The following is a 121,821-nucleotide window of genomic DNA, read 5'->3' as shown; positions in this document are numbered from 1 at the left end:
GATTTGATGGTTTCCCACTGAGCTGAGGGAGAAAGAAAAATCCTACCGGTACCTTTTCGTTCCCCTAATCCAAACCATTTCAAATCTGCTATTAACTTGATTCCAGCTTTCTTTCCTTGCCAGAGAACCACAAGTCTTTCTTGGTTTGGATTTGCTGACTGGAGAGGGACAAGCTAATTGCAGATAAACTGGGTGCCCTTAAAATGTCCCACCTGATACAGTGGTGCCTCGCAAGACGAAATTAATTCGTTCCGCGAGTTTTTTCGTCTTGCAATTTTTTCGTCTTGCGAAGCACGGACTTTGGAAAAGCTTCAAAAATCACCCAAGTCTTCAAAAACCTCAAAAAAGGCTACCACACCACGTGCTATGAGTTGCTCCTCGAAGTGAATGCACGGTTTTAAGAAAAAGGAAACAAACTTGCAAGACAAAGGAAACAAACTTGCAAAACGTTTTCGTCTTGCAAAGCAAGCCCATAGGGAAATCCGTCTTGCGAAGCAGCTCAAAAAACGAAAAACTCTTTCATTTTGCGAGTTTTTCGTCTTTCGAGGCATTCGTCTTGCAAGGTACCACTGTATGCTGGTCTGAACCAGCAAGGATCTTCTTAGGTTCTTAACTCCCACCATGGCTAACAGTGGGTGTGATGGGAGTTGTAGTCCAGCAACTTCTCTGGAGGCATTATGTTGCCAAGCGTTGCCTCAGAGCACCTCAGAGATACTTGTATGCTGCTTTCTCTATGTCCTGTCATCATTTGGAATACCCGCTAAGGAAGGGGTGGGAAACATTATTTTTTTCAATTGAAGGGCTGCGTCCCCTCATGGGAAATCTTCCAGGAGCTGCACATTAGTGATGGGTGGAGCCAGAGGCAGGACAAATCTTTCCCAGCAGCAGATGTTGCCCACTTTGACATAGGGCAGAAGGAAGGGAGCCCCACAGTAGGCAGGCCACAGTTTAGGAACCACTATTCTATGGAATACCTGTTCCTAGTGGCATAGCGTGGGTTGCCAGTGCCCTGGGCCATGCGGGGGGGGGGGGAGGGAAACGAACGGAATATGCATGCGCATTCAACTGCCTAACAGCGTCTGCATCACCCAGATCACAGTCACAGAGATAAGAAAAGAAGAGGCATTCCATTGTCTGCAGAGGTCACTTCCTGGTTCGCTTAGAGAAGCCGTTTTCATTTTTTTTTTCTTCTGATATTTATTAAAGTTTTCAAAAATAGTACAAAAAGAAAAGAAAGAACAAAAATAAAAAAAAATACAAAAGTTTAAAAGTACAGAAATAAAAAACAATTTAAAAACACGTACAATTTCCGTTCACTTATTTTCTTTTACCTTACTTTCCCGACCTCCTCACACCTCCCCTTCTTATATTCCAATTCAAATTATTTGTTCAGCAAATCCCCATCATTAATTCTGTTACTTATTTCAAAACCTTATTTTCCCTATCTCTTAGCCTTTCAACTGGAAACCATTTAATTTCTTTCCAACATCATCCTAACATTAGTTAATTTTACAATATTTCCGCAAATAGTCTTTAAACTTCTTCCAATCTTCTTCCGCCGACTCTTTTCCCTGGTCACGAATTCTGCCAGTCATTTCTGCCAGTCCCATATAGTCGATCATCTTCATCTGCCATTCTTCCAGAGTGGGTAAATCTTGTGTCTTCCAATATTTTGCAATAAGTATCCTTGCTGCTGTTGTTGCATACATAAAAAATGTTCTGTCCTTCTTTGGCACCAACTGGCCGATCATGCCCAGGAGAAAGGCCTCTGGTTTCTTCAGAAAGGTATGTTTAAGTACCTTTTTCATTTCATTATAGATCATTTCCCAGAGAAGCCGTTTTCAACAGAGCCCAGAGATGGAAGCACAGAGCTGTGTTGGAGAGGCACCGGGTCCCAAAATTTTGCACCCCTAGCAATTTTGCAGCTCAGGTCAGGCTTTCTTAAAATGTTAGAAGTAAATTTTGAAGTGCAAGAGCTCATCATGACTGCGCCTATAACCTAGGTGCCGGGAACTTTTGGCCCTCCAGAAGATGCTGAACTACAACTCAAGCAAGCAAGGCCAATGCCCAGAGCTTTTGGGAGTTGTAGTTCAGTAACCTATGGAGGCCCAAAGGTGCCCCACACCTGCCATAACCCCATAATAGTTTTGTTGGAAGGGGTGTGGTCAGATCTGTTCTTACTTTCGTCTTTTATGGGGATGTACAACAGTACAGAGGGACCTGGGAACACAAATGCCGATTACTGCCAGGAATTTATCCACATTAGACCAGAGATAATGTTCAAAGTTATGTCCCTTCAGCATTTTGAACCTGTTGGCCATGGCTCTCTGCATAATGACCTTCTTAAGCAATCATATATAGTGAAATGGTGTGCCTGTGTATGTGTGTGTGTGTGTGTGTGTGCGTGTGTGTGTGTGTATAGCACGTAATTGGAAGTCTCCAAAGCAACCATCTGCATAGCAAAGGATTAATAAACCTTGGGCGATTATGATCATGTGCAAACTTATTCAACAAGTGCAGCAAGCGAGGAATTCTTGTTTTAAAAATGATTATTACGATACTATCGTTTCCGTTTATTATGTTGGGAGTCTTTCATATGCCACTTGAGTCCAGATGCCTATGGAGGTTTCTGGTATGAAATATGCATGGCTTGATAAAAATGCTGTGGGTGCCACGGCCATCAGAAAAAGGGGTGCAACTCTACACCAGGGAGTACTGTCACAAAAAAGGACTTAGTGGGGAACCTTTGGCTCTCCATATGGTTTTGCACTGCTTCTCCCGTCTTCCCTCACCATTAGATACACTAGTTGGAGTTGACCAGGGTGTTGGAAGCCGGATGGCTATAGTAGGGTTACCAGACATCCCCATTTTCTGGGGACAGTCCCTGGATTTGCGAATAAGTCCCCGGACAAATTTCATCCCCTAAATGTGTTGGGGCTCTTTAAAGACTTCACAAATTTGTGTAACCAAAACTCAATGTAATCCTTAAAAAAAAAATCTGCTAAGTGCATTGTAGTTCATAAAAGCTCAGCCTTTAAAGGTTCAGCCTTTAAAGACAGGTGTGCGGAACCTATCTTCCCCTCCCTCACAGGTGAACTCTTGACAGGTGAGCAGAACTACCCACTTCTTGAACACCTGCCCTCAGTTGATCGCAGTGACGGAGCTTTAAGCTCTGGCGGTGAGGCGGAAAGCAGGCGGGGGCATGGCTGATGCGTGTCCCGGGGGCGTGGCACGCTGCCCGCAGGGGCGTGGCACCCAGTGCACGGGGGCGGGGAGCCACAATGGCACCCCACCAGGATAGTGCCACTGGGGGTGGTGCACTCTCCCCACACCCCTGTTCCTCCGCCAGTGGCTGATCAGCTGTGCCTGCAAATCTGTTTTTGGCCCTACAGTCTTTACCTGTGCCACACCCTACATCATAAAGGGCACCAGGTGTAAAGCGGGGTGTGCCTTGGCCAAAATGGCCTGGTCAGCCAAATGGGGGAGATGCCTGAAAAGCCTAATCAGATGTCAGAGGTTCCCCACTCCTGCTTTAAGGACATTTGCCGTAGTGCGAGATCAACATGGCTATTCCTCAGGGAGAAGTTTAGAGAGGTTATCTGATGAATTTTCCCTTTACTTCATACCACAGAGGAAAACCTGTATCTGAAATCCTTTGCCCTTCATCCATTTGGAACACAGTGGATGTTACCAGCTTAGAAGAAATCAGCTTGACACATGCCCAAGAGTTTTTACTCTGACCTCCTCACGATAGCACTTTATTCTCCTTTTCGCTATTGCATATTCATGACGCTTGCGATAATAGCAGATGCCACATTCCTCCCTCACGAAGGGAGTTGTGACAGCCTCCTGAGATGCTGGGAAACTAAAATTAGAACCGTTAAGTATCATCTAGAGAGAAGCACGCGTAGATCACTTTTCCCTCTCCTTAAGAGACATGGGAGCAGGGCAGCACAAATGTTCTTACCCTAAAAAAAAAAATTAAAAATACACCCTTCACAGAGCTATGAGTAAGAACTCTCAGATGATCACATGTAATAATTGCAGAGACCTTGGGGATATATCCAATTATTGGCGACAATTTATTAAGTTTGCATTAAACAAGATTCCTGATGAGCTAATCTTCCACCCCACGAGCACACAAAGGAGGCAAGGAACTCTTTTGTTCTTCAATCATTGGTTTAGACATATTGTTGAGGAGGAGTGGAAAGGGAAGTGTTTGATCAAAGAAAAAATGACAACCCCCCGCTTTTGTTTTGGCAGGTTGTGTCCTAACATAACTATTTTTTTTTATAAGATACAATCTCACACACAAAAATTTAGAACTAGATTGGAGGACTTGTGGCCCTCCAGATGTTGTTGGACTGCCATGAGCCCCAGCCAGCATGGTCAAAGGTTTGGGATGATGGGAGTTGTAGTGCAACAACAGCTGGAGGGCTGCAGGTTCCTCATCCCCAGTCTAGAACAACGTTCCACAAGGTTTTGATGACTGAAGCATATCTTCTCTCCCCCATGCCCAGGAATTAGAAAGATACTCTCTAGAACAATGGTTCCAAAAATCTGCCCCTTCCCATGAACTACGTGAAAAATGTTGAGGGCTTTTATTCTTCTCTTTGTCTGTTGTAGCAGCTATAATTCACGGAACTAGGTGTCGTATAATTTTTATTTGCATTGCTTCTTTTATTTCTGATGCAGTATTTTACTGTATTGCACAATGTGAACTCCATAGAATTCATAGAATGCCCCACGTTTTTTCATAGTACACCAAAACAACAGCGTTATGTTGACTGCAAGGGAAGTGTTGCTGTCTTACCCAACTAGAATAACAGAATCATAGAGTTGGAAGGACGCTTAGGGTCATCTAGTGGTTGTTGTTTTACTAACAATATTGCAACATTAATACCTGTGACACCAGTAATTACTGGTGTGAAAATACTGTGTTGTATTCCTCTAGCTTCTAACAAGGAACACTCCTTAACTGCACTAACAAGGTAGCCAAAGCGTTTACATTTTCCATCTTTTATCTGGGAGTATGTTCTGACACAAAAATATCAAAATAGCTTGATTACAGATTTTTAGATATAGAAAAGGAACTAAGAGAGAACAAGCTTATACACTGCATACAGGAATCAACAGCAGCTGGCTAGTCTCAAAAGAAGTACAAGGCAAAAATAAAAGCATTTTTAATAAACAGGGCAAGCATGCAATGAAAACTTAGGGTGCATGGTAGTCCACAGGTTTTTCCTCCCAGGGCAAATAGCATCTCCAGGGAGGAGGGTTAATCCCATGCCACAGTCCCTAATGCATAACCCCTCTCCCCAACAACTGCTATTTAAAATATGTATCAGTAAGATGGAAATGCAACCATGTGTTTCTCGTCTTGTCTTCCTTGGCAATCACTCTCTGATGGAAATGGAGCATTTCTGTCTGCATTAAGATAGTAACAGCTTTTTGTTTGTTCTTCAGCAGTGTGGCTTTTACTAGAACCTTACCAAGGGTATAGTGTGCTCTCTCAATATATACATTCTTTTAGTTAGTTAAGAAATTTGTATCTCACCTTTCAGAAATATTTCCTCACATATGTACTGGCCTTGTGAATCAGGCTGAAGCTACAATCTTAAACACACATTTACTCAGTGCTTTTTTTCTTTAAAAAATATTTAGGGGTACTCTAATTTTGACTCAAGAAAATCACCATTTTATAGTTCAAATCGGGGAAAATAAATACAGTAAATGGACAAAAGTACAAAGATTCACAAAATGTTTAGGTGTTCAGAGAAGGGCAGTCGAGATAATAAAAGGGTCTGGAAACCAGGCCTTATAAGAAACAAGGCCTTATGAAGGAGTTGGATATGTTTAGCCTGGAAAAGATGAGACTGAGAGGAGAAACAATAGCCATTTTCAAATATCTAAAAGGCTGTCACATGTAGGATGGAGAAAGCTTGTTTTCTCCTGCTTCAGAGACCAGGACCCAAACCAATGGATTCAAGTTATAAGAAAAGAGATTCTGATTAAATATCAGGAAGAACTTTCTGACAATAAGAGCTGTTCAACAATTGAACAGACTCCCATGAGAGATGGTGCACTCTCAATTCTTGGAGGTTTTTAAGTAGAAGTTGGACGGCTGTTGAGATTCCTGCATGGCAGAGGGTTGGACTATAACCCTCCGGGGGGGGGGGGCTCCAACTTTTATGATCTATGATTCTAAGACTGGTGAACTAAAAGTCAAGAGCCCAGGATATTAACTGAGAAACAGAAATAAGATATATGTATTTCTCTTTAAGCTTAAAGAGTGGATGACCCTCTCTTTCCTTCGACTGCTGTGGCTAATACGTATGTATACTTAAAACTTTAACCACCCCCTGGTTCTAGGGATGAAAGGACCCATGTTAAAATTGAAAATCAGTATTGGTGTTAAAACTGAAAATCGATACCATTGGATGTAAAGTTAAAGTAGGTACTTACCAAAATCCATGATATTTTTTGGTCTGTGTTGTTCATGATTCAGATTCAAAGAAAAATTAGACATGGGTCAAAACTGGCAAACATGTTTAAATACATTTCACTTGTGTGCATTCAGCTTTAGGAGCATGGAAAAAAATAAAAAATTAAAAGGAGGTGCAAAGGGGGCAGAATTATGGGGGAAATGACTTTGGCAATCCTGCTTGCCATTGAACCCCAAGGGTTTTGACTATACACAATTTTGGCTTTAGGCACAATCCCTGGAATGTAACCCCCATACAAGTTGTGGGCTTACTATATATATATAAAAATCTCCAACCCAAAGTAAAGATTCCCCGCCCAGCCACCTGAGGCACCAAGACTGGCACAACCACAAAAGGTTATGTAAGGTCTGATTGTACAGGTTACAACGTTCATGAAAGTGCTTTGCACTTTACATCCATAGAACCACAACAACTTAGCAAATGAAATACTAAAAGAGCCATAAAGAGTCATATACCTCCTTTTGCTCCTCAATGTAGCCAAAAGGATGATGAAGTAGTAGGAGACTCGCTATTTGTGCCTTAAAACAGATTCAGGCTGCTGTTCTGCTAATGAGCACCAAGAATGACAAGGTGCATTTTTGAAGGTTATTGTTTATTTCATAAACGTGACACATGCTCCTAAAGCAGACCCAGGGGCTTTGCCTTACGCCACTTCTAAACTTGACTGCTGGCAGGTTGCTGTGTAGCATTACTGGGGCTCTTTCTTTTCAGGTTCACTTGGCTTCTCCTCCTCCCTCACTTCTTCCAATTCTTCTTTTGTGGATTTTGTGTTCCTCCTTGATCTGTATCCCCTGTATGTGGCTTGAATTTTTGTAGCAGCCTCTTCTTCAGTTAGGCTCATAAGACTCATAGCTGCTGGTGGTTTCTCCACTCCTCCCTCCTTTACAATGGAAAAGAAAAACAAATGTACATGTCTAAGCTTTGCCTTTAACCAGCTGAGGGGTTTGAAGAGATATATAGCTCTCTCTTTGAAAAAGAGAGCAAGAGCTTTAAAAGTAACTCAAACCTCCATTATTCCAAAGGCTTTTTGGAAGGTGGTTTATGAGTCCTAGGGTGGGTGGGAAAACAAAATGCAACTTGTTTTGTCATTTTTTAAATATGTACTTTCCACAATATATTCACAGGACTATTTTTAGTGCTAGATGTTCTGTATGTCACTTGGGCAACTTTCCATCGTTTTTCAAAGGAAGTTTTGTCTGCTAAAAATGTGAGAATTTAGCACTCAGAATTTAGATATTACCAACTGTTCATCCTTGGGATGCAAGAAGAAAAAATCCCCTACCAGAAGAGAGGGGGAGCAATGCCATAGGCTGCAGTTGCCTAATCTGTTTGCCTGCAATGGACAAAGGCTTCAATGTCATTCAAACGTTACAAAATACAGAGGGTACACTTCATCCATAGTTAAGAAGTTTCAAATCCCAGTGATTTCAATGGGTGAATAGAACAGAAGCTTAAGCCTGCAAATATCTGCACACCTACCTGGAAATAATCCCCACAAACACAGCAGGGCTTCCTTCTGACTAAATATGGATATCATCATCATCAGGGCTGGGCAATATACCAATATATTGTCCCAAACTGGCTTTAAGTCCACATCATGATACCGGTTTCATAATTTCTGACCTACCAATATATTGCGAATCATGTTGTGTGTGTGTTATGCAAAAAAGTAAGATGCGAAGAAAACCATTAAGCCAGTCAGTGCCTCTACATAGCTCCAACCTTATTTCAGATATTGTGATACAGTGGTATAGCAGGCGATATGTTTATCGGGCAGTATATCACGATGTTGAAAACTAGATATCACCCAGCCCTAATCATCATCCTATTTGTTGCTGCATTTCCACAAAAAGAAGCATGCTTAATGTGGTTTACAACAAAGAAAAGAGTACTACACCTCAAAATCAACACTGCAAGAACAATTTCATAGTAACATCATAAAGCAACACAATAGCAATTATAACTGCATGCAAAAAGCAGTATTTCAATAATAAGAGTATAAATATAACAAGATTAAATTAACATCACACCTTCTAGCAACAGCAGAAATAACAAGGGAGCATGACAGTTTCACCTTAGTCCTATGGTGTTGCTCACACTGCAAGCCTTTTTCATAGAAAGCAATGGGACTTTAAACACTTGGTTGGGCTGTGCCTACATTTTCCCTGATGGAACTTGTTGAACAAAGGTGTAACATAAGCTCTCAGTGATGAGCTGCTCCGTTTGATTGCAGGTTCAGAGATCCAACTCAAACATCCAGGTGTCTTGGGGAAATGTTAGAAATAGGGCAGGCATAGGCAAACTCTGGCCCTCCAGATGTTTGGGACTACAATTCCCATCATCCCCGACCACTAGTCCTGTTAGCTAGGGATGATGGGAATTGTAGTCCCAAACATCTGGAGGGCCAGAGTTTGCCTATGCCCGAAATAGGGCTAGCTGCCCATGATGTTAATTTCCAGAAGATTTCTATACAGATCAGGGCAATTTGCTTAGGAAAATATCCTGATGCCTTGGAGAGGGCATGGGCGTAGCCAGGATTTATTTGGGGGGGGCAGGCTTTATGTTAGGGGGGCAGAACCGAGTTATCTGCAATTGGTCAGTTAGTTAAGTATTTTTATTTCTTTACTTGATTTGAGTGAGACAACTGCCCACCCCTACCTCCTCTGCCCTACCCCACTACTTACATGGGAGAGAGAGCTAATTCGCAATGTTTATTCTACCTGTATTTAAAACTAAGGACCTGACACCATCAAGCTTACCTAATATTGCATTTGCAACTGGCATCCATTCATAGTTACTAATTAATTTATGAAATGGGGAAACTTTCTATTGGAAAATTTTCTGTTTAATTTTTCCCACACCACATTGCCACTGTCTGCCACTTTATCCAAAGCAGATTTAGAGATGTGTTAACTGCTCTCACTTATGTGACTAGGCTAATTTCTCTCCCCCACCCCCACCCCACCCGCCATGCATTTAACTTCAAGTGAAGGATTTTTTTCAGTGCACCAGCAACTAGGGATTTGAAACTGGAATCCATGCAGGGAAGAAGAGACTCCATAGATTGCTACCGATGAGAGTCTCTGGGTTGTATCCAAAGTAGAGCTAAGTTGGTAAGTCACAGTCCTGTGTTCAGAAGGATTTCCGTTTGTGCAACAGATTCTCCCCCCTCCCCAATCTGTTCTTGGGGTTCCCCTAACCCTCTGGAAGGCACAGAGTGCACATGGTGGGAAGATGATGGGCTGTTTTAGTTGAATGCCTCCCTCTATAAAAAGCAATGGAAATTATTTAGAAAAGTGAAAAGATCTTGACAAACTGACTATTGCTGCATTCTATGCAAAGATTAGTCTGGCCTCACTGATTCTATACTGCCTCACGGCAGCTTTTGGGCATGGCAAGGTCAGTAGTGATTTAGCTATGTAGCAAAGGGCTGAGAATGGTCTTCAGGTTCAAGAAAAGTACAGTGAACTCATTGAAGATTGCTTACTGGCTGTGCCTCAGATCCTTCCTTCTTCTCCTCTGCTTTATCACCACCTCCTGGTGGTGCAAGTTCCTGCAAAAACAAAGGCTATTTTCAATGCACTTGCTTGCAAGAAGAGCACCAGGGTCCGGTGGTACAGGTGATGATACTCAGTTCAAACCCAATCAAGGTGTAGGATGAGAAGGGTCAGGGAGTTGCTCACAATCATTTGGGTGTGTGGTTTTCTCTAGATCAGGGAACTTGTAGCTTTCCAGATGCTGTCGGACTCCATTTCCACAACCAATGTGAGTCAGGATTGATGGGAACTGAAGTGTGTCACCATTTGTAAGGTCACAAGTTCCTCACCCACAGTCTAGGAAGGGGTGGACTATGTGCCTTGATAGCCTCTGTGACCAAATCAACAAACACATTTGTTTTTTCTACCACCTTCCATAGTACTGTTACACAATTGACACATTCAAGTGTTAAATGAGCACCTAGAATTATTTCTGAGCTTTTGATTCAGTTCAGGCATAGCAATTTGGGGGCGGAGGCAGATGTTTAACCTGCCCTTCCAAAGCACCACAGTGCTTCCTATGCTACTAAGCTGTCTCTGCCCACACCTTCTGGCCTGTTAGTCCCATCCCATCCCGTCCCCCCAATATGCCCACCATAAAATAAGACTTACATTGAAGGCATGGTTATTGTAGTATCGGTCGTCTATTTTTGCTCCCCATTCACATGGATCATAACCACTTTCTAAACAGAGTTTTGTAAAAGAAAATAAACACTGAATTATTTTATATAAAATAAGGGTCATATCCAATGCTGGTCACTAAAATTAAATAGGCATAGCTAACTTGGATCTATTGTTCTTGTGTGTCTAATCTAAGTACAGTTTGCTTGGGGACAAACCCAAAATAAGCTACCCATTCAAGTATTTAGAGTAGCAGCTGCAATGAAATGCAGGTATCAAGTAACATGTCTTGGTCTAGTTATGCACTTTCAGCTTTAGGGATTGTAGGATTATTTTTCTTTTAAAAATCTCTTAACTATTTATACTTACACCTGTGTACTTATATACAGCCAAGTGCAAGACAAAGGGGGAAGCAACTGCAAGATTCTCTATGGAGTTGAGTCAGGATTGTAAGTCAGAACACATGTATTTCCTTCCCAAAAAAGAGCAGAAACAACCAAGTATGATGGGTTATAGTAAATGAGTGAATGGGCAAAACAATGCTTTAAAACATCTTGTTTTCGACAGGGAAAAAGGGTCTGATAATGAAAGAAATGTAGAGTAAGAGCTGGAATGATACACGTCATGAAACATTTGCCCAATCTTACTGAGTTAAGGTATCCAATTTTGCATGAGTAGGTGGGAAGTAGAATGGTAATCAAGGACAGTTGGGTGGCAAAATGAGAAGTGACTATACTGGCTACTCATACCGTTTTAAGTAACAGATGGTACAAAAAGGAGTTAGTACATTGCAATCCTATGCACGTCTCCTGAGAAATAAACATTTACTCCCAAGAAAGTATCAATAGTATTGCTGCCTATATCTGTTTTCAGCAACTACTTCAGGTCCCACAAACTGAGAGCTGCTACTTCATTTGTACTGCTTTGGAGGACCAGCCCCATCTTGCGTACAACTGCTTATTCCACTCTGTTCATCATCACCCATCCTAAGCAGACAACATCCACAGGTACATTAGTCACAGGTGGGAAACAATCTCAGTGTCCTGTGACCCAAACTCTTCCTTTTTAGATGCATAGCCTGCTTTTGGGCTGGAATACACAAACAGGCTTAAGGCGTTCATACAGTTCAACAGTTTCCCTTGAGACAGCAAAATATTTTTAAAAACATAAACAACAAAACAAATGCTCACAAGGTTATATTTCATGGCCTCAGACCAAGGAGATATCAGTTCAAATATCCACCCAGCTACAAAGCTCACTGGGTCATCTTAGGAGAGCTACTCTCAGCCTAGCCTGCATTACAGGTTGCAAGGATAAAGTGGGTGCACCACCTTGAACTCTTTGGAGGAAAGGTAGGATAGAAATGAAAGCCCCTTTAAAAAAATACTGAACTCAAGAAGGGGGATGGTCAACACAACCAAGGTGGGGCGGCGGGAGAGTCCGGGTGATTCACAATAACAGATATATAATGGCATCTTCAACTCATGTGGCAACTAGACTGGTGACTGGGAGTGGCTGCCGAGACCACACAATACCGGTTCTGAAAGACCTACATTGGTTCCCAGTATGTGAGTCATGCAGGCTGGAACTGATGGTAACTGTAGTTCAACAACTGGAGGGTGACATGCTCTCTCTCCATCTCTGTCCTAAACATGACTTTTTAGACTCTTAAAAAGCAAACATAAGAAGCTTAGCCTGGCTCCCCATGTTTGGAAATATTTTTCCTGTCCTGCTTATGCAGACAGATCTGCATGGTGTCCTTAAGTTGCATAATAAAATCTGGCTTCACAATTTGTGTTTCGGGGCCAGGTGGATAAGGTGTAGAACTCACAGAACCCCATTATGAAACTGCTGATGCTGCATGCCCTATAAAATTAAAATAACCCTCCTGAGTGTCAGTCTGCCTAGCAACATCTACACGTATAGAGCCAATTACATTCTGAAGGTCTGCTAAAGAACAGTGTATTTTGAAAGGAGGGTATCATTCCAAGCAAAAAAGTGTAGGCTTCTACCTGCAGCTCTGAGGCACAACTGAGTATTGCCTCTGGGAAGAGGAAAACTAATTATATGAGGTGGTAAGGGGTTCTTTCTCTTGCACCCAGAACATTTACTGCTCACTAACTTCCCTTGCATAACGCTATAAACCTTCTCCAAAAGTGTCATTTACTAGACATTTTAAAAACAAAAAAGAGGCCAAATAGCTCTGAGCTTCACTGTGAGTCATCCTGCAATTAAAAACACCACCACATGTTTGTAGCTTGGTCAATCAGCAAGCCTGCTTCCTCCGGCCGGCTATTTTTAAAAAAATGCTTCATAAAAATTCTCCCAAAGAACTAGGAGTACCACATTATCAAGAGAAGGCCACAACAACATGAAATTAATCATACTTGGATTGCTGTCAAGTAGCTTCAAATGAAGAAAGGGGCTTCAAATCCATCAGGGGCTTTTTCCTTGCCTCAAGATGCAATCCTATAACTATCAACACACTTTCCTGGATAGTACCTATATATAAAGTAGACAGGAAAGTCCTACACCTGCTTTTAGTAGAGGGTCAAAATGCAACAGTGTGTGAAAAACCTTCTATCTTGGGAAAGAGAAGTGTAAAGATGTGGAATCTTTGCTCCTTGTTCACAGAGCAAGCCATGTACTCTGTACTTGCACACCAAATGGCCAAGAAGGGAAAGAGGAACATGTCTTCTCTGCACCCTCAGACTTCCAGCGCATTTTCTTCTTCCCATCCCACCAATCTAGGTTTCCCATGACCTAAAGAAAATGCCTCTGTTTGTGTAAAGCTAGCACTGGGTAGTGTTTTATGGCTGCAACCACAAACAGTAGAACTTTCACATCTGCCCTCCAGATGCTATGGACAGCTTCAATCATCCCTGACTATTGAGAGACTGTGAGTGATAGAAGCTGTAGTTTAAAACATCTGGAGGGTACCAGTTGAGAAAGGTTGCTGTACACACTTACCTGGAAGTCCCACTGAACACAGTGGGACTTCTGAGTAACCGTGCATAGGATTAGGTTGGTTTGGATCTTTCCTCAGGAAGAAGAATGTGTGCACGTATACGTTAAACATATGTGAAATTATCTCAGTTTATGCTCACTTTCTCTTTCAATGAGAAGAGTTTCAAAATACTTGGCTGCAAAGCTTGGTATATCCGCAGGCTGGCTCCTCAAGACTTCCCTGGCAAGCCCTTCGAGCAGATTTGCAAATCCTGGAGGAATGCGTTGAGTGGTGTTGGAGAATGGAATGGACATTGTCTCTCAATAGGTTTCTATCCCACCTGCAGCTTCATTAACAAGAGAAATGCATTACTTTTGTATCTGAAAAACGGAATTTTTGTTGGTCTAATATATACAGATGTTACAGGTATTACAACTGAAGTTATGAAACTCATACATTCCCCACCCACTGCATCATTTACTGAATGAAGCATGAACACAAATGCCTACATTATACTTAAGACACAAAGAGCACAAAATAACAATAATCATCACTGCAATTTGCTATCTGTTATTCAGAAATCTGCAACGGCAGCTTTACTCTGGGGCTGCAATGCCTTATTTATGAGATCCGTTGATGAAAAACATTTTGATCAACCCAAAACAAGAACTCATTTAACCAGGGACAAGGTATTTAATTTAAAATAATTTTCTTTCAGGCCCACAGACTGCACTTCCTTCTCTTTCTTACTATGAGACCAGAGAAGCCATGCCGGGGGGGGGGGGGGAGAGTAATTTAAAATTATTTTTAATACAGGTTCTTATATGGCAAGTGCCATATCAAGGCAAAATGCCCACAAATGAAAGACAAGAGATGTTCCTCTTCTAACATGTTTTTTGCATGAATAACTCCCCTTTTTTTCAAGAAAGGGGGTGCAGCTAGCATGAAGGAAGGCTAGAGTTAAGTTGTGGGTTGACATAGCAGACGACACAGCGATTTCTCCAAGTAGCTCTTTATTTTGTAAGCTGGAATAGAACTGACTGCAAACAGCTCAGCCGGCCTGCTTTTATAGGCAGCCGGCTGTCAACATTGTAGCAACAACAGCCCAGAGTTCCCGCCTAAAATAACTGACGTGGACCTGAGTGAAAACTATCTACAGACCTGAGTGAAAACTATATACAGTATCCCCCTGCTGGCCCAGGGTGAAACTTCACTACATAACAGCTAGGAAGACAGCCTCAGATCTTCCTGCAGGAGGAGGGACCTCCTGCCTCAATCCCAGATGACTTCCTGACTTCATGGTGAATGGTCAGACACTGAGAGGGCTGCTGTTGTAGGCAGACCCTAGTGCAGGGCTGGGCCAGATGTGGTTATTCAGGAATTTCTAGCTGACCATCAGAATGTCCCCAGCCTACACACCCTCCCTAGCTGCGCCATCTGTAAATATTTCTCCCCTGGCTGGAATGTGTCCTTGAATACTGATGTGTGTCTTGAATACTCTTGTGTGTCTAGATAGAGCATAGAGAGTGGGGTCTGTGAGTGTCTGTGTTGAAGCTAGCCTAAAAAGAGAGATGCAACCTTCCTCAAGCAGAGTTCATTTATTAATTATATATCTTGTTGCAATTTATGAAAGAATGTATACTTTTCATGTTGCAAGCCACCTTGAGCATGGTTTGAACAGTGGAAAGGCGATTATACAAATAAAATTACTGATGTATGCACACAGTGCTTTTTTTCTTAAAAAATGTTTAGGGGTACCCTCATTTTCCTACTCATATTGAAATACTGCCCCTCAATGATGCCAAACTTAGATTCACAACGTGTTTAGGGGTATGCATACCCCTGCATCCCCCCCAGAAAAGCACTGTTGTACATATGCTATGCTTGAATGCATCATCTAAACACAAAAAGTATGCTATCTTCTGCAGGAATCCCCCCATATGCAAATTTATCTGTTTATGTGATTAAAGTTCATACACTTAACTCACCAAGGTTTGGTTAAGTGGGCCCTACTTTTTAAAGCTTGGGAGTACATATTTCCACTAGCTAATTGCAGTTCAAACAGATGTTTTAAAGCACAGCAAAGCAGTCAATACAAAAGTCAAATCTTCAACAGAGCACCTCTGTTTCCTCAGTTCTGCCAATAGAAATAAACTCTAGGATATTAAATGACAACAGTTTGTTGTAAAGTTCTACTTATGAATTTAGTAACAAGCAAAGTCAGGGAATGCAGGAGTTACAGCAGAGATAGAAGCCTTAATTCATTCTATTCAGTACATATTAAACCTCTGCTAAAATTTCAGTTGCCTTTTATACAGTCACAGTTTACCTTCACAGCTTGAGCAAGGTTACAAATAGGAGTTTGTGCACCTCTCATTACCCTAATGGATGTAATTAGAAGCGCAAGTACTCAGATATGGAAACAGGAAACAAACTCATACATTCGCAAACACTTTCAACAGTGCAATCTTATACGTACATGTCTAAGTACTCCACAACAAGCAGAATTGGACTTTCTCTTAATTAAGTGTGTATAGGATTGCAATCCTATGCTAACCACCTGGAAATAAGCACCACTGAAAACAGTGAAACTTCCTTCTCAGTAAACATACAGTAATGTACTGCTAATACGGTAACTGTGATTGCAATCAAACTATACTTAAGGCTCCTTGACCTCAATGGGTTCTGCATTCTGAGCTGCCTGCAAAGGATCAGAATGCAAAACCTACATGAATTTGTAATTTTTATTTGGGAAAATATTTTAAATTGTAGCATAACTACTGCCTGTAGCTGCTTGCAGTCCTGAGAACACTTACTTGAGAATAAGTTCCACTGAACTCAGTGGGATTTATACTCAAGTGAGTATACAGCTTCGGTCCTGTATACCTGAAGGAGCATCTTCCCCCTCATTGTTTAGCCTGGACACTGAGGTCCAGTTCTGAGGGCCTCCTGGCAGCTTCCTCATTGTGAGAAGTGAAGCTACGGGAACCAGGCAGAAGGCCTTTTCGGGTAGTGGTACCCACCCTGCAGAATGCCCTCCCCTAGACAAATGAAGGCAGCCCTTTATCAGGAAACCTTTAATGTCTGATGTTTTGTTGTGCTTTTCTTATATTGTTTTGGAAGCTGCCCATCATGGCTGGGGCAACAAGTTATAAATAATAATTACTATTATTTCTATGTAAATATGCATGAGATTGAGCAGCAAACTGTGGATTTAGTACCCTTACTGACACAACAGACAGAAAAGTCTACATTCAAGGTTCAATTCAAAATGACCATTATTTTTAATTTTAAAACATATATAGCACCCTTATATAGCACCCTTCATTTTGTTTAGGATTCTAGGGCAATGTACAATTTACTGGTCACCGTGCTTTATTGTTCTATCTTTGAGATCAGCATAGAAATGTCGCAGACATCTTTGGCCCCAGCAATTCCCCCAACTCGGTTTATTCTTGTCTATCTTTAACATGTTACCATTCAATATGGTTGATATTATTAATTTATGATTAATTTCTTAACCTCCCTTCACCATGAGGTCCCAGAGCAGGTTACAACAATCTAAAAATATATTAAAAGATGACTTGTAATGAGCTATACCTATTATTAGGGATTAGTGACCTGTTTTCCAATTCCATTATTTTATAATGATCTTTTTTTAAAAGCACTTCTGGAAGGAGTTGGGCCACTTCTAGACTGTCACTAATTTCAGGTGGAATTCAATCACATGCCAACAAATGTGAATAAATGCACAATAAATAGGTTTGGAAGTGCCCTAAGTCTCCCATTTACTGGGAATCTGCACACACAAACATAAGACAGATGCTCTGCTTTCAAATGCAAGAGTAACAATCCCTGGTTACATCCACAAAACTCATTCACTGAATGTTCATTTTGATCTTGATTTGTTTGCAAGGAGGTAACATGATGTCGCATGAAGCAAATTTAATCCCATACTGGCTGAGACCCTACCTGCCTGCACACTGTCTCGCCAGAGTAGCGCATGCTCTAGTTATCTCCCACTTGGACTACTGCAATGCAGTCTGTGTGGGGCTATCTTTGAAGGTGACCCGGAAACTACAATTAATCCAGAATGCAGCAGCTGGTGACTGGGAGTGGCCACCAAGACCAGTCCTGAAAGACCTACCTTGGCTCCTGGTATGTTTTTGAGCACAATTCAAAGTGTTAGTGCTGACCTTTAAAGCCCTAAATGGCCTTGGCCCTGTATACCTGAAGGGGCATCTCCACCTCCATCGTTCAGCCCGGACACTGAGGTCCAGCTCCAAGGGTCTTCTGCTGGTTTCCTCCTTGCAAGAAACAGTTACAGGAAACCAGGCAACCAGATGTCAAGGAAATAAACAACTATCTTTTAAAAGACATCTGAAGGCAGCCCTGTTTAGGGAAGTTTTTTATGTTGGAAGTTTTATTCTGATTTTAATGTTATGTTGAAAGCTGCCCAGAGTGGCTGGGGAAACCCAGCCAGATGGGCGGGGTAAAGGTAAAGGTACCCCTGCCCGTACAGGCCAGTCATGTCTGACTCTACGGTTGCGCACTCATCTCGCTTAAGAGGCCGGGAGCCGGCACCGTCCGAAGACACTTCCGGGTCATGTGGCCAGCGTGACGAAGCTGCAGCTGGTGAGCCAGCACCAGCGCCACACACGGAAATGCCATTTACCTTCCCGCTAGAAAGCGGTACCTATTTATCTACTTGCACTTAGGAGTGCTTTCGAACTGCTACGTGGGCAGGAGCTGGGACCGAACGACAGGAGCTCACCCCGCCGCGGGGATTCGAACCGCCGACCTTACGATCAGCAAGTCCTAGGCACTGAGGTTTTACCCACAGCACCACCCGCGTCCCTTGATGGGCGGGGTAGAAATAAATTATTATTATTATTGTCAGTCCCCCAACTCAGCTGCCATCATCATCATCATCATTATTATTATTATTATTATTATTATTATCATCATCATCATCCAGTGCGTTTCCCCCTCACTTTCTTCAGCGCAAAGGAGTCTCGCAGAGTTTATGAAATCTACTTTAAAGGCTCACCCTGAACTGGACTAGCAGTCCCAAACCAGACGGGGCAACAGCTAGGAATACCCGTAGACCCACTTATTCCCCACTGCCTGGGTTAGCTGCCCCTTCGTGTGGACGAGGCACTCTGCCCATGCTCAGAAACACTCGCCCTCTCCCGACCCGCCCCACCTGAAGGTGACGTCACAAAGTGGCTCCTCGCGCTCCTGTCAGTCTTATCCCACCTCGGCCTATTTGACTGTGGGGAGCGGGAGAGGAAGCGGCGGGAGCGATAACGAAACCCCACCTCTCAGCCCTTTTTCTCAATTCGCCTGAGAGAACCTAGAGAAAAGCTCTGCGTTTGTTGTTAGTTGCCTTGGCAACCCCAAGCGGGACGGCAAGCGGGGAGGGACATAAGAGCGAACCGTTAGTGGATCTGTCGGCCGGTCGCTCTCGCGCAGCCCCGGATTCGTTCTCCAAGCCAAGGCCCGCCTCTCGGATGCCCGGAGCCGCCCACCTATTGGACGACGGACCCGCCTTTCAAGCAAAAGTTTCGCCCCCACTCCAGCCCGCCCACTCGAGGCCTCCGCTTCTTGAAACTGCCTCAGCGCCGCTCTCGGGTTTCACCTGGTTGCCCGTTTACGCAAGGGGAAGCTCGCCGCGTGGCCAGAGAAGGAGGCGGTGGCGAGGCCAAGCCTTTTGGCCGAAGCAGGGGAGCCAGAGCTCCTGTCGCGTCTAGTCAGGGCCCATTGACTTGGGACTCTGCGGGGCGGAGTGGGGGCCGGCAGCCGCCTCAGGGGTTCGCGAAGGCCTTACGCAACAAACGGCGGCGGCGTCACGCGACGCCCCCCCCCCCCAGCCGCCTCAGCCCGGCAACATCCGGGGATTCAGGGCCGCGGCCTAAGCTGCGCCCTGTTAGGGTGCCGCGGCTGCCCAAGGGAGGCTCCGACGCCAGCGCCTGGTAGGCCGCGGGCTAACTCTGGGCCAGCCGCGCACCTGAGCAGGGTTGTTGTGAGCAATCCCATAGGTTGCTTCGGTCTTGGGGAGGAAAGGCCGGGTAAAAATAAAATGCAAAGAGATTGTTCTGGCCGAAGGAGTTAAGAGGCTGTGGGAGTCATAAAAGACTCTTGAGCCAAAATCATCCTGCGCCATAGCCTGAAGGTTCTGGAATAAAGTTGTTGAAGCCTTGGACTCTCCAGAAGAAAGGCGGGATAGAAATGCATGGTTAAATCAAGAGTAATGCTGACATATTTGACCCATTTGACATTATGGGATTTGTAGAGACAGTCGGAATTGCTATGTACCTTCATCCTTTGCTCAACAGACCATTCTTTGCTAATGTGTCCAGGTAATTTCTCAGGAGCAATTTCAGCAAGTGCTTTTTAAAAAAAAACACATAAAATAATGGAATTGGAAAACAGGTCACTAATCCCCAGTGTACTGCTCATTACAAGTAATCTTGCAAGTAAGTATAGACACGTGCACAATAAGAGATTATTCCTGAAGCCCAAATTTGGGGAGTCGTGTATATATTTCTGGTAGGGAAGGTGGGAGCCCCTCCACCCGGCAACATCTGAGGTTTTTAGGGCCTAAGCTGCCCCCTTATGGTGCTCAGTAGGGAGCGGGCAGGTACAAAGCCCCCAGCTGGTGTGCTCTGTTGGGGTGCCAGGGTTGCCCAAGGGAGACTGGTGTGAGTCCTTGTTAGGCCGTGGGCTTCCTCTGGGTCAGCTGTGCACCTGAGCCTCTCACAGAGGAGTTGTGAGCAATTGCATACATTGCTTTGATCTTGGGGAGGAAAGGCGAGATAAAAATAAAATGCAAAGAGATTGTTCTGGCCGAAGGGGTTAAGATGCTGGGGTTTTTATTATTATCTATTATTATTACTTTGTTAAAATAAATTTAAAAATGAGGAGGGGAGAGACTGGGGGGAGCCGTAGTCCCCATCTGTCATAAAGGACTCTTGAGCCAAAATCATCATTCACTTATTATAGAAATTATAGAAACCATCAATTCTAGCACGCGGAAGGCTGCCTAAATTATATAATTTGGTATTTGAATGATTTGTATTAGAAATTGTATTATAATTTGGCATTGTTATCATGAAGCTCTTATTGGATTGTTGTAATTGAAAACTAATAAAAAATATTATCAAAATCATTATTCACCATAGCCTAGTTTAGGCTCTGAAGGTTCTGGAATAAAGTTGTTGGAAGTTGTGAAAACCACCTTGAGCTCTACGGAGTAAGGGTGGGATATAAGTGTGTTGTTAAATCAAGAGTAATATTAACATATTTTACCGATTTGACATGGGATTTGTAGATAGTCGATGGTTGCAATGCTGTGTACTCCTGCAATCCTTTGCTCAACAGACAATTCTTCGCTAATGTGTCCAGGTAATTTCTCAGGAGGAACAGAAGTCTAGACATGTGCTCAAAGGCTCTGCAATAAGAGGCTACTCCTGAAGCCCAAATTTGGGGAGTCGGGTATATATTTCTGGTAGGGATGGTAAGAGGCTGGGGTAAGAAATGTTAGGCTACGATACTGCAAAGGCTACCTATTCCTATCTTTGGCAGGCCTGAAGCCATATGGCTGAATAAAGCAGAAATCGTGTTATATAGCATTCTAGCTGGTGGAGGGTATTTATTAAAATGTGCATTGCCTTTTCTGTACTAAGCTTTCAAATGGAAATCATGCCCCACCCACCCCCTTTTTTTTGCCCCAGGTCAGTTGTGAGATCACAAGGAACCTCGCCTCTTTAAGATAAACTGGCTGCTGGAATTCTGCATGCCCTAGAATCACGTGGTGTTACTTCCTGCTTTTGTTTGGTCAGAGGGGCCATGGCTGCTTCTGTGCTGCTTGTGTTGCTGTTGGTTTGGAGGGCAGGTGAGTACAGAGGGCGGGAGCTGCCCCTAACAGGAAAATGTCCTTTGCTAGGAGACATGTACACAAAAGGGCTAGAGGGGAAATTTGAAACGGTAGCAACTATATTCACATTAGTCACAGAACTTTCGTGTTTATTCACCTTCCTATTTGAATCTCCTGATGTGAAGGGATTGCAGTTCTTTCAAAAAACAAAACTAATAGCAAGCACAGAGAGAGGTTTTTTGTGGGAAGCGTTGGAGCACAACAACCAGAACCGTGATTCCTAGCACAATAAAAAAAATGTGTAACTGTCACTTTTTTTTCAGTGTAACTGTCACTACCCTGTGCTTTCAGCATTTCACTTTCCTCTCATCACACTTTTCATATTAAGTCAGGGGCTTAATATTAATAAAGCAGTTCAGATATTGCTAGCCGGTGACTGGAAACAGGTTTTTTGTTTTAAACTTACTGGATTTTCCCTGGAAAGAATGTATCTGGATTAAATGGGGATAATTTATGGGGTGGCCTTTTGATGTCAGTGTGGATGCTGGGAAAAGTTGCATGCAAGGTTTCAGTAATAGGTTTATGTGTCTGTGTATCATATTGCAGATATCCAGCTAACCAGCTTCATCGGGTTTTTTAATGTGAATGTAACATCCCATACCATGCTTGCTTTCGTTGTGTTTAGTTTTTATGTGTTTGCCTTCTTAAGTTGTATTTTGTTATTTGGGTTATATGGCTAATAATTCAGTAAAAAATACTTTCAACAAAAATATATATATGAAAAAGCATCCTGGGGAGGGGTTCTCCAAAAAGCCAAAAGAAGCATGCATATGAAATATTTTCTTGAACTCTAAGAACAATTCAGGGTGAAGAAAAGTAAAATGTCTGAGGATCTGTTCCTCTTTTCACTAACAGACTTGGCTTCCTTGACAACCTGATACAGACTGGCAGCTGTTTCTGCAATCAGAAAAAATCTAACTGTTGCAAAGCAGCCCATTTCCCACAGGAACATTCCAGAGAAACCTTAACTACTAACAAGAATGTCATGACATTTTGTGTTCTCCCAGGTGCTACGCTTCGTCTTGCCTCCTATTATGGCGATCACATGGTACTGCAGAAGCAACCAAGTCAGGCCGTCATATGGGGCTATGGGGATCCTGGCGCCAACATAATAGTGACTGTTTCTAAGGATCGCAACGTTATGGAAAAAATGACAGACATTAAAGGTAAAAAAGGCAGATTAAAGTGGTGGATTCAGAGCCAACACAAAGCAGAATTGTAGTTTTTACACATTGCTTCCTTAAATTCTCAGATATGTTGCCAACAGATGTAATGACCACCAGCTTGGGTGGCTGTAAAAGAGATTAAGCAGATTCATGGAGGATAAAGCTACTAGCCGTGGGGTTGCATCCAACTATGTATTATTGCTCCATGTTTTTGTTTTACAAACCACCTTGAGAATATTTTTAGATGTTAAAGGTGGCACAAACATATTTCATCTAAACAAGTATTAGCTTCAGTTTCGGAGGCAATATGTCTCTGAGCACCAATTGCTGTGGATCACAAGTGGGAGAATGCTGTTATGCTTATGTCCTGCCTGTGGGCTTTCCAGAGGCATCTATAGGCCACTATGGTCATGGCTCTTGGTCTGATTCATTTGGGTTCTTACATTCTTAAAGTATATAAAGCTTGCCCCACTGCCCAATCCTAACACACAGTCTCCTGAACGGCACAACTTTATTTGACTTCTTTGTGCCTCTATTGCATACTTCTGTGAGTACCAGTATGGTACAGGGATCCCATAAAGAGGGAATGTTTCTTGTGACAAAAGTTAAGCATTGATAAAATGGAGGAATCGTTGGTCCGAGATTCTGGCAATCTGTTGGCTTGGTTTAGGCATGTATACTTTCCTTGGAACAGATTCCATATGATAATAAGCCTGAGATCTTAGGTGTCCTTTTTATGTTGAGATTCGTAGAGACACCATTGATCCTTTGCTGAGGAGGCTCGCCGATCTTTCAGACAAGTCTAAACTTAATTCTCTCCTCTTAGGCAAAGATCCTAAGACGACCTGGCTGGTAGCCAGACTCTGCGCCTAGATTTGTAGGCACAGATCATCCTCTAGAATAAAATAGCTTACTAGGGAAATGCTGAAATTGCCCTTTGGGGTGCCTCAGGGTCAACTTTTTATGGTAGCCCAAATCTCAGTTGTATAGGTGTATGTATATTTCTCAATTTTAATTCATGAGCTATTGCTGCAATCTGCTCCAATTGTATATTTTATCTTTATGAACGCTGTTTTTATTGTGTTATGTTATGTGAGCTAGTCTTTGACCATAATAAATTATCTAAGCCTGAGATCTTTGTAAATTCTCTCTCCCCCCCCCCCAAAAAAAAAGGCTCTGGGATCTGGAAAGTACTCCTGAGTCCTATGGCCCAAGGTGGCCCTTTCAATATACATATACGGCAATACTGGATGGGACAGGAATCAAATGTGACGTTGAACGATGTCTACTTTGGAGATGTCTGGTTTTGTAGTGGACAAAGTAACATGGAAATGACAGTTTCTCAGGTAAGCCACATCACTATAGAGTGCAGCATATGCTCCATTGGGAGGAAAAGTACTGATAAAGGCCAAGTTCGGACAATATGCAAAACCATGATTTCTGTTGCTTATGCAGGGGTGGGAAACTAATGACCCTATAGATGTTGCTCAACAACAACTCCCATCATCTCTGACCACTGGCCATACTGGCTGGGGCTGATGAGAACTGGAGTCTAACAACATTTGGAGAGCTAGAGGTTTCTACCCTTGAGCCAAACCTGAGCCTGCCTCCCAAACTTTGATTTTATTGTTGCTGACAAATCCAGATCTGAAACCATGGGTTCAGGCTTTCTTTCAGGTTTGCTATTATGTCTGAATTCACAGGTTGCAATTAGGGCCATTGCTTTGCTTCAGGAGGTTGCAGCACATGCAAATGGGAATGAATTTGATAAGCTTACAGGCTGACAGCTAAATGTGGATTAGAAGACAACACAAATATTGTGCTCTTGTGTTGTTCAGCCACTCCTCCGACTCAGTCAAGGCAGGGGATCCTGCCTTCTCTCCGGGCTGAGGGGATTGGGTGGGCTCGTTTGTCCTAGTTTCTGAGTCTCCCAATAGTGACTCCTGCTCCAGTCGGGCCTCAGGGACCTCGTTTTCTAAAGTTGCTTGTAGCTCAGTTGCCAGATCGACTTCCTCCCCTCCTCCGTTTGCTTCCATATGCTTCCCATGCCAGGTACAGTCGACAGACCATTCGTGAGTGTGCAGGCTCTCCATGTTTCTTGTATCTTCTACTTTTGGTTTGAAATAGTATAAGATTTTGGCCTTCTTTTTCCTTGGGGGGGGGGGGGTTCTGCAGCTTGTGTAAGAGAAATTCCCAGTTCTTTATAACTCTTTCTTATGAGTACCATCCCCGGACTAGATTTGGGTTACTTTGTCCTGTCCGTATATTTGAGGGCTTTGTTTCGAATTTTGCTTACCTGTATTTCAGTAGAATCTGCCCTGTTTCCTAGATATTCAATGCCAGCAAGGAGCTTGCAGAGGCTTCCCATTACTCACTCGTCCGTGTGTTTTCAGCCGGTCTTGTCCAGTCCGAAGTGGAACTGCAGGACCTTGCCAGCGTCAGCTTGCCGTGGTCTATTCCGACAGCCAGTAAGAGCCTTTTTTTTTAAAAAAAAGCAATACCTCCGGCAAACCATCTGAAGCAGAGGTTTTGAGTGTGTTCTGTCAAAAGCAGGCATCTTCTGTTTGTGGTTTGGCCAGTGGAGTAAGAGTTGAACAATTTTCCTTCCTGAACTGTACCATGGACTTCAAGGTAAAAAAAGACCTTGAAGATTTAGTTAATGGAAGCAAGCATCTCAAATATCTCCGCCGATCAACGGGCACTTTCATTCTGGCTCAGATACATGATGATCCACACAGCCTGCTACACAGTTTCTGAGAGTGGCCAACATTAGCTGCTTCAGCAGAGCATGTAGTAGTTCTTCAGTATTCCATTCCCTGATCTATCACAGCTGTACAATGGCTAATATATGAAAATACAGCAGCAGAAATTATTTTTGTAATACAGCATTTAGTTGTGTATTACACTTAGTTGCACTATTAGTTTGCAAGTTTGTATATGCTCTAAAGTTTCTTTTAACATTGCATTGAACAGAGAACCTTGGCCATGGAGACTTCAGTTACTTCTCTGCTGTGTGCTGGCTCTTTGGCCGGTATTTATTTGAGAAGCTCAAGTATCCCATAGGACTGATAGACTCCTCCTGGGGAGGGACACCAATAGAGGCCTGGTCTTCCAAGAGGGCACTGCGGGAATGTGCAATCTCAGGATACTCTAAAAAGTAAGGAGAGTTAATGACAGTATGCTCTGTTCCTTCCAGCCGTGTTAGACTGGTTCCTCAGTACACTGAATGCTTTCCACTATTACAGAATATTGTGTGCTCACTGGCTTTGCAGCACCTCCTTCCTGTGCGGAAACAGCACACAAGCATCCACACAACCTGTGGTCCTGCAGATGGTGTTGGACTCAAACTCCCATCTTCCTTAACCATTGGCTAAGCTGATAGGAGTTGGAGTCAAACAACATCTGGAGGGTTGCAAATTTCCGTACCCCTGGCGTAATCCCATTTAGCACTAGAAAGGCAGTGCAGTTGCCTGACTTGTGCCTAGTTTCTTACAGGTCGGATGAATAACCTTAGACCCTGCAATCATTATGATAGGAATGTAAGAAGAGTATACTTTCCCCGCCCAGAAGCCAACCAGTTACGTTTAGGAGGTCCCCAAGCAGGACACAGGGGCAATAACCACTTACTTCTTTCCTCCATCACCTAGTATCCAGAAGCATGTTACCTCTGATCCTGAAGGCAGCAGTGTAGCTCTCATGACTAGAAACCATTGATAACCTTATCCTCCATGAATTTGTCTTAACCATTGACACATATTGTGGAAATATGGGGCGCGGGTGGCACTGTGGTCTAAACCACTGAGCCTCTTGGGCTTTCTGATCATAAGGTCAGTGGTTCAAATCCCTGCAACAGAGTGAGCTCCTGTTGCTCTGTCCCAGCTCCTGCCAACATAGCAGTTTGAAAGCACACCAGTGCAAATACATAAATAGGTACCGCTGTGGCGAGAAGGTAAACAGCGTTTCTGTGTGCTCTGGTTTCTGTCATGGTGTTCCGTTGCACCAGAAGTGGTTTAGTCATGCTGGCCACATGACCTGGAAAAGCTGTCTGTGGACAAACACCAGCTGCCTTGGCCTGAAGCAAGATGAGCTCCGCACCCCATAGTCACCTTTAACTGGACTTAACTGTCCAGGGGTCCTTTACCTTTACCTTTTTTTATTGAGGAAGCATATTCCATGAGCTGGGAAAGCTGGTGTTTTCTCTTGGTTTAGTTCTAACATGGTTTAAAGGGTTCAGTCCTTGAACATGTTATCGGCATGAAAGCTTTTCTACAGTTTTGCTGTTTTATTCTGACAGTAATGAGAGAGGTGTATGTAACAAGATATTTGCACAAATAGGATGAGTTCAGTGAGGGGCATATTTTCTCTGAGGTGTACAGATACCATGACAAAATAAATGATGTTGCTAATGTATTCTACTTTATGAAAAACCATTGAAACATTTTTTTTAAAGAGTTACGTTTAAAAGCCTCTGGTAAGACATATATGACCAGGACAGCTTCAGAACAATGCAATAACATAGCCTGAGCTGTGTAAATGTGTGCTTAATCCTTCAGCACTCTCTGATCACAAATATTCAGAAAAGTGCTTCACCAGCTGGAAATCAAGCATTGGCTGCTTGCTGTAAATTCTTTTCTAATTGGTCGATCTCGTATGTTGCAGGGCTGCTTCCTTATCCATTGATTCTGGCCCCAAAGTGTTATCGGTGCTCTGGAATGCCATGATTCACCCTTTTCTCAACATGACCCTCCAAGGTGTTATTTGGTATCAAGGTAGGTATTAATAATAATAATAAAATTATTATTTATACCCCTCCCATCTGGCTGGGTTTCCCCAGCCACTCTGGGCAGCTTCCAAAATAATAATAATAAGAAGAATAAGAATAAGTAATAAAACATATAACATTTAAAACTTCCCTTCAGATGTCTTCTAAAAGTCAGATAGTTGTTTATTTCCTTGACATCTGATGGGAGGGCGTTCCACAGGGTGGGCGCCACTACCGAGAAAGCCCTCTGCCTGGTTCCCTGTAACCTCACTTCTCGCAGGGAGGGAATTGCCAGAAGGCCCTTGGCGCTGGACCTCAGTGTCCGGGCAGAATGATGGGGGTGGAGACGCTCCTTCAGGTATACTGGTAGGCCCCACAACAGAGTTGAGCAGGCATTGTGTCACTATAGTTACCCCATCTGGGCTATTTCCTGCTTTGTGTGCCCTACCACAGGTGAAGCGAACACCCTTATAGACACCAGTCTGTACAACTGCACATTTCCCGCACTCATAGAAGACTGGCGGAAAGGCTTCCACGAAGGGTCTGATTGGCAAACTCAGCGGTACTTTCCCTTTGGCTTCGTCCAGGTAAATGGCCGTAGGGTGGTGGCTTGAGCCCTGAGCTATCAGCTTTGAGACAACTGCAGGAAGGCAGCACTTTGTGCAAGCAGCGGGAGGCGGTATCAATTTGTCTCCCATCCTAGCTATTTCCTACGTCTTGCACTACAGCCGAGTATTTTCTCACATTTGTCTTCAGACCTCAGCCCCCTCCCCAATACATATTGTGTAGAACCACTCACTCCATGTCCTGACATGATCACATTGTGGGTTTCTCAACACCCTTCAATACTGCTGGTGGTTAAGTGATTCTACAAATGATGGAAGACAGGGTGGTAGGCTTTGGAATGTGGGTGCCATTCTTAGGAGCAGGCTTGAGTCTTGGATAACAGAGTAATTCAGGTGAATTCTTTGTGTGGCCTTACATCTCCGATGTCTTTCCTTAGCAATATGACAGTTGATGCCTTTGTCTATGTCTGTAACGCAGAAGCAGCCTGTGGGTCTGTTGTAGCCAGCCGAGTCGCCTGCCCGTTCATGATCTGGTGTGTATGTGATGTGTGTACGGTTCACAGTGTGAGCATCTATGGAGTAGCCATCACCACCACTGGCATGCCGTTCCCACAGGGTATGCAAGGTGGTGATGTGGTCCTCAAGTCTGGAATAGCTAACCCCCCATGCTGTAGAAAACTCTCCCTTCTCTGTATCCTGGATCAGAAGGCAGGTTCTGGGTCTGCTGCAGGGGATATTTCCAACAGTGGTTCCTTTTCTGCTGGCCTGTATTGCTCCTCCCACCATTGCCATAACTGTGATCCCAAAATGTGTAGGTGTCCTATTTTCCACAGTCCGTATGTTCCTGATGGGCAACATGCACACTGTTTGCTTAGAGTTGTCACTCTGATTCAACAGGCATGGCTTCCCTTAAAGAATCTTGGGAACTGTGGTTTGCTAAGGGTGCTTACCTCACAGACCCACATTTCCCAGCAGCCTTAACCATCAACAACTCCTGAAATTCTTTGTGGCTGCTAAAGTGGTATAAGAATGCTTTAGATATATGCTGCAGATGCTGTCATTAAGCCATGTCTGTCTGCAGGAAGCACAGACAAAAATAATTCTATGACATCCACAGCTGGAGATAGGTTTCGTCTCAGAATATCAAATGTTGTTCTGTGTTGCAGTTATCTACAGTTCGCTCTGTTGAACATAATGACAACTTTGCACGTATTCGATGGCACCAAACAGCAGACTATGGCTTTGTCCCTAATAAGAAAATGCTCAATACTTTCATGGCTGTGACTATAGATCTTGGTGATGAAAATTCCCCCTATGGAAGGTAAAGATAGCCCACTTTCTTTCTTCGTCCAAACCCGCCCAAACCATCCATAAAGATTTTCAGGTAGCCAAATCTCTTCTATAACAGAAGGCATCTGGAGATGGAAACCTTTGCCTCTTATTCGCCAGGTGTCTAAGATGACCTAGAATCTACACCAATGCTCTTCAGACAGGTGGAGGGAGGAGATGGATAGCCTGGGAGGCAGAGGCATGATGCAGGGGAGAGAGAGAGAGGAACAGTGGAAGGAGAAACGGGTACAGCTGCTGCCATACATGAGAACAGCTGCTGTCCCAGCTGGGTCTGGTCCAGCTGCTGGCAGAATGCAGCAGCTAGACTGGTGACTGGAAGTGGCCGCCGGGACCGTATAACACCGGTCCTAAAGGATTTTCACTGGCTCCCAGTGTGTTTCTGAGCACAATTCAAAGTGCTGGTGCTGACCTTTAAAGCCCCAAACGGCCTCAGCCAAGTATACCCGAAGAAGCATCTCCATCCCCATCTTTCAGCCTGGACACTGAGGTCCAGTTCCAAGGGTCTTCTGCTGGTTTCCTCCCTGTGAGAAGCAAGGTTACAGGGAACCAGGCGGAGGGCCTTCTTGGTAGTGGCACCTTCCCTGTGGAACACCCTCCCTTCAGGTGTCAAGGAAACAAACAACTACCTGACTTTTAGAAGATATCTGAAGACAGTCCTGTATCAGGAAGTTTTTAATGTTTGATGTTTTAGTATGTTCTGATATGTCCTGTGAGCCGCCCAGAGTGACTGGGGAAACCCAGCCAGATGGGCAGGGTATAAATATTACCATTATTATTTATTACACATAAGACAGGGAAGTGGTCAGTGTCCAAGAGAAGCACGGCAGAAAAGGTAGGAGTAGATAGCATAGGGATCTGCCTTAAACTGAGTCAGACCATTGGTTCATCTCAGAGAGAGTCTCTCAAGTGACTGGCAGCAGCTCTCCTGAACTTCAGAACTTCTGTTCTAACCCTGCCTGGGAATACTAAAAATAGAACCCATGATCTATTGTCTGGTATCCAAAGGACTTGTTCTGTTAGCACCCTAGACCCTCAAATCTGTTCTGGAGGGTATGGAGAACACTCAGAACAAATTAAGGAGGCATGTGTGAGGAGGGGGAAGCTTCATTGTGCGAGCAGAAATCCTTGCCCATGGAACTATTTACTTAGCACTGCAGTGGCTACAACACTGAGTTATGCTCCTTCTATTTAACAGTAGATAGAAAAAGACAATCAGCTGAGAGACTGCATCAAGGACTTGATGAAAGAGCTTTTCATAGCGTTTGCTGATTGGTTGCTCATGGCAGCCTCTAGGAAACTGGATTAAGCACTTTTGCTGTATTCTTCCATGTACTGCATAACTTGCTATCTCTTCGAGATTTTTAGGGGGAGAATGGAATGACAAAAAGCATGGAGAGAGGGGCAGAGCCAAGGATGGAGACTGTATAGAGATGGGGGTGAGGAAAAAAGAAGACTAGGGACAGTGGCAGTAGGTGGACAGCTAAGAGCTATTGTGGGGGGAGGGCGTTCCTCAATCTGTTGCCCTCCTTCCTCAGACAACTGTTATGAACCTCAACTAAGACAATTGTTCTCAGCTAGCATAACGTTTCTCTACATTCATGAGAGCTAAATGGAATTTTTATGAGAACTGGAAAAAATGGTTGGTTTCGTGTTTTGAACCCAGTACCTACCTTAGCTCAGTAAATCTGCAGGGCTGAGGACTGAACATAACCCCAGTAGTAATCCCCTCCTTTCTTCCCTCCCCCTGCTACTTTCCCTTGCTTTGCAGCATCCATCCTCGAGATAAGCAGACAGTGGCCTCTCGATTGCTCCGTGGTGCCTTGGCATTAGCGTACGGTGATAAAAGCATCGCTTTCCAAGGCCCATACCCTGAGAGAGTGCAGGTGGATGTAGCCCGCAAAAGTATCAATGTCTCCTATAAAGGAGATATCCTGCTTCGCCGCTTGACCAATGACACGTTTGAGGTAAGAACCGCAGGGGAAAGGGGTACTCTTTCTGCCGTGTACCATGTGGGAAAAACACAGGGTTGTGCTGTCCATTAGACAAGCCGTTCATTCGTCCAGTTTACTCATTCCTGAATCCAGCAGCGCCAGCCTGGTTTGTGTCCCATAAGAAAGAACAGACCGAACGCATGTGGACCTGCTATATTTCTATCCTTTTATGTTTTTAACAATTCAGATATCAATATTAGATGCCAGTATTATATTATTCCCCTTAAATGGGCTTTGTAGCAACTTCAGGAGTGGAGAAATAGGATTAGACAGGGTGGGTAAAAATCAATGGTTTTTTAAAAAATAATAATAATAAAATTGATTTTTATTTAAATTGGGGTTTTTAAGAATAAAATGCTTCTGGAGGAAAAATCTTTCTAAAGATAGGTTTTATTTAAGTTACATTATTGTCCAAAGCCTATTCATCAGGAAATAAGGATTTGTTTTAAGTTTTTCCTGTGTGCTAAAACTCAGCCTAAGTTTTATTTTAAAAAATGGTTTAACCACATCAATTAACAAACATGAGTACATATGCTATAATGTTATTGTTTTAGCTAAATAAATTGTTTAAATTGTTATTAAGGAAATGACTATTTTTCTCCTTCCAATAAAGCACAGTAGAAAAGTTGTCCAATTATAAACAGTTAACTTATTAAACCTCACAATAATTTCATAATTATCTGTCTGTGTATTTCTAATAGTATAACCAAATCTGTAATTTTTGATACAACTGTAAAAACTAGTCTGAAAACTGATTATTCCAAAAATGAAACCTTCATCTGGTTGTAAATATTAAGATTATACCCGCAAGAATCTTTCTGTAAAAAAAATAAAAAATTAAATCAAGTCTTACTGTCTAGTGATTTAAATCGTGATTTAAATCAGATCCACCCTGGGATTAGATGAGGAAGACAACATGGTGGGGAAAGGGTTACATGCCCTCTTGCCTAGCACTGCTGCTTCTATCTAATTTCCATTCCCCATTGACTGCTTTGTGGTGGGGGGCAGATCAAAACATCAGCATGCCTGATCATGGCTGCACTGAATAATGTGTACTTTGGCCCAGAGTCTGGTGCCAAGTGCATCTTCCACAAGCTGAAAAGGAGCTACATGTGTGGAATGACTCTACCATTCTAGGGCTTTAGTTCCTAGGGCTTCATCTGAAGCAAGTTTGGGTAAGTCCTCTATCTCTCTCTTCGGCAGGTGTGCTGCTCTGCAGAGTCATTGTGCCATTGGAGCCCAGTATCCATTGCTACCAGCGCTTCCCACACAGTGATTCTGCACAACCCAGAATGCCCAAATAGCACCGTTGGCCTCCGCTATGCGTGGAATGATTGGCCATGCGACTACAAGCTATGTCCTATTTACAACACAGAAGGATTGCCTGCCCCTCCGTTCATCACATTTTCGCAGAAGAACTCTGGTTGGAATATATCGTGAGCAGAAAGATGGGTGGACAATCTTAGATTTTGGCCTCACAGGCTGCCGTATGAAGTTCTGAAAAATTGTAGTGGCAGAATATGTAGTAAACCTCTCTGACAGAGAGAGAGAAAAACCTTAAAATTGGGGGTTGTGGTTGCTTACTCCTCAGAAAAGATTATATAGAAGTTGCTGCTGGGGAACTTTCATTGCACTTAGCACCTGCATGAACCTTTAATGGTCCCTTCTTCACTGCCTGCTCTGAATTTTTGCAGCAACAGCATCATCTTGGTGAAACAAGGCAAACCTGCTCAAAATTCTCTCTGTGCAGCTGTCCAAAGGAAAAGACCTAATTTGGACCACGGCTTCAGACTAAAACAGGTGTAGTGCTGCAACATAATACGTTTGTTTGCTGCTTCTAGAACATAGCTGAGTTGGCTCTCGAGGGGACTCTCTCTTGGGTTTCCCCTGCAGCTTTTGTTCCAGAACTACAATAAATTGTTCCACCTGGAGTAACACATACAACTCTATTCCACATAGATTAAATTCTATATTGAAATGCCCTAATTTTGTTACCAGGCTTCTACTTTGAAAAAGGGAGTATGGTAACGTTAAAAGGTAAAGGACCCCTGGGCAGTTACCGTAAGTCCAGTCAAAGGCGACTATGGGATTGCGGCGCTCATCTTGCTTTCAGGCCGAGGGAGCCAGCATTTGTCCACAGAAAGCTTTCTGTTTATCTACTTGCACTGGCATGCTTTCAAACTGCTAGGTTGGCAGGAGCTGGGACTGAGCAACGGGAGTTCACCCCGTTGCACAGATTCAAACCACCGCCCTTCTGATTGGCAAGCCCAAGAGGCTCAGTGGTTTAGACCATAGCGCCACCCACATCCCTTGCCCCCCCAAAAAGGGAGTATTAGTATTTTTCTACTTATCACTATGAAAATATTTGGCCACAGCCAGAAGCTATGGAAGTTTTTCCAGTAGAGGATTGTGATAAACTTGATTGACTTCACCACTTAAGTGGAACTTATTGCATGTCTGCTTTAGAGAAACAGAGAGCCAGCCTTTTGACTGCTGTGATCCTCGAATGCATTGTGTAAACACAAAGTCTTCTGTAGAACTTCCCCCCTCTCATATGCAGATTTTCATATACGCTTATTTTATTAAAACTCATACCTTTAACTCACTAAGATTTTGTTAATTGGGCCCAACTTTTTACAGCATGTGAGGGTAAATACTTTCTCTGGCAAATTGCAGCAGTTCAAACAGCTCTTTTCAAGCACAGCTTAAAGGAGTCAGTTCAAAAGTTGGGAATATAGCACTTTGGTTTCCTCAGTTGTGCCTTTACAAATAAAATTTAGGAAATTAAATACCAACAGTGTGTTGTTGTAATGTTGTACTTTTGAATTTAATAGCAAACAAAGTCAGAGAGTGCAGGAGTTAGAGATGGCCGCATTCATTCTATTCTGAGCGTATTACACCTATGTTAAAATTAACGCTTGCCGTTTTATACAGTCACAGTTTACATTTGCAGCTTGAGTGAGGTTGCAAACATGAGTTTGTGCATTTCTCATTACCCTAATGGATGTGTTTAGAGGCGTAAGTACTCTGATCTGGAAACAGAAGACTTAACACATGTTATACATTTGCACACACAGTTGCTAACCTATACATACCTCCATAGAAAGTAGAATGGGGCTTACTCTCAACTAAGTGTATATAGGATAGCAAACTTTTGTTCCCTCCATAGAAGTTAGCACCACTGAACATAGTAGGACTTCACAGTAAAAACTATGATATAAATATAATTGTGATTGCAATCAGAACTTTCTGGTGACCTGCAAAGAATCACACTACAAAATATACACGATTTTAAATTTTTATTTTGGAAAATATTAAAAAAATTGGTAAAACTGCTGTATGCAATCCTGGGAGTAAGCTCCACTAAACCTAGTGGGACTTATTTCTAAGTGAATATGCACAAGATTGAGCTGCAAATTGTGAACGTGGCAGCCTTATTGACAAAACAGACAGAAGATTTAACCTCAGCAAATCCTGACTCTGATGTGTGACAAATAACAAAATAAAGAATGAAATAGTTAGCAGTGGAGCCAAAATGTCCCAAAATGCAAAAGGCACAGCCAGCTCAGAACTTATGTAAGATAAGCTGAATGACCGTTACTTTTATTTTTAAAACATGTATAGGATTCCAGAGCAGTGTACAATTTAGTGGGCACTTTAATTAACTTGTTTAACGGGGTTCTGCATAGAAATGCCACTGTATTTTCACACTTTGATCCTAGCATTTCCCCACACACTCGTTATGTTCCTCTAATGTTTACAAGTCGGTGTACAAAGTGGCACACTATTCTTTGTTATTATTTATTCTTCATTTCTTAACCACCCACCTCGGTGAGGTCCCAGAGCAGATTTCAGCAATTTAAAACTACAGTGTTAAAAACAGGTTGCTGTATTTATAAGGACTCTTATAACGTATTAGTGACTTTGTTTCTCAACTCCATTATCTAATACTTAAGTGTTTATACAGTGCTTGAAAGGAGAGGAGCTGGGAGAGTTTCCAGACTGTTACTAATTTCAGGTGGGATGCAATCACATGCCAACAAATGTGAATAAATTCATAATACAGTGGTACCTCGGTTTAAGAACTGTCCTGTTTACAAACAATTCAGTTTATGAACTCCGCAAAACCGGAAGTAGTGTCCTGGTTTGAGAACTTTACCTCGGTCTAAGAACAGAATCCAAATGGTGGAAGGGCACCGGCGGTGGGAGGCCTCATTAGGGAAAGCACGCCTCAGTTTGAGAACCATTTTGGTTTAAGAACGGACTTCTGGAACAGATTAAGTTCGTAAACTGAGGTACCACTGTAAATAGGTCATCTGGAAGTGCCCTGGACTTCCCATTTGCTGGGAATCCGCACACAAAAGCATAAAAGACAGGTGCTTTGCTTTCAGACGCAGGAGCAACAATCCCTGGTCACTTCCACACAACCAGTTTGCTGAATGTTCATCTTGATTTGTTTGCAAGGAGGTAACAGGATGTCGCATGAAGCAATTTTAATCCTGCACTTTTCAATCCTGTGTGTTTCCCCCTCACTTTCTTCAGCACAAAGAAGCCCCATAGAGTTTTTAAATCCACTTTAAAGGTGCACCCTTGAGGCGGAATCCCATCGGCCAAGTTGCAACAGTGGAAGCACCAGGGGGGGCAGGGATTCTATGGCCCTCAAGACGTTGCTGGACTCTGGGCCCCAGCAGCCCCAAACCAGAAGGGCCAACAGGCAGGAATAGCCATAAACCCACTTATTCCCCACTGCCCGGGTTAGCCCCCCCTTTGTGTGGATGAGGCACTCCACCCATGCTCAGGAACACTTGCCCTCTCCTGCCGAACCTGAAGATGACGCCCTGCACTCCTGTCCGTCTTATCTCCGCCCGGTGACATCTGGGGTTTCAGAGTGGGCAGGTACAAAGCATTGGGCCGGTCACCTTAGCCCGCCTCGCAGGGTGGCGACACTCTTTAACACGTGTGTGTGTTTGCATGTTTGAAACTAGCTGCACTTGTTTCTCAAGATACCTATCAAAAAGGACTTGGACACTCTTGCGCTGAATTTCCTGACGATGACTCTCTTTCGGTCGCAGCTATTGGAGAGATGCGCTTGGCGTGGCAGCAATTCCCCAGCCACTACAGACCTTGCCCGGAAGCATTTGAATCGTTCCATTTCACAGAAAGTGGTTGCATTGAATGGCCGGGTGATCACACACCCCTCCATTGTATTCAGTAAAATGGCCTTATTTCGCGACGGCAAATGATATATGGCTAGCCAATATTGCAGAGGGCTTGAGGCATTGGTTACAGATGTGAGGGTATTTGGCGGCGAGCCTTTGGGCTCTTGTGGCGGTTAGGCATTGTTTGACCTTGGGGGGGGGAGGGGAGGTGTGGCCATCACCTGCCCCTCCATGCTTAAGGTTATTCTGTTAAAGGAATCCGGGGGTGTTGATTTATCCGAAGCCTGGCTGGGGGCTAGGGCCTTGACACGACCCCGACAGGAATACCAGGGGGAGCTTGAGTTGGTTCGCATCGACAGGGCTCCCCCTACCGGTGGCTTACCCTTTCTGGACTTCCTGCACAGCGGGCAGGAGTCGGATACAGTGGTGCCCCGCAAGACGAATGCCTCGCAAGACGGAAAACCCGCTAGACGAAAGGGTTTTCCGTTTTGGAGGCGCTTCGCAAAACGAATTTCCCTATGGGCTTGCTTCGCAAGACGAAAATGTCATGCGAGTTCCTGCGGGTTTTTTCTCCTCCCCCCCCTTTTTCTAAGCCGCTAAGCCGCTTATCAGCTGATCCGCTAAGCCGCTAAAAGCCGCTAAGCCGCTAATAGCGCTAATCCGCTAAGCTGTCAATGGGCTTGCTTCGCAAGACGAAAAAACCGCTAGACGAAGAGAATCGCGGAACGGATCCCTTTCGTCTTGCGAGGCACCACTGTATAGTCAGGTCCAATCAATGCCTAAGCCAATACTGCTCAAAATTTGTCCAATAACATAAACCTAATATCTGTGTCCTGGTGTGAGTTATTTCCCAACGAGGAGTGGCTGTGGGGTCTCGACACGCAACCCCCCCCTCTCTGTGGGGTTGCCATTGAAAAGCCCTTGGAAACTTCAGTGAGACTATGTTGCTGCGGCCACATTGGTGATGAGCTGGTTATACAGAGGACAGAAAATACTTGTTAGAATGGCTGCACTGGCTACCAACATTTTCTGGCACCATTCAATGTTCTGGTTATGACCCACAAGTCCCCTGTATGGCTCGGGGCCCAGGCTACCTGAATAACCTTTATTATTTACTGAATTTATATACCGCCCTATACCCGGGGGTCTCCTTGTGGTTCACAGAATAAAATCAAGATATAAAACCACAAAATACATAATAAAAATAAAAACAACAACCTAACAGCCCACAAAAAAATTTTTTTTAAGGGCATAGGATGTAAATCTTTACTTACCTACTAATTAATTAATTATACTGCCCTTCATCCCTAGATCTTGGTGTGTTTCACAGCATAAAAGCACAAGGTAAAAAAACAAAATACATATTTAAGAGAAGAACAGGAAGAAAGCAAAACAAGGCAGCTACTTTGAAGCTCTCCAGCACTAATATATGCTTTTGAAATGTTTATTTGTTTTCAGACAGGCTTTCTTCAGATTGTTAACATTCACTGAATGTTGGGCATTCATTATGAAATATGTATAGAATCTTCCCCCCCCCACCCCCTCTTTCTTTGATCATGATTGTTTAAGTCCATTTGTCTCTTGAGTAAATCTAAAGTATAGGTCCGGGACAACTGCAATCAGAGAATCGGGGGAAAACATCCTGGATGTGGGTCGTTGTTTTCCAAAAAGACAAGAGAAGCATGCATATGTCCTGAAAGAGATTTCAAGACTCTTAAAAACAGTTCAGGGAGAAGAAAATGTCTGAGGATGTATTCTTCTCAGCAACAGACTTGGCTTCCTTGGCAACCCGATACAAACTGGCAGCTATTTATTCAGTGGGGGGGGGGGGGGAATCTAACCATTGATTGGCTGTAGAGCAGCCCATTTCCCACAGGAACATTCCAGAGAAACTAGTAACAAGAATGTCATGACATTTTGTGTTCTCCCAGGTGCAAAACTTCACTTTGCCTCTTATTATGGCGATCACATGGTGCTGCAAAAGTCAGGCCATCATATGCAGTGCCGGATTTACATATAAGCTAAACAAGCTATAGCTCCACTCTCGGGGGGGGGGGGGCAATTTTTTTAAAAAAACTGGATGTACATTTCCAAAATATACATCCAAAACAAGTAAAATGGCTTTAGATACCTATTAGGTCCATAAATTACCATATAGCATATATTCAGCACAAAAAATAGTGACAATTTGTTGTTGACAAAGGACAGCTGGACATATAAACGGCCCCATTACCTTCACAGTACCTATTTATCTATTTGGACTTGACGTGCTTTCGAACTGCTAGGTGGGCAGGAGCTGGGACCGAACAACGGGCGCTCACCCTGTTGTGGGGATTCGAACTGCTGACCTTCTGATCGGCAAGCCCTAGGCTCTGTGGTTTAGACCCGTGTCCCTAAAACAGGTGTAGTGCAACATAATACATTTGTTCATTGCTTCCAGAACAGAGCTGAGTTGGCACTTCAAAGGACTCATACAGCCTTTGTTCCAGAGCTACAATAAATCGTACCTCGTAGAGTAACACATATGCCCAGGGATTTTTCTCAGCCAGAACTCACAGGAACTCAATTCTGGTTCCACTCAGATGGGTGCCTTTGCCATTATAACACAAGGTAGGTGTTCATGGTGAGTTCCAGCACCGTTTTCCCTAGAAAAATAGCACTGCATACTCCTCTCATTGAAAAAGCATTAAATGTACATACGCTGAAATGGTGAAAATGACTGGGAGGATCAGAACCAGGAAGATAAGAACTTTAATAAGGAATGGGGAAAATTTCATAAGTTACCTTGGAGAACACTGCAAACAACTAAAAACATTGGCAGGATTGTTATAAGAGTTTTTAAGAAAAATGGAAGAAATTATAAGATGCAGATGAAAAATATTAACAATGGAACCCATTTGGGGGGGGAGGGAAGTCTAAGGATTCAGTGAATCCTATTTTGATTATGGATTATGACTGATATTTCAATGTAAATATTCTTTGTAAAACTGAATAAATTAAAAAAAAGCATTAAATGCGTAGAGTGACTCTGTTCCTTTTGGGTTGTATTGCGTATTGCAATACCCTAATTTGTCACTGGGCTTCAACTTCAAAAAGGGAACATTAGGATGCACATTCCTTTCTGTCACCTGGCTGCAGCCAAAAGCTGTAGAAGTTTCTCCAGCAGCAGATCCTGAGTAACTTGACTTCACCACTGAAGTAGAACTGATTGCATGTCTGCTTTGCAGGAGCAGAGAGCCAGCCTTTTGCACGCCAAAGAACTGTGACTGTTCCTGTTGTGCTAACCAGAGCAGAAAAGAAGGAACAGCTTGTTCTTGTTGCTGGGTTCATTGGATTTGAGCAAATACATGGACTGCTGCTGAGTAAGGTGTTTGGAGGAGCAGATGCACAGCTTAAGGATAGCATGCAAGCAAATATGCTTTGGTTTATTTCCCTTCCGCTGTCTGCTCTTGAGATCAGCGTGAGTCTTGTGATCGTGCGTGTGAAACAATCTCTCAGATTTTATACTTGAAATCCCCCCCCCCAAAAGTCCTCTTGGTTATTTACCAGGGATAGGCTATTAGTTATGTTTTTAAAAAATAATGTTTAAAAACATTATGTTTTTTTTCGCACCCTAAAACAACTGTCTTATAAATTATTAAACTTTCCTAGATATATTTCTGGTTCTGTTTATAGCAATTCATGAGATAATGGATTCTCAGCTACAGTGGTACCTCAGGTTAAGTACTTATTTCGTTCCGGAGGTCCATTCTTAATCTGAAACTGTCCTTAACCTGAAGCACCACTTTAGCTAATGGGGCCTCCTGCTGCTGCGCCGCCAGAGCACGATTTCTGTTCTCATCCTGAAGCAAAGTTCTTAACCTGAAGCACTATTTCTGGGTTAGCGGAGTCTGTAACCTGAAGCGTATGTAATCTGAAGCGTACGTAACCACTGTATAGACTGGACTAGTGTTTAAGATGGAATATATGGATTACTTTGTGTCCGGGTTGATGTGATCCAGCTGGTAACATGGTTTCTACATCAGAACCAGGTCAGACAGGAGCACAGTCCCCCACTGATCGGTGTGACATTAAATTTAATGATTAGCTTGCAGAACAAATACAGCAAGGGAGACAATGGGCTGTAGGTAAGGTGAACATTAGCATACAACATAAGAAAGCCACTATTTTTTTTTCATGGAAAGGCCGTTGCACCTTCAGCAGGTTTGTAACAGATATTAAACAGGTGAATCACACTTGCCAGGGTGGAAAAGTTCGATCTGTCTGCAGTGCAACTTAAAAGACCCAGGATTCTGCCAGAACAACTGGTAGCCTAACCTTAGGAGTACATTAAGCCTCAAACAATACAAAGACATTTGCCAGCTTGCAAGAATCGTATTCCAAATATTAAATTCTATGGACTTTGAACCCAATAAGCAAGCAAGCACTTAGGATGGTGCAGTCCTGTACCAGGAAAACATGATACAACTTAGAATCGCGATGAAAGCACACAGCACATTGCTGTACGTAGAATGGGGGCACCGGCTGTCTTTGTGTTCTAGCACTGTTCATCAGTCCCATTTCCTCTGCTGCCCTGTCTACAGTCTGCTGCCGGTTGGGCGTCTCAGTCTTCTTTAGATTCCAAGGCAGGCTTCATTTCTAGATGCAGGAAAGAAAAGATTGTGTCAAAATGATGCTGTATCTCACGGACAATGGACAATCGGTGGGTGCCATCCCTGGAGAGGAAGAGGAAGAAGGCAAGAGGGCTCGGTCAGAGCACAAAGTTAGAGCCATGCTCTCGCCTGCCTCTTCTTTGCACCTGATCAGCTCAGGAGACCACAGATGAAACCAAAGCCAAGCAGGGTCTTCTAAATATGGTAGTGCGCAGTACAGGAGCACCCTGTTTTTACAGTATATGTACTGTGCATGCAAGTAAATACACAAATATCAAGGAACCAGGTAGCACAGGGGTAATAATAAATAATAATAAATTTTTATTTATACCCCGCCCTTCCCGGTTCAAAAACCAGGCTCAGGGCGGCTAACAACAAATTTAAAACACTTAATTGATTCAACAAAAAACAGCATAAAATACAATATAAAACGTGAATAACAATAAATTCAGAATTCAAATATCATTTTAGGGGGGAAATCCATCCAATAAACATTAGATGATCACCAGGGCTAGCTGGCTAAATTAGTCCTATTTGGGCCAGCGTGGAGACCAGGGGAGAATAAGTTGTGGGATCCCAGAGAGGGTAATCTTCATAAAAAGGGGAGAGGGAGGGAAGGAAGGGGAATAAAAGATGAGGCTAAGTTCAAGCTGAAAGCCAGGTGGAATAGCTCTCTCTTACAGGCTCTGCAGTAGAGAAACTTGGACTTCCAGATGTTTGATGGCATCTCCCATCGCCCTCAGGCAGTATTTCAAGTATGGTGAGCATGGTAGTCTGGAAGTTCACAGGTTCTCCACTCAAGATGTAGCACATAGCCTGCCATTTCCCATGTTACAGCAGTTGAAGTAACATCTTGCTTTACATTTGCCCCCACTTATGTGCTCAGGTGCACATGGTTCCCTTGGCTGCCTCCTTCATCCGTTGTACAGTGGTACCTTTGTACTCAAAAGACTTGGTTCTCAAACACCTAAAACCCGGAAGTACCGTAAGTGTTCCGGTTTTTGAACGTTTTTCAGAAGCCGAACGTCCAATGCACCTGTCGGCTATTGTTTCCGTGGCGCCTGCACCAGTCAGAAGCTGCACCTTGGTTTTCAAACATTTCAGAAGTCAAACGGACTTCTGGAATAGATTAAGTTTGGTGCTTTTGTTTTTGCTATTTATTTTGCGTATTATTATTTTTTGAGGCTTTGGAGGTTAATTTGTTTTTGTGACTGTGTAGAACCCAGTTCAGCTACCGATTGACTGATTGTGTAACTGTGGAAATGGATAAAAGCCCCCCATCCAAACAATGACTATCATCAGTGCAGGTAAGGAAAAAATAATAATTTTAATTTTAATCATCTACGATACTGTCTTATTTATTTTATAGTACAGTACATTGATTCTTGCTTTCACTTTATGGATCAGTGGTCTTGTCAGATAGTAAAATTCATGTTAAATTGCTGTTTGAGGGATTGTTTTTAAAAGTCTGGAACGGATTAATCTGATTTGCAATACTTTCTGTGGAAAAACGCACCTTGGTTTTGGAACGCTTTGGTCTGGGAACAGACTTCCGGAACGGATAAAGTTTGAGAACCAAGGTACCACTGCCTACTTGTAGCACTCCTGTGAGGAAGGTTAAGTAGACAGAGAAACACTGGCCCCCAGATCACCCAGTGAGCTTCATGGGTGGAAATCTGAACCCGGGTCTTCCTAGCCCTAGCCTGATAGTCTAAACAAGGGCTGGATCATCTTTTTCAGCTGCCTTCTCTTATGGGGAACCTTTGGAAGAATTTGTGCCAGTGGTAGAGAGAAAAGCCAAACAGGGTGTCCTGAAAAGCATGTTATGGGAGTCAGGGACTATCTATCCTTCCAACAAGCTGGCAAAGCACTAACTGCTCAGCTTTTCAATTGCTTAAAGAAGCCAGAACGACCTTCGCTTAGCCAAGCCTTTTCAGCCTGCACACCCTACCGGGGAGAGGCAACTAGCCTTAAAAAAATAAAATAAAATCAACCTCTGTCACAAGTCCCAGAGATATAGCAGGAAAAGATTCTCCTCAGTTGGCATTTGCTTTGCTGCTGGCAGAATCTTGCCTTCAGCACGGCAGCAGGCGGCTATTGGCGTAAGCTTTTCAGTGACACATTTGTTCACGCTACACTGTTCGTCAACAAGACATCTCTCTCCCACTAAGAGCTACCGTGAGAGTGATGCTTCTTTTAAAAAAAAGTCTGTATACATATACTGTGATTTTTGTAAGATTACAGCAGACTAAGCCCATCACATGGATGTGCATTGTCTTGATATTTATCATTCCAAAACATAAGAAACATTTCCCCATTCATCTGTTTGGCTGATTCGTATGTGTCCTTTGAAGGTACTATGTTAATTTTATCATCATTCCAATAGGCCATACCTTATCAGTCCAATCAAATAAAGATGGTGTATTGCTCTCTTTCCAGTTTTTTTGCTGCTATCACCACTGTTCCAGCTATTACTAAATTGATAACTACTTCCAGATTGTGGTTTTTAAGAGGTCTAAAAGTTCAACATTGGGATGGATCCAATTAATAATGAACGATTTCATATCCTCTCCTTTTCCTCCCTCTATCTTGCTGCTCACCAGTGATCTGTTCTCCTGGTGTTCCAGGAGGGTTTCCTGAGCAGGTACAATTTTTTAATTTGTTCTTCATGTTTAACTCCCATATTCATAGCTGTGTTAGCAGTTTTATCTATTGCATCTAATAGGGTTGTCATGTGTCCTCTTTTTCCAGGACGTGTCTTCTTTTTCATAGGTATACAAGATGAGAGTCGTCATAGGGATCCATTGTTAAAAGTAGAAGTTGCCAAATGTGTCCTCTTTTTTGCTCTTCAAAATGCTCTACTCTTTTCCTCCAGGCAAGGGTTTAAAAGCTTTATCAAACTTCTCTGCAAGCTCTGGCATAAATTGCTGAAGATGCTTCATAAACCCTAATTTGACAATCATTCACACCTCCAACACCGACTAGCAGATTTTGAAAAGCTGGTATGGTTAGATCAAGTTCATCGGTTTTGTGGAACTAATTAATCTAAATTGTGTCAATTGGATTTTGAAAAGATTAATTGTTACCGTTGTTATAAGAATTTTAAGGTCTCAAATACAGAATAAATATTCTTAAATGAACACATATCTAAATATAATAATTATGTGTCTGAAATAGTACAGGAGAGCAATCCTGAAGTCATTTTGATTCTCCCAAGGACCCCAAATATTCCTCTGCAGTAAGGGTGGCAAATGAGGAAAGTCTTCCCATTGTCTTTTTTGCTTACAAATCCTGTCTTAAGGGTATATTTGTGTGTGAATAGGGTGAGCCTGTGACCTGGATTCAGGAACAAAAGTATTAACCATCACAAAAGAATGGCCAGGCTGCCCAGGTAATGCAATCAGTGACCATTATCAGGTACCCTGGCAAACAGGATTTCTGCTGTAGACCGCTTCCTTCCGTGATGTATGTATGATGTTGTGGGGGGGTGGTGGTCTTGGTCTACAGGGTGGGCAATTTCAAAAGTCTATATAAGGTCTTGCACACCATTGTTTAGGGTTCTCCTCCCTCCTGCGTGTGGTGAGTGGAGACCCTGTTGCAACAGTTCCTTGAATAAAAATCAGGCTTACTAGCCTCTTTGCTTCTCAATATTCTCTGGCTGGCCTCTGTTGTTTTCTCCTATCAATAGGGAACCCACTCTACGGGCTCTGGAATACCCCATAAGGGAAAGGGAGCAATTTTTCTTATTACACTGTTTTGAATTTTATTCACACCTCTTTCACCCCACCCCTGGGCACTTCCTTGCCTCTTATGGAATTTCCTAGGGCAACTTCCTGTGTTCCTGTGAGAGGCTTTTTAAATATCTCTTGGGCTGCGCCAGAATATGCTGGGACAAGATCAGTAAAACATGCAATCATAGCTGTCAACTTTTCCCTTTTCTTGCGAGGAATCCTATTCGGAATAAGGGAATTTCCCCTTAAAAAAAGGGAAATGTTGACAGCTATGCATGCAATGCATTTCTTTTAAAGAAAGAAGACAACAGATCTCTTCTGATGCCAGCGAAGAAAGCTGGGATGGTGCCAATTTTATTGATGATAACTTGTACAGTATTCATGTTCTATGGTTATATAGTTCCTTTTATTAAATGCTTGCTTTACATGGCCTGGTGACTAGATGACGATGATATATAAAAAGCAACTTCTGAATCCATGTGGAATTAATACTTCAGTCCTTCCCATGTTAGCTGCAGGCTGTATGCAACAAAATGTCTGCAAGGATATTCCATGTGCATCTGTGAAATGGCTTATTGCTGCAGGATTTGACAGGAGGGGGGCAGAAGGCAGGGTAAACTCAGCAGGGCTTAAGCTTCAAATACTGGAGAAATTATTGGTATGACCACTTCAAAGTTTCTCTTTTTGCTCTAGCAGCAGTGAAAATCCGGAAAAGAGTTATCAAGGAGATTGCAATTGGGGATGCTCTTATTTAATCATAATATATTTTAACAATCAATGGGGTTTTTCAAATCTATATTAAATCTTACCCTTTCAGTATGTAAGTTCCATACATGTCACATGTGGTTTATGTAGTATTTTAAAGATGTATGATTCTAAGCAGTAACATGGTTTTGTGCAGCATTTTATACTGTTGGGTTTTGTACTGTATTTATCTGATATGCGAAGGGCCTATGGGCCAAGCATTAATAAACTTCCCCATCCATGCAACAGGAGTGAAAGCAACTGAAGAAGGTTGCAATGGAGAGCGAACATAGGTAAAGGTAAAGGGACCCCTGACCATTAGGTCCAGTCGTGGCTGACTCTGGGGTTGCGGCGCTCATCTCGCTTTATTGGCCGAGGGAGCCGGCATACAGCTTCCGGGTCATGTGGCCAGCATGACTAAGCCGCTTCTGGTGAAGCAGAGCAGCACACGGAAACGCTGTTTACCTTCCCGCCGGAGCGCTACCTATTTATCTACTTGCACTTTGACGTGATTTTGAACTGCTAGGTTGGCAGGAGCAGGGACTGAGCAACGGGAGCTCACCCCGTCGTGGGGATTCAAACCACCGACCTTCTGGTCGGCAAGTCCTAGGCTCTGTGGTTTAACCCACAGCGCCACCCGTGTCCCATAGCAAACATAGACAAGGTGGTAAATAAAGGATTTTGCACACTTAAACGCGCTGTTGACAGCTGGACTGCTTGTGTTCAGCAGAACAGGGTTTTTAATAATAACGGGGACTAGCAGTGTGCCTTCCCTCATTCATACAGTGGTACCTCGGGTTAAGTACTTAATTCGTTCCGGGGGTCTGTTCTTAACCTGAAACTGTTCTTAACCTGAAGCACCACTTTAGCTAATGGGGCCTCCCGCTGCTGCCGCGCTGCCGGAGCACGATTTCTGTTCTCATCCTGAAGCAAAGTTCTTAACCCGAGGTACTATTTCTGGGTTAGCGGAGTCTGTAACCTGAAGCGTATGTAACCCGAGGTACCACTGTATTTCTCTTTAGAGATGGCGTGGATAACAGGGGTGTTGCTGCTTCCAGGTATCGTGCTGTTGCTCTGTGCTTTGCTGCACGTAGCCTTGGAGCTGCACTCTGAAAGGAAACTGTTTCCCCCAGTTAACGAAAAGCATGGCAAGCAGTCACACTGCACTGGGTTTTTCTCCTTCCTTGGCACTTGCCATGCAAAGTAAATTTCCACAGCTTTCCACAAATTCAGGAGGGTTTGAAACACCCTGAATCCTCTCTTATACTCAACTTCTTTTTTTAAAACAGCAACAACAAACAGTAGTTGATTATGAAGCAGTTGGGATACACACTGTGGAGCCCCTATTGCACGAGTTTACACAAGCAAAGTCCAACAGTATACTTATGTGTCAGGGGCTCTGACATTATGTAATTATCATGTGGCACAGAAGAATGTCTCTCCAAGGCCAAAAGGCAAGACTTAACCTGAGCTACAGGCAGTGCTTTTTTTCTTTCAAAAAAGTGTTTAGGGCTACTCTCATTTTGACTCAAGAAAATCACCATTTTATAGTTCAAATCGGGGAGAATAAATACAGTGGTACCTCGGGTTACATACGCTTCAGGTTACATACACTGCAAGTTACAGACTCCGCTAACCCAGAAATATTACCTCAGATTAAGAACTTTGCTTCAGGATGAGAACAGAAATTGTGTGGCGGCAGCAGGAGTTAAAGTTAAAGTTATTAGTTAAAGTGGTCTTCTGCTTAAGAACACTTTCAGGTTAAGAACGGACCTCCAGAATGAATTAAGTACTTAACCCGAGGTACCACTGTATAGTAAATGGACAAAAGTACAAAGATCCACAAAATGTTTAGGGATATGTGTACCCCTGTGTACCCCCAGAAAAGTCCCAGCATACGCTTTAAAATAAGAAAGCAGTCCACATCGTTTGCCAATGTTTAAACCCACACGGTGCAACACAAATAGAGGAGTTTGGCAACTTGGGCAAATGATGCACATAGATTTGCTGATTTTGCCATAATATATTTGTGATGTAAAATTGTGCCCCCTTTTGTCACTCTCTCTTAAATTTCTAACTGTGCACTAACCACCGAACAGGAGAGGGACACAATGGAGATGCAAAGAAGGATGGATGGGTGAATTTCCCTTTCTCATTTTTCCAGTCTTAAATTCAGTGCTGCATATTTCCATATCAGATTTTTCAAAGTCCTCACTGAAATTCATCGGTGAATCTCTCCTAATAGTTTGTATGCAGTTTTGCGTAGCACTTTGTGTAGCATTTAATGGTGCCCGCAGCTAAGTTACACTTTCAAAAATGTTATGTGAACCAAAACAGAGCCATCTTTTGTATTTTGCATTTCTCTAAATTTTGCATTTCTCCAGTCCGGTAATGTGTACAAAAATGTACATACAAGGGTAAATTGCACAGATACTAGTGAACATAACATTAGAATATGCAATATCTTCTGTAGAATTGCATATATATATATATATATGAGATATATATGGCATAAATGTCTATATTTGAATAAACCTGCTGATGAATTTTCATGACCACTTTTTTCAAAAATTGCAAACAGATGTGGATATGTACAGAACTGAATTTAAAAATGGAAAGATGAGAAACTGAAATGGACAGATTTGTCCATCTCTAATAAATCTATCTGGTCCCTCCTTTCTTTTCTTTCTAAATTGCAAGCAAAAGCTGCTCTGTTTACCCTGACTTTTGATGGTTAGCCGAAATGTTTTGTTTACTTGGTGCCTGTTTCGGTTGGCAGATAAAAGAGTTTCAGCTGTCTAATTTGTAGCAACTTGTTTTATGAGAAACTTGCTGCTGCACAGATGGCATGTGTATCTTTTGGTCTTAGTGATTTCTTCTTAGCTGCCCCATTCAGGGGAGAAAGTATGCAAATATTTTCATAAAGTAATGACTAAATAAAGCAGTGTACTAAATTAGACTTCCTTCATAGTAAACAAAGAATGCTAGTAGACAGGGCTTTATATCACAAAAGGGTCGATCAGATCCATTTTTTCTGCATGCAAAATTAATTTCCTAGTTCCCATGCATTCTGTTTTGTTCAGGCTATAGCTATGGCTATTATTCCACCGCTTGTCATCAGCTGCAGTCTGGGCCGGCCCACCTATTGGGCAAGGTGAGTTAAGTTGAGTGGGAAAATCCACAGGGGCAGCAGATCCCGATGTTGATCCTTATTCTTCCCTTCTTCCTGATGTAGATCTTCACTCACTCCTTCTTCCTTGTTGGGGAAGGATGACATTTTGTCATTCACCTCGGGTGCCAAAATGCCTTGGGCCGGCCCTGACACCAGTGGAAAAGCTTGACAAAATGCATCAGGATTAGGGATGGGCAGATCTATCTCTTTTGGTTTCTTATATTCCTGCTCTTCAGTTCTCCACATTTTCACATCCGTTTGCAATTCTGCAAGGGTAGGTCCTCGTGAAAATTCATCAGCATTTTAGTGTGACCCCGCCCCCCCCCCCAGCTACACATTTTTCCTTGCAGTTTTGCTCAGTGGTTTTTTTCTGGGGGTACCTGAGGGCATGCAGTACTGGAACCTTTTTTTTCTAGAAGAAAAGCTCTGGTTTAAAACATGACACTTACTGTAATAACTTCATGGTGAATACCCTTCTAGAAGAAAAGCATTGATTTTGCCAAACATGATGGATTTTTTGTTTGTTATTTTCAACAATATAGCCATAAATGTGTTAGTCTGTAAGGTGCTACACAACTCTTCGTTGTTTTGTTGTTTTGACATCTGAAGGCAGCCCTGTTTAGGAAAGCTTTTAATTTTTAATAGGTTATTGTATTTTAGTTTTCTGTTGGAAGCCGCCCAGTGGCTGAGGAAACCCAGCCAGATGGGCAGGGTATTTATTTATTTATTTATTTATTTATTTATTTATTTTGCTTGCTACGGCAGCCTAGCACGACCTAAAGAGGAGCAGACATGTCAGAGACCAGACTGAGGAGTCCTGCTCCAATGAGGAATGGTGGGGTCCTCCCCCTCCCCCTGCTCCTGACCAGGATCCTGAAGCTGCCCAGGAGCAGTGGAGCAGTATAGATTTGGAACAGTGGTTTGCAGAGGGGCATAATTCTGAAGACAAAAGTTGGGGAAAACTGGGGGGTGAACAGCAAAGTGAAGAAGAACTAGAAGAGAGAGAGCTAACAGACAGACTCTCTCTCACTGGAGACTGTGCAGCCTATTAGTCCAAGAACATGTAGAGATAATAATAATAATAATAATAATAATAATAATAATTTTATTTATACCCCACCCTTCCCAGTTCAAAAATCGGGCTCATGGCGGCTAACAACAAATTTAAAACACTTTAAAACACTTAATTATAAAAGCAGTATATATACAATATAAAAACATGAATAACAATAAAAATAAAAAATCAATTAGATAATCCCCAGAGCTAGCTGGCTGAATTGATCCTACTTGGGCCAGCAAGGAGGCCAGGGGAGAATTAGCTGTGGGGCTAAGGTGGCTACACAAAAAGCACAATGGTTGCAAGATGCAAAAGTGACTTGACCAGGGGGAGAAGTTGGTGGAAACCTTAATTGGGAACACCTTCATTCCGAAAATGGGTGCTTTGTTCTTTTGCTGTGATCATTAAAGACTCTTTAAATGGTAAGGGGCTCTTTTCGCTTTTTCCTGCTTATCTACGGCCAAAGGAGGGGAGGAAGCCGAGTCCCTGAAGCCTGACAAGACATGAACAAATCTGAGTTGTGCTGTGGTCTTTGTCCACAAAAGTTAGAAAGCTTGGCTTTCTGCTGGTATCACTTACCAATAATTTCACTGTTGTGATGAGGTGAGTTTCCATTGGCACAGAGATTCTGCTTAGGCTTCGACATCTCCAGACCAGCCAAGAGGGTCATAAAATCCACCACCGTGTCAATGTCTTCCTTATCTGCCCTGACATCCCTCAGAGTGCACAGCACGCTCAGCCTGCTGAAGGACTTGACCTCTGAGATGTTGGCGCGCAGGAACAGCAAAATGATGTTCAGGTCGTTCAGAGGGCAGGTCAGCATCTTCCTGCTGAGGAGGTCAAAAGCTGGCAGCATCTCGTAGATGGATAGGAGCCGCTTGTCCCACTGGCACAACTGAAGCAGGTGGTAGATGACGACGGGCCCCAGAAGGACATACACGCACCCGATGCAGATGCTGGTCACCTGGAAGACGGTGAAGAAGACGAGCTTGCAGGGGACGGAACCTGGGATGTGAAGCTCATCTCTTAGCAGGCCCACCTTGATGGTGCAGCTGAACTCATCTTGGAAAAAGACGCCCACATGGAAGTAGGCCAAGTAGAAGCAGGTGACAGCGAGGAGGAAGAGGAGGAGGAGGTTCCTTAGCACGTAGACCCCAACGAGGTAGTAAGAGCGCTGCTTGCAGGTGAGGTATCTCTCCAGTAATGGGAATTCAAAATAGCGTTCCCTGCGAGCCCTTGGTGAGAGAGAAACAAGGACTGTTTACCGTTATAGCTGGAAAAGAGCTTGGATCTATAGATCTGGTCAATCAGTGGGGCTCTGCCTTACAGGGGAGAGAACATGATCGAGGAGAGGCTGCAATGGTTAGACAGGTAATTTTAGGCTCTGGAGTTTGGACTTTAATGGTTTTACCAGGCGGGTGGTGATGGAATTCTTTAAATCAGTGGTTCTCAAAAGTTTTCCCCCACAGACCACTTGAAAATTGCTGAGGGTCTTTGCGGACTACTTAATGTGTTATCCCCCCCTTTGGAAGTTGCAGCAATTGTAATTCACTGTGCTCAATGCTGTATGTTTTTCCATTGTATTTTGTTGCTTCTTTTGCTTCCTATGTTGCATTTTATTAAACAGTGATACCTTGGTTCTCGAACTTAATCCGTTCAACTCCCAAAACCGTTCAAAAATGTTCGACTCCCAAAACCGTTCAAAAACCAAGGCACAGCTTCCGATTGGCTGCAAGAGCTTCCTGCACTCAATCGGAAGTCACATCAGATGTTCGGCTTCCAAAAAAAATTTGCAAACCAGAACACTCATGGTGTTCGGGAGCTGATTTGTTTGACAACTAAGCCATTCAGGAAGCAAGGTACCATTGTATTACCATCTGAATCCTAAGGATTTCGGATTGTAATACCATCAAATGCAATATAGGAAATAGAAGAAGCAATAAAAATACAATGCAAAATCAATCTGGATATTTAATGTGGACTCACTTAAATGAAACTCGCAAACCACCAGTGGTTCACAAGCCACAGTTTAGGAACTGCTGCTTTATATTGTTAATTACAATCCTATCATTATTGTTATTATTAAGCCAATATATTGTTATTAATATTAATCCAATTTCTTACCCACCATTCACCATAAGGGTCCAGGGTAGGTTACAACAATTTGAAAAATACAGTGTTAAAAACAGTTGAAAGTAAGTTACAGTCACAAGAATAGCATGGTAATGTCTGTTGCTTCACTTATACTGCACATTCAGCCAGTTGAGGGACCTGAACTTCTGCCCAAAATCACTTCTGGCAATTGCTCTCTAGGAATTTCTCGGAGAGGGAGATGCCAGGGACTGAACCTGGAACCTTCTGCATGCAAAGTGGGTGCCCAACCACCTCGACTACAGGGGTGCCAACTTGAATAAAATATTGCGAGGGTGGGGTGTGTCATTTTACATTTCTTAGTGCAGAAATTATTGATCTGATGTGTAAGAGATCTTTACTATTCTAATTAATTCAAGAGGGTTCTGGATTCTTCTGGAAGCTTCTCTGTGTGAAAGAAAAAAGCAGAAGGTTCCTTATGTTTGGGTTATTCCTTCCGAGAAGCTGAGTACAGCTGGCTTAAACTAGTTCTGTTATCTCTCTCAGTCAAGGTCATGCTGACTATAAAAGTAAGGCCAGAAGCAGCCTGGGTTTCACTTTCTCTTTCTATCTCTCTTTCCTTCCGGTGTGGTGTTCTGTATATAGTATGCTTAGTGTTAAGGTTTAATTATAAGTTATCGTAAGTTTAAATCAAGTCTGCTGCAACTGGATTTCTTATGGACAGTGCCAACCCTGAATGTATTGGATTTGTGACCATTGTGCTCATTTGCCTTCAGTAGCAGTAAAGTTCTGCTTGATGAAATACAATTGCCTCTGGTCTATTTTTGGGGGATCCTGCAACATGTTTAAGTTTTTACTCTGCTAACTATACATTGGAATCTACTCTGGATCTATACTGAGTAGAATTCCATGACAGGGGGTCCACATACGCCATTTGAATGACAATGCCCATCAACTCTGGGGGCCCCTGGCACCCTCAAATATTTTATGGGGGGGGGCTGAAGAGTTCTTGGCCCCTGGGAGTTGGCCCCTGTGCTCGGCTACATCCCTTCTTCTCAGCCATCTGTTTGTCTATTTTTTTATTGGAAATTTTATTTACAACATAACATAACCCCCCATACAGAAATCCACTCTCATTAAATGTGAACAAAACATACAATAAGCATAACATACAACAATACAAACAACCAAATAAAAGACTTCCTTTATCCTGTATCTGGCCTCCTTATTTACTTCTTATAAGCTATTTCCTTTATGAATAATTATTAAGATTTTTCTAATTATAACTTAAATATCCACAAAGTCTCCTGCAGACATTTATCGAAACAACTCCAGGTATGTATTTTAGGGCACTGTTTTGTGAAGTATTCTCTGCATTTTCCCCATACTTTTTTGAAATTCTTGTCTAGTGTGACCTCTAATTGCCTCTGTTAATCTAGCCAGTTCAATATACTCTAACAGTTGTCTTGCCATTCCTTTTTTGTTGGCACAATTTCCTTTTTCCAGTTTTTAGCAATTAGGATCCTTGCCGCTCCTGTGGCATAGAGGAATATTTTCTGATCTTCTTTTGCTATACCTATGTCCGTTATCCCTAGCAGAAATGCTTTTTTATTTTTCATACAGTTATACTTAAACATTTTTTTAAGCTCGTCATGTACTATGTTCCAGAAGCTTTTGATTTTTTCACAGGTCCACCAAACATGTATAAGTGTCCCTCTGTTTTACCACACCTCCAGCACAGATTTGTTTTTGTCTTATACATTTTAGCTATTTTGGTAGGTGTTAAGTACCATCTCTCAGCCATCATTTTGAGCTTACTTGTCATATTCCTCCCATAGCTCTTCTGGGTCGGTACCAGACTGTTGTAGTTTCACCATGTGCTGCACTAGGCGGATGGAACGGTTGTAGGATTTGTCCAGCTCATCAATGATGAAGAGCAGGTCGCAGTTCAGCGACGAGGCAGCCGCATATCTCCAGAGCAGAGAAGGCAGGTACATGGCGACTGCAATCACCAGCAAGGAATATGGGAAGACCTAGGTGGATAGAGAAAAGTACAGTAAGAACTGCCGAGGAATCAGGGGCGTGGGAGAAAGAAATACGAGGTATTGGCCCAGCTTATTTTTCTAGAATACTCTTCTCCAGGAGTTCTATACATCTTGAAAAGGGAAAAAGAAGAAGCTTGAAATATACTCGGAGTCGAGAGTGGATTTCATGCTCTTTATTCAGCTCATAGTGGTGAGGAAGAATGGAAGTTCCCCCATGTAAAAATATACATTATTTACACAATGGGCCCCACGTGATTGGCTAATTCCGGGATTCACCTGTAGGCCAATCAGGTTGCAGATTCACTTCCACCTGGAGCTGGATTGGGTGGCTCCTGTGGACCGATCAGACTGCTGCATTCTGAATCCTATTGTTCTAGGACCAATCAGACTGCTGCCTTTTGGATCCTATTCAACTCAGTACATAACAAAGCTCATTGCATAGAGAAAGGGGCAGGGCCCAAAAAAACAAAAAGGACATACGTTTTAAAGAAGATTGGAAAACGTTTATTGAATATATGGGCGGAAATTTTGTGCACTTGAAAACACTGGCAGCATTCAGATAAATTCAAGAGTGTAAATACGTTTTGATGGATGTAATAATGGCATACTGAATGGTTTAGTTTTTATAAAATATGCAGGGATTTATGAGGTGTATAATGAACCATGGAAAGAGAAGAAGGGAAGTCATGGATATTTTAGGGATGTTTAAATGAGTATTCTAAATTGTAAAACAGAAAATGTAATAAAAATTATATATATTTATATAAAACAGAAAAGGGTAGGGCCATACTGCTGGCCCCCACCACAGTCTTGTATTGACAGTCTTGCCTTGCCTCCAGCCCCCATGTGATGAGTTCACACCTTTTGCAAGGTACCCCTACATGTGAGCAGCAAAGATGCTTCCTCTTCAGACATCTGCACTTAGTGTAAATAATGGAACCTTACAAAAAATATACTGAGAGTGTGCTAGAACCACATTATTCAACCTTGGGTCCCCAGATGTTGGCCAATGTTGTGCCCTCCAGCTGTTGTGCAACAGCTCCCATCATCCCTCTCTATATAAGATTCCTGGTAAGATCCCTTCTTGTCCCTCTTAAAAAGAATAGACACGGCAATCTTATTAAGGTGAATATAAAAGTAGTTTACTCACATTCATTCAGTTCACAGTTTGATCCCTGAAGGCAGACTTATGTTACAAAAGTACAGTGGTGCCTCGCAAGACGAAATTAATCTGTTCCGTGAGGCTCTTCGTATAGCGGTTTTTTCGTCTTGCGAAGCAAGCCCATTGACAGCTTAGCGGATTAGCGCTATTAGCGGTTTAGCGGCTTTTAGCGATCAGCTGTTAAGCAGTTTATCAGCGGATCAGCTGATAAGCGGCTTAGCGGCTTAGGAAAAGGGGGGGAAGGGGGGAAAAACCTGCAGGAACTAGCAAGACATTTTCGTCTTGCGAAGCAAGCCCATAGGGAAATTCGTTTTGCGAAGCGCCTCCAAAACGGAAAACCCTTTCGTCTAGCGGGTTTTCCGTCTTGCGAGGCGTTCGTCTTGCGGGGCACCACTGTATATTCATATGTGGAACTATCCCATAAGGGAGTTAGTTCCTAAGTGACCGCATAGAGAAAAACAAAAATGGAGAAGAGAGGAGCAAAAGAAGATGGTGTGCTCCTCTTGCTTGCTCTTGTTACCCAGGCAGACTAGGCCAGATTAGACCATGCTCACATCTAGTCACATGCAGAGGAAGTTTGTCCCAGCTCAGGAATGTTGTACTTGACTGCAATGTGTTTTACATCCCACAAATAGGACCTACATAGGGGAGGATGGGAGTCCAGAAGATTCCTTGGAATCTTGTTATGATTTATGTTTGATATATCAGTGTGAAATTTTAAGTTGAAAAACCAAATAAATATTTTTTTAACAAAAATAGTAAATATAATAATCCTTCCTTTGAAACACTAAGGTGTCCCACACTGATACCTTGAGGACCCAGAGGGATCTGGATCGAGAGTCTCCCATAGTATGGTAGTCATAGTGAAGCAAGGAGTCCCAGCACACAGCGTCGACGTAGGCCGATTGCTTCCCTGTGAAGTTGGCGGGAGAGAAGCAACTGATCTGGGAGCCTGGAGGGGAGAACAAGGGGGAAACAGAGCCATTAGCCTCCAGGGCCGTTTCTGCTGGTACTTCATCCAGCTGTTCCATCAAACTGCAGGGAAGGTGGACGCTGCTTCATTCCAGCAGTAGCAGCCTTGTGACTCAAGCAAGCAGATGGTCTTCCTGGTCAATGAGGAGAATGAGTCTGGTTCTCCCAGCAAATACTCCTCCTAATCAAACTGCTCCCCATCATGTAACCCCAACTGTGTTTTTTTCTAAAAAAAAATGTTTAGGGGTACTCTCATTTTGACTCAAGGAAACCACCATTTTATAGTTCAAATCGGGAAAAATAAATACAGTAAATGGACAAAAGTACAAAGATTCACAAAATGTTTAGGGGTATGTGTACCCCTGCGTAACCCCCCCCCCAAAAAAAAAGCACTGGCTGCATTATATTAGCACAACCAGCCTTTGGTGACAGCCAGCCCATGGAGTGACAGTTCCCATGATTGGAAATGTAAGGAAAAAGAAGGCACCTTTTATCATATGTGGTGGAACTGTAAGGTGGTAAAAGGGTGTTGGGAAATGATATATAGTTAGTTGAAAAAAATGTTTTAAATAACCTTTGTTAAAAAGCCTGAAGCCTTCCTTTTAGGAATTCTAGGTGCTGAAATCCCAAAGGAGCAGGAAATGAAAGAGTTTCCATGCCTGAATCTGGTCTGTGGGTCACTAGTTGACCATCTATGATCGGCAGCAGCTAGCAAGTCGATATCTTGCAATGTGGTCCCACTAGCTGTTTCTGTTTACGGTTCCTATCAGCTCCAGATGGCATGGACAACAGATTGAGATTTTCTCCAGGCCATTTTGAAGGTCGAAAAGTGTGGGGGGGGGCATGCTGGGGCAGAAAGAGAGAGGTTGCTTGCTTTAGGGAAGCAGGGGCAGCAACCTCAGGCGAAACAAGAATGTGCTACCCGCACCCAACCCCTCTGCCGCCGCTGTAATGGCCTGCTCTCGCCACACTCGGCGAGAGGGGGAGCGATCTGCAAGGCCTTCCTGCTCATCTTCTCTGCTACAGGGGCCCTACAGATGTGCTTTTACAGCAGAGTAAGGAGAGGAATTAAGGTTGCTAGTACTTCCGCGTGCTACACGAGAACCTACCAAATCTGCAGTTCCCGTACCAATGCATGAACTGAGACAAAGCACTGTCACGCAATTTGCACTTCTAATTTTGAGATGCAATTTCTCCAGCCATAGAATGTGTTCAAAATTGTGTGTACTAGTGAAAAGTGCATGTGAAAATATGATTGATTGATTGAATTTAAATAGCCCCCTATACCTGGAGGTTTCAGAGTGGTTCACAAAAAAGATCACAATATATAAAGTCAAAATAAGAACAATAACCCCCGAAAGAGCCACATTTTAAAAGGGTATAGGATACAGTGAAAATAACACAAAAGTGTGTTCTATTGGTGGGAATTCTGAGTAAACATGTATGCCATTGCATCATTAATCTTTCTGAACTCTGGGCTCCCCTTCTGAATGTATGCTACCTTTTTCACATACAAACCCTTGCTGCAACAAATCGTCAACCATCTGTTCCCCATGCAAAAGGGAATTACAAGGTATTACTCAGCCTAAACAATGGGAAATTGCTTTAGAATCTATACAGAACGTCTCATTGGACCTGAAATTGATACTGAATCAGCAAAAATCAATATTTTCAGTATAATGGATTCTACAACATCTGTGTAAGAAGGCAGTGTCTAACACATAAAGATGTTGGGGGTGTAAGCTGAGAGTTCCCTTTGAGGCATATGATGTAGGTTTTTCCAGTGATATATTCCTTTTGGGATTGAAGTGGTATTGGCAAAATCCTTTATATTTGCAGGTGCCCATGTGACTTTAAATGATACCTCTGTGGTACAGGGCTTAACAGATGGAAAACAAAAGGGGATTTTGCGAGCCCTTGTGGTGGCTAAGACACTTATACTTCCAGCCTGGAATAGTACATATCCATTGTCTCTTACATAGTGGTCCGAGAACCTTACTACACTGGCAACATTTGAACATATTTCATATATAGGAATAAATTCCGTGTGGATTCCTATTTGAATACCTGGAGCTTTTACATTAACTTGCATGCTTCATTTAAGATTTGTGTTCTGGTGGTCACTGTATTCGCAACGTGAAATGATGGTCTATTATTAGTAGTATTATTTGCTTATTGTTTCTCTTTTTCCGTCGTCTCTTTTTCTTCTTTATTTTTTTTTTAAAAATTCTTGTTAAATTCGCAAATTAAAAAAAAAGTTTTTAAATTTGAATTGGACCAGAGTCCTAAGGAAGGGAGATGTATAAATATTTATACAAATGTTTTTTTAATTATCATCTGGTGGTGCCAAAATTTATTGGCTGTAGTTTCCAAAATTTGAATGTAAAATTTCAGAATAAAGTTCGTAGTTCAGATACGAATTTTTATTTTCAAATTTGAGTGCTTTAGGCTTCTTAACATAACTTTGGCAAGTGCTGAATACAGAAGCACACAAGACATGAATAACTAAATAGTATTGCACCCCAACTAACAAATACTAAAATCAAGTATCCCAGTGCATATATAGTCCATAAACAATTTAGTGAATTATCTAGCAAACATCTGAGTGCAGAAAGAACATCTAAAGGTGTTCAACTTTTTGCAGAAATGTTTTTGGAACAAATGAATTTCAGCTTGAGAATAGAGCAGGTTAGATTATGAATATTCGTAATCTTATATATTCATATGAATATTCATAATCTATGGTTCAGAGGCATTTTGGACTAGAGACAGACTAGGGTGCATTTAGTTCCTGTTGTAATCAATGCCACTAAATTTTTCACATCGATTTTAATTCATAGGCCCAAAGTGCAACTAACGCAGAGTGGATACAGCCCAGTGAGAATATATTTTAAGTTGGTTTAACTAGAACCCTGGAACAAACAGTAGCAATAGTAAAGAAAGCAAGTTAACGTACCCGATGAAAATTCCCGCGCAAACGACAGGGACACGAGCAGCAGGGGCAGCCCCACAGTGACGAACTTCACAATGCGGTCACACGAGAGCTCCAAGCGAAGCCCCTTTGCCCTGGAGCCATTCGGATCCGGAAGCAAAGCATCCGAGAGCATATACTCGCCCGCAGTGTGTGCGATCGACATGATACTTTTTGGTTGGGCCAAGCACAGGCAAGAGGAGAGGCAGCTGCTGCGATCGCACTGCTCACAAACGGCATCTAAAAGCTTGACGTTTGCACTTGCCAAACTGAAAGCTTTATTTGCAGAGAATTAAGCACCGGACAGCTGCAAATGACAGCCTTGGATGTTTGCGAAAGGGAAGGGTAATTACAAGGCAAGCCGGTTTCTTACAAAGCAGCGACTGCCGTCGGCCCCAGAAATAGCGCAAGCAGCATCGGGGCGTTGCGATTGCAGGGGACACCGTGTACCTCCATCAACCACAGGCATAGCAAGGCAAGGCTGGGTCCTTGTGGTTTTACATCCCTCTCTCATAAGCAGATGTTATTTCCAGCAAGCATCTGCAGGAATGTGGGGCTGTGGATTTGGTTTTACATCCAGGAACACACAGGGATGTGGGCTTTCAGGGTTAGCTGACTAGTGGAAATCGTGGACCACGCTTGCATTTTCAGAGCACAGCGGTGGCTTAATCACACGCAGGACACCTGCATTCAGGGAGTATTTTTAGCCCTGTGGGATATGCAGTGGGATTGGGAAAGCCCTTTCCATATTTCATATTAAAAGGCAGTTTGTGGATTTTGCAAATCCTATAGCTTCAGGTCTTCAGTAGTAAATTGAAAGCAGGTGATCTGGAGAATTGATCCTTGGGTGGAGAAGATCAGGGGGCCAAATGCCGCCTTCCATCCTCTCTAACTGACCTGTGGGACTCTACCGCAAACACTCTCTTCTCAGACCTCCCTCTGCTTTGCAGGCTCCTTGACTGTTTTTGCCTGGCTGGAATGAGCCTTTTGATGGCTGGATGGGAGGGTAAAGGGGGGATGTTTGAATATGAAGAAATGAGCCTACTGTACAGAGACAAAATTCATATTTGTCCCACCCACCACTTGCACATATGGACGCTGGGTGATTGTTCATAAGGGAATGTGGCTCTCAGGCTGAAAAGGGTTCCCCATCCCTGGGACAGGAGGATAAAATGATAATTTTGATTGAAATATTAGAAAACAGCTCGGTTTCAAACCTTTGCTCTAGCCTGAGGCAGCACTAAGCACTACTACTTAGTATTTGTCATTATCATCCTAGCTACCACCCTATAAGGTGCAGAATTATTATTCCACCCTGTTGCAGATGGGGAGACTGAAGCTGAGAAAAGGTGGCTTGTCTGTGGCCATGGCAGAGGGAACAGCTGGGAACTTCCAGATTTCTAGCTTAGTCTCTTAACTGTTCTACCAGCAACTACCAAAGCTAAAGCAATGTCCCAACCTACCCAAACGTCTCTCTTTACCAGTAGAAGTCAATGATGGGCCAGGTGGCTCTAATGCAATTATTTCAACACTTGCAATACCCAGTTAAAACATTTGGAGAGCTCTGCCACTGCCAGCTACATCCAAGCTACACAGGCAGAGATTCATAAGGCTAAGCCATTTGCATTGCTGGCTTCTTGCAATGAGTACAGAGGCACCCATCCCTTCTGAAATATCTACCACTTCCCAGTTCTGGTTAAGACGCTGGTTTTCTTTTTTTTTCTTTTCTTTTTTTTCCGAGATCAAACTCTCCCTCTTTTATTGTTGTCGTTCAATTTGGTTTTTTTTAAAAATGATATTTATTAAAGTTTCCAAATTAAAACATATAAACACAAACAACAATACAAACATACACAGACACAATACTAGAAACATGTATAATTTCAAATCTTATTTCTTAAACCTAATTTCCTCAACCTCCTCGCACCTCCCCCTTCTGTATTCTAATTCCATTTATCTAATCAGCAAATCCATTCCCTTATTTCCCATTATTTTTAATAATTCTGTTCTTTTTCCTTAATCAACGCCCCTGAAAAACCACAAAATTTCAAAACTCATGTCGATTCTAGCCTTCATTGATATTATAGTGTTTGCTTAAATAGTCTTTAAATTTCTTCCAATCTTCTTCCACTGTCTCTTTCTCCTGGTTTCGGATTCTGCCAGTCATCTCCGCCAGTCCCATGTAGTCAATCATCTTCATCTGCCATTCTTCCAGAGTGGGTAGATCTGGTGTCTTCCAATACTTTGCGATAAGAATCCTTGCTGCTGTTGTGGCATACATAAAAAAGTTCTGTCCTTCTTTAACACCACATGGCTAACCATACCCAGGAGGAAGGCCTCTGGTTTCTTCAAGAAGGTATATTTAAATACCTTTTTCATTTCATTATATATCATTTCCCAGAAAGCCTTGATCCTTGGGCATGTCCACCAGAGGTGAAAAAATGTACCTTCATTTTCTTTACATTTCCAACATTTATTATCTGATAAGTGGTAAATTTTTGCAAGCTTGACTGGGGTCATGTACCACCTATAAATCATTTTCATAATATTCTCTCTCAAGGCATTACATGCCGGGAATTTCATGCCTGTGGTCCACAACCTTTCCCAGTCAGCAAACATAATGTTATGACCAATATCTTGTGCCCACTTAATCATAGCTGATTTAACTGTTTCATCCTGCGTATTCCATTTCAACAGCAAGTTATACATTTTTGACAAATTCTTTGTTTTGGATTCTAACAACTCTGTTTCCAATTTTGATTTTTCCACCTGGAAGCCAATTTTCCTATCCAACTTATAAACCTCCAATATTTGATAATAATGAAGCCAGTCTCGCACTTTGTCTTTTAGATTCTCAAAACTTTGCAATTTCCACTTGTTTCCCTCCTGTTCTAAAATTTCACAATATTTTGGCTATTTGGACTCCGTATTAAGTTTTTTCAAAGGTTTTGCCTCCATTGGTGACAGCCACCTTGGAGTTTTGTTCTCCAGCAAATCTTTATATTTAATCCAGACATTATATAATGCTTTCCTGACAATATGATTTTTAAAACCTTTATGAGCCTTAACCTTGTCGTACCACAAGTATGCATGCCACCCAAAAAAGTTGTTGAAACCTTCCAAATCTAAAATGTCAGTGTTCTCAAGCAGCAGCCAGTCTTTTAACCAGCAGAAAGCTGCTGATTCATAGTAAAGTTTCAATTCCGGCAGGGCAAATCCCCCTCTTTCCTTTACATCAGTTAAAATTTTAAATTTTATTCTGGGCTTTTTGCCCTGCCAGATAAATTTAGAAATATCTTGCTGCCAACCCTTGAAACACTGCATCTTGTCCACAATTTGCAATGTCTGGAACAAAAACAACATTCTAGGCAATACATTCATCTTTATAGCTGCTATTCGACCCGACAAGGAGAGCTTCAAATTCGACCAAATTTCTAAATCTTTTTTCACTTGTTTCCAACATTTCTCATAGTTATCTTTAAATAAGTTCAAGTTTTTTGCTGTCATATTAATCCCCAAATATTTAACACTCTTAACCACCGTTAAACCCGTCTCCCTCTGAAACCTCTCTTTCTCAGTTACTGTTAAGTTTTTCTCTAATACCTTAGTTTTCAATTGTTTTCAATTAATTAGTTTTCAATTAATGGTTTTCAATCCGATATTTGCAGCATGTTTCAGTGTCCTACCAAATCTAACCCTCCTGCTCCTGCAAAACTCTCAAGTGTGGAATACCTTTTCCCTAACCTATGCTCTCACCCCTGGTAATCTTTGTCCTGGACATGTACACTGTAGGGTATGAGATGAAGCATGTCCTTGATTTAATCAGGACACTGAATTACATGCCTAATATCAGCACCAGCAAAGATTTTCATAGGAAGCCACAACTGCTGATATTCAAAAACTACTATTAAAAGCACATCTCTTAGAACACTGTTCATCAACTGGTGGGTTGCAGCAGGAACACTACCATTCTGTAAATTGATGCTAGAAGATTAAGAGACGAATTAAAGTTTGGGTTAAAAGTCAGTCCTGAGTCTGAAAAGGTTGAAGATACATTTTTCAGAAGACCAAATCCAAGAACCCTTCAAGGTGCCTTGTAGTTTTAAGAGTTGCATTTTCTGTCCATCCATTAGAACATGTTGCTATTGTTCAACATATCGCTGAAAACACTCTTAGGGTTTTTTCTTTCTTTTCAGAATTACAGCTAACACTTCACTGATGGATTCTGCAGTTCCATGGATCAATTCTGTGTTACTACAGAATATGGCAGTCATCAATATGCCACCTTCCCCCTCACACCTAAAACAAGAAAGCCATGCAAAATTATGCAAGTGGCTGGGATGCTAAATGCTTGAATCTGGTAGCTGCCACTAGAAAGGCATGTTTTGTCTTCGTATTTACAGCCTTAAATGCCACAATTTCTTATTATGTTTGCAACTGTATTGTAGCCACAAGTATCCTATATTTTGTGGTAAACAAAGCACCAGCATGCAAACGTGAACTCAGAAAAAACATTTGGAACTGTTAGGGCTTTGGGGGGATTTTTTTATTGAATTAAACAGCAGTTTAGGAGGAAATGCAAGAATCGAAGAGGCTAGACATGGTGCAGCAGCCAGTCTCCATATTACACTAGGGAAGAGGTTGGAAATTTGTGTCTCTCCCCCCCCCCCCCCCCGCCAGCTCTTATTGGTTCTAAAGCCAGCACAGCATGATTTGAACCCAAGGGCTTCTCAACGTGTAACTGACTTTCATCACTATTACATCAGAACAAACTCCAGACTGAGTCTTTCATCAAAAAATCCCTGTTAAAATTACATCATGCCCATTCAGTCAATTTCTTCCAGCAAGAACGTTGTTTGTACTGGGCTGGGTTTCAGATGCCTCGACTGCTGTCTCCATCACCATGTCTGTCACAGGACTACTGAATCTTCAAAAACCCCTGTCTGAAACCTACTGGGACCCCCGTCTTCACTTCCCATGGCAGCTGAATACAGAGCCTCAGCACTTGCCACAAAGATTCTCTGGACCGATGTAGGCTTCTAGGAGAAGCAAACCTTGCAGTTCCATGGTAAGCCACTTTAGAGTCCAAAAAGCTCTGCACTTAGTGGAATTCCAGGAACTAGGAGGTCAAGGAAATCAAGTTTCTCCAATAAAGCTACACAGGTCATCATTGCTTCGGTTCACTATTTCGTATTTCTGGGAACTCCAGCTTCAGTCGCTGTAAGGAGCGAATGAAGAACAGGGGTGGCTTGCAAACCAAGTGGATTTTATCTTCTTCGCTGCCATTTTTTGCAGGCAGAGTGAGTTGGCAGGCATGGAGGTGAAGTGGCAGGTGGCGAGCTTTGACTTGTTCCAAGCCCAGCCTCTTCAATGCAGCCTTTGGAAGCTTCTGCAAAAAAAGGAGGAAAGAAATGGTTAAATGGTGAATTCCAGGGGCAAGGACCTCTTAACTTTCCACTTTAGATCTCCAAGTGTTGGGAGGTGGAAATGCTCTCTTGAAAAGTGCAAATGATGTAACAAAGTTTTTTCTCAATTTTCTGAGAGATGTTGTTAGAAATCGACCTGGCAAGGGACCAGAATAATGGGTCTTAATGCTTTCTTGGAGATTTTGAGGATCAGGAATGATAAAAAAGAAAAAGGGTGTGCTTAGCCATGATTAGTGGTTGGCCGCTGGGGAGAACTGGACAGTTACAAACAGTTGATTTGTTCACATGGATGCATGGAGTAGAATGTAATGAACATTCTGTGCATTTGGCAATAGATTCTCTTCAAAATTTGCAAGTACAGTGGTACCTCGGGTTACATACGCTTCAGGTTACATACGCTTCAGATTACAGACTCCGCTAACCCAAAAATAGTGCTTCAGGTTAAGAAATTTGCTTCAGGATGAGAACAGAAATCGTGCTCTGGCGGCACGGCGGCAGCAGGAGGCTACATTAGCTAAAGTGGTCTTCAGGTTATGAAGTTTCAGGTTAAGAACGGAGCTCCAGAATGAATTAAATACTTAACCCAAGGTACCACTGTATGCAGCAGATACTTTTCAGATTATACGATGTATAAAAGGAAATAGTTTATGGTTGAAGTGAATTAAAAAAGAACTAAGTTTTTGCAATAACGGTCTGCTCTGTTCTAGCTATTAGTGCTACTCTGTATTTGATCTGTAATAATAACAAAATTAATATTAATATCATAAATGGTACTGCTCCCTCTCCAAACAGATCAATAAATATGCACCTTGACAATTCTAGAAGCACTAGAGACTGCAACATGCAGCAGGCACATGCCAAAGGATGCAGTGAATGCCCAGTTGGATTAGTGCTTCACAACAACTCAGACTAAAAGCTCTTTTTGATTCAGCCATAGCAGTGCTCTACAGATTCCAAGTCGGGATGGCAGCATCTCATCCAAACTCCATGCGGGAAATCTAGGGCTACAGAATCTCCAAGAGTTGACTGTCAAACCTCTACATGAAGACTGCCAGCAATTACCCTTCAGGTAACTGGTTCCAGAGATAAACTGCTCTTCCTGTCAATACATTTCTCCTGATGTTCAGCCAAGATCTACCCTCCCGTAATTTAAGGAGCCTTGTGGAATGGTCTCTCCCTGGGTGTCCTGGCAGGTGTTCAATGTGTTTTAGTGGGTTGTTATTTGTTGCATGCCACCTGGATGACTTCTGGTTAAAGGTGGCATGTAAATATTTTTTTTTAAATAACTACCGTATTTTTCGCTCTATAAGACGCACCAGACCACAAGACGCACCTAGTTTTTGGAGGAGGAAAACAAGGAAAAAAAAATTCTGAATCTCAGAAGCCAGAACAGCAAGAGGGATTGGTTGACCACAAACTTGACATGAGCCAACAGTGTGACGCGGCAGCTAAAAAAGCCAATGCAATTCTGGGCTGCATCAATAGGAGTATAGCATCTAGATCAAGGGAAGTAATAGTGCCACTGTATTCTGCTCTGGTCAGACCTCACCTGGAGTACTGTGTCCAGTTCTGGGCACCACAGTTCAAGAAGGACACTGACAAACTGGAACGTGTCCCAAGGAGGGCAACCAAAATGGTCAAAGGCCTGGAAACGATGCCTTATGAGGAACGGCTAAGGGAGCTGGGCATGTTTAGCCTGGAGAAGAGGAGGTTAAGGGGTGATATGATAGCCATGTTCAAATATATAAAAGGATGTCACACAGAGGAGGGAGAAAGGTTGTTTTCTGCTGCTCCAGAGAAGCGGACACGGAGCAATGGTTCCAAACTACAAGAAAGAAGATTCCACCTAAACATTAGGAAGAACTTCCTGACAGCAAGAGCTGTTCGACAGTGGAATTTGCTGCCAAGGAGTGTGGTGGAGTCTCCTTCTTTGGAGGTCTTTAAGCAGAGGCTTGACAACCATATGTCTGGAGTGCTCTGATGGTGTTTCCTGCTTGGCAGGGGGTTGGACCTGATGGCCCTTGTGGTCTCTTCCAACTCTATGATTCTATGATTCTATGATTGCTACGCAGTGAAAGCAGCAATCCCTCTTGCTGTTCTGGCTTCTGTGATAGCTGCGCAGCCTGCATTCGCTCCATAAGACGCACATACATTTCCCCTTACTTTTTAGGAGGGAGAAAGTGAGTCTTATAGAGCAAAAAATACGGTAAATAGCTCCATCGGGCCTCCTCTCCTACAACTGTCACCTGGTTGCAGTCATTCCATCAGGCTGCCTCAGTGGGAAAGGTGGGAAGCAGGGCTCATTCCATCAGCTTTGCCAAAAGATCAGCTCCATCAGTCACTTCCTGCCCCTCATCTATTTCTATGCCAGATGGTCATTATAACTACTATTTAAGAATTGTGCGATCTGGTTTTTTTAAAAAGAATATAAGTCTGAAGGCAGGGACCGTCTTGTTTTAATGTATTGTATGTAAGCCGCTCTGGCAATCTTTTTGGTTGAAAGGCTGGGTACATATGCTCTAGATAAATAAGTAAGTGAATAATACACTCCTTAGATCTCGCCCTGACTTCTTGGGCAGCAGAGAGCAAGCCCCTGCAGTCTTCTGTGTGACAGCCGTTCACGTAGACCAGGGGTGGACACCTGGCAGCCTATGAATATTTATCTGCATCCAAGTGGTCCTTTCAAAACATCATTGATACACAGTAAAAATTCAGCCAGGTTTATGTAGCCAGTAGCCTGAGGCTACTAGTTCCTGGTAGCCTCCTACCTAAAGCATTTAGTAGCAGGTGCAAAGGGAGTGGTTGTTGGGAATGGACTGGAATTTGAAGCAGATGACAACCACCTCAGGGCAGGAGATCAGTCTACCAAATTGAGACCCCACCCACCATATGGGGGATGAGAATGCAAGCCAGGTTCCTTTCTAGAACTTGGCTGAGGCTTGAATCCTAAGCAAACTTACTTGTGGTTTAAGGACCTTTGGCCATTATGAGCCATACTTCCAAGTAGGGTTCGAGATTCAACCAGTCCACTATTTGTAAAAACCGAATGTTTGGCGCTGTGGGTAAAAGCCTCAGCGCCTAGGGCTTGCCGATCGGAAGGTCGGCGGTTCGAATCCCCGCGGCGGGGTGCGCTCCCGCTGCTCGGTCCCAGCGCCTGCCAACCTAGCAGTTCGAAAGCACCCCCGGGTGCAAGTAGATAAATAGGGACCGCTTACTGGCGGGAAGGTAAACGGCGTTTCCGTGTGCTGCACTGGCTCGCCAGATGCAGCTTTGTCACGCTGGCCACGTGACCCGGAAGTGTCTCCGGACAGCGCTGGCCCCCGGCCTCTTGAGTGAGATGGGCGCACCAACCCCAGAGTCTGTCAAGACTGGCCCGTACGGGCAGGGGTAGCTTTACCTTTACCTTTAATGTTTTCACAGCACTCAAAAGATCATACATAAACTAATTTGATACTTATGAGAAGTTAAAAAACTGATGATTGTTCACAATAATAGTTTATCCAAAGTAAAACATTGCATGTAATTCTCATAACATTACCACATATTTTAAGTCATTTCTGATTTAATACAGTGGTACCTCTGGTTACAAACTTAATTCATTCAGGAGATCCGCTCTTAACCTGAAACCGTTCTTAACCTGAAGCACCACTTTAGCTAATGGGGACTCCCGCTGCCGCCATGTGGCCACTGCACAATTTCTGTTCTCATCCTGAGGTAAAGTTCTTAACCCGAGGTACTACTTTTGGGTTAGCGGAGTCTGTAACCCGAAGTGTTTGTAACCCAAGTGGCTTAGCGGCTTAGAAAAAGGGGGGGGGGAGGGGAAAAAACCCGCAGGAACTCGCAAGACATTTTCGTCTTGCGAAGCAAGCCCATAGGGAAATTCGTTTTGCGAAGCGCCTCCAAAACGGAAAACCCTTTCGTCTAGCGGGTTTTCCGTCTTGCAAGGCGTTCGTCTTGCGGGGCACCACTGTAATCTGTTGTATGGGTTGATCTTGCTGAACAATACTTAGAGACAACTATAATTAAGCAGTATATAATTGAAGTAAGTTAAGCACATAGTAATACTACATAAGGTTTTTTTTTAAAAAAAATGTGAACAATTTGCTGAACAGTTCTTCTCTTTCACTTTGAACTTGAAATGTCAGGGTCAGCCTACACTTGTCCAAAAAAGGGGTAGGGGAGGAAAGGGGAAAAAATAAAATTTAAGTAAACACCCCTTGTTAAAAACAGTCCTGATAAGTAGGCAGGACTGTTCAAGGATAAAGGAACACCTGCCAATATCTGACCAGTGTGCCAATCTAATTTACAAGTAAGCAACATAGGGACGCGGGTGGCGCTGTGGGTTAAAACCTCAGTGCCTAGGGCTTGCTGATCGCATGGTCGGCGGTTTGAATCCCCGCGGCGGGGTGAGCTCCCGTCTTTTGGTCCCAGCTCCTGACCACCTAGCAGTTCGAAAGCACCCCTAAGTGCAAGTAGATAAATAGGTACCGCTTTATAGCGGGAAGGTAAACGGCGTTTCTGTGTGCTGCACTGGTGCTGGCTCGCCAGAGCAGCTTCGTCACGCTGGCCACATGACCCGGAAGTGTCTCCGGACAGCGCTGGCCCCCGGCCTCTTGAGTGAGATGGGCGCACAACCCTAGAGTCGGACACGACTGGCCCGTACGGGCAGGGGTACCTTTACCTTTAAGCATAGGTGTACATTGACAGCAGAGGCATAAGAGGCCCTTATTTCATTCCACTGTCTTCTTTCACTGAAGAAGCTCCGTTCATCATGCTTCTCTTACCTGTGGTGCAAGCTTATTCCAATGGGAGTATTTATGGTCTCCAAGGATTGGACAGCCTAAGCCATAGGCCAAGTGGACTCTGATTTGGTGCTTCACTCCTACGTACAGGGGGAAGGCAAAGAGAAAAAATTAAGCACACATGCATACAAAGCCACAACCACCAATACACCCGTCTGCTCATTCTTAGCAATGGGCTGTCCATACTGAGTTCCATTTGCAGTTTGCTAGAAATGGAGGAGGAAGGAGGAGAGAAAGGGCGGCTCCACTCATCTACCTCTGACATGAAGCCCCCAAAGGGAATGCCGTTCCTGCACCACTATCATAGTATGAACAAATCGCTGGCCGTTAAATTAAAAGCTTATAATTCAAGTGGCACATTCATGCCTTCCTTTTTCAAACAGCAGCCTGTATTTCCTACATGTACTTCAGCAGTAATATGCTTTTCTGTTTGCACAAACTCTCAAAGAACAGCAGGGCTTCGCCCTGAAAAGCAACATGAGTCATTTCAATAAATAAAATAAAATATACTCCTGCATGGGTAAACACTACTGTATGCTCCACCAGAAGATTTCAAGATGACCAAACTTGCTCTGCACTCAATTGCACAGAACAAGGGGCAAATAATAATAATAATTTTTAAATGCCCAAATAAAAAAAACTGCCAGGCTTAGAGATGCTCAGGAAGGCTTTTAAGTACTCAGTGCTGATGGCATCACTCTGCAGAAGTTCCTGAGGCCTTACCTGTGACCGGGTGCAGTTCAAGGAGGGAACAAGAGGAGGAGCTACTCAGCACTCGGTACTGGGTCACGGCCATACTGGCATCTCTGTGCTTCCGGACTTTGAACATATTCCCATCCTCAGAGGACACGCGATAGTTTGGCGCAAGTGTCATCTAAGCCAAAGAGAGATAAATAGATGTATCACGCCATAGAGGTCCATCACTCATTATCCACCTCCCAGCACTTTGTCACTGAAGGATCAGGCAGCGTCAGTGAATAGAAGGGCCTTTTACCAGTTGTAGCTGGTGCAAAGTTATGGCTGCTCCTGGACTGGGAGAGTATGACCCTAGTAGTTCAGGCACTGGTGACTTCATGACTGGTTTACTGGCATGTGGAGCTTCTCTTGAGCTTCACCTCTGCTCAGAGACCTGCACTGGTTGTGCATTTGCTACTGGCTAAATTCAAGGTGTAACTATTACCATATAAAACTCTTAACAGCTTGGGAATTTGCAGAATCCCCTTACTACTCTATATAAAAAGGTAAAAGGTAAAGGACCCCTGGAAAGTTAAATCCAGTCAAAGGTGAATATGGGGTTGCGGCACTCATCTTGCTTTCAGGCCAAGGGAGCCAGTGTTTGTCCAGAAACAAGCTTTCCGGGTCATGTGGCCAGCATGACTAAACTGTGATGGAAACCAGAGCGCACAGAAACACTATTTACCTTCCTGCCACAGCGGTACCTATTTATCTACTTGCACTGGTATGCTTTTGAACTGCTAGACTGGCAGAAGCTGGGACAGAGCAACGGGAGCTCACCCCATTGTGGGGATTTGAACCACCGACCTTCTGATCAGCAAGCCCAAGAGGCACAGTGGTTTAGACCACAACGCCACCCGTGTCCCTATATGTGCCCACCTGACTGCCATGATTTGCGGAACTGGAACTGGAAAGCTGTTGCAAATCCAACTCATGCACTGCGTTGAATTTCCCAGGAATAAAGCTTAAATAATAAATCAGTGCCTTGGTGCTTGAGAGAACTGGAAAGCATCAGAAAGCCCTCCTGGAAATGGTGTCAAGACATTGCTGACAGGAAGCAAACTCACTTTATAGTGCAATTGGTTGCCCTCGGCTTCCTTCTCCATGATGGGAATATCCACCACTCCCTCTGCTGGCTTTGGTTCTCCAATGCAGATTGCCCTACCAAGATAACAAGTGATGAACAGTGCCATATTTCAGCTTGTTACAGCCATCAACTCTCCTTTCAAGAGGGAAAGAAAATGAATTCAGCCCTTCATTAACAGACATTGTGCCAGAGATGCAGTTCTGAAGGGGCTACTGGCTTATAAGAAGTCAAAGTTTCTATTAAAGTTGAAGGTGGGAGTTGGGAAGAGTATATGAACCCCAGTAATGTGTCTCATACCAGTATTTTTTCTCCACCTGTCGGGTTTTGAAGAGCTGTTGGATCTGGTGTGCGGTGTCCTCATCGCGGGCAAGCACCATCACTCCAGTTGTTTCTTTATCCAGCCGGTGACAGATATGAAGGGGTTCAGCTTTCATGCCATCCAACATCTTTGCCAGTACTGGCAGCACATCAGTGATGCACATTTTTACCTTGGGGCCACCTGGAAGGAAAGCAGAAACAGCCTTGATCACATTACCTCCAAAGAGCAATTTCTTTTCCCTTCGCAACTTCACCTGCAATGTGTGAACACACCAATATCATAGATTTAAAAGGATAATTTTCCTGAAGCTCAGATTCTCACAAGCATCTCCTAAGCAAATTGGAAAGACTGCTGGATGTCCACATAATCACACACTCATCTGTTCAATTATAGCCAGAAGCCAAAAGCTGTTACTTGAATACCAAGAAAGAGTGTGCAAATACCCCAACTGTATATGGGGAAATTGAGACGTGCTGTATTTGCTTTGTTCTCCTTTGTCTCTCTTCCCTAGTAGAAAAAAATAGATTTTTTTGTGTGGGGGGGATTAACCCCACACCCTATTGCATTTCCCCAGGAAGGAGATAGTCACATACCACAGTTGCTGCCTCTGTAGTGTGTACCTTTCCAGTAGAAGTAGAAAAGACTTACACAAGAGAAACACCTCCTGAATTATTATTTGCAAGCTGGTCTGTGTAGCACTCAGAACACAGGTGGCAATGGCAGAGGCAGCTCCAACATGTACATGGAGCATTGAGGTTTCATTGTTTATAATGTAGAAGGAATGACTCTCTGGGAAGACTAAAGTTAATAAGACACTAGTCCGGCAATCTGGGAATCTCTTAAGCAGAGGACGATGAGAGAAAACTATCCTTTTGTCATCCCCTCACCCACAACATCTAATTCAGAAGGTTATACTGCCTCTCAGTATCACTGAGAGTAGGGTAACTAGGATTCTGCTCCACAGGATGAATTCACATTTAACCTGGGTACAAGACAGGGATGTCCTCTTTCGCCATTATTATTTATATTGGTCTTGGAGGTTTTCTTGAGTTCAAATAGGCAAAATGAACTAATAAAAGGGGTGACAGTAGGTCAGAATGAATATAAGGTTAAAGCCTTTGCAGATGATCTGGTGATAACGATAGAAGAACCGACAAAAGGCGTAAATGAAGTTTTGGAGGAGATTGAACAATTTGGGAAAGTGGCAGGGTTCATATTAAATATGAAAAAAACTAAAATAATTGCAAAAAATATGGATCAAAGTGCGTTAGAAGCAATACAACAACAAACAGGGATTGATGTGGTGAAGAAAGTGAAATATTTGGGAATATGGCTAACTTCTAAAAATATTGACTCATTTCAAAATAATTATATGCCGGTGTGGAACGGAATTAAAAAAGACCTGGAGGTGTGGGGACGGTTGAAACTATCTTTTTGGGGTAGAATTTCAACGATTAAAATGAGCGTACTGCCAAAGATGTTATTTTTATTTCAGGCCATTCCAATAATCAAGGGGACAATGATTTTTAAAGAGTGGAAAAGAGTAATTTCGAGATATATCTGGCAGGGTAAAAAGCCGAGAATTCAATTTAAGTTATTAACAGATGCAAAGGAAAGAGGAGGCTTTGCTCTGCCAGACTTGAAATTATACTATGAAGCGTCATGTCTCTGTTGGTTGAAAGAATGGATAAAACTAGAAAATACAGGATTATTAGATCTGGAAGGATTTGATAACAGATTTGGATGGCATGCGTACTTATGTTGTGAGAAAAAGAAAAATCATAAAGGTTTTGAGAACCACATCTTCCGGAGATCTTTAATTGAAATATGGGATAGATATAAAAATATATTAGAACCAAGAGTCCCACACTGGTTCTCCCCGTTAGAGGTTATGAGTGTAAAGAAAATCAATATGAGAGGGAATTGGGTGACATATGGAGAGTTGATAACTAAAGAAGGAGAAAAGTGAAAAATGAAGCCATATGAACAAGTTAAAAAACATGTATTTGATTGGCTGCATTACTTTCAAGTGAATGAAATGTTTAAAAAGGATCTTAAAGAGAGTGGATATATAGAAAAAGATTCAAAATTTCAAATAGAAATAATTAATAATGATTGTAAGATATTGTCAAAAATGTATAAAATGTTGTTGGAATGGCATACGATGGATGAGGAAGTTAAGTCGGTTATGATACATTGGGCCAGAGATTTTGGATATAATATACAATTGGAAGATTAGGTGAAAGTATGGAAAGAAAACATAAAATCTACAGCATGTACTGCGTTAAAGGAAAATGTTATGAAAATGGTTTATAGATGGTATATTACACCGGTTAAGTTAGCGAAAATGTTTAAAACATGTAACAAGTGTTGGAAATGTAAAGAAAAAGAAGTTACTTTCTATCATATGTGGTGGGAATGTAAGAAAGTGAAGGGTTTCTGGGAGATGATATATAATGAAATGAAGAAGATGCTGAAATATACATTTGTAAAGAAACCAGAAGCCTTTCTTTTAGGAATAACGGGAAATGAAATAAATAGAAAGGATTGTAAACTTTTCCAATATGCAGTTACAGCGGCAAGAATATTAATGGCCCAAAAATGGAAACAGGAGGAACTACTGACCCTGGAAGAATGGAAAATGAAACTGATGGACTATGCAGAACTTGACAAATTAACTGGGAAGATCAGATATCAACGAGACCAGAAGTTCATCGAGAACTGGGGGAAATTTACAGAGTATCTGAAAAGTATATGTGACGAGCAAACAACGCTAGTTGGATTTAAAGCTCTGTAAAAGTTTGAGGAGTATTGTAAAAAAGAAAATATGATAGGGAGGGTATATCAAAAGGCAATATTAAATTTAGGGAATGTGTAACAAAAATTTAACTACGGATGATTGACAGAGAAGCTGATGGAAGTCTAAAAGATGAAATTTGTGAAAATTGTGTGATATAGTGATATTTGTATAATTGCATTGAAAATTTAATAAAAATATTATTTAAAAAAAAATCACATTTAACCTGTTGAAGAGCCAGTACAGACCTCAAAAACAAATAAAAGCAATGAATCTGATTAAGTCATAGAGAAAGAGATATCTGGATAGCTAGCAGGGCTCTTTGCAATGAGGAACCTGTGGTCCTCTAGATGTTTCTGGATGACAACCTCTGACTGCCATGCTGACTGAGGCCGATGGGAGCTGAAGCCCAACAACATCTGAAGGGCCACAGCTCCTACACCCTTTCTTTATAACTACCAATCCACTATAACAGTCTTTCAGTAACATTCTGAATCACACTGCTCATTCTTCTCACCATGAACAGGAAGGCCATAAGGTTTGTTAATCACCACAATCTCTTTGTTCTGGTAGAGGATTCCATTTTTTAGTGCCTTGGCCAACACATTAGGATGAACCCGCTGCAACTGCTTCGTTAGCTGAGCAAGTTCTTGCACCCGCCGTGATACTCTGTCTTTAGGAACCTTTGAAGGACCAGGGAAGAAAGAACAAAGTAGTTCATCAATCCTTTATAGTATCATTTCTGGTGTCACAAAATATGTATACTGAAAAGGATATACCAAGAGCTCTGGCCAAAAGTTTCAATACAAGGAATAATTCCTACTCGAGAGTTGGAAAGAAAAACGTGTATATTCTGCTAAGAATAACAGTTTTATACTAATAGTAAATTTGAATACAACGTATATGTGCGGCAGTTTTGAAATAATAGTAAATTTAAACACAACGTTTAAGTGCAGAAATAATGTAGTTTCAAATATGCAGTGATATAGTATAAAGGTACATAAAATGCCAATACACAACAATTGTTTTATACAAGTCTCAATGGCAGTCAAAAAGTCCATGTTATATAAAGTCGTAATAAAGAATCAAATAGGGCCAAAAAGAAGTATCCGGAGTATGAATAGATGTATGACTCAGTAGTGGAGACCAGGACAGGGCCCTGTTTCGTAGTAAATGCCTTCTTCAGCTGGTAATATCAAATAATATGTCAATCAAGTAAGTGGTTTTTAAAAAGGTAAGAATGGAAACTACTGATGAAAAAATACACTAGATCTCTCTCTCTATACACAAACACATACACACACACCCTAATTGCTAAGAAAATAGCACTGCAACTGGAAATCATAAATCTCTGCCACCACCTTGCAACAAGCAAGTCAATTAAAGCTGTGGAAGAAGAGGTGGAATGTTTGTTTATTTTCCCTCTGGCCATTTCCCCACAACAAAAAACCCTCCCTGTAAGGTGCTTTCCCCATGCGGGTGGAAAAGCATGGTGGTGGTCTTTCAGAAAAGCAGGCACTGCAGGAAAGGAAAAACAGCCTCTACTTGTGGATTCCACCACTCAAGCTAATTGAGCGTTCTATCAGGTTACAGCAGCAGGAGAGATGGGAGTTCAGGCCCCTCCACTAAAACTGTTGAAAGATCAGCTCTATTAGGCTCCTCCTCTCCGTGAGCATTTTAAGAAACAAAATCTAACTTTAACAAAAACCATAAGAAGCTGTCTTTATGAAGATAACACCAGACATATGCCAACTTGGTCCCTGGTCACTGTACGCTTATGCCACGATGAACTTGTGTGACTTTTAGCTGGAACACAGGAAGCTGCTTTATATAGAATCAGGACATTGCCAGCATTGCCTGCACCGACTGGCAGCGGCTCCCAAGAGTTTCGGACAGGGTACATTCTCAGCAGCCACAATGACCTAAGTAGAACTGGATTTTTTTTTTAAAGAGAAAGGATATGCTACCCCAAGCAATACCACATGTAGGAAGGTATAAAACAGGAGTCTGCATGCAGTCACATCGTATTGTTTTACGAAAGTTGCCTTCAGCTTAAAATAATTTACTTTGTTAGCTATATATTTTGCTTCCCCCACGCCCCATCAAGGCAGCAATAAGGCGGGGTGTGTGTGATAAATGATGACATAAATTATCATACATAACAATTTAACTACAAAAGTTAAATTCAATGTTACAAACAAAACCTATGTTTAGGTTTTGCCAGGAGCTTGAGTGTTTACACGATATAGAAGTATAAAGATTGATTATTTAGGAGACCACTGTAAGCAGATGAAAACATTAGCAGGAGATTAATCTCACTTGTAATGTAGCAACCACTATGGACAATATAGAGAGATACAAAACATGGTCATGAAATAATATGCAGTTGAAAATGTTGTCAAAAAGACCCATGGAGGGGGTTGCTGGGAAGTCTGGATATTCAGAGAAATCTCTAAATGTGGATATGTACTTGGTATTGTTGTAACTTTACGCCTGTAAAATCAAATAAAAAAGGCTTTCAAAAGAAAGAATAGAAGTAAAGGTTGGGAGTTCCAACCTCAAATTGCACACAAGTGCATATGGAACAAAACCCCAACCCCTTTAAGTGCTGCTGAAGAATGCTGCATGCTGGGAAGTGTAGTCTTTCCTTCCCGGCGCAATGCACTCTGGGAAATAGAGTCCCAACTGACCAACGGACTCACCACGGCCTGCTTTTTTTTCTGCTCCTGCTTCTCGGCTCGTATTTTCTCCGCCAGCTGCTGGGCGCTGAGAGGGGCGGCCGCGACCTGGCTGTGAGAAAAGGCCCGCCGGCCTGCTTTCCAAACGAGTCGCAGAGCGCGACGAGGGGCGCCACCCTGAGCCGCCATCTTGTTTAGGGCTGTCCGAAAAAAGCAAACGGAGCCCGGATGTGGGCGTGGCCTGCGCCGCCCTCTCCTTTCGCTCGCGCGCTACCACGGCGGCAAACCAAGCAGGGCAGGGCATTAGAAGAGGTTCCGGCCAATCTCGAGCAAGCCCCCCCCCTTCCTCTCCAATGAGATAGCCGTGCGGCGTTCTCCGTATCCAATGAAAAGCAGTCCTTACGTGCAGTGGGTGGGAGAAGAATGTTGGCGCACCAATGAAAGATGGCGGAACGGGAGCGGGCCAATCATGGAAAGAGGGCGGAGCTTGCTATTTCCTTTTCGGTTTGAACAACGGCAGTTGTGCGGCGGAGTAACCGTCGCCGCGCGAGGGGAGAAGGAGTCGGAGCCGGCGGCAGCAGCAGCAGCAGCGATCAGGTATTAAGCGAAGGGCGCAGGACGGTAGAAAGCGCACGTGGCCGGTCGTGGAAGATGCGCGCGCATTCGTTTCTGGCCGGGCCTTGTCCTCTCTCATCCCCTCCCTTCCTTTTTAAAATTCTCACAAGAACTTTGTGAGATAGGCTAGGCTGGTTGGTTCAGGGGTCGTCCACGGAGCTTCGTCGCGAAGGGGGGTTTGAACGGTAGCTTCCTATCCCTGCCTCTGGTACTCTAACCCAGGGTGGGGAATCTGTGGCTCTGCAGTTGTTGGTACTCCAGCCATGGGGATGCGGGGGGGGGGGAGCTGACCCCTCCCCCCCTGAATCAAGTAAATAAAAATATATATGCTTAACTAAAAGTCGAAATAAATCAGAATATTTGAAATCGAAATGATCTCTGGGGTCACTGGGAGGATGTTGGGAATCCCAGCCAAATGGGTGGGGTATAAATAATGAATTATTATTATTATTATGGTAGTAGTAGTAGTAGTAGGGACGCAGGTGGCGCTGTGGGTTAAAGCCTCAGCGCCTAGGGCTTGCCGATCGAAAGGTTGGCGGTTCGAATCCCTGCGGCGGGGTGCGCTCCCGCTGCTCGGTCCCAGCGCCTGCCAACCTAGCAGTTCGAAAGCACCTCCGGGTGCAAGTAGATAAATAGGGACCGCTTACCAGCGGGAAGGTAAACGGCGTTTCCGTGTGCGGCTCTGGCTCGCCAGAGCAGCGATGTCACGCTGGCCACGTGACCCGGAAGTGTCTCCGGACAGCGCTGGCCCCCGGCCTCTTGAGTGAGATGGGCGCACCAACCCCAGAGTCTGTCAAGACTGGCCCGTACGGGCAGGGGTACCTTTACCTTTTAGTAGTAGTAGTAGAAGACAGGAGTGCCTGGCGTGCTCTGGTCCAGTGTTTCCCAACCTTGGGCGTCCAGCTGTTTTTGGACTACAACTCCCATCATCCCTAGCTAGCAAGACCAGTGGTCAGGGATGATGGAAATTGTAGTTCAAAAACAGCTGGAGGCCCAAGGTTGGGAAACACCGCCTGGTCCATGGGGTCACGAAGAGTCAGAAACGACTAAACAACAAGAAGTAGTATTTATTATTACATTGGTTCCCAGTACGTTTCCAAGCACAATTCAAAGTGCTGATGCTGACATTTAAAGCCCTAAGTGGCCTCGGCCCAGTATACCTAAAGGAGCATCTCCATCTCCATCGTTCAGCCCAGACACTGAGGTCCAGCTCTGAGGGCTTTCTGGTGGTTCCCTCCCTGTGAGAAGTGAGGTTACAGGGAACCAGGCAGAGGGCCTTCTCAGTAGTGGCGCCCGCCCTGTGGAACGCCCTCCGGTAAGATGTCAAGGAATTAAACAACTATCTGACTTTCAGAAGACATCTGAAGGCAGCCCTGTTTAGGGAAGTTTTTAAAGTTTGAAGTTTTATTCTGTTTTTAGTGTTCTGCCAGGAGCTGCCCAGAGTGGCTGGAGAAACCCAGCCAGATGGTCAGGGTATAAATAATAAATTTATTATTACTACAGTGGTACCTCTGGTTACGTACTTAGTTCGTTCCGGAGGTCCGTTCTTAACATGAAACTGTTCTTAACCTGAAGCACCACTTTAGCTAATGTGGGCTGCCGCTGCGCAATTTCTGTTCTCATCCTGAAGCAAAGTTCTTAAACCGAGGTACTATTTCTGGGTTAGTGGAGTCTGTAACCTGAAGCGTATGTAACCCGAGGTACCACTGTATTATTAGCAACCAGATTGAGTGGTAGACAAGGCAAACAGAGGAGGATGACAGGTGCCTGCCCCCCAAAATACCCCAAACTATATATCATGGCTTTGCTCAGGACTCCAGCTGCCATAATCTTTGATGGGTGGATGAGAGATGGAGCACAGCATCACCCCAAGAGCCACAGGGTCTCCATCCTTTCTCTAGTACCACACTGACCGCAGCATTAGCTCTGTACCTTTTTTTTTTAATTAAAAAAAAGCCTTCCGTTTCCAACCTAGATCCCATCAGCACTCTGCAATGTAAGCAGCATTGTACTGCTGCAAACACTCATTGCTTCTTCCAAAGAAGCCTCTCCTGGGAACTGTAGTTTGCCAAGGGTGCTGAGAAGCTGCTAGGAGACGCCGGTTCCCCTCAAAGAGCAACATTGCTCAGAATACCTTGGGAAGAGAAGCCCAACACTGCAAGCTGGAACAAACCCTATGCTCTCAGATTTTACGTACGCTAACTATTTAAAGGGATGTCAAAAGAAGACGCAGGTGGCGCTGTGGGTTAAAGCCTCAGCGCCTAGGGCTTGCCGATCGAAAGGTCGGCGGTTCGAATCCCTGCGGCGGGGTGCGCTCCTGCTGCTCGGTCCCAGCGCCTGCCAACCTAGCAGTTCGAAAGCACCTCCAGGTGCAAGTAGATAAATAGGGACCGCTTACCAGCGGGAAGGTAAACGGCGTTTCCGTGTGCGGCTCTGGCTCTGGCCAGAGCAGCGATGTCACGCTGGCCACGTGACCCGGAAGTGTCTCCGGACAGCGCTGGCCCCTGGCCTCTTAAGTGAGATGGGCGCACAACCCCAGAGTCTGTCAAGACTGGCCCGTATGGGCAGGGGTACCTTTACCTTTACAAAAGAAAATTAGTGGTTCTTTTAAGACCCACTAAAAATAGAAACAGTGGGTTTAAATTACAGTAAGGTAAGCTTTAAACTAAAGCTGCAATCTTAAAATATATTTCCTTACGAACAACTTCCACTAAATTCAATGGGCTTAGTTCCAATTAAACTTCTGTAGGATTGTGGCCCCAATGTAAACTGGCATTGGAATAAGTTATACTGGTAAACTGCAGTAGAAAGGGATTGACCAGACGGCATGGTGCCAAATCAATGCAATAATAATAATAACTTTATTGTCATTGTACAACCTGTGTACAGTGAAGTAATACATACAAATGATCTTTTTCATGTGAATTTTAACTAAAGTAACTATTGAATGGCTGCTATGCTTTCTAATAGGCCACAACATATCTGCTCATCACATCCCTGACTAGTGGAACTGTTCTTTCTCTTTTTCTGAGGTCCTAGTAACCTAGTTAGTCCAGCTTTTCCTAGTTTTTATTTTGCTCCTTTGTTCCTATCACTTCATCCATATGGAAGAGCAGGATGAAGCTGAACATAAGGAAGTGTAGAAAGAGGTGAGTCCCAACCTAAAGACGCTACTACTTGTTTATTCTTGTAAATAAAAAAAGGTACCACACCCAGCTCCGTTGATATGACAAGGCTGATTCACATACCAGCTCGTGATGTGGTGGCCATATAAGAAGACCCTAATCTGGGGCCACTTACTCCTCTCCATAGTTACCCGCCTGGTTTATAGATTTGTTTTGGCAATGATTAATTGCTTACAACTGTTGTAAGAGCTATAAATGCTTTCAGTGGTTGTAGCAGTAGGAAGAGAATGTGGAGCTAATAAAGAGATTTGCCTGTATTTTGAAAACAATTTCACACCTGCTTTATGCTATTATTTTTAAAAAAAGGTTTATTTCTTAAATGCAAAGCATTTAGTGGTATGCCTGTGTTCTTAAAAAGAACAAAAGTAAATAAGGATCCCAATAGGTTTGCATGAAAAGAGATCTGGAGATATCTGCTTGGAGATAAGAGATGGTGTGGAAACTTCAGTCTGAACTCGTACAGACTCTCTTTGCAGCTTGTTCTGGAACATCGTTGTCTGTCTCCACACTTTTGCTGTGGCTGCTCTTAACTTCCATCTCTTCATCTGATTCCTTTTCAGAGTGCTTTGTTTTCTTAAGGTGTGGAAGTTCAATGCGTCCTCTACGCACAAAGTAACTGATGCGAGACTCCAACCCTTCACATTTGGGGCGATCCATTAATGGCTTGTAGTTTCGGGCTTTTGCTCCCTCGATTAAGGCACTGATCTGATTGTGGACCGGGGGCTTCAGCTCTCCCCACCGAATTGTGCCGTTGCTTGAACCTGAAAACATAACAAGTGCCAACGGGTCAACAAGTCCTGTGTAGCATATTATTATTCACCAGTTGCTTCTATCCACTTTTAAATTACCCAGTTCTGTATCCATATATGTAATCACTAGAATAGTGCCTTAGAGCCACACTCATATTTAGCAACAGTGAATACTGTTAGAATTCTACAGAACTATGCATCTCCTACCTGTCTCTGCAGGCATCTCAGCAAAATCAAGCCCTTTTAACATGCTACGCAGCATATGAGTTTTAACAGCATGGTTGGCCCAAAGCTGCTGTAAATGAGTGACATTAAACTCCTGGACATTGCGATCATAGATCCACTGGATATTTTCAAATTCACAGTCATACAAAACCAGAGGAAATTCCACTGCCATGCTACAAGAAAAGGAGAAGATAAGGTGTTAAGGAGCTTAAATCAGATGCCTGTGACTTAAAACAGGGAAGTACATGCATAAGACTGAGTAACAATCTGATGTGAAACAAAGCAGTGATTAATCTTTATAATGTTGGATTCCCATACATGTAAGGCAATTGGTGTTGATCTTTCTGTGCCAGTAACGGGAGTGCAGTTTTTAGTGCACACTAATGCACATCTACAGCTTCCCTTTCCACCCGCTCTTCAGCATCTTGATGTGGTTTTGCCTGCAGTCCAATTGTATTATGGAGCAATGGCACTGGAAAAGCTACACTTAAGAGCTACAGAAATCCCAATTATGTTTGCCAGGACTTTGCTAAAGACTGGCATGCATTTTCATAAGCAAGACTATGTCATTGGGAGTGATGCAGCAATACACTGGTTAGACTTTAAGGTACCACAGCGGTATGGTGATGGCTCAGAGCTCAGTGGCAGAACACAGGCCTTGCATACAAAAGGTCCCAGGTTCAATCGCTATAACCTCTGATTAAAAACGGCTCTCTGATATTAGGTCTAGGAAAGACCTCTGCCCAAGATTTGCATCCACTGCTAATGAGTAAAATAAACTTGTTTCACATCTAACACAAATATTATACTGGCTATATAATATATAGAGGGACGCAGGTGGCGCTGTGGGTTAAAGCCTCAGCGCCTAGGACTTGCCGATCGAAAGGTCGGCGGTCCGAATCCCTGCGGCGGGGTGCGCTCCCGCTGCTCGGTCCCAGCGCCTGCCAACCTAGCAGTTCGAAAGCACCTCCGGGTGCAAGTAGATAAATAGGGACTGCTTACCAGCGGGAAGGTAAACGGCGTTTCCGTGTGCGGCTCTGGCTCGCCAGAGCAGCGATGTCACGCTGGCCACGTGACCCGGAAGTGTCTCCGGACAGCGCTGGCCCCTGGCCTCTTAAGTGAGATGGGCGCACAACCCCAGAGTCTGTCAAGACTGGCCTGTACGGGCAGGGGTACCTTTTACCTTTACCTATATAATATATATTAATTTCTTTGCAAAGTCATACCTGTATTGTGGTTTTCGAGGGTTGTTCTCTACATCCAGCAGCACATCGATAATCTCTGGCTTTTCCATCCTTTGTCCAATCAGGAAGAGAATAGCCATCATGCAGCGGACCTGGTGGTAGAGGAATGCTTGGCCTGTCACTTCAAACAGGTACATTTGGAAAGAGTTGTGCAGCTCGGCATCCTCTGCCCTAGCCACAGGCTTCACCTCTGCAGTAAGAATTGTCCGTTGAAAGTTGATTACACCATTGGCTACATCCATCTTGCATAGATTACGAAAATCATGGGTCCCCACGAGCTTCTGAGCTGCAGTATTCATGAGAGCTACATCTAGATCAGCACGAGGGAAGAAATAGTGATAGGTCCTTTTGAGGCAACTAAACCTAGCACTGAAGCTGGGATCTACTGGGGCCCAAGCCAGTACCCGTATGTCATGAGGGAGCACTTGATTCAATATGTGTGTGTAGCGGATCTCCTCTGCAGTATTTGTGGCTGTGTCCTTCGTTGCACCCTTGGGTTTATTTACTGCTTTATCCTTTGACAGGTTTGAGCGGAGATCTAGGGAGATCACCTGAAACATTGGAGAAGGATAATATGGAGTAAAATATGCAAAAACAACACTATGGACAGTATCCGATGCCCTTATTCCATTACACTAGTGCAACGGAACTCCACACCCCCCCATGGGCACTTGCACCATCCCCAATCCTTGCGCAAACTGTACAACTGACATAGCAATACTTTGGATACAAACCTAAGGGTTAGATCCCAAGTTAGCCATACTTGGAGTAGACCCATTAAAATTAAAGGACGTGAATAAATTAGGTCCATTAATTTCAGTGTGTCTGCTCTGAGTCAAACATAGCTGAATACACCTCTACTTTTTAAATTGTTTTTTTTTTTAACGGAATCAATGAGAATTCTCCAAATATGATGGTGTTGGTGTAGGTTCCTCAATGACTATTTGGACCTGAACTGATCTGGCAGTAGGTTTCATCTTGCAGCCCTGGATAACTCAGGCTACAATCTTTTACACACTTTCCTGGGAGGAAGCCCCATTAAACGAGTTCTAATATCAGCATATCTAACACCCAATACAGTCGTACCTTGGAAGTCGAACAGAATACATTCTGGAAGTCCATTCGACTTCCAAAACGTTCGGAAACCGAAGTGTGGCTTCTGATTGGCTGAAGGAAGCTCCTGCAGCCAATCAGAAGCCCTGTTGGACGTTCGGCATCCAAAAATAGCTTGCAAACTAGAACAGTCACTTCCAAGTTTGCGGCATTCGAAAGCCAAAATGTTCGAGAACTAAGCTGTTTGAAAACCAAGGTACGACTGTATTCAGCTCCAACCAGAGCTAAGACCTCTTGAGGCGCAAACTCTGCTAAGCGGGAATATCACAGAAGGTAATGCCGCTGCCCCCGCTTTAATTCACATTTTGTTATAGTGCTGAATCCAAATCCCCCCTCCCTCACCCTCTGAGCAGGTTCCCTCATTTCTGCTGTGAGTTGAGCAGGTTGGTTTCATAAAAATGGAGGTTAGACAGATGCTGAACTCACCTGTCCAAAGGCACTGACTCCCTTGTCAGTGCGCCCACAGCGGTGATAGTTGGAAGTCTGTCTGCTGGCCACCAGTCGGGTTTTGCTGAGAGCCTCAAACAGCTTTTCTTCAATAGTATTGTTGGTATTCTCCTGGCTAGCAAAGCCCTGATATCCCCAGCCCAGGTAGGCTATCTTCAGTGCCACATGTCTCTGGCCATAAGCGCTAAAATCAAATGGCCGCTGCTGCCGTTTCTTAGTCTTCCCTGCTGCTGAGAGGCCGCCTTCTGTGCTTGCAGTCTGCTTGCTCTCCAGCTTTTCTTGCAGCCTTTGCACCATGTCTTCCAGTTCCTGGACTCTCTTCAGTAGCTTCTCTGTTTCTGCTCCATCTCTGGCCATAGTGAGAGTCCCTGGGAAGGGAAAACGAGTTTCCACAATTCAAACTTTTGTATTTGCTGCTAAAGGAGAGGCTACTCAGCTGGGGACTGTCAACTTGCTATCCAGCTTTATGCTTTTATTTTCTACCTATACTGTATTGCATATTTGAACGTAATGAAATACTTCCAATATTGAATTGTGAGTGCATGCCTTTCTCCATTTACTGATAAATTCATACTAATTCCCAGGGGGCTTTCGGGACATTTTTTTTGTTTACATGGAATGCAAGGTGTAGGGGACAGAAAGGGTTTGCTCTTGACACCCATGGGCTACTCCTGCATAAGGAAACCCTGCATATAACACAGGATTCTGGGGTTTTGTTCTGAAGTTCACATATTTCAGGTGAGATACTGGTCCACCCTGTTGGGTCTCGCAGTTCCCAGTGTGAACTGAATGTGCACCATAAAGCATACTTAACCTCAGGGAGGAAGATTTCAAGTTGCGGGCAAACTCCCTTTCAGGGATTCAGATCCACCATTATTGATTCTCATTGTAGAATCTCTGATACATTACTAAGCAGCCTCAGGATTTGCTGGAAAATAATTTGAAACCCACTAGTATAGCTAATAACTGTAAGACTTAACACGTTCTCCAATGTACTACAAAGGGGGAACATCGTAACGCAGCAGTACTCAGGATTTTTATTGTATCCTAAGCTGACTTAAGTGAAAGCAAATTCTTGCTAGAAATAGGTAAACGACTATTCAATCAGTGAATAAATTTAGTACAGTGGTACCTCGGTTTTTGAATGTAATCCGTTTTGGAAGACCGTTCAACTTCAAAAATGTTCGAAAAATGAGGCGCAAAGGGTGGCCTGCAATTTCAATGGAGAAAATTGGGAAAAACTCAGCAGAAAACCGTTCAACTTCTGAGGCACATTCGAAAACAGAAGCATTTACTTCCGGGTTTTCGGCGCTCGAAAACCGAAACGTTCGGCTTCCGAGATGCTCAAAAACCGAGGTACCACTGTACTTAAACTTGTTTTGGGTAGATATAGCACGCTGTGAGAATTAACATCTCTCTCTTTCAGAATCAGTGACTGCACCAAGCCAAGAGAAGCAATGGAAACATTCATGGGACTTGATCGTCCCCGCTGGGCCTCCATGAGCCATGAAGATCGGCTCAAAGAAGCTGCAATGGCATTCATCCGCCTTTGCGCAGAACAGGGAGAAGGTGATAGCCCAAGGAAGATGTGTTTTGCACCTCAGCTGGACCCCTACACAAGAGCCTCAGTGGCCTCTTTGGTCAGACCCACACTTCCTGTGAAGATTAGGCATCTTAATTCAGGACCCACCTTGCAAGCAAAGACTCCCGAGGAACCCAGAGTTGCTAGGAAGCCTATAATAAAAAGGAAAGTTCTGAGGCGAAGGCCTGATGGAGAAGTAGAGGTGACGGATGAGTCCATCACCAGCACACCAGAGAGCAGCAGTCAGAGTGACCCCGAGTATGGGGAGTTGAGTCAAAGAATGCACAGTCTGAAGACTCAGCAAGAGGAAGAAGAGTCAGAGGAGGAGAGTGAGCCAAGCATTTGCCCAGAGTCTGAGACGGCTTATTCCTGGAGAACTACAGAGAGCCAGAGCCAAAGCTCGCAAAGAGAGAGCCAGAGCCGCAGCAGCACATCCTATGAGCAGGACTTGATTGTTGCTGGCCACCCAAAATCCTTCATATTACCAAGATTTGATCAGCTAAGCCGGAACAGAATGAAGACCGACCGGGTAGCCCGTTACTTGGAGCATAAGCATGACTGGGAATCTCTGCGGCTACCAGGGGAAGATCCCAGGAAAGGGGTGCGCTGGAGCATCCGGGAACAGATGCTCTGCAAGTCAGAATTGCCTCCTAGGGCTCAGCACATTTATATTCCCAACAACTACCTGGTGCCTACAGAGAAAAAGAGGTCTGCCCTGCGCTGGGGAATACGCTGTGACCTGGCAAATGGCGTGATGCCTAGGAATACCTACTCCTCCTAGAAATGCAGAGGTCTCTATAGCGCCATCCACAGGAGCATGCCTTGCATAGCACAGCCCAAATACCCAACTACTCCAGGCAATCAGCTAAGCTATTTTGTTTCCTTTGAAACCCTTTCAAATCCTTATTGGTTTTAAATCTGGCTTTCAGAATGAGTGTTCCCACAACACAAAAGGATTTTACTTATTTGTGCTTCTTGAATAGTTGTCCCATATAGGATCATTTAGAGATTAATATTGCCTCATCAGAAGCCAGACAGAAGATGAACCCAAGTTTACTGAAGTATATGTCAAGGAGAGTAATCTTTATTTTTATTGCAAGATCTTTTAAACCCACTTCCTCTTCCTAACGCAATCATCATACTTCTGTATGATGTTGTTATTTTTAAAGAAAGTTTAGCTTCTAGATGTATGGATTAAATTAAAAGTGTGTGGTATAAAAGGATTGCCTCTAATTTGTTGAGAAAGTAATATTTTATCCAGAACAGAAGGCAGGTCAAAAGCTTCACCTCACTTATCAATTGTTGTTTGGAACTGCTGTGCTACATTGTAAACAACTCTTCGCTTTCAAGTAGGTATGTGGTTCTTATTCCATTGAGAATATTGTCTTGGTTCGTATTTATGTATTTTTTAAAACAATTTTATTGACATGTTAAGCAATAAAATCCAACACATTTATAAAACAATAAAAATATATCAAAAAAGAGAGTAATAATGAAATACCTATATACAGGCAACTCCCAATTTAGGTGCCAAACCTAGAAGTAGCCCCAAAACATCACTGATAGTGGAGGGGTGGAGCACAGTGGGCATCCACATGCTCCCCTATAAACCAGAATTACTTGTACTAAGGTTCTCATGCAAAGTGCTTTTCTTCTGTTCTAAGTTTCTTTCCCCACTTGGAAACACTATGGATATAATGAAATATGGGTTGCATACTGGAGAAGACAATGGACAATTGGAGAAGATTTTAATTATGCCTGGCTGCAAGCGTAAGCACCAGTGAACACACTGAAACTTCTGAGTACAGTGGACGCTCAGGTTGCGAATGTGATCCATGCGGGATGCATGTTCGCAACCCGCAACGTTTGCAACCTGCAGTGGTGCGTCTGCGCATGCACGGGTTGCGATTCGGCACTTCTGTGCATGCACAACCGCCGAAACCCGGAAGTATCCTGTTCCGGTACTTCCAGGTTTCAGCGCGTCTATAACCCAAAAAAAGCAGCCTGAAGCGTCTGTAACCCGAAGTATGACTGTATAGTGGAACGAGGAAACTGCTTTAGCCAGAAGGCTGCTTTTCCTTCTGGGTAATATACCAGTAGTGGGTGGGGCTGAAGGGGGAGAAATGGGCAGAACAACTAGTCCAAATTCTTCGTACAATGGGGCTAATTTCTACGCATGCCTGCACACACCTCTGTCCTCTGTCCATACTGGAGATGGGAAGGCCTGGATAAAACCCTGAAAACTGGGGGGGGGGGGAGCCCTGGTTCCCCCCCCCAATTTTTCCGGAGTTTTTCCAGGCCTTCCTATCTCTAAGACAAGCAGTATTGTGGCATGATTTTCATGGGTAAGAACTCATTGGGTACATGAACTGCCAGAATCTGTAAAACCTCAGCTAGTTGACACTTTTTCTTCCCCTTAATGTGAAATTACAGCCCAGTTAGCTTAATGTTTTTTCCTGGTAAACGGGGGGGGGGGGGGGGGAAAGACTGTTAACAATAAAATTACCAACCCTATAGAAGTCTTGCTGATAGCTTCTGTAAGGGTAAGTCTTGTCTACCTAACCATTTTAGAGTTCTGCAAGAGTATCATGCAAATGGGGTAATCTTGGATGTGTACCTGGACTTAACTGGTTAAAGAACACTAAGCGGAGAGTAGGACTTATTGACAGTTCTAACAATGGAAGGATTTAGTAAGCAAGGTTCTCCCAAGATCTGTAATGAAAACAGCTTTTTAACTTCTTCATAACTCTGGAATCAGGGAGCAGTGAGGTGGCCAAGTTTGCTGATGACACCAAATGGTTTAAGGCAGAGCTTTCCAAACTTTTCATGCTGGCGACACTTTTTGGGCATGCATCATTTCATGACACAGCAATTCAGTTTTACATCATTTTGTGGCACAGTAATTCAGTTTTACAAGCAAACCAGAGGTTAAACTAAGCCCTTTCCCAGCCCGGGAGGAGCATTTGTGGGACCCACCTACACACAGCAGCCAACACACTAACATGTTACAACACACAGTTTGGAAAGCTCTGGTTTAAGGTGATTAAAACCAAAAGGGATTGCCTGGAGCGCCGGAAGAATATCTCCCGACTGGGTGAAGGACCATTAAAAATGCATACAATCTTAGTTGGAAGGGATCCCCTAAAGGTCCAATCCCCTGCAATATAGGAATCTCAACTAGATTATGACAGAGTCCACCACCTCTTGCGGGAGTCCATTCCACTGTCAAACATTTCTGTCAAAAAGTTCTTCCTGGTGCTTAGTTGGAATCACCTGTATTATAACTTGAAGCCATATCTTCCAGAGCAGGAGAAAAAAAGCTTGCTCCATCCTGCATGTGTCATACCCAATTCCCTCAACCATTCTTCATAAGGCTTGGTTTCCAGACCCTTTTATCATCTTGGTCGCCCTCTTCTGCACATAGTCCAGCTTGTCAATATCCTTCTTAACAGAACTGGACACAGTACTCCAGGTATAGTCAGACCAGGGCAGAATATAGTGGGACTATTACTTCCCTTGATTGGTGGAAAGTGATGCATGCTGATGCAAAAAAACCCAATAACTTCACATGTACTCACAGCGTCTGAACTGGTGTTAACTGGCCAGGAAGGAGATTTGAGAGTTGTGGCAGATAGCTTGAGAAAGATGTTTTCCTATCATGCAGTAGCTATGAAAAAGGCAAATTCCATGTTAGGGATTGTTAGGAAAGCGATTGAAACCACCAACAGGAGGCCTTTTTACAAATCCATGCCGCAACCACACTTGGAATAGTGTATGATTCTGGTTGCCATACCTCAAAAGGCTCCTGCAGATCAAGAAAATGGCAACCAAAATGATTAAGGGAGTAGAACAACTCTACTGTGAGGAAATTTTACAGCATTCACGGGTTTCTAGCTTATAAAATGATAGAGGTGCATAAGATTCTGCAAGGTGACGGAAAAGCTGTTTTTTCTTCCTACTATGTGAAGATAATGCTAGAACACAGTCATCCGACGCACCAATTCTCTACTAACTTTTTTTTAATTAAAGAAAACAAGTATACTATAAAAACATTAAAATATACAGTAATTGGACAATTGGACGCACTGGCCCATGAGAATAGACATGCATTTTAGTGCTTTTAGCATTGGTGAATCGAGCAGCCTGATCCTGTGTACTTTTATTCAGAAGTAACTGCTATTGAGGTCAACGAAGCTACCCTGCTAAGGATTACTGCAACATCCTAGATGCATCTTTAATCGATGGGATTTCAAACCCTGCACCCAGTGAATGTGCATAGCAGAAGATGAGCCCTGTTGGATCAGGCCGATGGCCCGTCCAGTCTAGCATCCTGTTCTCACAGTGGCCACCCACGTGCCTACGAAACGTCAGCAAGCAGGACCTGCGTGCTCCCTACGTGCTGTTCTCAGTACTTCGAACACGCGTGATCGTGGCTCAGGGTTTGAAGTCGGGCCACTAATTTCGGACAGAAGCGACCAGTGCAAGAGCTGATCACGGAAGGCTAATCAGAACAGGACAACTAGTAACACCCCCCCCCCAAAAAAAAACCCCATATATATTCTAAGGGTTCAGAATTGTTATATGTTACAGCGGTGGGGGAGAGACGGGCGATCCAATCAACACCGCCTTAAGGCTGCCTGTGAAGGCGATCAGCTTCACTAAAGGAGCGATCCTAAACGCCACTTACTCAAGAGTAAGCCCAATGAACACTGTGGGATTTGCTCCCGTGTTAAAACATGCGCTGTGAACGCGCGCCGCGACCCCCGGGTTCCTACCTCGGCAGCTTTTACGCTGACGTTCGTAGAGAGCAAAAGACTCTGAGCGCAGGCATGCCGCCCGGTCCGCGATTTCTCCGCAGGAAATGACGCAAAGGCTTCCCTTTCCCCAACACATGACACAGAGGAGATTTGTGGGAAATGTAGTCTTTCTCTAAAAAGCGGCCGGATTAGCCTTTTACTTCCAACAGCAGGCAGCCAAATGTTTTTGGAAGGTTACAGAAGGTTATCCTGAACGGGATAGCCCTCCCCTCCTTGTTTGACCCCATGCCTCTGACATGGAGACTCCATTTAGTTATCATGGCTATGAATCATTGAAAGCTTTATCCGCCATAGTGTGTAAAGTCATGAGCTACTGAATTGAGATGTTAGGCAAAATATTACTATTTTAATTCCCGCCTCAGTGGTTGCTTCTATTTCAACAATAATTTAGAGTGTCCAGGGTGATTCTTGAGAAGGGTTCACCACAGCTTATTGCCATACCACCCTGAACACGCACAATCTCGGACCATCATTATGCCTCACAGAAAAGTGCTTGGAGTTTATTCATTTATTTAAGAATAACTAGTAATAGATTAACTATAGAATAATAGAATAACTAGTAATAGGGACGCAGGTGGCGCTGTGGGTTAAAGCCTCAGCACCTAGGGCTTGCCGATCGAAAGGTCAGCGGTTCGAATCCCTGCGGCGGGGTGCGCTCCCGCTGCTCGGTCCCAGCGCCTGCCAACCTAGCAGTTCGAAAGCACCTCCAGGTGCAAGTAGATAAATAGGGACCGCTTACCAGCGGGAAGGTAAACGGCGTTTCCGTGTGCGGCTCTGGCTCGCCAGAGCAGCGATGTCACGCTGGCCACGTGACCCGGAAGTGTCTCCGGACAGCGCTGGCCCCTGGCCTCTTAAGTGAGATGGGCGCACAACCCCAGAGTCTTTCAAGACTGGCCCGTACGGGCAGGGGTACCTTTACCTTTACCTTTAGTAATAGATACCAAAGCATCGTATTCATAGCCAACATCTAAACGTTCAAAATATTCCAGACCAGACCAACTATCAGGTTCAAGTATAAGGCCCATTAATTTCAATGGTTGTGAGTAGAAATATGTTGAATACAACCCTTGGAATATGAAGTATGGTGTAGAAATTTCATAACAATATCAACGTTTTGGGGTTTTTTTTAAAGGAAAACCACCATCACCACATAGAATCACTGAGTTGGAAGGGAGCCTGATGGTCATTTAGTCCAAGCCTCAACAATGCAGGAATCTCAACTAAAGTATCCATGACAGGCTATCCAACCTCTGCTTAAAAACCTCCAAGGAAGCAGAGTCTACCATCTCATGTGGGAGTCTTGTGGGAGGCTCTTACTGCCAGAAAGTTTTCCTTATGTTTAGTCGGAATCTCCTTTCTTGTAATTTGAAGCCATTGGTTCAAATTAATGACATCAATGTTCCTATTTTATTTTTCAAGCTTATGTTTGTCTGTCTGTTTGCCGATGCCTTGGGCAGGCTTGGTCTAGAAAGGGGTGGGTGGGTGTTTCTAAATATATACATTTAACTATTACATCTTCTCAAAAGTATTATTGTTTATTAAATTTCTATACCACCCTTTATCTGAAGACAACAGGGGTGGTTGATAATAATAATTTATTATTCACACCCCTGCCCATCTGGCTGGGTTTCTCCAGCTACTCTGGGCAGCTCCCAACAGAATATTAAAAACACAATAAAACATCAAACATTAAAAACTTCCCTACACAGGGCTGTTTACAATACAGGCAACCAGTCAGAGGGCCTTCTCAGTAGCGGCGCTCACCCTTTGGAAAGCCCTCCCATCCGATGTCAAGGAAACAAACAACTACAGGTGAAACTCGAAAAACTAGAATATCGTGGAAAAGTTCATTTATTTCAGTAATTCAGCTTAAAAGGTGAAACTAATATATGAGATAGACTCATGACATGCAAAGCAAGATATGTCAAGCCTTTACTTGTTATAATTGTGATGATTATGGCGTACAGCTGATGAAAACCCCAAATCAACAATCTCAGAAAATTAGAATATTGTGAAAAGGTGCAGTAGCTATTCAATCCATAACACCTGTAATGGGTTCCTGAGCCTTTAAATGGTCTCTCAGTCTGGTTCAGTAGGAAGCACAATCATGGGGAAGGCTGCTGACCTGACAGTTGTGCAGAAAGCCGTCATTGAGACCCTCCATAAGGAGGGAAAGCCTCAAAAGGTAATTGCGGAAGAAGTTGAATGTTCCCAAAGTGCTATATCAAAGCACATTAATGGAAAGGGAATGTGTGGAAGGGAAAAGTGTGGAAGAAAAAGGTGCACAAGCAGCAGGTATGACTGCAGCCTGGAGAGAATTGTCAGGAAAAGACCATTCAAACGTGTTGGGAACTTTCACAAGGAGTGGACTGAGGCTGGAGTTGGTGCATCAAGAGCCACCACACACAGATGAATCCTGGAGATGGGCTTCAAATGTCGTATTCCTCTTGTCAAGCCGCTCCTGAACAAGAAACAACATCAGAAGCATCTTACCTGAGTTAAAGAAAAAGAACTGGTCTGTTTCTCAGTGGTCCTAAGTCCTCTTTTCTGATGAGAGCAACTTTTGCAGCTCATTTGGAAACCAAGGACCCAGAGTCTGGAGGAAGAATGGGGAGGCACACAATGCCAGATGCTTGAAGTCCAGTGTGACATTTCCACAGTCTGTGTTGATTTGGGGAGCCATGTCATCAGCTGGTGTTGGTCCACTGTGCTTCATTAAGTCCAGGGTCAATGCAGCCGTCTACCAGGAGATTTTGGAACACTTCATGCTTCCTTCCGCAGACGAGCTTTATAGGGATGCTGATTTCATTTTCCAGCAGGACTTGGCACCTGCCCACACTGCCCAAAGTACCAAAACCTGGTTCAATGCCCATGGGATTACTGCGCTTGATTGGCCAGCAAACTTGCCTTATCTGAACCCCATAGAGAATCTTTGGGGCATTGCCAAGAGACAGATGAGAGACATGAGACCAAGCAATGCAGAAGAGCTGAAGGCTGCTATTGAAGCATCCTGGTCTTCCATAACACCTCAGCAGTGCCACAGGCTGATAGCATCCATTGCATGCCACATTGAGGCAGTAATTGATGCAAAAGGGGCCCAAACCAAGTACTTGAGTACATATGCATGCTTCTACTTCTCAGAGGTCCAATATTTCTATATTTGCAATCCTTGTTTTGCTGATTTCATTTAATATTCTAATTTTCTGAGATTGTTAATTTTGGGTTTCATCAGCTGTACTCCATAATCATCACAATTATAACAAATAAAGGCTTGACATATCTCACTTTGCATGTCATAAGTCTATCTCATATTAGTTCCACCTTTTAAGTTGAATTACTGAAATAAATGAACTTTCCCACTATATTCAAGTTTCACCTGTATCTGACTTTTAGAAGACATCCCTGTTTAGGGAAGTTTTTTGTTGTTATCGCATTGTTAATATTCTGCTGGGAGCCGTTCAGAGTAGCTGGGGAAACGGGGTATAAATGAATTCATTATTACTAATTATAAAAGCACAAAAAAATACATCCCACTGAAGCTCCATGGGGAGGGGAGGGAACCTACACTCAAATAAGTGCGAATATGTCTTTAAAACGCGTCTCTAACCAGACTAGAGAGCCCCGCCTCGGAGCAGAGATCAAACGGACCCGCGGGCGTTCTAGAACGCCCGCGGGCCCATCAAACGACCCCCTTCGAACGCCCGTTTCTCCTCCGCCTCCTCACTTTCCCTGTCTCCATGGCAACCCCGGCCCCGCCCCGCCGGGTATAAATATTTACCAGTTTCCCACCTCCCCCGCCCCTTTCCCTGCCTTCGCGCGAGGCTCCCGCGTCTCAGGGCCTCGTGCTGCTGCGGCGACGCCTCGCACGGCCGGCGCACTGAGATTGCCCGGCGGGCGGATGGACCAGTGGGCAGAACGGCGGCTGGGCGAGATGTGGCCGAGGCGGAGCAGCTTGGGGAAGGGGCAGGAAGCGAGTTCCCGCGGGGTCGCCGACTCTCTGCCTCAGAAAGTAAGGGAAGACGCCAGGGACTAGCGCCTTGAGTTCCTTTTCAGTTCTCTCTCTTAACAGCTTCGAGCCCTCGTTCTTCCCCCTCCGCCTTTTTTTGCGTGTTCTGCCCCGCAGTCCTTCCTTCCTTCCTCCTCCTCCTGTCTCACATATGCTTGCTGAAAGCTGACCCCCAATTTTATATAGGGGCTGGTTTGCTGCAGAGAACGAAGAGGGCTCTCTGCACACGCTCGAAGGTCCCTTTTTAAAAATTATTTCCTCACGTGTTAAGGCTGTGCTTCCTGCTAGCTCCCACAAAGAGCTCTTGTTGCAGGGTCAGGCCAAAAGGGCCATCTCAATTTGTGGGTTTTTAGGGATAGGCGTAGCTGACCTGTGTCATTAGCTCTGGTCATTTGCACACATACCTCAGTATTGTCTACACTGACTGGCAGCATGCTCCAGGGTTTCAGGCAGGGGACATTCCTAGCTTTACCTGCTCTACCACTGAATTATGGCCTTTTCTTCCAGTTTGAAGTTGTTGGCATTATATATCAGATGTCGGGTTTTGGACACTGACCTGGAAGGGCATTTGTCCTAAAACGCAGGATATAACCCATATGTGTGTGTAAAAATAAGGTAAAGGACCCCTGGACCTTTAGCACCCAGCCCAGTATCACTCTTCCCTCCCTCCCCAATGCATCAACTCAGTTATGTGACCACTGAGCTAAGGAGATAAGTACCGGTAACTCTACAACCTTTAGAATACATCTGAAGGGAAGTTCTTTAATGTTTCATTAGGTTTTTATATGTGTTGAAAGCAGCCCAGAGTGGCTGGGGCAACCCAGCAAGGTGGGTGGGGTATAAATAATAAATATTATTATTTATAATAATAGGACATCTCTATTTTCATCGGGGAAATGTTGGAGGATAAGCAACCAGAAACCCAATAGAAGTCAGTAATTCTGCTGCTGTTTGCTTCCTAGCTCCTGCTTGTTGTCTCTGAAGACTTGACTTGGCTATGCTGATCAGTAGCCACTGACTAACCCAGGGGTAGGCAACCTAAGGCCATGGGCCGGATGTGGCCCAGTTTCCTTCTCAATCCGGCCCGCAGACGGTCCGGGAATCAGCGTGTTTTTACATGAGTAGAATGTGTCCTTTTATTTAAATGCACCTCTGGATTATTTGTGGGGCAGAGGAATTTAGTCCGGCCCCCCACATGGTCTGAGGGACAGTGGACTGGCCAACGGCTGAAAAAGGTTGCTGACCCCTGGACTAACCTATCATTTATTGCATTTATATAATACCTTTTCCTCCAAAGAGCTCAAGGTGATGTTTAGGGAAGCTTTTAATGTTTAATAGGTTATTGTATTTTAGTGTTCTGTTGGAAGCTGCCCAGAGTGGCTGGGGAAACCCAGCCAGATGGGTGGGGCATAAATAATAAATAATAATAATTATTATTATTATTATTATTATTATTATTATTATACATGGTTTTCCTATTTTATCCTTGCAAAACCTCAGTAAGGTAGGATATAGACCAAGAGACAGTGGCTGCTCCGAGGTCCCGCAGTGAGCTTCATGGCTGTGTGCTGATTTGACTGCTGCATCATACTGGCTCCATTAAACTCCCACCCCTTATTCTCCTAGTTTAGCCTTTATAATGCCTGTTTTGTCTGTTCTTCCACCCCACCCACCTTACTGTACTTCTCTTTAAAAGAAGTATGCCCACGAAGAGCCTCAAGGTCCATAAACAGCAACACCCTAGAGGTCCCAGGCCCAAAGGAAGTTAGATTAGCCTCAACCAGAGCCAGGGCCTTTTCAGCCCTGGCTCCGGCCTGGTGGAACACTCTGCCTCATGAGACCAGAGCCCTGCAGGATCTGATTTCTTTCCGCAGGGCCTGTAAGACAGAGTTGTTCTGCCTGGCCTTTGGCTTGGAGCCAGTTTGATTCCCTCCCCCTCTTTATTTTATTTTTTTTCTCCTCCTGCGATGAGGCTACATTTTAATGTTTCAATATTTTAATGTTGTTTTTAAGTTGTATTCATTCAACTTATTTTTATTATTGCTTGTTAGCCGCCCTGAGCCCGGCCTTGGCTGGGGAGGGCGGGGTATAAATAAAATATTATTATTATATTATTATGATTACAGTGGTGCCCCACAAGATGAATGCCTCGCAAGACGAAAAACCCGCTAGACGAAAGGGTTTTCTGTTTTGGAGGCGCTTCGCAAAACGAATTTCCCTATGGGCTTGCTTCGCAAGACAAAATGTCTTGCGAGTTTTTCCGACTTTTTTTCCCTTTCCCCCCCTTTTTCTAAGCCGCTAAGCCGCTTATCTGCTTATCCGCTAAGCTGATAAGCCGCTAAAAGCCGCTAAGCCGCTAATAGCGCTAATCCGCTAAGCCGTCAATGGGCTTGCTTCGCAAGACAAAAAAACCGCTAGACGAAGAGAATCACGGAACGGATTCTTTTCGTCTTGCGAGGCACCACTGTATTATAAAAGATTTGCCGCAGTTTCTTATTCACGTTATTTTATTTATATCCTGCCTTTTGGGGGGCAGTGATGGAAATTATTTGGCAGCACAAAATAATATATCAAATACAGTGATACCTTCGTTCTTGAACTTAATCTGTTCAGGGAGTCCGTTTGACTCCCAAAACGGTTTGAAAACCAAAGCGTGGCTTCCGCTTGGCTGCAGGAGCTTCCTGCATTCAATCGGAAGCCGCGTTGGACGTTTGGCTTCCGAAAAAGGTTTGCAAACCAGAACACTCACTTCTGGGTTTGTGGTGTTCGGGAGCCAATTTGTTCGGGAGCCAGCCGTTTGAGTCCCAAGCTACCACTGTACATTTATAAAACATCATAGCTAAGGCAAACAAACACATTTCAGACTTGCTTGTTACCCCCCCTTGTTTCATTTGGGGGGCTTATTTCTTTCTCTTCCCCCTCTCCCCACTCCTCTCTAATGCTTTAAATGGCACTGAAATGGTCTTTTAACATGTGATGAGTTTGCTGTAGTTTTTACTGTTTCTTTCGATCTTTTGCATTGCGAGTCACCCAGAGAAGTCCTTACGGAGGCCCGTGGAGATCACCCCCAGGTAAGTGTACATTGCAGCCCCTCTGGCCCAGTCTTTTCTTTAGCTTGCCTCTAGTATCTCAGAATTATAGAGTTGAAAGGGACCCCAAGGGTGATCCACTATAATCCCTTGCAATGCAGAAATATGCAGGTGGCCCATACAGGAATCAAACCAGTGACCTTAACATTATCAGCACCACACTCTAACCAGCTGAGCGCTAACCATCAATTCCTTCCCACACCTTAATCTATAAACTTTTAGAAGTTTTAAACTGTTTGAGAAGGCTATTTTTAACTGTTTTTAGAGGCTTTAATTTTATTCTTTTTAGTATTGACTAAAATGTAAATTTAAGGGACACAGGTGGCGCTGTGGGTTAAACCACAGAGCCTAGGACTTGCCAATCAGAAGGCCGGCGGTTCAAATCCCCGCGATGGAGTGAGCTCCCGTTGCTTGGTCCCTGCTCCTGCCAACCTAGCAGTTTGAAAGCACGCCAGTGCAAGAAGATAAAAAGGTACCGCTCTGGCGGGAATGTAAACGGCGTTTCAATGCGCTGCTCTGGTTCGCCAGAAGCGGCTTAGTCATGCTGGCCACATGACCCGGAAGCTGTACACCGGCTCCCTCGGCCAATAAAGCGAGATGAGCGCCGCAACCCCAGAGTCGGCCATGAATGGACCTAATGGTCAGGGGTCCCTTTACCTTTACTAAAATGTAAATTTAATTAATATTGTCTCTGCCGGCCCCACTCTGTTGCCCAAGACTTTTTATTTCTCACATTCCCCCTACACCTTTTTAACTTTTCCCTTGTTGCCTTCACCCCATTTCACTATTTCCTCCACAAGTTTCCTTTGCAATACTCCAAATTATTTTTTAAAAAGCCATATGTTGTGACCTACCCTTAATTTTTCTTCCGTGTGCTTTGCCTGGGTGTGTCACAGGTTGGCTGTGCTAGACCAAAGTGTCTCAAAAAGCTTGTGATCTGTTTGGCTCATACTTGTAACCATTCCTTCTTCTAGTTGAATAGATCATTATCCTGTGGGAAAAATCTTGGGTGTTTTCCGCATCGACCTGTTTCAGGTAAGGGGATCCTTGAGGGTGCTTTGCTTGTATGTTTAGCGCAACAGGTTTGTTTTCTGATCTTACCTGCCCTGAATCTTTGGCCACAAATTTAAGTACGATGCTCCTGGTAGCATCTCTTGAAACATATCACATTGGAGAAAGTCAAAGAGCCTACCATCACTCATATTAAGAGAAAGCAAGGTATGTTTCATGAAACAGATTTTAAAACACATTGTCCAGAATGTTATACAGTGGTACCTCGGGTTAAGAACTTAATTAGTTCTGGAGGTCCGTTCTTAACCTGAAACTGTTCTTAACCTGAGGTACCACTTTAGCTAATGGGGTCTCCCGCTGCCGCCGCGCGATTTCTGTTCTCATCCTGAAGCAAAGTTCTTAACCCAAGGTACCATTTCTGGGTTAGCGGAGTCTGTAACCTGAAGTGTCTGTAACCCGAGGTACCACTGTACTGTGGTACCTTGGGTTAAGTACTTAATTCGTTCCGGAGGTCCGTACTTAACCTGAAACTGTTCTTAACCTGAAGCACCACTTTAGCTAATGGGGCCTCCAGCTGCCGCCGTGCCGCCAGAGCACGATTTCTGTTCTTATCCTGAAGCAAAGTTCTTAACCTGAAGCACTATTTCTGGGTTAGTGGAGTCTGTAACCTGAAGCGTATGTAACCTGAAGCGTATGTAACCCGAGGTACCACCACTGTATGTTTATTTTTTATGTTCCGCTTTTCAGACATTTGTCTCCCAGAGTAGATCACCTCAAAAAAGTGACATAGCTTGTCACCTGGTTTTTTAAAAAATAGGACATGGCACACAAACGAAGGGAAGTTGAGGGCAAAGGTTGTGGGATGTAATTTAAGCAGTCAAGTACAACACTTCCTGTTTGCCTAGAGTGGACACAGACGGGGATTTTGATCCAGCCAGTTGAACTTCCTGTTGCACCTGGTCTGGAGCATTACCAGGAATATACAGCCATACCTCGGGTTACAGAAGCTTCAGGTTGTGTTTTTTGGGGCTACGGACCCCCGAAACCCGGAAGTACCGAAACAGGTTACTTCCGGGTGTTGGCAGTCGTGCATGCGCAGAAGCATTAAATCGCGCTTTGCACAGAAGCGCTGAGTCGCATCCCAAGCATCCATTGTACTCCAATCTGAACAAAGCCAGATTGGATTGCTTAAGTCAAGAAATTCAAACAAATCTACCAACTAGCATCCTGCTATATATTGGGGAATACACTCTGCTGCTGGTTCACAAGCGTGAGATAGGAAGGATACTATTAAATCAATATATCCTCTCCTAGTATCGACAGCATTCCCACAAAGGTAGATGATGGAGACAATTTTTTTCAAGTCCAGACCCAAGTGGTGAACCATAAGTAGGGATGGAGGAGGAGGAATTTGGTTTGGTTGGAATTTTAATGCAATTGTAGCTAATTTGCACTTCTCGAAGCAAATACGTGAAGCAAAATACTGCTGTCCTTCAAAATGTGCACTTCTCCAGTTCACCAGATGCAGTTCTCCAAGAGAATGTGTGCAAAAATGTTTATATAGTGGTGCCTCGCAAGACGAAATTAATTCGTTTCGCGAGTTTTTTCGTCTTGCGATTTTTTCGTCTTGCGAAGCACGGACTTTGGAAAAGCTTCAAAAATCACCCAAGTCTTCAAAAACCTCAAAAAAGGCTACCACACCGCGTGCTATGAGTTGCTCCTCGAAGTGAATGCACGGTTTTAAGAAACAGGAAACAAACTTGCAAGACAAAGGAAACAAACTTGCAAGACGTTTTCGTCTTGCGAAGCAAGCCCATAGGGAAATCCGTCTTGCGAAGCAGCTCAAAAAACGAAAAACGCTTTCGTTTTGCGAGTTTTTCGTCTTTCAAGGCATTCGTCTTGCGAGGTACCACTGTATTAGGGGAGAGTGCATGAAATAAATAAATAAATACAGAAATACAGAAATACAGAATCATAGAACTGAAAAGTTGGAAGGGACCCTGAGGGTCATCTAGTCCAACCCCCTCAACTAAGATGGCCCCCCAACCTCTGCTTAAAAACCTCCAATGAAAATAGTGCAGTAGTGAAATAATATGGTAGCGAAAATAATATAAAAATGCCTAACTAGAGAAAAATACACTTAAAGGGCTTTTGAATTTTCATTAGGACTTAAAAAATCGCAAGCTAATGCACTAATGCTGAGAACTGGAAAAGAAATGAGAAAAGGAGAGGATCTGAAATTGATAGAGCCGTCCCTTACCTATAAGCAGGCATTTTGTGTCTCGTTCAGCCTACCTTTGTGGTGATGGGGCTTGGGTAGCAGGTGGTGCCTCGAGTTCCTTTGACCAATAGGTAGGGCCAGATGGTCCTGTCCCCTTGCTTCTGCAGCCCTAGGGCAATTGTTAGGTGGGGCAAAATGGTTCTTCATGGGAGGAAAGGAAGCTCCCTGCAGCTGCTCCTTCTCTGCCCAGTAAATGGGACCAAAGGCAGAGGCTGCAGCATGCTTCACTTCAGCTCTGTGTCTGCCCGCAATGCAAAAGCATCCCCAAAGTTCTGTCTCTCTCTCTCTCTCTCTCTCTCTCATACACACACACACACACACAGTGCCTTTTCCTCTCAAAAAATTATAAATGTTTAGGGGTACTCTCATTTTGACTCAAGAAAAATAATTTTATAGTTCAAATTGGGGGAAAATAAATACAGCAAATGGACAAAAGGCCGCCACCAGGGGTAGCCACAGAACTGACGATTCACTGTGCTAGAGAAGAAACTAATTTAAAAAGATGTTTTAGTTTCTTCTGTTAGATTCGCAAAATGTTTAGGGGTATGCGTCCCCCTGTGTCCCCACAGAAAAAAGCACTGTCTGTCTGTGTGTGTGTGTGTGTGTGTGTACACACACACACACACACACACAGTGCTACCTCGGGTTACAGACACTTCAGGTTACAAACTCCGCTAACCCAGAAATAGTATGTTGGGTTAAGAACTTTGCTTCAGGATGAGAACAGAAATCGTGTAGTGGTGGCAGCGGGAGACCCCATTAGCTAAAGTGGTACCTCAGGTTAAGAACAGTTTCAGGTTAAGAACGGACCTCTGGAACAAATTAAGTTATTAACCCGAGGTATCATTGTAATTAAATTTTCTGTTTTACAAATAAGATTATTCATTTATACAACCTTAAAATATCCATGACTTCCCTTCTTCTTTTTCCATGGTTAATTTTACATAGCATAAATCCCTGCATATTTTACATAAACTAAACCATTCAGTATTCCATTATTATCAAAACTTCTATCAAAACTTATTTACACTGTTGAATTTATCTTAATGCTGCCAACGTTTTCAAGCATGCACAATTCCCCTCCCCATATATTCAATAAATATTTTCCAATCTTCTTTCAACGAATGTTCTTCTTGTTCTCTTATTCTATATGTTACGTCTGCAAGCTGCGCATATCACATCAGTCTAAATTGCCATTCTTCTTTAGTTTAAGTTCACCACATTTTTTTGAATGAATCTGGGGGCACTTTTCAACTTCAGTAGGAATGATAGGATTTTGTATGGGGACTGATTTGTAAATCCGGGGACTGTCCCCGGGAAACGGGGACATCTAGTAACCTTACTTTAGTTGGGACCTTGCTCATTTTCCATTTTGGGGCTAACTGAACATGGGCCGCCCCCAAAGTTCTGTTACGATTCAGAGTTGCCTTGCACGTTGTCTGATAAGGCAAACTTTTAGCCAGCTAGATAGCTGCACTTGTGACTTGGAATGTTTCTTCGCTATATTTTCTGCAAGGCGCTAGTTTGTGGTGCCTTTAATTAAAAACATGTAGGCCAGTCGTCTAACGTTCTGAAAACTTTTTTAAAGAGAGCAGCGAAGGGAAGAGCGATGCAGATATGAAAAAGTTGGAGGACGATGATTGCGACCGAGGTAAGATGACAGGCAGCTTCTAGCTGTCGCCCTTGTTAAAAATTGTGGTAGTAACCCTGAGCTGCCGGCTGCTTGTAGGGAGACACGATTGAGTATTCCTCCATACCAAAAATACCCCAAATGTCTCACTGCCTATAGAAATCTTATTGTGTAAGGAAGAAGGCTAAGCTAGAGGCTTTTTCCCTGACATGCTAGCTCTCTGCCTTCAAGGATTTTTGTGAATGGAGGGGCTTTCAGTTGCATAAACCCTCTATGTCTCTCTTTAGTTTTTATTGTTTTCATATTGAATGTTGTCAGCTGTATGGGTTGCCTGTATTAATCAATAAACTATAGAGTATACTAAATTTATACTGTGTAAATTTAGTAAATAAATAACTGATGCATTTTTTCTTCATGCAACACAGTACCTGCAGCAGAAACTTCTCTCTTAAACAAGCTGATTAGAAAATCTTTAGTGGAGTCCTACCATCATGTAGAGGTTTTACAGCGTGATCCCAGCTCACCACTGTTTTCCGTGAAAACCTTTGAGGAACTGCATTTGTGAGTATCTACAATCAATTGACATTTGCATTTTGTTCGTAAGTTTCAATGACTTTTCTTCTCTGGGCTGTGTGTCTACTCAAAATGTATAATTATATATCAGAAACTGAATCAGCCCATGCCCGCTCACCAGAAAGTGCTCATCCACCCTGTGGTCTGGTGCTTATTATGGGTTTTGCATTTCCCAGAGCTCAGGTTCAGATCCTGCATTTTGCAAAAGCTCATTTGCGAACCTAATGTGCTGCATTTCAGTATGAGTCCATTGTCTTCTATTCCTATTGACCTTGCTCTTGGTTTCAGAGCGCTGTTTGCTTCCATAGTACTTCTTATCCTTCCTTTTAGCTCTGTTGACTTTCTCAGGATTGTAGCCTTTCATTTAAACTTGGTGAAATATTTAGGTGTGCTCTGGTCTGAGGCACAAGTCGTAGACTGTAAAAACACAAGAGAGTGGCTGGGGCTGATGCCATTCAAACCAGTAATTTCACAGGAAGCTGCCTTATACTGAATCGGACCACCTTCCACTGGTCCATCTGGCTTAGTAATGTCTACAATGATTGGCAGCAGCTCTCCAGGGTTTCAGGTAGAAGTCTCTCCCCTGCCTGCAGAAGCTAGGGATTGACCTTCTGCTTGCATGTGCTGCACCACTGAGCTACAGAAAATGTATTATTGAAGAATATTTTCTGATAACCAATACTTATGTTAGACAAGGGAAAGTTTGAGAATGGTGGGTCTGAAAATTACACTCCAGATGGTGGACTTTTGGGAGCTAGCCGACCTGACAGGAAGAGTCCGCAACCAGAAGGAGGAGAAGTACCAGGAGGAATGGATGAAATTCAAAGACTATTTAGCTAAATATGCTAAGATAACTTAAATAGAAATACTTGCAAGTACCAGTTTGGCTTAGGATTTAAATATGTGATGTTATAGAATATTATGTTTAAAGTTAATATGAAAAGAAAGAAAGATGTTACTCGACTAAGTAAATTTTATGAGAAATTAGTTTTGGAAAACTGTTACAATGATATACATTGAAACTCAGCCAGGGGGATTCGAGGAAGTCACCTAATAATGTTAACAAAAGTGGAATTATTACAGTTAGGATTTATGTTTTTTTGTTTTTTTGTTTGTTTATGTTTGTTATAAATTTGGAAAACCAATAAATTTTTTTGGAAAAAAAGAAGAAAATTACACTCCTAATACTTAAGAAATGTTGGGATAGACCCACAATATGCTGTTCTATGGACCTCTCTTGCTGTTATTAATAAGCCACTTTTTGCACTAGCTGACTCCTCTTAGAAGGGGTTGATGGGAACGCAACATCTTTGTAGCAGGCTCTTATTCTGGTTTTCAGGGCTTTTCATTTTGCTACCGCCCAAATCTATTGGTTCAAGACCAAATCGTATTATCTTGACGTCATTTTGTGTGAAAGTGAGCCTAGCGATTTGCAACGTGTTCCGCCATCTATCCACATTTCTCACTTATGGCAACTCTTGATTCTCTAAAATCATGACAGCTATTCCTTTTAAAGTCCCAAGCAGTACATGGAGGTCAGGGGATCTTATTTTCCAGACTGCTAGCATCCTCCAGTTTCACTCAGAAGTACCTGAGCTGCTTATGTGTAAAACTGTTAACTTTTATTCTCATTTTAACAGGAAGGATGAACTCTTGCAAGGCATCTATGCCATGGGCTTTAACAGACCTTCCAAGATCCAAGAAACGGCACTTCCAATGATGTTAGCTGACCCGTGAGTTGGTTTCAAACAAATTGAAAGATATTCTTTGTGTTGCAGCCAGCATGGGACACACCTGTGCCGATTAACCAGCGAACTGTTGAGCTAATTCATGTTAGATTTCTGGTAGACGCTGGAGTTTCATCTACGTAGAATGGGTAACATAACTTCTGTCCCCAACTGACACACAGGTTTAGGGAAGGGATATTTTCCCTCTGATTACTATTCTGTTGCCTAATCGTTTTTGCATCCCGTTATCAAGTGAAAATCCAGATAAAGATATCTTTTCAGTCTGGTTATCAACCACCTTTGATTTTTCGTTCTGGTTGATCTGTGCTTTAGAAGGTTGTCACTCACTGTTTTCTGTTCTTTTCAACCTCCTTATTCCCAGTTCATGTGCTTAAAAGACTCATTCTCCCAATGAAACTTGGAAGTACAGTGGTGCCCCGCAAGACGAACGCCTCAGAAGACGAAAAACTCGCTAGACGAAGGAGTTTTTCGTTTTCTTAGACGCTTCGCAAGACGCATCTCCCTATGGGCTTGCTTCGCAAAACGAAGCTTGCCCCGCATGCTCCGGGGATAGCGGGGAAGTGCAGCGCGTCTTCCCCTCTGTCCCCGGACCTGTTTAAAGCAAGGGGCGGCGGGGAGAAGATTGCTTCTCCCCGTTGCCTGCCCCGCAATCTCCGGGGACAGAGGGGAAGCAATCTTCTCCCCGCCGCCCCTTGCTTTTACCAGGTCCGGGGACAGAGGGGAAGGCGCGCGCCTTCCCCTTTGTCCCCGGACGGTCTCCATAGGAATGCATTGATTGATTTTCAATGCATTCCTATGGGAAACCGTGCTTCGCAAGACGAAAAACTCGCAAGAAGAAAAAACTTGCGGAACGAATTAATTTCGTCTTGCGAGGCACCACTGTATAAAATATTATTAACACTCTGAAAAGCAAATACCAAAAGTTTGCTAAACCATACTTCTATGTAAAACATTCTTCCCACTATGCCTTTTGTGTGCCTCTCAAGTATCCTTGCTGTATCTGAAGAAGTGTGCATGCACATGAAAGCTCATACCAATAGCAAACTTGGTCTCTAAGGTGTAGGGACGCGTGTAGCGCTGTGGGTTAAGCCACAGAGCCTACGACTTGCCGATCAGAAGGTCGGCCGTTCGAATCCCCACAACGGGGTGAGCTCCCGTTGCTCGGTCACTGCTCCTGCCAACCTAGCAGTTCGAAAGCATATCAAAGTGCAAGTAGATAAATAGGTACCACTCCGGCGGGAAGGTAAACGGCGTTTCCGTGCACTGCTTGTCAGCATCGCCCTTGAGCCAGTGTCATCAACTGGACTCATGCACTTCCACCCCGACTGGGCTAGGCGAGCTGGGTAGCACTTCCACCTTCTGCACAGGAACAGGTCAAAGTGCTGTGGAGCACCGGATTCACTTCCACAATACAGTCGTCGCTCAGCAGAGTATAGCAGAGTCTGGCAGTGTATAAACGACTCGGAGAGCAGCTCTGTAGAATATCTTCTTTTATTCTATAACTACAACTATAATACAAAACTATATACAGAGCTAAATAGGTCTAAGCATTAATGAATGCAGCACTGAGTGTCTGCAGCTGCTCTTAGCAGCAACCTTATCTCTACACACGATCTCTAACACTCAGTCTCTCTCTCTCTCCGACACACTGACTGACTGACTGACTTGGTGCTGGAGCTGAATAAGTAGAAAGCAGAACACTGCTCCTCCTCTCTGGAGAATCAGCAGACTCGTCAGGAGATTCTTGGATATGGGAGGGGTGAAATCTCCTCACTGCTCTGGTTCGCCAGAAGCGGCTTCGTCATGCTGGCCACATGACCCGGAAGCTGTATGCCGGCTCCCTTGGCCAATAAAGCAAGATGAGCGCCGCAACCCCAGAGTCAGCCACGACTGGACCTAATGGTCAGGGGTCCCTTTACCTTTACCTTTAAGGTGCTACTGGAAGGAATTTTTTTATTTTGTTTTGACTACGGCAGAACAACATGGCTATCTATCTGTACCTTGTTTCAGTTACACATATCCTTCCTCATTATTATTTTGTTGAAACAGGAACACTCCTTAGGACCCCCGGCTTATTAACTCTGTAGCCCAAAAGCTGGGATCCCCTCCAAACCTGTGCCAAAGTTTCGCAGCCGTTTTGCGACAAAAACGCCACATTTTGCTGCGCCCCCCAAACTGAGTAATTGATACATCAACTTGGGGCTCGAAGTTAACGGCCAAAATTCCAACAGTGAGTCACTTCAAACCGGTGCCAAAGTTTGGTGATAGTTTTGCAGCACTCCACAAACTTGAGAAGCCCAGACCATTGGATTATTGTTGTCTGTCTGCATTAATCCCAGCTTGATTCTCTGTTTCAGACCCCAAAATCTTATCGCACAAAGTCAGTCGGGGACAGGCAAAACAGCTGCTTTTGTTCTGGCTATGCTGAGCAGAGTGAACCCACAGGACAGATTTCCACAGGTAAAATAAACTCCGCGATACAGCCTCTGGCTGCAGAGTCATCTTCAGTTCACTAACGCCAACAAGAAATTGAAATCTTTGCTATTAACCTGAGTAAGGGCTGCTTCCCTGGGGTTTGTGCCTTTTCTGTCTGGTCCACTGCTTCTGTAGAACGGCCGTTTTCAATGCTGGGAGTTTCCTAAAAACCTGGAAGCTGGCTGGCGGAAGCAAGCTGCCGTAAAATTGACACACAGACTAATCTTGCAGAAGTGGAATTAAGCCTCAACATGGTAACAAGGTAATGTTGGCACCAGGGTGGATTTTATGTAAATCAAATCGATCTAAATCACGATTTAAATCACTAGTCAGTAAGACTTGATTTAAATTACTGGTCGGTAAGACTTGATTTAAATCACTTTTTTTACTGAAAGACTCATTCTTCCTGGTATAATCTTAATATTTACAACCAGGTTTCATTTTTGGAATAATAACTTTTCAGAGTAGTTTTTACAGTTATATCAAATATTACTGATTTGGTTATACTATTAGAAATACAGTGGTAGATAATTATTGTGAGGTTTAATAAGTTAACTGTTTATATTTGGGAACTTTTCTGCTGTACTTTATTGGAAGGAGGAAAAATAATCATTTCCTTAATAACAATTTCAACAATTTATTTAACTAAAACAATAACAATAACAATATAGCATATGTATCCATTTTATTTTAAAAATCCGATTTAAATAAAAAAAATTTCCAATTTTTTGATTATTATTTTTTTTAAAAAACCATTGATTTTTATCCACCCGGGTTGGCACAATCATCAAGCAACCATCCCACTGTGATCATCCGTGCTCATAGCTGTGACATACTGCATAGGGAAGGGACATTTAACCAGGTTTTTTAAAAAATAAATAAATCCCATGATTCATTTGCTTAAAATCACTTTTAACATTTGTGCTGATGCACTTAAAAAACCCCAAAAAACCCAGCACCATTGTGTGATTGCTTCAGCGTTCAAAAGTGCAAGACAAAAACTAACACGTTGATAAACTTGCACTGAACGGAACTTCTGTTTGCTCTAAAACACTTTTTCATGTGGGTGCTAATTGAGCAGATACTTCCATTTTTAAAAACAGGCAGAGAAGCCCAAACCCAAAGATAGATTAAAAAGAATATGCTAAAATGAAGCTAGCCATAAAGTGTTACGGTGGAGGTTTGTGAAGGTAAAGGAGCATGGTCAAAACTAGCTTATTTAAAAAGACAAAAGACTAGTACTGAGGCAATCAACATCTGGTGGCGATTGCCCTTATTGTTCTTTCCTTTTAAAATAAGATTTTCTGCAGTTTGAGAAAAGATAGGAGGAGCTTAAGGGAAACAGGAGAGCAGTGCTTTCAGAACTGTGTTGTGTAGATACCCCATAAAAAGTAAATGAACAAATTGTATCTATTCCACATCTTTTCAGTGCCAGATAAACGCTTCTCTTTCTCCGCAGGCTATAAGGTGATGTTGTTAGGTAGCTAATGTGCTGCCAAAACCTTCCTGTGGCTGTTACGGGCACTGTTTGGTTCTGTTTTTATGCTGCAATGTATTCATATTTATGTTTTAAATATTCTGCAAGTCTGCTGGAGACTCTTTAGTGAACAAGGGAAGAAGACGTCTAATAAATAATAGTAATAGCCTAATGCTAAAGTGAAAAGGAAAGGGACGCGCGGGTGGCGCTGTGGGTTAAACCACAGAGCCTAGGACTTGCAGATCAGAAGGTCGGCGGTTCGAATCCCCGCGACGGGGTGAGCTCCCGTTGCTCGGTCCCTGCTCCTGCCAACCTAGCATTTCGAAAGCACGTCAGAGTGCAAGTAGATAAATAGGTACCGCTCCGGCGGGAAGGTAAACGGTGTTTCCGTGCGCTGCTCTGGTTCTCCAGGAGCTACTTAGTCATGCTGGCCACATGACCCGGAAGCTGTACGCTGGCTCCCTTGGCCAATAAAACGAGATGAGCGCCGCAACCCCAGAGTCGGCCATGACTGGACCTAATGGTCAGGGGTCCCTTTACCTTTGAAGTGAAAAGGAAACATGCCCTGCATGTCATATTGGGAAAGCACTGCACCATTTCAGAAGGCTAAACTGACCTCCATCTTTCTGTTTCCTTCTCCCTCTGTTGCCTCCTCCCAAAGTGTCTCTGCTTGTCTCCCACCTTCGAACTGGCATTGCAGACGGGGCGAGTGATTGAGAAGATGGGAAAGTTTTGCATCAACATAAAGGTTGCGTTTGCCATTCGAGGGAACAGACGTAAGGCTCTCTCTTGTTGCATTTTTTTCTGCCTACGTTTGTCTTCCTGCCTAACGCTTTTGTCAGAAGTACTTTTGTTATAAAATCCAGATGTTACAGAGCACCACCCACCCACCCCCAAAGCTCTTGGTGCCGTGAAATGCATACTAAATACTGCATGCCTTTCGTAGATTAGATTCGGCGGCAGCTTCCATCTTTGGTAGCAGTCCTTTGTCATTAGGTGAATGAAATATACTCGGAGTCGAGTGTGGATTTCATGCTCTTTATTCAGCTCATAGTAGCGAGGAATAGAAGTTTCCCCAAACTGTCTGCTTTATATACATTATTTACACAGTGGGCCCCACATGATTGGCTAATTCCGGGATTCTCCTGTAGGCCAATCAGGTTGCGGATTCACTTCCACCTGGAGCTGGATTGGGTGGCTCCTGGGGACCAATCAGACTGCTGCATTCTGGATCCTATTGTTCTAGGACCAATCTGACTGCTGCATTCTGGATCCTATTGTTCTAGGACCAATCAGACTGCTTCATTCTGAATCCTATTGTTCTAAGACCAATCAGACTGCTGTATTTTGGATCCTATTCAACTCAGTACATAACAGTGAACTAAGTATCCACCTTTTAAATTTGCTTCCTCTGTTAAAAAAAAAAAAATTTCTAACTTACTGATATGTTTATGCCATGAAATAACTCCCCCCCGCCACCACTCTAGAAATGAGTGTAAACCAGGGTAGCCATTGTTGTTGCCTGCAGGTATTGTTTGGGCTGTAGCACCCATCAGCCTCTTGGATCACAGCCATTGTAGCAGATGATGGGAGTTGAAGCCCCAACAACTTTTGGTTTGCATCATGCTGGTTATCCCTTATCTTGGCTGCTGTGTCCGGACTCAACGGCGTGCTTCCCTCTTGCCCCTCCCTAAATTTTTAAACCTGGTTTCTTTGCTTCTATGGCGAGGTTTTCCTGGAAGAGTGTGTTCCAGCTGGACAAGTTAACAGGGCATATGTTTACAGCTTGCATGCACCCACAATGGGATGAGCTCCCATTGCTCTGTCCCAGCTCCTGCCAACCTAGCAGTTCGAAAGCACGCCAGTGCAAGCAGATAAATAGGTACCACTGCGGCAGGAAGGTAAACATCGTTTCCGTATGCTCTGGTTTCCGTCGCGGTGTTCCGTTGTGCCAGAAGTGGTTTAGTCATGCTGGCCACATGACCTGGAAAGCTGTCTGTGGACAAACACTAGCTCCCTCGGCCTGAAAACAAGATGAGCTCCGCAACCCTATAGTCACCTTTGGCTGGACTTAACCGTCCAGGGCTCCTTTACCTTTTACTGCTTAAGTAAAGTGGAGAAAGAACTGCAGGGGATATACCTCCATGTTACTTCTCGGCACTTGGTTTTCTGCAAAATGATGGAGATCCTTTAAGCCAGGAATGGGCAGGGGGGACACCTGTAGCCTTCCAGATCTTGTCGGACTCCAACTCCCATCAGCCCCAGCTAGCATCCAGGAGGACAGTACTAGCAGTTGGACAGCCTTGTCTCTGATTTAAGCCTCAGGCCAAGCTTGTGCAATTGCAGTAAGCATCTCAACATCAGTTTCATATATTTAGCCCTGGCTCTCGTGCTTATTGTTATTGTAAGTGTGTCGAGGAGCTGGGAGTGCGTCTTGCATCCTTGCACCAGACACAACGTCCACACACACTGTTTACCTGTGCACTTGTCCCCCCCCCCCAATTGCATGTGGTTAACAAGCTGCAGGTTTGGGGAGCCAAGGCTAGCACCGTGATAACAAGAAGGGGGGAAACAGCAGCTGTTATTCTCCAAAAATTAATTGCATTTACCCAAAATCTTTTTAGTTTAGCAAATGTGCACTGGCTGACGTAGCAAAAGTAACTCAATCTCTCTCCCAGTTCCAAGAGGGACTGTAGTGGAAGAACAGATAGTAATTGGAACCCCAGGAACTCTGTTAGATTGGTGTTTCAAGCTAAACCTTTTGAATCCGAAGAAGATCAAAGTATGTGTGCTGGATGAAGCAGATGTCATGATCGACAAACAGAATTACTCAGACCAGAGTGTCCGAATTCAGAGGTAAACGTGTGTTTGTTTGTCTTTTGGTAAGACAGATCTTGGAGTAGTAACTTACTTCTTGCTGAAATTCCTGCATGTAGAACTTTTCTAGACACGCTCATCCCTGTTGGAGCATCTGGGAAGGTTTTTAACCACTTAATTTGTATTGATAGAACTTGCTTTTCCACTAATTTATTACTACTTTGGAGAAGGCATGCCCTATTGAATACTTGTCTGTGTCGAAAGCGGCTTCAGATGTAGACCTAAGGGCTTTTGTACGGTCATATTGCTGCCATGTAGAAACAATAGCATTCTTGCCTTTCTTCTTGTATGTGCGGAAGAATATTATTAACAGCCTAAGTTCCCCGCGTGGGTTGCAACAATTTAAAAATACAATATTAAAAACAGTTTAAAACGAATGACCGTCACAAGAGTAGGATGGGACCTAAAAATATTTACCTCAGGTGTCAAAAAGGCCAGGGTAAAGAGGTGCTTCTTCAGCATACGATGGAAGCTGTACAATGCCACCATTGCACAAATCAGTCTCATCATTTGACCCTCATGTCCCTAGACTGGCTTCCTGTCTGCTCCGCACAAGCTCCTTGTCCCTGACTTGAGAGCCTCACAAGGCTCCCTGCCTCCCTTTCTGCTTTTATATCCTGATAATGTTCCTGAATGCGTCCTCTGCTTATCCAACTCCTCTCTCAAAGCCTTTGCCCTTTCTCAAGCATTCTGGTGTCCCTCCTTTCCTGCCCCTAGTGTCCTAGGATGCCTCTACAAGGCCACCACACTCTCTGTTTTCCCCATCCCTGCCCTCCCGCAACAAACCCTAAGCATTTGCAACTGATACAATCACCCCTGCCCTTCCTCTGTTCTTTCCCCGTGCTGTAAGCTCCTGGGCAGAGAGCTTTCCCCTTGTGTTCTGCAAAGCGCCATGTACCTGGACATTTAAGAAGATGATTTGGCTTTTATAATTGGTTTGTTACCAAGTTGGGAGACACATAGGTAGGCAGTCTTTTTCCAAGTTCATGGAAGTGCCTGAGAGATGTTCGATCAAGACCTTATTAATTGTAAATACTTCTATCTAGGAACGGAGTCTGTGGAATATGGTGCCGGGGAGAAATTTGAGGGAGGCAGATGGGCAAAGACGACCTCCTAGCCTGCTCCCTTCCCCTCCTCCCAAGTCCCAAGAAATTAATATCACGGCCCTCTTAGAAGAAACACCTTTCAGTGGGGCTGGTGCTTTGGTTTTGTGTTTATGTGGATTTGGCCTGTATCTTACATGTGTTATATAGATAAAAATAGCTGATTTGAATTCCCTAGCTGAAAACTGAGAGGTAAACCTACTTATTAGGAATGAGTAGAAATACACTGCAAAGTCTCCCTTCTTCCTGGTAACAAGTGAGAATGAATCATAGAATCCTAGAGTTGGAAGAGACCACAAGGGCCATCGAGTCCAACCCCCTGCCAAGCAGGAAACACCATCAGAGCACTCCTGACATATGGTTGTCAAGCCTCTGCTTAAAGACCTCCAAAGAAGGAGACTCCACCACACTCCTTGGCAGCAAATTCCACTGTCGAACAGCTCTTACTGTCAGGAAGTTCTTCCTAACGTTTAGGTGGAATCTTCTTTCTTGTAGTTTGGAGTCATTGCTCCGTGTCCGCTTCTCTGGAGCAGCAGAAAACAACCTTTCTCCCTCCTCTATGTGACATCCTTTTATATATTTGAACATGGCTATCATATCACCCCTTAACCGCCTCTTCTCCAGGCTAAACATTCCCAGCTCCCTTAGCCGTTCCTCATAAGGCATCGTTTCCAGGCCTTTGACCATTTTGGTTGCCCTCCTCTGGACACGTTCCAGTTTGTCAGTGTCCTTCTTGAACTGTGGTGCCCAGAACTGGACACAGTACTCCAGGTGAGGTCTGACCAGAGCAGATGCTGCCTTCTACCAAGGCAGGCAGTTGGTCATGAAGCTCAGCTGACTAAGCTGTGGGCCTCAAGGCTTTCAGGCAGGAATCCTTCCCAACCCTTCCTGAAAATTGAACCTCATATCTTCTGCATGCAAAGCACAGGCTGCATTGCTAGGCCCCAGCTGCTCCCCAGTGAGTTCAGTTCTAACAGGTAGGCAATCTTTGGCCTGCCTGATGTTTACCAAACTCCCATCATGCCTGCCCATTGGCTGTGAATGCTGGGGCTGATGGGAGCTGTAGTTTGGCAACACCTGGAGGGCCCAAAGTCCCTCAAACCTGATTTATAAAGAGGCAAAAGATTCGTGGCCACGATTTCTCTTGAGAATGAAATGCCGGCTGCTTTTTGTTTTTCTTCCTTCCAGAGCTTTAGACCCCGGTTGTCAGATGCTTCTCTTTTCCGCCACCTTTGAAGACCCTGTGCTGCTCTTTGCCCAGCGCATCGTCCCTGAACCCAACGTTATTAAGCTCCGCCGAGAGGAGCTGACCCTGAACAATATCAGGCAGTACTATTTTGAGTGTGAGAACAAGGAGGACAAATACAAAGCCCTGTGCAATATCTATGGCAGCATCACAGTCGGCCAAGCGATCATCTTTTGTCAGGTAAGGCGCCCTTGTAACATCGAGGTAACCTGGGGCCCCAGAAAACGTCCTGAGAAATATATTTGAGGTGAGGAGGAATGGTGGGCCCATGGTCTTGGGATGAAAATTTGCTGACTTCCAGCCCAGTCTTGCTAGTCAGATACAGCCTTACTAGTCAGTTACAGGTGGTGACCATTTTGTGCAGGAGTTCATTCCTGGACCCTGCGCCCATCAACACAGCACACGTTAGCCAGTCCCATCCTGCCCTCTTGCAGGTCTAAAAGGACCATGGGTCGGCAGCCACGCTTCAATTGGACTAGTGCAAAACGGTCGCCACTTGTACTTTGGGGGGGGGGGTCCAGAGTGGGAGGGTAAATGACTCAGGACTGCAATACGTCAAGGACCGCCTCTTTCCATATGAACCTACCCGGACCCTGAGATCGTCTTCTGAGGCCCTCCTTCGTGTACCGCCACCTCGAGAGGGCCAGAGGGTGGCGGTACACGAGAAGGGGCCTTCTCTGCAGTTGCTCCTCGTCTGTGGAATGCTCTCCCCAGAAAAATTCTCCTGGTGCCTTCGTTATACACTTTAAGGCACCAGGAAAAAGCATTCCTTTTTAACCAGGCCTTTGGTTGATCTGATTTACATCCTATGCCCTTTTAAAATGTGTTTTTTGTGGGGGACTATTGGTTTTTTTTAATTATGTATTTTGTGGTTTTATATCTTGATTTTATTCTGTGAACCACCCTGAGACCCCCGCGTATAGGACGGTATATAAATTCAATTAATAATAATACAGTGGTATCTTGGTTTAAGAACAGCTTAAACCACTTGGATTAAGAATGCTGCAAACCCGGAAGTAGGCGTTTTGGTTTGTGAACTTTGCCTTGGAAGCAGAGCATGTTTCGCTTCCTGTTGAGTGTGTTCCATTTGTAAATTGAGTCCCCCACTGCTGTGGGAAAGCACACCTTGGTTTAAGAATGCTTTGATTTAAGAACGGACTTCTGGAATGGATTAAGTTCATAAACCAAGGTACCACTGTAATAATAAATATAAATGGTTCAAGGCTAAATTCCTAAAAGCTGGACCTGCCAGAACAGAAATGTCGGCGCCACTGCAGGGAAGGCCATGACTTTGTGTGTCTCTTTTTTTCTGTGTTCCTTTGGCAGACGCGTAAAAATGCCAAATGGCTTCACTGGGCTCTGTCGATGGATGGGCACCAAGTATCCCTGTTGAGTGGGGAGCTCTCTGTCGAAGAGCGTGCAGACGTGATCCAGAAGTTTCGCGATGGGAAAGATAAAGTCCTCATCACAACCAACGTCTGCGCCAGAGGTAATGACTTGGACAAGCAAAAGCAAGGTGGATACTTGCTCCTTCAGCAGGAAGTGACCTTGTTTTGTGTCGCCTTGTAGGCATCGACGTGAAGCAGGTCACGATCGTTGTCAACTTTAGCCTGCCTACAACGACGTCCTGGCTGCCTGACTACGAGACCTACCTGCACCGCATAGGTCGAGCCGGTCGCTTTGGAAAGAAGGGTCTGGCCTTCAATATGGTCGAAAGGCATAATCTACCGCTTGTCTATGCAATTCAAGACCACTTCAGTGAGCATGATATTTTCATGTGACTTGATAGTGCAGAAAGTTAGATATTGGGTTAGGGTAATCAGGGTTTGACTCTCTGCTCAGAAACATGCTCACTGGCTTTTAGCCTCTGAATTAGCTATAATTGGGAATTAAAAAGGTTGCACAGCAGTGGAAAAGAGAGAGAGAGGGGCTGAATTATAGTGGGCATTTTTCCTGCCAGAAATGACTTGGTCTATTGCCTAGACAAATAACAGCATTTTAAAATAATTAAACTTTCAACATAGCAACAGAACTACATTTTTAACCATTTGATACATACCCGAATTAACAAGACCAAATTCTTTATTGCATGCATCACATGCCTTTTCTTCAGGATGGTTAAGGTAGTTATTTGTTTTTATTTAGTCAAAAGCATTTATAAACTGCCTAATAATTTTTTAAAAATAAAACCTTCAGCAGTGTACTATATAAAAATAATTCAGTATCATTGAAACAAAAATACAGCCTGGAATCAGTAACAGGGTACCATACATGGCTGTCCCCTTTTTGCACACAACAACCTTGCGAGAGGCAGGTAAAACCACGAGATGGTGTCTGGCCTGCTTTGCTTTGGTTAGGAGGCAGGCTCACGTGGCTTCCCAGTGAGCTTCATAGCTGCTTGGGGGCCTGAAATGCTTCATAGCTGCTTGGGAGCCAGTGTGGTGTAGTGGTTAAGAGTGGTGGACTCGTAATCTGGTGAACTGGGTTCGATTCCCCGTTCCTCCACATGCAGCTGCTGGGTGACCTTGGGCCAGTCACACTTCTCTGAAGTCTCTCAGCCCCACTCACCTCACAGAGTGTTGGTTGTGGGGGAGGAAGGGAAAGGAGAATGTTAGCCGCTTTGAGACTCCTTTGGGTAGTGATAAAGCGGGATATCAAATCCAAACTCCTCCTCTTCTTCTTCTTCTTCTTCTTCCTGGTCCAACACCCTAACCTAATGAGTCCTCAAGCTGGCTAATTTCATGGGTTGAGAATATTAGGAGAAAATTCTACAGAGTTGCCCTTTTCTTTCCATGCCCGATATTTTCTCAGACAAAGAAATTTAGAAATGTTGTCCCAGCCGTATCAGAAGCATCTGTTGATCTCTCCGTCCACCGTGTGGAATTCTTGCGAGTCAGAGAGGAGAAAAGGCCCAGAGTATTAGTCGCCCTCCCTGTGACCAGTGGCTTGTGAAGGGTTGAGTTCTTCTTTTTCCATTGGGATCCTCCTCCTAGCAAAAATGTCTTTCCTTTTCATTTTTTTTAATACATATTTATTAAAGTTTTTTGAATACAAATGCATAAATAATAAACAACATTACTTATATCATAACATAATTTCGTCACTTCTTTGGACTCCCTCACGTCTCCCACTCCCACTTACATCTTTACAAAAAAAATTTCCAAGCAAATTACCCACTTATTTGCAATCTTATCTCCGCTCATTTAAATAAAATCTAGCAGTTCTCCAAAAAAATTATATTTTCCTTAATCTCACTTATCGTCAAATTCAGATCTAATTCAGTGGTGGGCAATTATTTATGATCTAGCACCTTCTTGACATTCTCCTTTTCAGAGACTACCATCAAGTGCCTCGATCCAGAGGATATGGAAGCACTGGAAAAAATAGACGACTGAATTCTTCTACGGCTTGAAGGGGAAATGGTGGCTTTCCGGAATACAGCTGGGCTCAATCTCCCAATTTTCCCTAGCCTGCATGGCCAGGAGCAAGGGATGGTGGGAGTTGGAGTCGAGCACGTTTGGAGGGCCTCAGGTTACCCATCCTAGAGAGTTCTGTAATGTTAAACCATTTTTCAGACGATGCTGATATTTTGTCAGAATAATAATAATTAAAAAACAAAACTCATTACTTGCCCTTGGTTTTCTTTTGCTTGCGCCAACTATTAAGACTCATCAGATGTCTTGTGTGTTTGGAAGAGCTATTCCTGAGTGCCTTTAACACTGCCTCCAGGCCACGTATGTGCCCTTTGACGCTGTTATAGATATGAACTGCTGTGATTTGTGATCTCCCTTGAGAGAAATGGGCTCTCACTTAGGGATACAGCCTGCACGTGATATAATTCCATCCCCTAGTTCAGTCTGTAGCTCTCATAATGCCAAGTGCTCAGATCTTTGCGTATAATAAAATGGACTCCTTGAGGGGTCTGTAGCTCTCATAATGCCAAGTGCTCAGATCTTTGCGTATAATAAAATGGACTCCTTGAGGGCTTCCCAATATGCGATATTAATTTGTGTCAGCAGAGGTAAATTTAAAGATTAATGAAGTGAATAGACTTCCATATTTCAGTAAAAGCGGAATGAGCAAGTTTATTATTACTGGTGATTAAGCTGCCAGCCTCTAGATGTCAGTGGCTCCTTTCACTTAATTTTGTGCCCTAGGCAAATCAGTTTTGACTTCAGAAATGTGTGATGTATGGAAGGAAGAAATTAAAGAAAGAGGGAGGGAGGGAGGAAGGAAGGAAGAAGTGACTCCTATCCCAGGCCCCCTAAAATATGCAATTTGACAAGGGTTTCAGCTTGTTTCAGTGATCAGTTGCTACCATAGTTTGGGAGCCTGGGGCAGGAATGTGACAATTCTTAGAGCTTTTCATATCGGGAACTAAATCCACAAAAGCAAAAAGGGAATAAATTGGATCATGGGGCATAATTGAAGAAAGCAGCCCTCAGAATGCTTCTTTGGCCAGAGACTTCATTCACTCAGCAAGGTGGGACTTGCTCTTGAGTCGGCCTGTATGAAGATTAGGCAGGCAGGTTCATCCCAGCCGGCTGAAGACATTTTGCTGAATATGGTAGACAAGATGCTCCTTTCCTAATATGGCAGCCTAATTGCACCAGCAGTTGAATCTTCAGTGCTGGGGACAGAATAGCATCTTCCATGGCAACAGAGGACAGCTGGCTAGTGCTGGGGAGGCCCATGGCTTGTACGAATCTCTTGACCATCCTTCATGTTCTCTGCCTCTGCCTCACCTTTATTCTAATACAAGGGTCAGCAAACTTTTCCAGCAGGGGGCTGGTCCACTGTCCCTCAGACCTTGTGGGGGGGGGGGCGGACTATATTTTGAAAGAAAAAAAAAGGGAAAAAAAGATGTATGGTGGCTAATGGATTGAGGTTGAATCCTGACAAGACAGAAGTACTGTTTTTGGGGGACAGGAGGCGGGCAGGTGTGGAGGATTCCCTGGTCCTGAATGGGGTAACTGTGCCCCTGAAGGACCAGGTGCGCAGCCTGGGAGTCATTTTGGACTCACAGCTGTCCATGGAGGCACAGGTCAAATCTGTGTCCAGGGCAACTGTTTACCAGCTCCATCTGGTACGTAGGCTGAGACCCTACCTGCCTGCGGACTGTCTCGCCAGAGTGGTGCATGCTCTGGTTATCTCCCGCTTGGACTACTGCAATGCACTCTACGTGGGGCTACCTTTGAAGGTGACTTGGAAACTACAACTAATCCAGAATGCGGCAGCTAGACTGGTGACTGGGGGCGGCCGCCGAGACCATATAACACCGGTCTTGAAAGACCTACATTGGCTCCCAGTACGTTTCCGAGCACAATTCAAAGTGTTGGTGCTGACCTTTAAAGCCCTAAACGGCCTCGGTCCACTATATCTGAAGGAGTGTCTCCACCCCCATCATTCTGCCCGGACGCTGAGGTCCAGCGCCGAGGGCCTTCTGGCGGTTCCCTCATTGCGAGAGGCAAAGCTACAGGGAACCAGGCAGAGGGCCTTCTCGGTAGTGGCGCCCGCCCTGTGGAACGCCCTTCCAGCAGATGTCAAAGCGATAAACAACTACCTGACATTCAGAAGACATCTTAAGGCAGCCGTGTTCAGGGAAGTTTTTAACGTGTGATTTTACTGTATTTTTGGTTTCTATGGAAGCCGCCCAGAGTGGCTGGGGAGGCCCAGCCAGATGGGCGGGGTATAAATAATAAATTATTATTATTATTATTATTATTATTATTATTATTATTATTATTATTATTTATTCTGCTCATGCAAAAACACGCTGTTTCACGGACCATCCCTGGGCCGGATTGAGAAGGCGATGCAGCTGAATACGGCCCCCAGGCCTTAGTTTGCCTATCTATGTTCTAATACTAGGATTGGAGATTTCATGAAGAAACTCACAAACCTAGTGGGAAAGTGACAACTAATGTGTCGTTTGGGTGTGACTTGAGCTGAAAATATTAGCAGGCAACATTAGTCGACAATTCGGTGCCTGCCAGAGTCTTCCTTGTTCCCCCTGGAATGAACCGTATTCTCCAGGTTCCAAGATTTCTTGGGGTTTTTGTTTTTTTTGAGAAAAAGGTTATTTTCTAGCATTTTTAGAACCTGAGATACCTGGAAAAATGTACAGACACAACTCTTCTCCATTTTAAATGAGAAATTAACCCACAACACCCTTTCGGCGTTTCAGTTTGTTGCCCCTTGAGAAAATTTGCACACACCCCCATATTTGGGGGTAGAAAATAAGGTGGCAGTTGGGGGGGAGAGAGATAACCCAACCCCCACCCCCACCCCTTTGTCATTAGTCTTGTCCACATCTGGTCTGAGAAATGCAAACTTTCCCTTTCAAAAATACAGTTTTCTAGATTTCTATATTTTTTATTGAATTCATTGTGAGCTAGCAGCTGCTTCTGTGCCCTTTGGGTCTTATTGGGAGTTGCCAACTGGGAGCATGCCAGCCTGCTCTGATGCCTTTTAATGCCTTGGTCTGCAGAAACCTTTTCACAGTATGCAGGTAAACACTGTCTCCTCCTGTTCTCTAGGTGGAGCGGCTGTTCAAGACACACAGGGCAATAAAAAGATGGCAACCACCTTGTTTTTAAGAGGACAATGAATGTTGAACGCAGTGTAGCAACAGCATCTTGAGGGTTTGCAAAAAATAACCCCAGGGCAACTCGTAAAAGATGTTTATGCTGAAATAGTCCTTTTAATAGACAGTGGTACCTCAGGTTACAGACGGTTCAGGTTACAGACACTTCAGGTTACAGACTCTGCTAACCCAGAAATAGTACCTCGGGTTAAGAACTTTGCTTCAGGATGAGAACAGAAATCGTGCTCCGACGGCGTGGTGGCAGCAGGAGGCCCCATTAGCTAAAGTGGTGCTTCAGGTTAAGAACAGACCTCTGGAACGAATTAAATACTTAACCCGAGGTACCACTGTACCTCTAGCGAGGGGAGGAGGCGCATTGTGCGCCCTGACACTCCCCACTGTGGCGGGTGCTGTACTGGCTGTGACGTCGCATGGGGGTGGTGCGTGCGTTAGTCACGCACCGTCCCGATGCCGCCCGCCCACCCGCTACATTGTAAGGGGCATGTACGCTGGTCACTGTTTTGAAGGGGAGTGAAGAACACACACAAAAAGGTAACGTGTTAATTTAAAGTTTATTTCTATGAGGAGGAGTAATTCTAAGGGGTTAAAGAAAGAAATAATAAAAAAGTGACAAAAAAGTTATTTTTATAATGACGAGTTTTGCGGCTCCCAGTTTTTTTTTCTTCGGAAACGGGTCCAAGTGGCTCTTTTTGTCTTAAAGCTTGCAGACCCCTGGCCTAGGTGGTGAAATTGACCGG

General features: G+C 43.6%; 7 protein-coding genes and 1 long non-coding RNA gene across 13 annotated transcripts; 3 read left to right on the top strand and 5 right to left on the bottom strand.

Moving 5' to 3' along the window:
- Positions 1-7,079: 7,079 nt before the first annotated feature.
- SPA17 (sperm autoantigenic protein 17) lies at positions 7,080-19,401 on the bottom strand. 4 transcript variants are annotated; one of them, XM_079955292.1, is made up of 5 exons: positions 19,252-19,401; positions 13,771-13,956; positions 10,655-10,725; positions 9,994-10,059; positions 7,080-7,386 (listed from the first exon to the last, which is right to left on the bottom strand). In XM_079955292.1, exons 2-5 carry the CDS (start codon positions 13,922-13,924, stop codon positions 7,195-7,197), a joined length of 483 nt encoding a protein of 160 aa, XP_079811418.1. In that variant the 5' UTR covers positions 13,925-13,956; positions 19,252-19,401; the 3' UTR covers positions 7,080-7,194. The 4 variants fall into 4 exon arrangements, with proteins under 4 accessions (XP_079811418.1, XP_079811420.1, XP_079811419.1 ...); XM_079955294.1 differs by having other exon boundaries at positions 13,771-13,950; positions 19,252-19,390; XM_079955293.1 differs by lacking the exon at positions 19,252-19,401 and adding an exon at positions 18,817-18,969.
- Positions 19,402-19,568: 167 nt separating this feature from the next.
- SIAE (sialic acid acetylesterase) lies at positions 19,569-34,179 on the top strand. 2 transcript variants are annotated; one of them, XM_079955092.1, is made up of 11 exons: positions 19,569-19,972; positions 21,347-21,507; positions 22,557-22,715; positions 23,889-24,061; positions 25,045-25,183; positions 25,689-25,872; positions 27,375-27,484; positions 27,931-28,064; positions 29,210-29,364; positions 31,162-31,357; positions 32,588-34,179. In XM_079955092.1, the coding sequence occupies exons 2-11, from the start codon at positions 21,462-21,464 to the stop codon at positions 32,822-32,824; spliced, it is 1,533 nt and encodes a 510-aa protein (XP_079811218.1). In that variant the 5' UTR covers positions 19,569-19,972; positions 21,347-21,461; the 3' UTR covers positions 32,825-34,179. The 2 variants fall into 2 exon arrangements, with proteins under 2 accessions (XP_079811218.1, XP_079811217.1); XM_079955091.1 differs by having other exon boundaries at positions 19,569-20,089.
- Positions 34,180-39,377: 5,198 nt separating this feature from the next.
- Positions 39,378-60,760, bottom strand: PANX3 (pannexin 3). Its single transcript, XM_079955153.1, has 6 exons — positions 59,126-60,760; positions 56,007-56,149; positions 53,809-54,023; positions 50,479-51,134; positions 40,897-41,181; positions 39,378-40,847 (listed from the first exon to the last, which is right to left on the bottom strand). The coding sequence occupies exons 1-5, from the start codon at positions 59,304-59,306 to the stop codon at positions 41,147-41,149; spliced, it is 1,230 nt and encodes a 409-aa protein (XP_079811279.1). The 5' UTR covers positions 59,307-60,760; the 3' UTR covers positions 39,378-40,847; positions 40,897-41,146.
- A 2,911-nt stretch (positions 60,761-63,671) lies between these two features.
- On the bottom strand, positions 63,672-77,212 carry RPUSD4 (RNA pseudouridine synthase D4). Its single transcript, XM_079955204.1, has 7 exons — positions 77,009-77,212; positions 74,824-74,989; positions 71,488-71,689; positions 71,171-71,264; positions 70,092-70,242; positions 69,351-69,448; positions 63,672-64,529 (listed from the first exon to the last, which is right to left on the bottom strand). The coding sequence occupies exons 1-7, from the start codon at positions 77,171-77,173 to the stop codon at positions 64,308-64,310; spliced, it is 1,098 nt and encodes a 365-aa protein (XP_079811330.1). The 5' UTR covers positions 77,174-77,212; the 3' UTR covers positions 63,672-64,307.
- Positions 65,756-68,241, bottom strand: LOC307204005. Its single transcript, XR_013833444.1, has 3 exons — positions 67,985-68,241; positions 66,772-67,622; positions 65,756-65,852 (listed from the first exon to the last, which is right to left on the bottom strand). It is a non-coding gene; the product is annotated as an uncharacterized lncRNA (long non-coding RNA).
- A 142-nt stretch (positions 77,213-77,354) lies between the features above and the next one.
- Positions 77,355-87,364, top strand: HYLS1 (HYLS1 centriolar and ciliogenesis associated). The gene is made up of 2 exons (XM_079955191.1): positions 77,355-77,581; positions 85,989-87,364. Exons 1-2 carry the CDS (start codon positions 77,370-77,372, stop codon positions 86,923-86,925), a joined length of 1,149 nt encoding a protein of 382 aa, XP_079811317.1. The 5' UTR covers positions 77,355-77,369; the 3' UTR covers positions 86,926-87,364.
- On the bottom strand, positions 81,075-90,989 carry PUS3 (pseudouridine synthase 3). Of its 2 annotated transcripts, XM_079955103.1 has the most exons (7): positions 90,920-90,989; positions 89,723-89,811; positions 85,695-85,772; positions 84,542-84,930; positions 82,985-83,553; positions 81,741-81,931; positions 81,075-81,545 (listed from the first exon to the last, which is right to left on the bottom strand). In XM_079955103.1, exons 4-7 carry the CDS (start codon positions 84,917-84,919, stop codon positions 81,229-81,231), a joined length of 1,455 nt encoding a protein of 484 aa, XP_079811229.1. In that variant the 5' UTR covers positions 84,920-84,930; positions 85,695-85,772; positions 89,723-89,811; positions 90,920-90,989; the 3' UTR covers positions 81,075-81,228. The 2 variants fall into 2 exon arrangements, with proteins under 2 accessions (XP_079811229.1, XP_079811228.1); XM_079955102.1 differs by lacking the exon at positions 85,695-85,772 and having other exon boundaries at positions 90,920-90,988.
- A 3,555-nt stretch (positions 90,990-94,544) lies between these two features.
- On the top strand, positions 94,545-118,101 carry DDX25 (DEAD-box helicase 25; the record flags this gene model as incomplete). Its single annotated transcript, XM_079955051.1, has 13 exons — positions 94,545-94,970; positions 97,994-98,038; positions 99,031-99,091; positions 102,937-102,999; positions 103,404-103,539; positions 105,192-105,284; positions 107,657-107,759; positions 109,913-110,027; positions 111,930-112,107; positions 114,420-114,657; positions 115,804-115,966; positions 116,047-116,235; positions 117,811-118,101. The coding sequence occupies 13 exons, from the start codon at positions 94,545-94,547 to the stop codon at positions 117,870-117,872; spliced, it is 1,872 nt and encodes a 623-aa protein (XP_079811177.1). The 3' UTR covers positions 117,873-118,101.
- Between the last annotated feature and the right edge of the window lie 3,720 nt (positions 118,102-121,821).

Source organism: Podarcis cretensis (assembly GCF_951804945.1).
Source record: "Podarcis cretensis genome assembly, chromosome: 15".
NCBI classification, from domain to species: domain Eukaryota; kingdom Metazoa; phylum Chordata; class Lepidosauria; order Squamata; family Lacertidae; genus Podarcis; species Podarcis cretensis.
Note: the sequence above shows the minus strand (reverse complement) of the source record. Positions and strands in the feature narration are given on the sequence as shown.

Coding starts and splice junctions, on each gene's coding strand:
- SPA17 (XM_079955292.1), bottom strand. CDS start 13,924: ATGTCCATTCCATTCTCCAACACCACTCAACGCATTCCTCCAGGATTT. Junction 10,726..13,770: donor TCTTCTCATTGAAAGAGAAA/GTGAGCATAAAC, acceptor AACTCTGTTTAG/AAAGTGGTTATGATCCATGT. Junction 7,387..9,993: donor AAGGATCTGAGGCACAGCCA/GTAAGCAATCTT, acceptor TCCATTGTAAAG/GAGGGAGGAGTGGAGAAACC.
- SIAE (XM_079955092.1), top strand. CDS start 21,462: ATGGCTGCTTCTGTGCTGCTTGTGTTGCTGTTGGTTTGGAGGGCAG. Junction 22,716..23,888: donor AAAAATGACAGACATTAAAG/GTAAAAAAGGCA, acceptor CCAAAAAAAAAG/GCTCTGGGATCTGGAAAGTA. Junction 24,062..25,044: donor TGGAAATGACAGTTTCTCAG/GTAAGCCACATC, acceptor CCTGTTTCCTAG/ATATTCAATGCCAGCAAGGA.
- PANX3 (XM_079955153.1), bottom strand. CDS start 59,306: ATGTCGATCGCACACACTGCGGGCGAGTATATGCTCTCGGATGCTTTG. Junction 54,024..56,006: donor GATCCCTCTGGGTCCTCAAG/GTATCAGTGTGG, acceptor CTATCCACCTAG/GTCTTCCCATATTCCTTGCT. Junction 41,182..50,478: donor TCACAACAGTGAAATTATTG/GTAAGTGATACC, acceptor TCCTGCATCTAG/AAATGAAGCCTGCCTTGGAA.
- RPUSD4 (XM_079955204.1), bottom strand. CDS start 77,173: ATGGCGGCTCAGGGTGGCGCCCCTCGTCGCGCTCTGCGACTCGTTTGG. Junction 71,265..71,487: donor CAGGTGGAGAAAAAATACTG/GTATGAGACACA, acceptor TTATCTTGGTAG/GGCAATCTGCATTGGAGAAC. Junction 69,449..70,091: donor TGAACTGCACCCGGTCACAG/GTAAGGCCTCAG, acceptor CCCTGTACGTAG/GAGTGAAGCACCAAATCAGA.
- HYLS1 (XM_079955191.1), top strand. CDS start 77,370: ATGAAAAGCAGTCCTTACGTGCAGTGGGTGGGAGAAGAATGTTGGCGC. Junction 77,582..85,988: donor GCAGCAGCAGCAGCGATCAG/GTATTAAGCGAA, acceptor TCTCTCTTTCAG/AATCAGTGACTGCACCAAGC.
- PUS3 (XM_079955103.1), bottom strand. CDS start 84,919: ATGGCCAGAGATGGAGCAGAAACAGAGAAGCTACTGAAGAGAGTCCAG. Junction 83,554..84,541: donor GAGTCAGTGCCTTTGGACAG/GTGAGTTCAGCA, acceptor CCAATGTTTCAG/GTGATCTCCCTAGATCTCCG. Junction 81,546..81,740: donor TGAGATGCCTGCAGAGACAG/GTAGGAGATGCA, acceptor TTATGTTTTCAG/GTTCAAGCAACGGCACAATT.